The following is a 144,179-nucleotide window of genomic DNA, read 5'->3' as shown; positions in this document are numbered from 1 at the left end:
AAAGCGGCCCCTTAGGGTAAACATTGTAAAGAAAGGATGATTTATTGTGGGGAAGTACAGATGGTAGTATACAATTACAGACCATCAGACAACCTAAAGCTACAAAGACAAATTGTAGAAATATTTTTTTCCTATGATTGCCAAATGTTTATTTACTGTTTACTATTACATTATTGTTACTAATTCATATTCATTAAAATGAATGAACATTCAAAAATATTGCTATTCTTTATTACACGTTTTCTATTAATTGTAAATCTATTATTGGACTTTGATTTTAATCAACTGGTGAAATCTACTTTTTCAGTTGAATCGACCTACGTTCTTTTTGCTTTTTTAATTGCTTATGAGTTTATATGTATGTTAAAGAGACTTAAATTTTGAGAAAACTGACATATTTCATTGTTATTGTGCGTCTACAAAAGGAACTTGGTCCCTTAGAACTTTCTCTTGGTCTTAAAGTGGCCACAACCGGTGCACCTACCCTACTTTTTAAACGGAGAATTCACTAGGAAACCTATGTTTTAGTATTTCACTAGAATAGTTCCTCTGCGCCTTGACTTGAGTGTTTTTTAAAGGGGAGTTGGTACTTAAGCACTTTGATTTAAAAATAATTTTTCCCTTTTTGTATATACAAAATATTCAAATCAAGACCTTTCAAGCTACACCGGATTCATGTTTCTTGTGTATATTAAATGTAACTCAATTCAAAAATTAAAGAGACAGGAATGTACTAAAATGTAAGCACAATTTTACTTGCAAACACTATTTTCTGAAAACGTCAATTTTAAAACTTATGTTCTTTTTTCTTGAAAACTACTTTACATATTACTTTAAAAATTTTATTACGTTCATAATTATACTGATGTAAAACTTTTAGTTTAGGACTCGCACTTTTTCCTAAATCGCTGTTTTTATGCTCATTAAACCTTTCTGATAAAGTGTACATAAAATTAAGCAATTTAATATTTCACGTATACAGGCTGCGACTTCCCTTAAATTGATAATACATACATTTTTAAAAATTGAAAGGTTAAAACTCGAAGTTGTGTGCCAATAAGACACGTTTATGATCATGTAGTTTAGTATGCAGGATTGCCAACCTTGGAGAAACAATTTGAGGAGCATCTGTGTTGATTTTAAGGAGCATTTCGAAATTTTGCGGAGCAGCTCGGTATTTTGTACAATAATCAATATAAAAAATTAAACCTCTTATTTGGAATTCTTTTTGAGTTTTGACAATCATTTTGAGCACTAGCAGCAAAGTAATTACTTTACATAAATAAATAAAACAGCCTTAAACATTAGGTCATGCTTTGAGTATAAGCATCTTTGATTTACCATATTTACATACCTGTCATAATAAACTAGCAAAATATAATAAAAATAAATTTAATTTTGTTAAAAACTTTAGTAAACCCGGTTATAATTAAGACCCCAAAAGGAAATGCGGAACGAAATAATTTCTTTGCAAATCTGCGGAGTTTCGCTACTTTTGCGGAGCAACTCCGAAATATGCGAAGCAGTTGGCAATCCTAAACATATCTAATTTTCGAATGCATTGTGCTACTAAAGAAACGAATTTTAAATCATCACCATAACTCAAAGTAAAACTTTAAAATATGTAGGATTTTTTTTCTTTCTTCAAAATCGTTTGCAGTCTAAAATTTATATGCTAGACATGGTGTTTAGCCTGAAATAGTGTGGAAAGCGATTTTATCTTTCATTGCTGCCTGAATATTTCTTAATGCAGAGACAGAGTTAAAATGTAAAACATTTTAGATAACTTAAAGGAAATTGCATTCACGGAAAAAAATGCAATGGAAATACGCAAAATTCAGCCTTCAAATATGCACTTTCAGAAGGCATTCATTCAGATTTATTTTATCTAGACAGCATCTTGCGCCTTGTTAAAGTGAAGGCTCTTCTTCTAGGATGCCTTTTTTCAGATAACAATCGATGCGTTAGAGGAGAAGTGTTAAGAAGATAACTTTTTCCTCAGACAAAAGAAATAAATGGCGATTTTTTGCTAACGTATTTTCTCTCCATAAGAAGTGGAGCAAATCTAATGCTTACGCTGCTTCTCCAACTGGAATTTCATTAGAATCCATTTGAATGAACTAAGTTTTTGAAGAATGGGTAAAAGCTGACGAAATATTTTCGTGTAATTACAGAAAGATATTAATGTTGACGAAATTCAGCTTGAAAAAAAAAAGAAACTACAACTTTGTATGGTGGTGTCCGATAACAAACGAAATTTGATTTTTCAATAATCGCTCAGAAGACTTTCGGTTCTATTGGATTATATTTTGGTACAACCAATCATTGCAATCGTAATTTTTTTTGTCTTGTATTCGTAATTATAATGTTTAGTAAGATTATTGAGTGGTTATTATAACTTTTGAAAATTTCGAAGAAAGAGAAAGTAAAAAGAATGAAGTGAAATAAAAGAGAGATTAAAAATTTAGTTGTTATGCATTAATGAAACAGAACATTTCAACGACCTATCAGTATAATGAAACGCACTGATCAAATTTATTTCCGTTGATTAAAGTGAATCTAATAAATTAGGATAAATGAATCGATTATTTCAGAAAGTGCGTAAGTCCAATGGATTTTTGTAGGACTTACACCTTTTCTGAAATAATCGATTCAAATATTTAACACGTTAGTTTTCATCCGCAGTTATGAAGAATTCCCTATTAGGTCACGGGGACAGTGCGAAGGTATTGAATGACATCCGTTTTTTTTTTGTTCTAAAAGTGCACAAAATCCATTAAAGTAAAAAAAAAAAAAAAAAAACAAAAAAGACACAGGTGCGTTGTAGATGCCATCCTAAATTTCAGTTTTAGTTTCATTTCAAATTTTTTACTTTTAGCTAAAAATGAAATCTGAAGGTTGAACGGAAAGTTAAGTGTAATCACCAATGAATGACGCGGTCTAAACAGAAAGTTTACCGTCAGTCACCGATGAAGGACGCGATAGTGTCAGTAACAAATTAATGACGCGGTTTGAACGGAAAGTTTGGTGTCGTTCACCGACAATTGACGTGGCGTGCATGAACAGAAAATTCAAAGTCAGTCACTGGTGAATGACGCAGACAGAACGGAAAGTTTAGTGTCAGTCACCGATTAATGACGCGGTTTAAACGGTAATTTGCCGATGAATGACGCGGTGCGAAGGGAAAGTTTAGTGTCAGTCACCAATGAATGACACGGTCTGAACGAAAAGTTCAGTATTAGGTACAGTCATAGAAAAAAAAAACGAAACACTTTTAATTATTCGGCCATTATACATGCTAGAAAGGAAAGAAAGGTGTCATCCGACTTGGTTTAAAGTCTTCTTTAAAACTACGTTGGTAAAATTTTGATAAGGGACCATATACAAAGCAAAACGAGCACCAACTCTTGATTTTCAAATGGGAACCCCTATTTTTTACTACATAAATATGTTTAGACCGCAAAATACAGCCAGGGTACGAAATTTCACTGCATTCCTTGCAGTAGAACAGGAGTTATTAACGAAAAACATTTTAGGGACCGTCACCACATTGAAAACGCTTCTTTCAAGGTCACGGCTTATCAAGTAACGGAATGTAAACAAAGAAAAGATCGAGATTATCCAACTCAATTCATGATCTTTTGAAATTCTCTCTTTTTCCGTAATTCGAAACATTTTGGGCCGATAATGTTGCGCCAAAAAGCGATTTACGGTCGAAAACTTTTTTTTTGAAAAAAAAAGTTAAAATATTTACAGATTTTTGTCTATCAGGATTAACCTAAGAATGACGGACCGGGTTTGACTGGTCCATCGTACAGATCGTTGTTTAGTAAATCGAATAAGGACAAATTAAAATTAATGGAACTTTTTGCCTTTTCTAATATGAGCCTATTGGATTGCTTATATAAACATTCAGCAAATTAGCCTCAAAGAAATGTAAATATCAAACCTTATACCTAGAATCATGATGCGAATATGTTTGATAAATGTATTGCACCTATGTTACAGGTTTATTTTGGAATGAATAGAAAGTCTTTTGATGTCAAATGGAATTGCGCGTTTTTAATTTCGCAGAACATCGGCAGAAGTTTGGGCCATCGCACACAAAAATATAAAAAATGTACCGCACAACGTGGGAAGTTGCTGCATTAAATAGATTGGAGACACGAGAGAAGCAAGGTTTATTTATTCCGTGAAAATTTGCTCTATATACATAAAATGAACGAAGCATCAATCTGAAAAATAAAACAGAAACAGAAGAATATAAATACCCGTTAATGAGCAAACTGTTCATACTCGAACTTTGTTTGGTAAAAATTTGATTATATAAATTAACACAGTGGACAAACACGGTAATTGTTTTAGCGGCTTTTTTGTAATAAAAAAAGAGAATTTGTTTCAAATCCAAATTTGATGCGAAAGATCATAATGCATGGTAATATTAAAAAAGCATAACACAATTGGCGGTTTAAGTTAAACATGTAATGACTCTCAAAAACAATTTAGGAAAGTAATTTCCCAATGCTATTTCTAGCAACAAGTTTCAACATGGTCCAACCCGTGATTTAAAAAGACAAAAGTTATTTTAGCTTAAACCAAGGTGAACCGAAATCAGACTTCTTGTCATTTCTCCGATTTTGTAACTTAGCAGATGCAAACAAAGCTTAGTATTATTTGATTTTGTATCGCGTACTATATACTTGCAAATGAACATCTCCTATAGTGTGAGGCTATAGGCTGACGCAGCTATAGCAATACTACATGAAGCATACCCGGGACAGATCAGATTAATCTATCCAGAGACTCCAATTTCGTCCTTGCTACAGATTTCGTAGACTGGAAACGAAACTAATCGTGCGGGATGCAGAAGTCACCTCATTGAAGCTAAGAGTGCGAATAAACTGGTAGGTAAAGTATATTTATTTGCTGTATGTTTACGGCATCTCACTGGTGAGATACATTTTCTTCATCCACCAGTTTTTAGGCACTCTCGGCTTCAATGACATGACACCTGCTTCATTGTTCGGTTAATCCAGATGTTCGGTGCAAGGCTGTTGTGCTCATTATTAGGACTCTCTGCAGCCATCGAATGGGATAACCAGACCACAGTGGAGACGCGGGTCACATTCAGCCCTCGCAGCTCTTCCATGTTTGCTTAAAGAACAGGACCAGAAAGTTGAATTAGAGTACCAGTGTAATAAAGATGGAGTCGAATATTCAGATATTGGATTCTGAAAAACATGCATTTAATAAGATAGGCATCTAGTAGTTAATAACAATAATTTTTACAACTCTTTTTTTTTGGTCGATATTTTTCCACGTTATTAAAAAAAAAAAAATTAATTTGAATTTTGACATCTTGAATTCAAATTATGTTTTTCGCTATCACGAGTATGTGTATGTAGGCGTGTGTGTTTGTGTGCGGGGGGTATGTGTGTTTGTGTATAGGGGCATGTGTGTTTGTGTCTGTGTGCAGGCATAAGTGTGTGGGTAGTTGTGTGTATGAATGTGTGTGTGGGGGGGGGGTATGTGTATGTGTGCGTAGGCATATGTGTTTGAGTCTGTGTGCAGGCATGAATGTGTGGGTAGTTGTGTGTATGTGTGTGTAGGTGTATGTGTGTTTGTGTGTGGGTAGTTGTGTATGTATGCGCGTGTGTGTAGAACATGGATGCAACCTGGAGACGGCTTTCGCTATAGGAGCAGCATCTGGAGGACCCGGTCGACGGTGACGGTGCGGAGGGTGGCGGTGGGAAAATAAAATGATAGGACATCAAAACAGTCAAATGAAAGCAATAAGCTATCGTGATTGCTCAAAAAAAAATTTAAATTTTATCTTTGTCTTGCGAGAATAGTTTTAATGTGAAATGCACGGACAATGACCGAGAAAATAAATAGAAAAAAAAAGTATTTAAATTATAATTGAGAATAGACAAAAACTCAACTTCATCTAACACGCAAATTAATGTTTTGTTAAAAAAAGTTCACAATTAGCTACAACTACTACTTTTGTGCAGAATGAGGCTCAAAGCACGCGGTCCTCTACTGCTACTAAAATTTCCTCTCCTACCACATTGAAAATTATTCAAATACTTTACAAAAAATAATAATAATAATTCCTAAAAACCAGTAAACTTATCTAAGAGCAAATATTACCTATTGACCCATCTGGATACTGTTAAAGGCGAAACTTCACACTGTCGGCTATTTTTCGAGTGCTTTTTCCCGATTTAGACAAGGCAATAATTTTTCCTTTTAGCAAATTATTACCGGGAAGAGCCATTAATTCTACACTGTCTATTCCAAGAAGAAAAAAAAAAACAGAAGTATTTTAAGTATCTCTTTTAATTAAAAAATTTCTGTAAAATATTCTTTTATTAAACAATGAAGTAGCGTTTCGCATTATTTACACATTGACGTTCGAATGATATCCACAAAAAACTGACGGTTGCAATATTGTGTTGTTTTTCTGCTGGGACAACGAATGAATTTATGCATTTAAAAAATTCATAGACGTAACTCTAATGTAGAAAAACCACGTTATAATTGGTTTGCTTATTTTGTTGAACATTTTTTTTTTCTTTTTTTTTACGAAGAAACCAACTTTCATAATTTCTGTTTTAAAAAAGTATACGGTCCCCTAAAGTAAGAAAAAATGAAGTTTTAAGCATAGTGCAAAAACTACTGAATATTTTGAGCTCAAATTTTGGATTCCCGCACAAAAGCTCTTCTAGATTGTTTTTCTGTTAAAATTTAATACGGTTTCAGATCATATTTTTTTCAAAAAGTATTAAAATAATTCATAAAAAATTTAAAATTATATTTTAGATGTTGTAAAGGGCGTTTTTATTATTGGGTCGATTCATATTTTGATATAAAAAAACAATCTTTGCCGTGCCTAATCTAGTTTTTGTGTTATGAGTAAAAATATCAAAATACGTTTTAACATTACGAGAGGAATTTTTCAAAACTCGATTCTGAAGTAACGGCTGGATCGAATTAAACAAAACTTTGCATGCAAAGTTAAAAAAGGATGCTGATCACAAATATGTGATAAAAAAAGGGGGTTCTCATTGAAAAATTTGAAGTTGATGCTCGTTTTAATATGAAGACGACCCCTTAACAACAATTTTTTAACATAATTTTGTAGAACTTTTTATTCCTGAAACAATGACACCTCTCACGTGTCTGTAGTGTCAATAGTCTTTAAATACGATCGAGTGTTTCGTTTTTTTTTTCTATGACTGTACCAGTGATGGATCGGGCAGTTAACGTGTAAATGGAGAGCTCGGAACACAGAAACATGTTTGTAAAATACGATAGCTCACCAAATCCGAGTTCAAGTTTAGTGCAACAATTAAAAAGATACATAGCAAAAAAGCTTAAGTAAATTGTAGCTTGGTTATCTTGAATTATAAGTGAAAAAAATTACCAAAGTTGAAGATTTGACTTTACAAAGTTTTGAAACATTCGAATTTCTTTGTGAAGTACTGAAAGCCGTTAATGTTTAATCTTTAGTGCTTAAGGGGTCTAAGGATCATTAACCTTCAAAATTTTCGACTTTGTGGAAAAAATATATGTTATGCATAATTTGATTCTGAACAATTTGATACCTTATTTATTACCGTACGCCAAAAACTTTTCAAGTTATTGTAAAAATGCGTAAACTTTCCCCGTAGAGATTTATGTTAACAGCAGCTGTTTAAACCTCTTTTTCTCAGGTGCCGGTTTCTTCGGTTTTCTCGTTTTGCGCGCATGATATCTCAAAAAGTTTCTTATATATTTCCGTAAAACTTTTTATACATATTTGTCTGGTATATATTTATGATCTGAACCTAAATTTTAACTAAAAATCGAAATTAATATTTAAAAAAAAATTTTTTTTGCCCAAAATTTTGGAAATTTTTAATTATGACTTATAAAATTTCAAAAAAATAAATAAATAATTTTAAAAAAATAAACAAATTTAGGTTCAGGTCATAAATATAAACCAGACAAATAAGTATGAAAAGTTTTACGGAAATATATAAGAAACTTTCTGAGATATCATGCGCGCAAAACGAGAAAACCGAAGAAACCTGCACCTGAGAAAAAGAGGCTTAAACAGCTTCTGTTAACATAAACCTCTATGGGGAAAGTTTACGCATTTTTACAATAACTTGAAAAGGTTTTGGCGTATGGTAATAAATAAGCTATCAAATTGTTCAGAATTAAAATATGCATAACATATATTTTTTCCAGAAAGTCGAAAATTTTGAAGGTTAAGGGTCCTTAGATCCCTTAACATAGCTTTCAAATTTGGGAACAATTCTTCACAAATTGAAGAACATACCATAAACATCATTTAAATGAATGAAAACGTAAAGTCAGTTTTAAAAGTTAGTATGAAAAATAAGTTTGAAACTTAAAGTACCAAGAGGTGGTTTATAATTAAGATATATTTCGAAAGTTTATAACACTTTTTTTTAATGTAAAAATGATTTTTTTTTCATTAACAGCACTCAAAGGTTTGTGAGTTAACGTAACCGAATTAAAATATCAGAAAAATGTCAAAGGGATATTTATTTCACGAAAACTACTTAAAAAGATCCTGCAACTAATATCTTTCAATTTTTTTTCTTCCAAATTTTTTTTTTGATTCTCAAACTCTACAGGAGAAGAAAGGGGATTAAATCCTGTTTGAGCTTCTTGTTCAAAATAAAAAATCAACTTACATTGCAGATAAGTCTTTTTTTAATAACTCTCTTTTTTTGGAATTGAACAAAGTAATGCAAAGATGAATAAAAAATGAATGCTTGTGCTATAATTAAGAAGTACTATTTTGAAGAATAGAAAAAGTACTTTAAAGCTCAGAGCACTTTTAACATTTTTCTGTAAAAAAAATAAAAAAAATAGTAAACTGATAACCAAGCATAACATTTACTGGCAAAGTTTATGCAACAGTTTGACACAGCTTTTAAGCGTAAGTATTAGAAAACCTTTTACAATAAAAAATTGATCTTTTTTTTTGTATATGGTTGAAAACTAATGATGTTTGATGTGATTAGATTAAGCACTCCACGCCCTTGTAGTTTTTAAACACTATAAATACTAAAGAAACCGATTTTATTTGTAATTATGGTTTCTAATTTGTTGATGAATAGTTATTTTTAACAAGAATTTATTTCATAATCAAATGAAATTAACATTCTTGTGCTCCAGCATCGGTTTTGTATTATCAGTAATTGCTAAGATTCTTATGCAAATAACTTCGCATACTAGTTTGTTGCATCGATTGAAACAATTCTTTCATAACGACACACTTGTACTTTAATGAAAAAAAAAAAGAATCAACTTACTTGGTAATATTTGGTTACTACTAAGTAAGAAATCAACTTACGAATTTACACCTTTAGACTAGCGCTTGTTGCCTTTGAAACTTTGCAGCCTGTAATTAAGTTTTTTTTAATGCTCATAACCAATATAGGGGTATAAATGAAAGTACGAACTTAATCATACATAAAATAGAAGAAAAAACAATATACAAATTCATTTTTTTGCGCTGAAAAGTATTACATTTTATATTAAACATTTTCCTTCCATTTCAGAAGGAGTATTGTCTTTACTGAGTTTTTAAAGGAAAAACGAAAAATATTAAAAAAAAAGCACTTAGACAAAAGGTTTTTTTTTCTTAAATTATGTAAGATAATATTTCTTCATGACGAAGTAAAAAAGAAAAAAAATCGATTTTTTCAAGCAATATTTCCGACATTTTCGAAAAGCTTTCAATTGCTATTTTAATAAAAGGCAGTATGTAAAGAATGCTTTTTTAACTAAAAAATGCTCATGCTTAGAATAAAGTTGAGCTGTTTTTAGAAATAACTTTTTTTTTTCGTTTCTTCAGATTGAAATATTTTTTCCCGGATTTATTTTCTATGTGCTTAAAAAATATGGTTGTTTTTCTTAGACTGAAAAAAAAAGAAGTTTCTACCTTTAAACAGATCTTAAGCTAATCATAGAAAGCCAGAGCTGAACTACACGAACACAAACAAATTTCTTCATCAAAATGCTTCTATATTTCTTGCTTAGGTAGGTCACTAATCAAATTACAAAACTGCCTTTTACAACCATTATTTTTAAATAAAAAGAAAAGTTTTTCACTTTCCTGAATGTTACTATCTTCATGCCAAACTGAAATGTGTTTTAAATAACGGTTAAATAATATTTGATTCATTCATAGAAGCATTTTTACTATTAAAAGACGCTGCTGATTTTAAGCTTAAGGAGACTATACTAATTAAACGGAAAGTTTGTTTTGATTTAAAAACATTTCGTACACAACAAATTCATTTTTATTTTAGAACCACAGAACATAATACCACAACATGGTCATAATTTCTTCATTCAAGAAGAGAACAACATAGTTTATATGCTAGTTTTAGTTTTTGATGTACAAACTTTTTTTTTAATCTGCTGAATAATATCGCAATTAAAACACATATTTACAGGGTAAATCGTCTTTAGTATCACGTTTATGGTTTTCGTTCAAGGCGAAAAAAAATAATTCTTGTTTAATACCTACCCCAGCTTGAAAAATAATTCTGCGTTTGATAAAGTCTTGATTTAAGCAAGAGATTGTGAAACTTCTACCAAAAAATGCACAGTAATATTGCAAAAAAAAAAAAAAAAAAAAAAAAAATGTAAATAAATGCAAATACAAAAAAGATAAATTTCAATTACAAATTTGAAAAAAAATTATTTAAGTTTATCCTATTGGTACTAATTCGGCAAAAAATATTGAAATTTATCAAAAAGGACAGCAATACAGACCATTAGTATAAGACTGTTTGATATTCAAATAATTAAAACACTGCAAAATATTGAAAAACTCTCAAGTTTGACATCGGAATCACGGCTATTGTGTTGATTGGTTAAAAGCGTTATGGGTTCATTAGTGATGTTTTGCACAGCATTTTTCTGTATCCTATTCATCTATATTTTTTTTGATATTTCTAGCGAAAATAACCAGTCTTTTGACATGAAAATAATAATGTAGATAATTCAAATAAATTGGTTTGTTTTACAAACGAGTTCACTTTAAATGATTAAAACATAATTCAAAATGCGATTTATTACGTTATACCGAAACGTTATAAAAAAAAATAATAATAATAATAATAACCAGTGACGTTTCGGAATTTTTTTAGTGTATGATAAAAAAGGCGGCTGTACAGTTCCCTAACAATATTTCCAACCATCTAATTATATGTACCATTTATATTAACTAATAATCTATCTCTGTTTTGATATTTTACATTAATCATTCCCTGTATACTTTCCATGGTTTTAAACGATCCAAGGTACATTCGTACAGAAATAAACTGCAGTTGATTCAGCATATACGATAAAAATGCAGCTGCAGTTTCGTGTTATACAAAGTTTCAAAACGGAAAACTATGGAATCCCGATTTTTCGTATTCTGTCGAGCTGATAATGAAAAACGCGCCTCGCGGGAAAACGTAAAATTGGAGGTTGGGTAAAAATGTAAGCATTTTTTTAAAAAGTTTTACTTTCCCAATGGACTAGAGGAAGAAATCTAATCTTTTTACTGTTTTTTTTTGTTTTTTGTTTTTATATACAATTTCATTTAAAGTACGTTCGATACAAGCAACTTCTTGAAATTTTGCTTCTTGGGTTGCACTTGCAAATAAAAATGGTTTAAGAGTTTTTTTTTCTTTGCCAAAAAAGATGATAGAACGTAACATCTTAAAAACAAATCCGAAAAAAGTTTGTGAGTTTTGTATAGGGAATTTAGGTCCGTTTTTAGAAAAACGTATTAAGCAATTTTCTGGAAAAAAGTAACGAAATGTCGGAATAATTTGACATTAACAATATAACAATTTTCCCGAACCAATTAACAATGATGTCGGAAGCGGGATAACGTATGAAACAGACAACGTAAGATCGTGGTTCCACTGATTTTGAGAACATGCATTGAGTATCTACTACTAACCTGCATGCGGTCGGGTTTCGCCTTTTCCTTAATAATATTATCAATCATCTAATTATTAGCCATTTATACTAACTAATAATCTCTGTTTTAATATTAAGCCTTTAACCCTCCCTCGTATATTATTGATACTTTTAAACGATTCAAGGTATATTTTTCCAAAAGTAAACTACATTTACTTCCCTACATCGATAAAACATGCGACTGTACAGTTTTGTGGTATATAAACTCCCCACTTCTAAACTCATAGAACACGGAATATTCTGAGAAGAATAATCGTACATCTCCCAGTAACCTGCATGCGATCAATATGTGGGTGTCACCTTCTCCCCAATAATATTCACAACTATCTACTTATCTGGAGTAACTGCGAAGTCAATATTCCCCCTAACTGGTTATCCGTCACAGCAATGGGAAGTCAATACCGTAAAACAAAGCGTAGATTGTATTCAACACCGACATAACTTCAGTGGTAGGGAATAAATTTTTAGGTCACAGTCAAGAATTATTTATATTTTTTTATTTATTTAAGTCGTTGTCACCGCAAATTTTTAGTGTTATTGCAAGGTATATCGCTGACTTTGTTTAGTCTCTATTTGTTTGTTCTTATGATTTAACATTTTCTTTTTTGCTGAAGAGTATTTTCGTCAAAGTATTTTTTAATGATAGCTGTATTTCATTTTCTGTATTTCAGCGTACCCTCATATTTTGTTGAAACTATTTTTGGACATAGTTTGCCCTTCTCTTTAAAGACTATTTCTTAAGTTACTTCGTCTGTCATAAGGCTTGAAATTTCCGCTTTTTAATTGCAGCCAAAATCTGAAAAATAATAGTAATTGCAAAGTCAATGCTCTGAACAAAATTAAAAAACTAATTTCATGACTGAACTAAAATATTTTGTTTTATTTAAAATATGGATACTTTTCTTGCAATAAATGTACTAAGAAAATTCTTGTCATTATGTTATTTTGCTACGACATATAAACTTTACTAACAAGTCTAAAAGTTTGGTTGACAAAAATGCAATTGCACCACGAAGTCTAGAAATCTAAAAAATCTGAGTTTTAAAATGGTCCCCAAAATGGTTTAAAGAAAACAGGAAAAGTTGTTACGACTCATATCTTTTTGTAGTCACATATATGTGAATTAATTCTAATTTTCCTTTTTTTTTTTTTTTGATACCTACTTTTGACGACATACGCTTTATTTTACTAATCAATTTATTGTTCATATTTGGCGAAAAATCTTGGAAAAAAGAAACTAGTTATTAATTCGCCATTAAAGAACCATTTGCATCAGATAAGAAAAAAAAATGTGTTTTGTCTCTATAAGTTAAAAGAGTTCATTAAAACGTGTATCTAAGTTTTTTTTTGTAAAGTATAAAATATATATTAAAGAATTTCTTAAAAGCTGTATTTTGGTTGTGAATTTGTTTTTAAATAAAAAAATAATCAAACAAAAAAAGAAATCAATTTCGTTTTAGCTTTTTTTAATTCAAAGTTTAAAATTTAATTGTTCCTTTCATTTATTTCATGCTGTAAACTACATTAAAATAAATTAAATAAAAAAAACATAATAAATTAATAAAATTTATACATAATCTAGAAAGCAGAATGGTAGTTAAAGAAAATTATGCCAGTTTTATAGCAATATTAAAGCGGTTTTATAATTTTGGTGAACTGAACTTCGTTACCCTTTATTAAATTACTAGAAGAGCTTTAGAAGAGCTTTAATAATGCTTCATAACTTTTTGACTAGACCTTTTTTTTAATGAATGCTTACAAATATAACTTCACAAAACTAATTCATCCACATGAATTAGTTTCATATGAAACTAATTCATGTGAAAATTCATTATATATATTCATGCATATCAGAAAAAATTTTTAATTACCAAATATGCTTTTCGCAGAAAAACAGCACAGTTCCTTTGCGAAATTCTTACAAAGAATTGTTTCAGCTATCTCTTTTCATAGCCATAAATCAAGACAACACACTGCTCCTATGAGTTATAATTGAATCTGTCAATCAACTGGTTGAAATTTTCCCCTAGCCGGAATTTCTTTGTTCTAAAAATACTAAATTCCGTTCCTTTGCCATACATCACTGTCAAAAGGATCTATCTAATAGGATGTATCATTTGAAACAAATCAATATTTGCAGTGAAACCGGTTTTCGAATGAATAATCCCCGCATTCCCGTTTTTCTGTGTAGAGTAGGCTTGTAACTTTAACAACGTGTATTTATTTTTAATTTTAATATTTTGAGGTCACCACTTCAGTTCTTTTCTTTCACTAAACTGTTGAAGTCACTGCATCAGTTGGCTATAAAAAAAAAGTTTATTCTAACGAAGTTACCACACCTCAAAAGTTAAGCAACGGAAATACTGCGTTTGTATTCAAGCATTTTGCAATGTAAAAAAAATTCAGAAAGATTCTACGGTACATATGGCTGCGAAATAGATTGTTTACAGGACATAAAAATTTACCGTAAATTTTACCGGAAAAAGTAAGCGATCGCGGCTCCAGTTACTTGGCTTATGGTGTGAAGCGCGTAATTCCTCCATTCTCGTTCTTTTGTGAAGTCCCAATCAGTGCAGTGGCTAACGCGCCGTAACGCGAACAAGAGATCCCATGTTCAATCCCCACTGAAAACGGTTTTTTGATTTGGCGCAATTAGCTAAATCGTTGTTGGGTGATTTTTACTGAATTTTTTACTGATACAGTAAAATAGGATTTTACAGTAAAAATACCGGCAGTATATATATGAATGCTACTACTTTTTAGCGTCAAATTTCAGGAAATTGTTTTGCAGTGTGGTTTTATATGTATATGTCTCTTACAGTTATGTGACATTTATATCACAGCAAGAACTAGATATTTTTCTACTTTAAGTTGCTCATATTTGTGTACTTTACGAAATATAATGTTGAGGTTACTAACACGTCCCATTGCCACCTATGTTATATAAAGAAGTACCTCATCAGGTAAATAAGGTTTGCTCAAGAAAACATTAATTTATTTTGCCCATTTATATATACATTTCAGAACTCAAAGCATCTGTATTCTGATAATATTAGCTTTTAATATATCAACTCCATGTCTTCAACGTCCTCTTTCCAAGGATATGAGAGCATTAGGAGTTACATAATTGGATATGGTAATGCGTTTGGATCGAAAGATTAATGTTGAAAAGGGATAGTATTTGAAGTGCATGGATAAATGCTGCAGTGATTCACGTTTAATGATGCATTCATTATAGAACGTTTACTTATGAAGGAAGTAGATATGTTTTAGCACACTAAATAAACTACCTAATTTCTTTTTTTTTTTTAAATCCTAACGTAATACCGTGTTACCCCGCATTATCCGGCATACCTCAAAATTCGGGGGTCACCAGATTTTCAATAACACTTGCCTGGTCCCTTTCCGGCATGCCAGAAAAATTAAGGATAGAGAGAAAAACATTAATGCTATAAAAAAATATATGTTCAACTTAAAAAATAACATAAAATCTATACATATCTTATTAGCATTAATAAACAGTTTTATGTTGTAAAAATATTAACTAACATTGTCATTTGTTATTTTAACAAAAAAAAAAAAAAAAAAAAAAAAAAAAAAAAAGATTATTCAAAACGAATAATTTTATAAGAATTAATTTAAAACAAAGTAAACATTTAAGCAGTAAGTTACCGCCTCTAAGCCAGTACTAAATAATTTACCCAAGCTATTCAATAAATATAAATTAAACTTACCTCTGTAAAAGGAACCAAAAGTAATTTATTTAAAACAATTATGAAAGAATCGCCGTAACAATGACGTGCTTTCTGATTAGAACTGAATGGGGAAATTAACTTTTGTTTCGTTGCAAAATAAACCTCAAGTTTTCCGGCCTGCCGGAAAATTCGAATTTTCCGACATTCTGGTCAACCTCGCTTTCTTCTGGCATGCCGGCGAATGCGTGGTAATACGGTAAATTCTTTTGTGTTTCTTTATAAACAAGCAATCACCTTACCTAAAGAACTTTACTTTAAAAAAAAAAAACCCTCTTTAAGAAAGCAAAGAAACATTTTCGTTTTGTCATTTTATTATATCACAAAATACAGAGCATTAATCTGCCGTGGGCAGGTAAATGGCAGTATATGTAGAAATGAGTGTTCGAGATACTTGAAGAATTTTGGATTCAATACTAACAATAGGGAAATAATGGAATTCGACGTTTTTTCGTGATTTGTTTCAGCGATAACTGAATGAGCAAGTTTGTACAATAAAGCTAGCGTGCAATAGATGATAGAAATGTAAAAAAAAATGAAAAATTGGCAATCACTGCCCTTTACCTGCCCACGGCAGTAATCCTTGACAAACGTTAACTCAGAGAAAAATATAATCAGAGCAATACAACATTTAGCCGAGTCTAATCGTTGTCCCCATTTACCCCGCTTCAGAAAATACTTAGTAATAATAAATGTAACCTTCAAATTCATTCTTACCTTTCTATTAGATATCTATTCTTAAAAGAATCCACTTTTAGTCTGCATTAAAAATGATAACTTGTGCCTATTAATAACGATTTTTTGAAATAATTTTATCAAAAGCATGAAATTACGTCCCGTTTGGAATGAATATAAACAAATATTTTTAGCTTATATATTATATATTAGCTTGTAGCTAATTTTTAAAACTAATATATATATATATATATATTTACTTCAATCTCAATATATGTCTTCAAAAAGGAGTTACCTAAATATCTTAATTAGAAAAGGTAAACAATGTGTATTTCAATATAGTCCCACTTCTCCCCATAAACTCACTTTCCCCTACTTTACCTTATATATTTAAGCACAGAGAAGTCTAATAAATGCTTTTATGAGAAATTAATTCTTAGTCTGCATTGATTAATTTGTAATTAAAAATTTTAAGCTGTCTAAACCAAGTTAATAACTATACTATTAATAACTTAATTATTTAAAGTAAATTTTATTTTCTAATTGTGTTAAATAAAGGAATAAGTAATTGATCACGCATATTTAACACGCAAAACATTAAAACCTGAATCCAAATTCATAACATTTTTCAGTTTTCACTCTGCGCAATACGAAACAGTTGATAAATGCGAACTAATTAGAGAAGATGATGATAATTATTCAAACTAAATAACCAGATGGAACACGAATCATAAGAATAAATACGTGTTCTAGTAGATTTGTTTCGAATGGCATGTCAACGAAGTGCTGTGCAAATTGTATTTAAAATACAAAACATACTCGGAAATTATAAAATATTGATATCGGATTGAAATATTTACTATACTATTTTAAACGTATATTTATTAAGTGATTAAATCCGAATTCTCGAGGAAATTATAGGAATAACAGTAACGACGTTCAATGTTTTAGTCAGCCATGTGCTGGAGAAAAAGATTATTATTTTTTTCTGACGAAAGTCTTTTTCCTTAGATAATTTATTAAAGAAAACTGATTAATGATGTGTAGTTTCTATCATAGTTTCATCTTCGTGAACATTATATTTGTTTCTTTTCATATTTTTGTAAATTATTAAGAGCATTTTTTTTTTTTTTTTGGTTTTATTATAAAGCATCGACATCGAACAAATATCGAACGCGAAATATTGATGTTAGACAGTATTACTTCGATAGTAATAACATAGATACTTGAGAAATATCATCATAGATGTCGCAACCTTATCAACTTACTAATTAATGCTGCAAATGTTTTAATAAGTAGTATCATCATACCTTTTTAAGTAACTTTTTACCCAACTGCGCGTGCGCTACGCAAAGGAAGATAATGTGTTTATGAGTCTGTGTATGTATGTAGTTGGCATTCCTGGAGTTTCCCGGGTTATCGAGTCCGAGTTTGTGAGACTCTACAGTACCACGCTTTGAGGTTTGTGGCTTTTTGTCAATGCATACGTGCTCTATAAATGCTTATTTGTTCACTGTGAATGATTCAGAAAAGTCTATTTAGGATATTCGTATTTTAATATCGACAAGGTTAATTCAACCGCTAAATATCGCAAAATTGGTTGTATGATAACTCAGTTCAATAAGTAATACATTTGATTAACTATGAGACATTCTTTTAAGTGTATGTTTGTTTCTTATTGTGTTTATAAGACCGAATTTCTTAATACAGTGGATCCTCCATATATCGAACTTCCACATATCGAAGTTTTCTATATATCGAAATCCCAGCAAATTTCTATGTTCATTATATAGAAAAATTGTTTCTATATATCGAAAAAATCTTTATATATCGAAATTTTTTCTAGACATTCGTAGATTTTTTTTCCACTTTAGACTGCTTGTCCCATGAAAAATGAAGGTTAGAGGAGAAAATTACGTTCACTAAAAGTTGCTATGGAACTCATAAGAAATCTGGGGTTGAAGGGTGTGTAGTTAAGTCGTTGTTCCGTTCTGAAGTTCTTACATTCCCTCAAGTTTATTTCAAATCTTAGATGTCACCAGTAACCCTGTAAAATCAGTTTCAAATTATCCCTTTTGCTTGTTGATTATCATTTCTAGTCTTCTTAGCTTCAGTAAAAATCATTCAAGTTAAGTAGATTGATTTTTTACTTTTCTCTCAATCATATTGTTAAAACGAAAAGCCCCTAATGTTGCGATCAAGTTGAATTGCCAAAGAATATGAAGATGTATGTTTGGCGTAAAAATGTAATTTTTGTTAATTTTTTAATCCTTAACTTTCATTTAATCCGATACTCGTATGAATTAAAAATTGGGTTTCATACATGAAAATTAGGTTTTACTTTAATGTTTTAGCATACTTTTATGATAAAATAAGATCGTTTCCATGTATCGAAATTTCTATGTATCAGATTTTTTTCCGGCAAGTTGTTACTTCGCTATATGGAGGTCCGACTGTATACTTAAATATTGTTGATATTTTGATGATCATTTAAAGAAATATTACCCAAAATGTTGAGTTTAAACACTAATAAGTCAGCTACTTTTTTCTTACTAGAAATATAATCTAGCACCATTATTTCCTAATATAAGTCATTGTAAAAATTGTTTCAGTTTATTAGTTATTCTGACTATTTATCTTATGATTTTTACAACTTAAATTCATATTTTAGTATTTTAATGTACTTGGACCGCTTTGGAGTGCCTGTCATGTAATGATTCAAAACGTGCGTTATTAATTAAAGAAGAAATACATTAAAAATGTGTATTTAAACGTCTTGATACTTAGTGGAAAATATAAGTTTTTGTTAAAGCCAAATTTCTTCAAATTTTTATCAGATTAATGCAATGTTACATAAATATTTTCGATAGTTTGCTAGAATTTTATTAGTTTCTTTTTTTTCTGTTAAAAGTGCTTTATTATCGGTAAATCATCATTATGTAAGGAATAATATTTGATACACCTTGAACAGTATATGATGGTATATTCAGTAAATTACCGCCCATTAGCCAGGGCTAAAGTAGAAATACGTGAAATACACCGCCAGCTCAGTCATTTCCAGTCGAGGACTGCAGTTTCGTGCTTATTAGCACTCATCAGCCCGGCATAGGAAAGTGAGTGAGCTGGAGATGGAAAACCTCTTAAGAAAGCCAAGAGTGCGAAACAAACGGGTAGCTAATAAAGAATTAGCAGACCAGACGAGTGACCGAAAGCATTCACGTAGTTTATGATGGGTCCTATATTTTATTTTTATAGTAATCTTTCAACGCTTATCTGGAACACAGAGATGATATTTATTTCCACTATATGGGATTCCTAATTTAAGTCGAGCCATAAAATACCGAATGCAGGTTAGTAAAAGACTACAAATTTAGTGTGTAGCCGTAGTGAGAATTTTAATGTACGATGCTTATTTAAAGCAAGTAATAGATTTGAATTCTTTACAAGCAGACAGCTATATTTTAAATGACATAAACCAAGTTTTCATATTACATGTTGAATGATATGTAATTTATTTCAATGGAGATTAAATAAATTGTTGAAACTCTCGGAGTAGCTTTTCATGAAACATAATTAGCTTAAGTTAATGAGGCGCCAAAATTGCATTTTGGGTTACTGTTTGCTATAGTTAGAACATTTACTCTTCGTAGAGTGCAATAAATCCTGTTATACTTAAAAATTATTCGGTCGAAAATAAAAGCAAGCTTTTCATTGTAAGATTTGATTCAATTCATTAGTTCTGTACTTTTTAAAGATAAATCATTTTTTTTTGGAAACTTTCTTGACTTGATTCAAAATACCTTATTTATTGTCGAAAATTGCCCAATTATCGAAGAACAAACAATTTTACCGATAATATGAACTTTTCTTTGTTTTATTCCGAACTACTTTTAAAAGAGTTGCATTTGACCCGAAATTGTCTCACAGTCCAGTCAATAGATACATTTTACCTTACAAAAAATGGGGTCAAAATTTTTTTTTTTTAATTTGTACATTTTGGTTCCGACATGGGAAAACCAAGTTATCCAACACGAAAGACCCCGGGAAAACTTTTGGGGGCCGAAAAACCACAGAACTTTATGACTTTTTTTATTTATTCCAAAATATCTCCGAAATGGTTCAACTTAGGAAAAAGTATCAGATATCAAGTTTAAAGTAAATTAAATTTCTTAACAACTTTCGTATTTACAACTTTTTTGTAGCACAAATAACAAGCTTGCTATAGCTTTTTGAAAATAAGCAGTTTTCCCCCACCCCGCAAAAAAAAGCATTCACACCGAAAACAAGGCGTCACAATTATTAGAACTTGAAGAGAACCATTAGTTTCAGAGAGTTTATCGACAGTTTGAGTTTCCTGCTCCCCCCCCCCCCCCCCCCGTCGGACACAGAGCAGCAATTCTGGCTGACACATTAGTTCCACTAGACTCAACGATGAACACGAACAAACGATGTATTATGAAACTGAAATACCATATATACACATTCATTTAAAGCACATACTACGATGCAATAATAATAAAAAAAAACCCTTCCCAACTGCTCACGGACTAACATTTCTGGTCTGACAGAGGTAGTCTTCATCAGACTCCAATAACAGATGATATACTGCAGTTTGTAACTGGATTACACAACATATGCTTTCATTTGAGGCATATAATTCATACATTCTAGTCTAATTATTACAAACAAAGAAGCGACTTTTAAATATTAATGTGAAGGAATGAATATTAGGCAGCTAGTAAGCAAACACAATCAAGACAATCATGCATTCTATGTTGATACAATAATAATAATAAACCCTCTCCCACCGCTCACGAACTAATATTTCTGGTCTGATAGAGGTACTCGTAGTCTTCATCAGATTCCAATAATATGTGATTTATATTTCAGTTTGGAATTGAATAACATAATCTACACATTCATTTAAAGCACGTAATTCGTACCATCTATTCTAATTATTACAAGCGAAAATGCGATAGTTGAATATAAATGTGAATGAATAAATATTAGGGTGCTAATAAGCAAACAATAGACACAATAATGCACAAATGAAGGTACAATAGTAATGCGTAATGAACACTTTGAAACAATTCTGCAGAAACTGACTTTTTAAGACATGGAAAACCCAAAAGAATTACCTTTCAAAATGAAAATCCAACAGTAGAAGTTTAATACGTACATCTAAATTACATGGAGATTCATTTGACCTTAAAGCAAATAGAGAAAAAACAACAAAATATGTTGTTTATCTTCTTTGAAGCCGTTTTGAAGGCCCAGGTTCTCCCGGTTCAGAATCTGTAGGGGGTAGAAAGAAGCTGTGGTCCTTGAATTGTTCATCTCCTTGTTGTAGTGATTCCAAAAACTCCTGGAACAAATCATCTCACCCAAAAACGAAATTTGTGCAACATTTTCACTATTTGTGCCACTGCAGTGTTTTCACATGCTGGAGCATTTCAAACCTACCTTGCAGGCTCTAGTACAATTTTTCTTGCAGGTACAACAAGATACAATCTTCAAAAGAGTCTGAGGAGCTGAATCTCTTTTCGTGTCAACAGGCATTAGACCTTGCGTTCTGCGTTCCCGACCCCATTTCCCTGGATCAATCATGTTGCCCAACCAACTTTGCATTTGGTGGTATCACCGATATGAGTGATAATGTCCAGCATCCCCCCCGCGCGTTAGAGGTAGCCCTGCAAGATTTATTTTGGCCCTGTATACTAGTTTTATAAAAAGATTAAATCACAAAGTATCCAAAGATAGGTTCAAATACTTATTGGATCCATAAATACTTCAATAGCTTCCTTAATTTCAGGAGTTTTTTTTTTTTTTTGACTATGTTGCACAACTTAATTTCACCTTGGCCAAAGACTGCCTATGTCGTATCACACCCGCTAAACGCATGGATAAAAATAATATTGCTGGGGTCAAACTTAAAGCATTTAGTGGGGAAAAAAAATACGAGCATTCCCGTGTCCAGGTTTTAAAAAGAACAAGCTGCTGAAAGGCTGCCCTAAAGCTGTCATCAGCACCAACAAATGTATATCCTCGCCCGCTATAACTACCTTTCAATTTCCTTCACCTTTGCAAGAGCAGTAAGTAAGTCAGCGCATCTTCTTGAGCCTGCCTGGCTTCAATGCCACCCTCTTCAAAATATGTCTTTAGAAGTTGGATAAGACGATACTACTTGTTGTTATAATTTGCCAAAAATCTTTCTTGAGGAACTTAGCTTACCATGTTAGGTTCAACCATTACTTCAAGGGAAGAGATTGATTGCTCATTGATATAGCATTTGTGACAGGAAGTGTGAATTGTCACTTCTTTTAAGTCCTTTAAAAAAATGCTGATGTTCTTCATTTTGATGTTTTGCACTGCATCTCTGAAGATTTTATATTCCCTTCTCCCTCACAATCCTTTTTTCGCCTTCATTCAAACTGATTTTGCAAAGAAAAAAAAAACACCTTGGTCAGGCGTAATCATTTCTAAAAAAAAAATTGTGTTACAGAACACACAGATTGATAAAACATACTCTTGCTTGAACTCTTAAGTGACCAATATGCGTAGTTATCGAGTTGATACATCGCATTTGGAGAAAAAAAAGGGTTGTAATGGGGGTGTTTTGTTTATGTTAAAGGCAACGGAGGCTGATTTACCCTTAGCTGCGAATGACAAATCATTTCCAAGGTCAGACAGCCGGCGTTTCTCTTTTTTTTTCCTCCGTTATCCGATGCGCCTTTACGCACTTCTGAGGGTTCAGAAAAAGTGTGACTTTCAAGAAGTTATAACTGGCTTGCTTTTCATGCTACAAAAATATTGTAATGACAAAAGTTGAAGGAAATTTAATCTTCTTTACCATTTACATTCGAAGTTTTTTTTCTAATTTTAATAATTTTTGAGATATTTTGAAAATACTACAAAAAGTCACAAATTTTTGGGGTTTTTCGGCCCCCAAACGTTTTCCCGAGGTCCTTCGTGTTGGATAACTTGGTTTTTTCATATTGGCACTAGTATATACAAATTAAAAATAAAAAATACTTTGACCCCATTTTTTGTAAGGCAAGCCCGTTTTTTTCTGCCTATTGACTGAACTATCATTAAACTTAGTAATTAAAGTACAGCATAAAATGAATGTCTCAGAATACAAAGAGAATGCAATAAATGGAAAGACGCATTAAAGCTGGGGTTCCCGATTCGTGGCACCCTTTGAAGAACAATAATTTTCTCTCGGCACCCAACTCTATCTCTTTTATATACGCATATATTGATACCATAGACACTTTGCAGCACCCCTAGCCTCTTTTTGTGGCATCCCAGAGTGCCGCGGCACCCAGTTTAGGAACCCAGCATTGAAGTAAAAATTATAATGAAAATACATTATGAAATTATTCCATAAAAGAAATAAATAGGGAGAGGCACCAAAAATAAATGCATAAATAAATAAATACAAAATAATGTATTTTATCCATCGAAGATATGAAATTTGATAAAATGCAGTGATTACTCTGAGAAATTAATTTGATAAAAATTATGTTCCAGTTGAAAATTAATGAATAGAGTGAACCAGGGTAACTTTCGTATTTCGTTTTTTCTTTGGCATCCTCTTTTTTTACGAAGGCTAAACGGATATTTTCCTGCATACTGTGGTAAGGTTATCAGATATAAGTTACAATTTTTAATCGCATAATCGCATAGATATAGAAGAGTATTGTGAAATTGTGTAGGGTCAAAAATACAGAACAGCTATCGAGCTTTCCTAAAAGTAGCAATTAATTATTATTTTTATTATTTTTATAAACAATCATTCTACTACTCTGGGGAAAGGTAGACATATTTGAAGAAATAAATATCGTTTTTTTTATTTGCCTTTAAAAGCTTCAAGGCTTAAAAATTCATTTTTTGCATATCTATAAACTTCTTCTTGAAAATCTGCTGGCTGGCATGCAGAAAAAACACAAACTTTTTTCTGATTAAAATACTCGGATTTGTAACTCAAAACAGAGCAACTCAGTTAAAATTTCTTGTCAGAAGGAAAACATATTGTTGCGATACGTTTCTTTTCTCTTCAATTTTTGGAGTCATATTGATATCAAATAATTTCGGAATAACTTGTGCTCATTCTGTTTAGCAAATATATTCACTAATGATTTTCCTCGCCATCGTTCTTCAATGTGCGAAAAACTAACTCTTTTAGTTTCTTTATATCTGGTAACAATCGATTGGTTGGGGAAGTCATCTCAAAAACAGCTCTTCCCACAAAAGAAAAGAAAGAGAGTTTTTTTCTGATAACTTATTTGTTACCGATAAACGGGAAACTAGCTTTCCATATTGTGTTCCCGTTTCGTTTATTAGGAATTTCACTTTCCCCCAATGCTTGAAGTGAATGAATACTACAAATGGAAAAGTTTTATCCTAATACAGTCGGATTTTATGTGCCTAATTCATAGTGGAAATGTATATTTTTTTTCAAGTTTCACTATTTATGTGCTTTACAGTAGGGTTATTTAACAAAAAATCCGCCATTTCGCCCCGCACGCGACAGCTCATGTATTTCATTAAAAGTAATAATTTTAAAAGGTAATGAATCCATTTTTTCCCTCAAAGTTATTTCATGCAATACACTCTGTTGTTTTAAACGGGAGGTTTGACTGAATTTTATAATCGAATCTGGTTCTTATTTGAATACTAGAAAATTGTCCGTCAAGGCATGACGGGTGAAAATTGCTTCTACATTTGAACGAAGCCATTTCCTGTTTGGTGTTTTTTTCGATACTTGAAATCGTAACCCTAACTCCAGTAGATTAACCCTAAACTCAAGTAGGTAGCGTTCATTGCTGACCAGTTTTTCGGTTTTTATTCCCCTAAATGACAGTCTTACCAGTAAAACAGTTAAGTTACCGGATCGAGTTCAGCTTTGTCACGATAAAGCTTTTCCCTGCATGTTAAACATTAATAAAACATATCAAATTATCATGCTGTGGCACGAGTTTCATTTTGTTAAACTCGCGGGTTACTCGATAATTGGCTATTATTTATATGAGGATAGTTCATTTGAAGCAACTAGTGAAGGATACCCACCGTTTTCAGAGTATGGAGGGTTCCAGGCTTTAAGTAAGAAAGCATCCTTTACTTGTTGTGGAAGGGGAAAAAAAACAGACAGTTGAGGCAGCGCGAAGCAAGAAATGTAAGTGGACTTTTTGAAGTTTTGAGTAAAAAGCGTTTGAAATCCAGATCCTTAGTTGACTTTCATTATTATTTTTTTGAAAATAAATCTTGCTGTATAGCAACATATATCACAGCTAGAAGTGCCATCTCTTGCCTCATAACAGAGAAGAGGTTCTCCTAACATTTGTACTACATAGTTATCTTGAAATGTTTAGCTTCAGCGTTAAATCCCTTTGCTTATCACTGCCTCAATCGGGCACCAACTTTTAAAATTATTTGCTGCAAGCAGCCAACACGTAAGTGTTGGAAGATTAAACTGCTAGCAGTATTTGTTTTCATGTAATTCAAAGCAATTTTTAAGTAATTATGAAAAAAATAAATCTATAATTTAGGCGTGAAAATTGCCAGTGCGTAAAAATTTATTGAAAGATGCAAGCATAAAACATGTATTTCGACTTACCAAGCTTCTGCGAACAAAAAATATTAGTAGATTGTTTACCCAACCGTTTAGTTTCATTACGAGCAGTAGCAACTAAGATAAAAAAAAGTCTGTCTTAAAGTTTCTGCTGTTGCGCGTTGCTTCTAAACCTTTCTAGGTTCAGAACTTACTTGCTGAATTTTCATTATTGTTGCTTCTGGTCTGCATTCAATATACTATTTTAAAATAACTTTCAAACCCTAAATTCTTATCATAGGGTAAAGCAGCATATTTAGTCTCCCCTTAGCTTTTTGGTCTCTGAGTAGTAAATGCTACGCTGAATTAATCCAAAATATATAATTTTTTTAAGAATTTGGTATTAAAAGATAGCATCACCAACTAATCCAGCATATAGCATATAAGCTTAAATACATGAAACACGATTTGCTTTCTGCGAAAAAAAAAGTTTTTTGAAAAAGTGCACTTTTACCAGAATTGAAAATTATTTTCCTAGTTTCGTCCTCCCTCTAATACACCTTTTAAAAGAGGTAAAATTGGATTAAAAACTAGGTAATAATAATAAATATAGAATTGTATTAAAACAAAAATATTATAAATTTTGCTATTTTTTTGCGAAACATTTAATCATCAAAAGTTATATTAATTTTTTAAGCTTCCAAAACAAGCGTCACAAATGTTTTTTTTTTTTTTTTTTGTCCTTAGCCCGGAACACATTCCGTGTTTGCCACGAAGCGCATGGAGGGCAACGTATCTATTTTTCTCTATGTTTGTCTTCATAAAAACGGTTTTGGCACTTTGGATACTGTGTATCGAAGTCGTTTACTCCAATCTCGGTAGGAGACGAACAGAGAAACCAATATGGCGATTATATATTTGCCAATTTAGTGGCTTCTTGCATTGCATGAAGTGAACTTTAGATATCAAAACGCTCAAATATTTCAGTTTACATTTTAAACCTTAACAAATATGTCTCACACAACTCTAAATAACCATATTCTAACTAACCAAAAAGCGCACGACAACTCAGTTTTTTAAAAATCAGATTAAGTGCTCTCAAACGGCAATGCAGCGGATAGACCCCTGAAAATTCCGCAAATAAATAGTGTTCTTGACCGCAGCTATAAAATACCATTCGTGGTTACACTTGGTCTTGCACTAGATGTCTTCACCGGTGATATTTTTTCTAGTAGGGTGAATAATGCTACTTATTTGTGAAAGTTCCATAAGTCTAGTCACTTCTATAGATATTTTCCCCTCAATGCACGTTATTGCAAACACAAAATATGCTCCCGGGCTTAAAAAATGTGAATCTTGTTTTCGAGACTTGATTTTACATTTGTTTATAAAATATTTCTAAAAAAATGGCACAATTTGTGATGCGTTTTTCAAATACAATTTTAATCCGTATTTTTTAAAATTATTACTTGGGATTTAACCACTTTTAGATGGTGCATTGGAGGAAAGGCGAAAATAAGATAACAATTTTCATTACTGGTAAAAGTGCATTTTTTGTGAAAATTTTTTTTTAACGGAAAACAAATTGTTTTTCATCTATTTAAGCTTATATACCATGTGTTGGCTTAGTTGGTGGTGTTATATAAAGTTTTTTGGATTAATTGATCCTAACATGTGCTTACTCAGAAGTCAATAAGCTTATGGAGGTAGAAATAAGACGTATTCATTCTATACACGGCTTTAATTGTAACCAAGGCAAATATTAAATAATTACTCGTTTACCTCATCCTTCAGGAATCCAATGATACTTAATAGTTAACTAATGATTGCTCGTAATTTCCAAAGAAACTGCTACTAAAAGCTAACTCTACTACAAATATTTTTAAAAATAACTTGTCTCAGGGTAAATATTTCAATTTCTGGAGGACATTTCGTGTGAAACATCCAAATGGTGTCCCATTCAGTTTGTAATTTGCAGTTAAAATTCTTATACGGGAATAATTTAGCAAGGGAAAGTTGTTAGAAACTTGTAAGTTTTTATCTCCAAGGGAAAATATTGGTAGCACATTAGTTCCAAAGAACGTCACACAAAATTTTCTGCGCTGTTTTAATGGAAGTTAATGGAAAATAAATTACACCGTGACAAGAATAAAGAAGTTTTTAACTTTCTAGTTAAAGGAAAAGGTGCATTGTTAAGGTGAGGGAAAATAGATGCTCGTTAACATATATAACAGAGGTTTACGCCACTGAGTGCATAGTTCTGGAAGAAGTAAAAATTAATCTTTCTGCCTCAAAATCCCTTCATTTACTTGAAAAGCTGTTTTAGCGGGATTTTACACACATAGGCTGCTTTGTAGAATATGAATGAACTAGCTGTTACTGACATGCGGGATTAAGAATTAAAATCCTGAATTTTAAGATTACCGTAAATAAAGGCTACATATTTTGAAACTTCTCTCATCTTTTCTCAATAATTTTGTAACTATTGATATTTCGAAGCTCTGGAAACTTGTTTTACGCATCTAGAGTTCTCATAATTTAATTTTTGAACAGTGATCATTTTATTTCCAAGTATTTTTAATCCGTATTATTGTTTTTATTAAGGCCAATGTTAACCTTGCGCTTGGGTTACTTTTGGCCCTGAGTGATTTTCCGATTAAAAGACACTGTTGAACTAACTAGAGTCAAAAAAAGCCGTATATTCATACGAAAAACTATTTACTTGAAATAAAAATACATTTTAAAAGCAGTTTGAATCACATATTTTTTTTTAAAGGAAAATAATATTATTTTGTTTATTTTTTTTTAACGTGTATGCATACTTAGTTGTTGTCTCAAAAATTGCCATCAGAGAACGGTCATCTTTTCATTAGTTTTAGAGGTTGAATAATTTTACTAACCGAACACCATTCTTAAAACAAAGGATCCTAAATTGTCGGCCACTTCCAAAACTTGCTGGTGCGTTCCATACTCTCAACGTTAGCTCCTTCGTCTTTCACATCAACAGATATCCCTGAAAACCTGAGTACATTCATTCTAAAACAATGAAAATTCCGTTAAATTTCCAACAAATTCAACAAATTTTGTAAGAAGTGGATGCAACAAGATCAACTTTTTATAAAATTGCTACAACTTTCAGTTCCTCTTCATTTTGTATAGTAAAAATCTTGAAACTGAGCCCTGATGAATTAAGTCTGCAATCTCTCTCTTTATCCGTTGCCGAGAATTCCAGACTTTTTCTTATGTTTTTCCTGTTTAGAGTCTTACTTTTAGATGTTCTTTACTTTTTCAAGTCTCCCTGACATATTTTTTCAAGTTTTTATGCTAGGCCAAAGTAGGTCGTAATTTTTAGGTTTAGATAAATGTTGTCATTGTCGTTTTTTTTTTATAATACAAACCCTAACACAAATGAAAATTACAAATGTACTACGACATAGAGTATTAAATAGTGCTCTTAAATAGGTACTTAAAATACTCTTAGTTGATGCAGAAGTGCTTCTGCATGTAAAAGTTTGATAGGTTATGAAGATACATGCTAGCACAAGGAATGCAGAACCACTAGTGTTGCTTATTGAACAGAGCAATGGAACTGTTTGATAGACATATCTGAGTGCATGGGGATGTTCTTTAGCGGTTTAGGTCAAAATATATTTACAAACTGCTTTCTGATTTTTGACAGAGATAGTTTTATCTTTTTCTCCATTTGGGCCAAAGGAGGAGTCTAGGGTCAAAGTACCTCGCATATACGGTAGTTGAATAGTCGCTCCATTAGCTATTTACCAAGAACGGTTTGCTTCAGAATGAGCGTCGCATTTTTGTTTGAATGGAGTCACAATTCTAATGTCTGTAAACTACTGTTTTACGCTTTTACATTTCACTCACTCATTTCAACATATCTGAAATAACGTGATTGTTTAAGAGAGCGATTTTAAAGTTTTAAAGTTAAGAAAACATCTAATGCACCGCCAGCTCAGTCATTCCAGCCGAGAACTGCAGTTTCGTGCTCATTAGCACTTATCAGCCCGGCATAGGAAGTGACTGAGCTGGAGGTGGAAAACCTTTTAAGGAAGGCAAGAAGGCCAAACAAACTGGTAGCTAGTGTAGAATTAGCATTGACCAGACGAGTGACCGAAGCAATGGTTCGGTTCAACTCGAAGATTGAAGGCAAGGCATGTTATTTTCAGTAAGATACCGCCCCATATCAGGCTAAAATTCATGAAATGCACCGCCAGCTTGTATTTTAGCCTTAGTCCTGGCTATGGGGCGGTACCTTACTGAAAATACCATGCCTTGCTTTCAGTCTTCGAGTTGAACCGAACCATTGCTTCGGTCACTCGCCTGGTCAATACTAATTCTACATTAGCTACCAGTTTGTTTGGCCTTCTTGGGTTCCTTAAGAGGTTTTCTACCTCCAACTCAGTCACTTTCTATTCCGGGCTGATGAATGCTAAAAAGCACGTAACAGCAGTCCTCAGCTGGAATGACTGAGCTGGCGGTGCATTTCATGTATTTCAGCCTTAGCCCTGGCTATGGGGCGGTATCTTACTGAAGAAAACATCTGTTAAAGATATACAGGGTATTTCTGTTGGGCAAAACTTTAAGGAATGATAGTATACATCAAGAAAAATAATATAAAGTAAAAAATAAGGGTCCCAAACGTCTTCGGTAGCAGATAAGCGCCATTAAAGTTTAGAGCCAAAAATTTCAAATAATCATACAAAACGGAAAAAATGGGTCGATTCATTTGCGGTTTTCGCTAAAATACACTACTCATTCATGGCATTCTAAAAACAAGCATAGCTAAAAATCGCTAATTTTTGAAAGGAGTGAGCGTTTTGTCTCTTTCTTTTCTTTTATTGTGAGTTATTCTACAACTATTTAAAATGTTAAACGTTTTTACCCCAATATTCTACGAACGAAGCTAAAAATAGTTTAAGTTTCTCCATTAACAACACTAAACCTAATCTGTTTTGTTTTATTCCATTGAAAAACTAAAACCTTTCTGTTTGAGTAACGCATTTACTTTTAATGAATTTAAAGAAATGTGTTAGTTCTAGTTGCACAACCAACGTAACTGAAACTAAACTTAGTTGTTTCTTAGTTGTAAAAAAAAATAATTTGAATTTTGACATCTTGAATTCAAATTATGTTTTTCGCAATCACGAGTGTGTGTGTTTGTGTCTGTGTGCAGGCATGAGTGAGTGTGTGTTTGCGTCTGTGTGCAGGCATGAGTGAGTGTGTGTTTGTGTCTGTGTGCAGGCTTGAGAGTGTGTGTACAGTACATGTGCGTGTATGCGTGTGTGTTTGTGTCTGTGTGCAGGCATGAATTTGTGTGTATGTATGTGTGTGTGTATGTGTGTGTGTATGCATGTGTGTATGCGTGTGTGTTTGTGTCTCTGTGTGTATGTATGTATGTATGTATGCACTGTAAAAATAATCCGTAAAATTTACGGTTTTTTACCGGCAGCTGGGTTGGTTGTGCAAAACCGTAAATGTTGCGGAGAATACCCGTCAACATAACGGTCTTTTACCATGCAAGGACAAATTTACGGTTTTAAACCGTTCATAGCTGAAGCGTAGAACGGGGAAAAACCGTTTTGTCAACGAAACAGGTTTAAACCGTCAAATCTACGGGAAAAACCAGTTGAAATTACAGTTATTTTTTACAGTGTGTATGCGTGTGTGTTTGTATCTTCTGTGTGCAATCATGAGTGTGTGTATGTGTGTGTGTGTGTGTGTGTGTGTGTGTGTGAGTGTGGGAATGTATGCGCGTGTGTGTAGGATATAGTACGTAACCTGGAGACAGTTTTCGCTAGCAGCATCGGGAGATGCCGGTCGACGGTGGTGCTGCAGAGGGAGGCGGGGGGGGGGATAACATCATAGGACATCAAAACCGTCAAGTGAGAACAAAAGCAATCGTGATTGCTCAAAAAGAAAAAAAAGTTTGAATTTCGATTTCTTGAATTCAAATTATGTTTTTCGCAATCACGAGTGTGTGTGTGTGTGTATGTAGGCGTGTGTGTTTGTGTCTGTGTGCAGGCATGAGGGTGTGAGTATGAGTGTGTATGCATGTGCGAATGTGTAGGATATGGACGCAACCTGAAGATGGTTTTCGCTAGAGGAGCAGCATCGAGTAGGTACGGTGGTGCTGCAGAGGATGGCGGGGGAAAATAAAATTATGGGAATTCAAAACAGTCAAATGAGAACAATAAGCAATGGGATTGCTCAATAAGTGACAAAAATAGGGTGAGAAGGAGGGGGGGGGGAATAAAAATGAAAAATTCGCAGATACTGCAGTTAATCTTCTCAGTGCAGAAAAAATGAAGATATACAAACGAATAAGCAAATGAAAAATAAAGGTATGTAATTTCATTGCCCAAAACAACGTGTTACTAACCAAAATGATTTCATCATGTACAAAACTAATTTCGTTACAAGAGGTAAATTTGATTTTTACTTCCATCAACTTCTTTTCAGAAAAGAAGTTTCTTTAATTTATCAGTCAATAATTCCATTCTATTCATAAAAATAATGCACTGTAAATGAAAGAGAAATGTCGTCCAACAGCAAAAAAATTATTTGTTTTATGAAACTCACTTCATCCGAAGATGATATGCGTAATTAGTTTGAGAGATGGCTTCAGTAAACATTCAACTGCAAAAGATAGTCAAACACTATTAAGTTGTTACTCCAACTTTGTTCCAAAATTGCATACAATATATACCTATAAGTGCTGTTGAAAACTTGTTTCGAAAAGCCTGACATCACACATTTCTAAGTATTCAACAGCCTCTTTTGAATTGCAAAAGAAAAGTTCTTTCATGTCTTAGAAATTTTAACGCTCAAATGAGCTCGCATAATAAACTTTTAAGTTTCACGAAATTGATTTTTCGCTTTGTAGTCACATAAAGTGCTTTTGAGAAAAGGTGTGCTATTAATATCGACATTATTCGATACAAAATAAAGTTACCTTTTATGAACTGTTTTTATGCTATACAGTTATGTTTTCCTTAAACATTTCAAAGAGCACATTTACATGTTTACACTTACACTTTCTTTAGCCATTTTCTTCTTAGAAGGTTGAAATAGTTGCTCAAATGATTGCAAAGAAGAAGGGGATTTTTTTTTGTGGCACTGGATTTAGAAGGTAACGTTTGCGTTTCTTCAATATTTATTTCCAAAACCGTACACTTGAGGATACATATTAAAATCTTTTGATGTCTTAGTTTTGTTTTCGATGTTTTATCTTATGTTTCTAGTTTTAGATTTTACAATCAATGTCAAAAACTATTTCAGATAAACAGAGTATTACTGCGACAAAAATAGGGGAATGTGTGTTTTGAAATAAAGTCTTGTGCATATAGTGGGTAGAATACTTTTTACCTACTATGGTATTATTAAGTATTTTTTTAGAGAACTAATAATGTTTTAATTTTATAGTACACAATTGGTACACGCGTACTTAATTTGAACTGCTCTCATTAGTTTAGTATGAAATGTCTTGCAGTTATATATCGGCCCAGAAGTCAGAGGATTTGATTTTTTCAGACAAAACTGTTGAAGTTGCTAAGTTTGTCTTCGACATCTTCAAAGCAACCTAAATTTTATCATGGACACGTCATGACCATCATTATTATCAAAATGTCTTTCAATTAATAGCAATCTATCTATAAGCTATTTAGCTTTCCAAAAAGTCAAACTCACATTTATTCTACTATCTAGAGAAGAAACTGAGTTGTATCTTTGTTTTTAATATGTAGTCATCCATGAAAATTACAGCCCAAATTCTAACCAAAATATCACAATTATAAAAAGATCTTTGCTAACAGTTGATCTTATTCACGTTATAATTGGAGTAAGACTTTTTATGTTGTAAAATTATTCAAATTTATATCTGCATAGGGCATAAGCATTACGTATGTTTACAACTTTTATACTTTGATCGACGGAAATTCTAACGAAAATACACGGAATCTCGAACGAAAATTTAAACATCTCAAAGAGCACATTTTCATGTTTACACTAGCACTTTCTTTCGCCATTTTCTTCTTAAAAAGCTGCAATAATTGTTCAAATCATTCTAAAGAAAAAAAAAGTTTTTCTTAACTGGCACTGGATTTAGATGTTTTTTCTTTCCTTTCCAATGGGGCTGTATAAGAGACCCACCTCAAGAGGCGTCTGGGCCATATCCAGACCTAGTGCGAGCCCCAACAATGCATCCGTCTTTTGTGTATCACCATTAAGGCGCTGATGTATGACACAGTAGTGTTTTTGACGCCCAGTTTCCACCAGATGGAGGCACCTGGGCTCTCATTTGATGCGAAATTGCACTAGGAATTTAATTTAGCCGAGAGACATTCTAAGCCAAACGAATATCCAAGGGATCTTTTACATGCCGCAAAATCATACGACATGGGCGCTGAAGATTTTCTACATCTCGAAAATCAACCGACTGGCCACCCAGGTCAGTCCTCACGCGTAGAAGGCCAGCGACTAACCATCACGCCACCAGTCGGCTGGATTTAGATGGTAACGTTTGCGTTTCTTCAATATTTATTTTCGAAACCACACACTTGAGGATACATATTAATAAACTCATTTGATGTCTTAGTTCTGTTTTCAATGTTTTCCCTCATTCATTTTATAGTTGTAGTTTTAGATTTTGCAATGAATGTCAAAAACTATCTCAGATAAATATAGTATTACTGCGACAAGAGTAGGGGAATGTGGGGCAAAGTTAACTAGCGGGGCAAAGTGAACCGGTGGAATATTTACGGTGTTTTTAGCGCCACTATAAATTGGTAACATTTTAAACAAAAGTTAAAGTTTAAAAATAAAAAAATAATAAAAAAAATCTATAGAAAGTGTTTTATTTTTTATTTTCCCATTGTAAGAAAATGTAGGAAAAATTTCCTCTGTTTTTGAAGGTTCAAATTTACTGCCAAAACTTTAATGATGTTTCACTGCAAGTTTCACTACATACGTTTTTTTTCTTTATGTACTGTCATTTTCAGACCAAACTTAAAAAAAATATATAAAAAAAACACTGTTATAATGCATAAATTATTCTTTTCAATACGCAAAGCGTAGCCAGGATTGATTGAAAATTAATTCAGATTTACTTAGTTTTACATTATAGGCCCATATCCAGACATTGCGAGCTAAATTCTTCAGTTTATACTTATACTCAGCCGTGAACTGCGAGGGTGGATTATTTCGACCATGAACTGAGATCAAACAGTAGAACATATTACGGTCGATCCATACTCACAAGCAGTTCAAATTCCATTCAGTTTAAACTAGCTGCTTGATGTGTTTTCTGTCTATTCATGCAAATACGTCATTTTCGCTTGATATGATCTGTCTTTTACATGCATTCTGCAACCGAAGATCTAAATACATTCCTGAAAAGTCAAGTGTTATCTGCTAGTACATCTTTGTCCGATTTAAGGTGTCTAAGGACTTTTAACCTTTAAAATTTGCGATTTTCTGGAAAAAATATATGTTATGCTTAGTTTAATTGTGAACAATTTGATACTTTATTTATTACCATACGCCAAAAACTTTTCAAGTTACCGTAAAAATGCGTAAACTTTCCCCCATTTATGTTAACAGCAGCTGTTTAAGCCTCTTTTTCTCAGGCGCCGGTTTCTTCGATTTTCTCATTTTGTGCGCATGATATCACAAAAAGTTTCTTATATATTTCCGTAAAATTTTTAATGTATCTTTATCTGGTTTATATTTATGACCTGAACCTAAATTTATTTATTTTTTAAAATTATTTATTTATTTATTTGTTTTTGAAATTTTATAAGTTAATATCGAAAATTTCCAAATATTTGGGCAAAAATATTCTTTTTTGAAATATTAACTTTCATTTTTAGTTGAAATTTAAGTTCAGATCATAAAAATATACCAGACAAACATGCATGAAAAGTTTTACGGAAATATATAAAAAAACTTTCTGAGATATCCAGCGCGCAAAAAGAGAAAACCGAAGAAACCGGCGTCTGAGAAAAAGTAGCTTAAAGAGCTGCTGTTAACATAAATCTCTATGGGGAAAGTTTACGCATTTTTACGATAACTTGAAAAGATTTTAGCGTATGGTAATAAATAAGGTATCAATTTGTTCAGAACTAAATTATGCATAACATATATTTTTCCAGAAAATCGAGAATTTTGAAGGTTAAAGGACCTTAGACCCCTTAATGGAATCAAGCCAATTTTTTTTTTTTACAAAATCACCTTTATTTACATCATTTAATTATAAAACCTAAATCACTGCTTAGTATGCCCTCCCCCCTCTTCTTTTGTCCAGCACCATTTTCACTCTACTGAGCATAGAGTCAACTAGAGTTTTGCACTTTACTTTGAATTCCTGTTTTCTGAACCATGTTTTTAGCAAAGCAAAAATCATTTTTTCTTTTTTTGTGCAATCAGATTTTCATTCAATGTCATAATGACCTGCCTCTTCGGCGGAGAAACATCATGACTGACGAAAAAGATAAAAGATGACCGGATTGAGAAAAAACAGCAAAAATATGTAGAAATTTATAACACTTAAACAAAACACAATATTTATGACAAAAAAAAACTTGAAGTTATAACGCCTAATCAACTGGTAGGCTAAACAGCTGTTATAAACAAAGATTGAACAAAGTAAAAGAAAAAAAACCGAAAATTAAAAATTCCCAACTTGATTCCATTTATTCACACAAGGGTTTAAGTTCTTGTTTTTTTTTTTTTTTTTTTTTTTTTTTTTGTGCAAGGTACTTTGATTACTCAGTTCGCAAAAAAATATGACTAAGTTTTCTTTTAGTAAGCCCAGAGATGTGAATAGGTACATAATGAATATGATGTAAAATTTGTGTTAAATGATTTCTGTTTGCAGTTTGAATGAACACTGTTCTGTTAGTGTTCAATGAATAAAAAATTCTATGTCCCCCAATTTTCGATCAGGAAAAATATAAATATCAACCGTCACTAATTCAAAATAATTTTACATACGCATCCACAAATGTCGCTGATATTTGTTCATCTCACATTAATATCAACATGTTTTGCTATACTTATGTCGATATTTGGTGAAATAATACTTGCTGTATCGTAAGTATGTAGGTAAATTAAAAGTCTACCTGTTCTTGTATTTTCTCGGGGAAAATAAACAACGTAATTTAAATGAGATTTTTCAATATTTTCATTATTTGCTATCCGCATTTCAGTAAGTATTAATACATTGATCCGCTTAGTGACTGAATCTGTTACATCGTCACTCTGGCTTTTAAGACTTTGGTGATTAAAACCAATATTGAAACATATTATTTAATGATGATGAAATTTAAGATAGTTTGAGTTTTTTTCGGTTTAGTTTCAATACAAGTATTAACATAATCGACTTAAACTTTTTTACTAAAAAGGAGACAAAATTAAATTCAATGTATTGCAAATAACTAAACGTAATTTTAATTTCAACTAGTCGACCCGTGCGGAACTCCGCACTGTACTTCGAATCGTTTCATAAGGCATTTCGCTCTTTAAAAATTTCAAAGAAAGAATATTATGAAGAAAAACCGAAAAAGTAAACGGAAAAAAGTAAGCGCACACGAGAAGGCATGTAATTTGAAGACATCAGTCACAAAACCTCGTTAAATACAACGTTGTGATAATTTGATCATCGCTCCCCTTTTGGTAGTACGTATTTTCAATGCAAATATAAATATCATTAAAAGTGTGGCTGAGTGACACGTGAAAAATCAGTAATTTTGCATGTGAAAAAACAGGTTGTGGCAAATACAGTCCTGCCCATGTGAGCATCTGACGGAAAAAAAAGAAACATTAAAGAGATATTTAGTGGCATGGATTCGAACTGGCGCCATTCTGATTAACAGTACGACGCTCCAAAAAACCTAGCAACTGCGCCTTCCTTTTCGAATGCTATTCATTAAAGGAATGCGTGATAAAACACAGTAAAAAAGCTTTTTGCCAAAAAAAAATATAATAAGATCATGCGTCTATGTTTTGTCCTTAGCCAGCATGATACGATTTAAAATTATTCGTAAAACATGGAATTTGATTAAAGAATGAGGAAGATCTCACGTAGCGATTGAAACTAACATTCTAGAGAAAAAATAAATTCGATTGAAAAAATAAGTGTTTTTATTTTTGAATATTCAACAATTTCCCATAGCAGGCTTCTTTAACCTGTACGGCCTAAATACCCGCACTTGTTTTTCTTTTAATCGAACACTTAAAATTCAAAACCAAAACCAGTTAAACTGAGTCCGTTTTTTAAGTGTAATTTTTCGAGCGTAGACAAAATGTTTTTTTTTCCAGCCCAAAGCAGAGGAGTAGAAAATGATTTCTTACTAATGAAGTTGATAAGAATTTTAATGTTTTATATCGTATTCGAATAAATAATTAAAGATTTACTGGGTGAAACGCGTAGTTTTAATTTGGCGTAGTATTTTTTCATTTGTACAAAAGTTCGAACACTGCTATTAGAATAATCTACATTTAAGCATACAATGAAAGTGGTCTGGACGGAGTCAATGCTTTAAAAAAAAGGGAAGAACACCCTTCGATTAGCAGTCAATTTATCTGACTGATAACTGTAGCCTGCATAAAGGAGTCGAAACACCAAATAGCATTCCCACTGCATTTATTTTATTACGTGTGTTATCTGTTGTATGTTATGAGTACATGTAATGCGTAATAGTAATGTAAATTTGCTATTATGTCGGGCAGCCCGAACTGGCCCAAAGTTCAGACAGTTTATAGCCGAACGCTCTACCAAAGAAAAAAAAAACCCACAGGTTAATTTTAAATTTTTTTTTCTTGCCGAGAAGTGTTTTTATTTTTCAAAATTTTTACAATTTGTTATCGCAGGCTGTTTGAACCGTTATGGCTTAGATGGCTGCACGTGTTCATCATTTAACAGCACGATTAAAATACAAAATAATTTGAACTAAGTTCTTTTTTAAGCGTAGCTTTTCAAATATAGTAAAAATGTGATACGCTATTTGATTTTTTGCAAAAAGAAGAAAAATATATATATTACCCTTTAAATTGAGGTAGTAATTTTTTTATTCGTACAAAGAGTCAAAAACTCATTAGAAGAATCTATGTTTCAACATACGATTTATTATATTTTACTGAACAAAAAACAATTCCATTCTAGTCTGAAATCTTAAACCTGATACTTATATTTTCGCTTACATTATGCTTTAATTTTCTTACCGGAGCCAAAGATTTTTTTAAAAAAAACCCTTACAATTAAGTATTAATTTAGCTCCGTGTTGCATCAAGTTTTCATAACAGTTAAGAGCGTTTCTATATCATGTATTCCCTCATATTTGTTATTCATTGTTCATGTAATGCGCGATAGTTTTCTAATTTTTTGATGCAGATTGTCTGGACGTGGGCCCGAACACGCATTCTGCTGGTTACCAGTCGAACGCTCTGCCGATCAAGCTATTCAGCTCTGTCGGTAACAGTGCAAGTTAAAGTTATAAATTTAATCGAAAACATCATTGTGGTTCTTTAAAACAGGTTTTTTTTGCCGAAAAAACAATTTTTAGACCGTGGGTCTATTTTTCGTCAGTAGCCTGCACGATAAGCTTTAAAATAAGGTGTAAATCAAAGAAATCGATTAAGAATTAAGGAAAATCTCGCGTAGAAACCAAAAACAGGCTACAGAAATAATATATAAGGACTAGTCGACCCGTGTGGAACTCCGCACTGTACTTCGAATCGTTTCATAAGGCATTTCGCTCTTTAAAAATTTCAAAGGAAGAACATTATGAAGAAGAACCGAAAAAAGTAAGCGCAGAAGAGAAGGCATGTAATTTAAAGACATCAGCAACAAAACCTCGTTAAATACAACGTTATAATAATTTGATCATCGCTCACCTTTTGATTGTACGTATTTTCAATGCAAACATAAATATTATTAAAAGAGTGGCTGAGTAGTGACTCGTGAAAAAGCAATAATTGTGCATGTGAAAAAACAGGTTGTGACAAATACAGTCCTGCCCATGTGAGCATTTGACGGGAAAAAAAGGAACATTAAAGAGATATTTATTGGCACGGATTAGAATTGGCACCATTCTGATTAACAGCCCGACACCCCAACAAACCTAGCAACTGCGCCTTCTTTTTCGAAAGCTATTCATTGAAGGAATGCGTAGTAAAAAACCGCAAAAAAGCTTTTTGCCGAAAAAAAAAAAAATCATGCTTCTATGTTTTGTCATTAACCGGCATGATAAGATTTAAAATTATTCGTAAAGCATGGAATTTGATAAAGAATGACGAAGATCTCACGTAGCGATTGAAACAAACATTCTTGAGAAGTAATAAATTAGATTGAAAATAAGTGTTTTTATCTTTGAATATTGAACTATTTCACATAGAAGGTTGCTTTAACCGTTACGGCTTAAATGCCCGCACATGTTTCTCTTTTAATCGAATACTTAAAATTCAAAACCAAAACCAGTTGAACTGAGTCCGTTTTTTAAGTGTAATTTTTTGAACGTAGACAAAATTTTTTTAGAAAATGATTTCTTACTAATGAAGTTGATAATAATTTTAATGTTTTGTATCGTATTCGCGCGAATAAAAAAAAATAAAGGTTTACTGGGTGAAACTCGTAGTTTTAATTTGGCGTAGTATTTTTTCATTTGTACAAAAGGTCGAACACTACTATTAGAAACATATACATTTCAGCATACAATGAAAATGTTTTTCTGCAGAAAAAGGATTTCCTTGAGGTAAATCTAATATTTTTTTTTATGCTTACATTATGTTGAGTGGTCTAGATGTAGTTAAACCTAAAAAAAAAGATCACCCTTCGATTAACAGTCAACTTATCCGAATGATAACTGTAGCCTGCATAAAGGAGTCGAAACACCAAGTAGCATTCCCACTGCATTTATTTTATTACGTGTGTATGTTTTGAGTACATATAATGCGTAATATTAATGTAAATTTGATATTATGTCGGATAGCCCAAGCTTGCTCGAAGTTCAGATAGTTTATAACCGAACGCTCTACCGAAAAAAACTTATCAATTTAACCGAAAAACTAAGTTCAGTGCTTTTAAGCTTTATTAAAATATAAACACACACACACACACACACACACACACACGCACAGGCTATTATTATTTATTTATTTATTTATTTATTTATTTTTTTTGCCAAAAGCGACGTAAAAAATTGGAAAATTGTATTACAACTTTGCTTAAAAAAAAATCTGCATAAGAACTTCAAGCTGCATCAAGGTTTTGAAACAGCAAGAGCGTTTCCGAAAACTTAGTTTTTCGACCGTAAGTCTATTTTTCGTCATAAGCCAGCCTAACAAGTTTTAAAATGAGAGAGGAAGAATATATAAGATAAGATATTAAAGAGAAATGTTTTTATTTTTGAAAATATTTACAATTTGTTACCGCAGGCTGCTTGAACCGTTATAACTTAGATGGCAGCACGTGTTCATCATTTAACAGCACGGTTAAAATACAAAATAAATTGAACTATGCTCTTTTTAAAAAGTAGCTTTTCGAATGTAGTAAAAATGCGATAAGCTATTTATTTATTATTTTTTTTCTTTTTGCAAAAAGAAGAAAAAATATATATTTTATCCTTCAAATTGAGGTAGTAATTTTTCTAGTTGTACAAAGAGTCAAAAACTCATTCGAAGAATAGATATTTCAATATACGATTTATTATTTTTTTCTAAACAAAAAAAAAAAAACATCTATTGTAGTCTGAAATCTTAAACCTGATACTTATATTTTCGCTTACATTATGCTTTAATTTTCTTACCAGAGCCAAAGCTTTTTTGAAAAAAAAAAAGAAAAAAAAAAAAAAAACTTACAATTCAGAAGTAATTTAGCACAATGTTACATCAAGTTTTCATTACAGCAAGAAGCGTTTCCTTCTCGTTTATTCTATTCCCTCATATTTGTTATTTACTTAATTAAGCGTTCATGTAATGCGCGATATTTCTCTAATTTTTTGATGCAAATTGTCCGGACGTGGGCCCGAACACTCATTCTGGTTAGTTAGTCTGGTTTATCTCTTGGTTACCAGGATAATGCTCTGCCGATCAAGCTATTCAGCTGTGTCGGTCACAGTGCAAGTTAAAGTTATAAGTTTAACCGAAAACCTCATTTTGGTTCTTTAAAACGGTTTTTTTTGGTAGAAAAAAACAATTTTTAGACCGTGGGTCTATTTTTCGTCAGTAGCCAGCACAATAAGCTTTAAAATAATGTGTAAATCAGAGAAATCGATCAAGAATTGAGGAAAATCTGGCGTAGAAACCAAAAACAGGCTGCAGAAAAAATATATAAGGATCATTTCCGTAACGGTTAGTTAATAACTTGTTGCATTATATTCATCGCACTAAAACATAAAGTAAATGCTAAAACATAAAAATGATGAATTTTGAGGATTGAATTCGCTTGTCCAATGGAATGTTTTTTTTATGCCTTTACTTCAGTTCACTCAGGCCGCCACAATGAACAATAAGAAGCATTATTTCACTATCAATTTCCCTTGTAAGAGTTTGGTTGTGACGTAAAATTGTTCGTTAAACTTCCCGGCGTACAAGATAAACTTTATACTGTGATCTGAAATTTAAAATAAGAGTATTGAAAATTTGATGAAATATGAACATTTAAAGCAATTAATTTTTCAGAGAGCAATTTATAATGTTCCAAATTTTGTAGCCAAGTGTATATGAGGCAGTGAGAAGCAAAGACTTTAAAAAGTTTTGGTTAAAAAGGCTGCATTTCTGAAAAACTATTCAATGCGATTTTAATAAAAGTTCTTATGTTCACTCTCTCCCTGCTAGAACTCTGCTCGAGTTGCACTGCGTGAAAGAATAGCGAGTTTTAATGACTTTAACATGGGGGGTCATCTAGAAGAGGGTGGTGCAGAGATACATTGTTACACAATTAAACTGTTGTAAAGGAGATTTAGAGCGGAAAATATGTTTCCGTGGCAAATTAGCCTTATGCAGATAGATGTTAGGTATGTATTTCCGGCCTGCTCTGCATCAGTTACTTAGTTGTGGTTTATGTGGTAGTGCTTAGCTGCGAAAGCATCTTTGTGCCGAATTCTGTACAATTCTGCCCAAAAAATGCTTTGGTGATCGTTATCATAGCATGAAATATTTCAGTATTTAATCTCATTAAAACAGAAACTTCATAAATATCATAAGTATCATGTTTAAATATCTTAAGAAGTTTTTATACCATAAATAATACTTAGCTTAATAACCAATATAGGTGAGAGTAAGTTTAAATTCGGATTGTATATGAGGTGGAGGAAAACAAAGGGATGTAGGTGGACATTTTCAAGTTTTAAGTAAAACGAGTTTAAAGTTCAGATCCCTGATAGGCTTTTATTAAATTTTTTTTCTAAATGTTGCTGTATAGCAGCACCTACCTGGGCTACTAGTACCGTCTCTTGCTCTAAAGTAGAGGAGAGGTTCTCTTACCATTTGTACTGATTGTGTCCAAATTTTTAACTTCGGCACTTTCATCCCTTTGCTTCCCACCGCCTCATATATAGACTGCGAATAAAAAGCCTCTTAAATATCATAAGAACCCAAAAAGACATGACGAGCTGTATTTATATGATTTTTGGAAGACGATGAATCGTAAAAAGTTTATTATTCTCCCCTTCTCATAGATTGATCTATTACATTAAAAAAATTCAAAGAATACCATGTAAGATGTTGCGCGTGGTAACACCCAAGCATTCCTATGGTAGTTCTGATCACAAAAACACGACTTGCGAAGGTAAATTTGTCCAATGATAAATATTACGAAAAAATAATTACTTGCAACACATAAATAAGGAGTTTATTAAGGGAGGATATTGGTCTATACCTGAAACTCACAAAAAACTTAATATGTTGTGTGCTTCTTAATTTTAAATTGTTTTTATAACGAAAATGGTGTCGGTTGAATTTTTTCGTAAATATCAATTCTTTTGTATGTCTTTATAGAGGATTTTCAGAAAATATCTTAAAATAAAATTCTTATGTAGATAATACTAAAAATATTAAATTGTTTTTTTTGTTCCCGAAATAGTACTGTTATTATTTCAAAGTGCACATTTAGCACATGCGCACTTTATTTGAAAATACTTCATCATTAGCTTTGTATAAAATGTCTTGCCATTCATTGCAATTTATCCATAAGCTATTTCGCCTTCACCAAAATCAAAATCACATTTATTTTACTTTCTATAGAAGAAAATGAGTTCAACTTTGTTTTTAATATGTAGCCATCTATGAAAATTAATGCACACATTCTAATTTAAGTATCATAAACATAAAAAGATCAAATCATAAGACAATTTGCAATTGGTTAATCTTCTTCACATTGTAATTGACTTAGAGTAGAACTTTTCATGTGGTAAAATTGTTCATATTTACCTTCGCAAAGGGCATGAGCATTACGTATGTTTGCAACTTTTATACTTTGATCTACGAAAATTCCAACGAAAATAAACCGGAAATAATCAAATGAAATTCCTCTGACACGAAATCACATAAACTGTCTTTCTACTCTTTAATCTTATTAAGTTTACGGAACGCTACCTTTTGTTTCAGAGCATTGTGCAAAGATTTCCCGAAAACGAAGGTAATGAGATTTCGCTGTCGTCTGCTTTGTCTGTTACAAAACTCAATTGTATTTCTAAATTCTCAGGGTGCTTGAAAATCAGAATTGTATCAAATCTTCTAACGAAGTAGTATTAGGGTTGAAATAGAAGTAACAAGAAACAAGTTATTTTCCCTTTTTGTAAGGAACTACTAATGAAAAATACTGTTAATAAATATTTAAACAATAAGCCTCTTAAGTTGTTTATATTTTATGCTTAGGATTTCTTTGCTTTTGGACAAAGTTTATATTAGCCTTGCTGTAAAGTAATCTTCCTTATCGAAATTAATTGAAATTTAGGAAATACGAAGGTTAATTCGATGCGAGAGTCAAAAGTTTTAATTCTAATTGCAACTCCGAGCTACTATGGTGCGTCTTTTTTCCTTTGTAGCGATTTTTTTTTTTTTTTTTTTTTTAAGCACTTTTATTATACTTAGCCTGATTGTCACGGAGAAATCTGAAGCCTGCTTTTGCTTATAACTCAGCAACTATACCACTTAGAGATTTCGGAATTTCACTAAATGATTTGCTTAATCTTAAGGTACAACTTGAAGCTGAAAAATTAAAATTCTGAAATAAAATTATTATTTCGGTTAGGATGAAAGCAGCAAATTTCATGTAGTTTTCCCATTAAATAATTAAATGTAAACCCCATTGTTACAAATTTTGTTGCCTTTCAACAATAATGTTAATAGTAATCGTGATGAAAATTGTGAATCAAGGCTTTTCTGAAGCAAGCATGAAATGAATTCCATATCATTGCTATCATCAATGGAAATGGTCGTTAACGGGGATAAGTAAAGAGACAGATTACGATCTTTATCACAAGTAACTTGTATGTTTTGAAATGTAAATTAGTTTGGAAAACCTTTAATATTTAAATGGTTTTAATTAAATTAGCAAAAAATAAATAAATAAATTCTAGAGAGAAACAAGGATTAATTTTTAGTGCTAACTGCTTAAAGTTGGCACGTATATAGGTTTTTCCTTTTAGTACCGAGCATTAATATGAAAAAATAAGGTGAAGTTTCGTGATGGTAAAATTATTTTATTTCTGAAATACATTTACACTAAAAAGAATAAAATGACAGATTTTTTTTTTTTAAAGAATACTAAGCACTTTTCTTAATTGCCTCAAAAGGACAAAATAACTTTTCTGGATCAGAAAGGACAATTTAAGAGTTCCTGTAGTTTTCGAAAATTTCAAGAAAATGACACCACAAACGAAGAAAAGTGTGGTTCCAGTCATTTCAAATCAAACTTTCCCAATAAGAAAAATATTTATGTTTCAACACTCAAAGTTATAATTGAAATCTAGATAATGATAAGAAATTTTCTTCATGACTTGAGCCGCACTTTCCTTTGTTTATGGTGTCATTTTCTTGGAATTTTCGAAAACTACAGGAATTCTTAAACTGTCCTTTCTGACCCAGAAAAGGTATTTTGTTCTTTTGAGGCAACTAAGAAAAGTGCTCAGTATTTTTAAAAAATTCTGTTTTTTGAATCATGAGGTTGGACAACGGACTCGCTTTATAGTCAATGAAGCCTCTAGGGTAACGGCACCAGTAACAGACATGATTAAGATATTGCTCTCAGGTTAACTCAATTTTCTGAGCCTTTTAATGTATTTAGAATTTTTAAACTACATCTCATCTAACGTTTGGCTGCTTCTGGATCCTATGAATTAGTAAATTCTATTTTTATTTGTTCAATTTCGAAAAAACGTCCGAACCCCATCAACAGACACCGAAACATCTGATGATACCCTGTAAGAAATGGGATGAAGAAAGGATGGGTAATGGAAAGAATTCCCCTTTTCTCTGCAAAATGTGCAAAAGTTCTTTATTTTTGGATCTAAAACCTTATTAAATTCTAATGAACATGAAACACCGGCAAACCTCAAGGTGGCTGTTCATAACCTTTCACCACTGGCTTGTAAATACCAACTGGCTCATACTATTCACTCTGATAACACTAGATGGTTGCATCGTATTCATAGATCGCAGCAATGTCAGTTTTTTAAAATTCTTATTACTTTAACCCAAACTTGTGACTGTCTGTTACTAGGCCCTTGTCTGTTTCTGGTGCCGTTACCCTACCTCATTAAAAAAAAATCTGCAAAAAATTTGCTCTTAAGGTATCTGAATTATTAAAACAAGTGGGAGGTTTTTGCTCTTATGACCGCGTCCTACGCATAAAAAGTGACTGCATTCAAATCTGCGAATTACTTAGTTAAATACACTCACTAAGTATTAGATCAGTTATTAACAACCTGGAGGCGATCGCTCCCAATTGACTTCTCAAGAGGATGCTAAATTCTTGAGAGGTGATGAGGTGCGGGGTGAGTATCTTCATATATATAATAGTGAATGATCGAGTAACGCTGACGTCCAGGGGCGTGCACAGAAATTTTGGGGCCCATCAAAAATGACTTTTCCTAGCCCCCCTCCGTATTGTTAACCCCTATATTTCAAGCTTAGTTTTAAAAATATTGGGCCCCCTTCAGGCTCGGGCCCGTGCGAACAGGTGTCTCTTCTCCCCCCCCCCCTTATGCACGCCCCTGCTGACGTCGACAATAATGAATCTCAGGACACGGCATGATAATTTGATAATATTTTTTGGTAATGTTTAACATACAGGGAAAGACTTCACTGTGACAAGGCTGAATTGGATCCGGTAACTCAACTGTTTTACTGGTAAGACTGGTAAGAGAATGAAAAAACGATTTAACGCTATCAATTGGAGTTTAAGGTTAATCCATTGGAGTTTAGGGTTAATCCACTGGAGTTATCAAACTGGAACTATCAAAATATCACCAAACAGGCAATTGCTTCGTTCAAATGTAGAAGCAATTTTCATTCTTCATACCTTGAGGGACGATTTTCTAGTTCAAAGATAAAGTAATAAAAAGTCTGTGGATTGAAAATCGTAATTGTAAACGAATACGAGACCGATTGTTAAGAGTTCAGAAAAAGGAATCACAAGTTAAAAGGAAATAAATTAAAAATCAAGAGCTTCATTCCTCAGATATCAGTTGAACCTTAAGAAAGCTATACATTTTCAAACTTTCCATACATTTCTCTGAATTGCAAGTTTCAGTGTTTTTAATTTTCCCAGATTCCAACTTAAAAGGAAAATTTCATATAAAATGCAGTGGAATGTGGGGCAAAGTGAATTGGTGAAATATTTACACTGCTTTTAGCATTACCTATCTGGTAATATTTTAACTAAGTCCAGTCAGGAAAATATTGACTGTGAAAATCAAAGACATGATATTGCAAGCAATTTTCAAAAATTGATATATGTACTGTAATATTTTGTTGTAAATATATAGTTATTTTTCTAAGTATTAAATGATAAAGTTCTTGTTAACATTTTAATTATTTATTCAAAAAAGTATTTTTAAGCTCATTCCATACACTCTAGTTATATTTTAATAAAGTATTTTGTTGTAAATACATAGTTATTTTTGTAAGTATTAAACGATAAAGTTCTTGTGTCCAACATTTTAATTATTAATTCAGACCTACTAATACTTGTTGCAGTATTTATTGTGTCACTTTTACACTCATTTGTATTTTAAATATTTTTTGCAATTAGTCAAGTGCATGCGGGGCAAAGTGGATGGGGCAAAATGAAATAGTTCATTTCGTTTACGTATTCAATCATTTCTTATATTACTTACGTATTAATTAATTAATTTATTTATTTATTCCTTCATTTAATAATTCACTTATTTATTCATTCATTCGTTTATTTTGTTATACATTCTCTATTTTATTCGCACATTTATTTTTCCTCAATTATTAATTTATTTATTTATTTGTTAGTTTATGGTTGCAATAGCTTTTCAGTTATTCATTTATATACTTATCTATTTGATCGGAAATTTTTTTGTTGTCGAATAGAAAAGATTTCATTAGAAAAATATTTCATTTTTCACTTTGCCCCATGAAAAAGAAGAGTGAAAAGTTTCCATTATTTTTTGAAAGCACAAATTTAATGCCAAAAGTTAAAAATAACGTTTCAGTGCAAGTTTTATTATAAAACTAGCTGCGTCTCCCGTTTTGCACGGTCCACCTGGAAAGTAAAATTTATTTCAAGTGATGCGTGTTCAACAAATAGGCTTAAATAATAGGGAAAAAAATGTAAAATTTCCCGTCCAAATAATAATTTTTAAATTTCGATATCGGCAAATCTAAAAGTACCACATAAATTAAACGCAACACTCCATTAATGCAACTAAAATCCTTGATTCTCTTCAGCTGGCAGTACAAAAAAAAAAAAAAAAAAAAAAAAAAAAAAAAAACATTCATTTGCAAACAAGACGCAAAACACTGGGTGTACCTTTACTTTTTGAGGCCAATTTATTTTTGCCATCTAAAAGATTGGTTTACTGGAAACTGCACCAAGTCTACGAATAGAGAGAAGTCAATGCGGAGCTCTTATTGATGCAAAAATAAATAACTAAATGTATCTACGGTTTTGTCACATTAGTTCAAATTAGGGTGAATCTAAACTCTTGGGCAAAACTTTAAGGGGCGTTAGAGGGGAGGATCAGAAACAATAATTATATCGGGACATATGGTCGCAAACGAAATGCTGACGCGTTACATTCACACAAAGCCTGAAACTAATGGAAGCAAAACAGCGGTCACACATTTATTACACAAGAACAATTTTGCACAACATTTAAGTTTTTAAGAAAGATTTAAAGCGGTTTTTGAAATTTGCGGCAAGCAGCTGTTATTAATACGTCGCAATGACAAAGAACTCACTGTCGCAATAACGAGCCATTTTGACGAAGTTTCATTGATCGCAGCTCCTTTGTTGCGAGTTGCGACGCGTGTATTAGAGCTTCTTTAGGCCGTAACTTTTAACAAAGACTCAAAACCTTTCTTTAAAAATTATAATGTTGCGCAAAATAGTCTTTGTACAGTAAATTTGTGACCTGTTTTGCATCCATCAGTTTCTGACTTTGTGTGCATGTAACGCGACAGCATTGCGTTTGCGACCATATGTTCTACGTGATTCTTGCACCTTATTATCCCTTCTAACACCCCTTAAATTTTTGACTAAGGGTTTCACCCTGCATGTTATAAAGCTGTATCAGAACTGAAAACAGAAATATTTTATCTAGAAAAATAAAATATTGATTATAAAATGTGGCAAAAATTCTTAGAACAGTAGAATAACGATCGGCAGAAAGAAACCAAAATAGAGGCCTGCAGAAGATTTATTACTTGCATTTTTCTAGTTACATTTTTGAAAGTAAATGGGTATAAAATACCAGAAAACTCTTAAAGAACAGAGAAAAATAAATGAGCTTTTTACTACTGTTCTTAAGAAAAGGGAAAAATTGCCCAAAAATGTAAGGAAATTAATTTTTTACGATAGAGTACAGCGCTATCGACTGATAAATTAATGAGGGGGCGTAAACTTTCGTCATTAGAATAGAATAACTAATAGCTTTTGTTTTAAATTTTAGGAGTTTCATATACTTAACGTAAAAACGCTTCATTTGTTATTCACTTAGAAGTGCATAGCTCATTTGAAAAAAAAAAAAAAAAAAGAAACATTTTAAGTTTAACTAAGAAACAATTAAATGTATTTACAGTTCCAAGAATCATAAATTGTTTTCCTTATCAGGGTAAGTAATGCATTTTTAAAATAATTCAATTAGGATTATTAACGAATAATTTAGGATTGTTTAGTTGAAATTTCGCAGTTTAGAACTATTTTTAATTCTATTTAAAAACTGTATTTAATGAAAAGAGAGAGGATTGGAATATTTTGGCTATCTAGGGATTTAGGGAATGTTTGAAGGAATTTAATATCCACCATTTCATTCCGATTTTTAGGAATCCTTTATTATTCTAATTAATACTTTTAAACACTGGTTAATAATGTTAAGAGTCTATTACTTGTTATAATATCCTGGTATTAGACAGTTAATATAGTTTTTAGAGTAAGTTGTCTTTGTCTATTTCTTTCTGATGAGGAAATGATAGAAGCATTGTTGACGTAATCAATCTGATGTCTTTATTGTAATGGAGATTTTTAGGGACTGTTATTCGGCTGTGTCATATTTGGGATTTCTAGGGATTGTTTGATTTATTATAATTTTCTTAAATGTTTTAGTAAAGAGATCATGTTCTAATGAACTTATTTCTTCTTAATGTGCCGAGAATGACGCTATATACAAATCCTCCCTCAAACAATGAAGGAAAAAAAAAAACAAATTTTTTTTCGTGTCTATGAAAGTCATATTGGACATAGCCATGAGTCTTCATGACGGCTTGTGCAATTTAGTTAATGTTTTCGACTCATACAGTAAAACCCCTCTAATGCGGACACTAATGGGGAATTTTTTTTTTGTCCTTAACAGAGGGGTGTTCGCAGGACAGGGGTTTCATAATGTTATTTGCTTTGGAATCGGGGAATTAAAAATTGTCCGCATAAGATGGGTGTCCGCAGTTGATGGGTATCCGTTAGTAGGGGTTTTACTGTAGTTTTACCGATGATGACAAAACCCTATATTAGATCAGCATTTCTAGCTCTGCAGTCAAAAGCGTGGCCGGGGTTAGCTGCGTATCTGGGCAGGTACCACAATTTCTGTAGACTCCCGTGCCTTTCCTGCCGATCTTCATGCAAACATTTTTTACTAACTGCTCCTCTGTATTTTCATAAAAAAGATTAATCCTTTTTTTATGTTTCGTAAACATTCGTGCTGTACTGCTTTCAAGATTATTGACATTTTTTAAAAACCCAAACTAAAGGGTTATATGAGGCAGTGAGAAGCAAAGGGATGTAAGTGGACATTTTCAAGTTTTGAGTAAAACGCGTTTAAAGGTAACATATTAGGTCTGCTTTCATAAAAATTTTTTTCTAAATCATGCTGTATAGCAGCAACTACCAGGGCTACTAGTACTATCTCTTGCCCCAAGAAATAGGAGAGGTGCACCTACCATGTGTACTGGTTATCTCCAAATTTTTAATTTTACCACTTACATGCCTTTGCTTCTCACTGCCTCATACCAAAAAGAGTGGGCAGGTGTCATTTTGATCCTTTTGAGAAAAAAAGAAATGCAAATACAATTACTAATGCAGAAACGTAGCAGAACGTAAAAAATGCCTAATAGAATATAACATTGCAAGAACTTGAAGCATTTACAGTGTTCTTTTGCACAAAACAGAGTATAAGTCACTAGTTTCTGAAATACAAATGAAACAGCACTAGTTATTTTACGGGCTTTTAAAGCTTTTTAAATACTTCAATATACTTCCTAAAAACCTCCGCATCCTTTAAATAAAATACATTAATTATAAATATATGTTTATTTATAACTAATTTTTACATATATACAATATTATGTAGGGAACTATGCAATTTTCTTCTGAGGGCTCAAAATGTCCCCCATCGTATTTTTAGGTATACGAAGCCCGCCGTAATTCTAGTGTTAATATTACTCACACACACACAAAGCTGTAATTTTAATGGAATTACTTTCTCTCTTATCTTAGATTTAGCTAAGACCCCTATATATACGAGCCGACGCATCAGCTTAAGATCAGCCATTTTGGATTGGCGCGCGTGTTTGCGTGGTTGTCTTTTCTGGCAAGTTATGGTGTTTGGCGATTGTTCACTCTGAGCAATTATAAGCGGCACGTGAATAGTTTATTAAATAAAATACATAGACTAATAATAAGAGTAGACCGAGCTTTCTCATTCTTGCTGATGAAGAAAATTGGTTCATAGATGTATCATGTGACTAGTGGAAGGGCTTGGCGAAGACTTTGGCAGCATGGTTGCTAGATGGCAGCATTATCTACAGTTTGGCACTCGACATGTATTTTACGACAATGTGTTTTCATTAAAAAAACTTCCAGGTGCAGTGGTTGAACTGTTTTTCTTTTAGTTATGCATTATTTTGACATTAGTAATAGTTTTTGATCAGTTTTCGGTAACTTTTATTTCATTTGGAGCTGTCAGCGTTGGCGTGAACGAAATGGCGTAAACGTTTTGCGTTAACGCAAAAATGTACTAATCGGTATCTTAAATTGAAACTGTAGGTAAAAATCTTACCGTTTGCTGATTCTTCTTGGTCGCTTGCATCTTTTATTGCTTAGAGAGTTATTGAAATTGACTAAAGAAAATGCACAATACTATCTAAACGAAAAACTCACTATATTAACAAAATATTTACAACTTAGAATAACAAATTTACAAATCGGACTCCATAAAAGATCATTCTTCCGTGTTCCATAAATTCTATTTATTTTATTTCGCGCTGGCGTTGATCGTCTGCTACGATTAACGCCCGCTGTTGCTAGGATATCCACCAGTCACATGGTTTGGTTTATGAGCAGCAAAAGGGTTGCCATAGCTCGGTCTACTCTTATTATTAGTCTATGATAAAATATTATTTTTCGGCAAATTTAGTGAAATCTGAAACTTTGCTGTGATAACCGTAGGAGCGCAACAATGAAAAATCCGATCCAAAATGGCTAAACTTAAGCTGATGTGTCGAGATTTAGCTATTGCGTTCGCATTTTCAAGAGTAACGTTATAAATGTCGAAGCTTCCATTAAACAGCAAATTATTTAAAGGAACACTGGAAAGATAAATTACTCTTCATGAAATAGTTTCAGCATGTCGTATCAGAAAAACACGGATTATATTTCAAGATTTTAAAGACTTTGTTTTAAACTTTAAATGTTTTTAAAAGGTGTTGATTTAGAATAAGTAGAAGTAAACTCAAAAGTTGAACTCTTTTGTTGTTTTTTGAAGAAGAAAAGATAAAAAGGTTTTCTTGTCAACAACATTGGTTTTATTCTAGGCGAAGAAATAAATTTAAAATTTATATTTAACCATACACAAGTTTCAAGCATGAAATAGTTTGTACTTCAGTTGCAAGTAAACTAAATCGAAAACACTTCAAAAGAATTTTGAACTCAAGTTGCTGATTAAACACTTGGAGGATTTCTCTTGAACCTATTGAACACAAAAGGAAATCTTTCTTGTTCGCTGAAGCATAATCGTTGAATAAAAGCGTATAATAACCTCCACGCTATCAACAAATTGTGTAAAATCTGTTTCTGCCATTTTCATTTTCGAGCAAAGATTTTGAATAACGGTTTCAGTTAAAATTTCGACAAAAGTTCAAAGGGAACAATTCCTCTCAGAATAATGTTTTGATAGTTTTAAGCAAAACAATATCTCTTGTTATACATGCTTCAGTTAGTTTAGTTGGTATCTGACTTAAGTTCAAGTGAAAAATAAATCTGAAAATGCGACATTTACACTTCAAATAAAATATTATGCACTATTCGCAGTTTTTAACATTGAAGAGAGGGCTAAAGTAGTGACCCCAGAAATGGGAATAGAGTTAATAAAAAAGTTCATTTCGTGGCAAAGGATTTAAAATCTGCAGGTGTAAAACGTTATGCGAAACCACAACTTTGGAAATATACCATTTCAAAATTTTTATTTGAAAATAGCTTTTATTTCTTTTTCCTTCAACCCTATAGATATATTTTAATGATTTTTTGGCGGGCACTTTTCTTTTCAAATAAAATACTGCAGTATTACGCATATTACACATTATAACTAAAGTACTTCAATGGCATACTTAAGTATTGCTATATCGGTATGAATCTAGTACAGAAAACTTTCATTTTTTGGGTAACTTAAAGATATTATTTTCATTGTTCCTAAATTCATTTTAATCCTGAATCGTAATTAAATTTCTCTAAAAAACTTAGTTAATTATATTTTTGAATAAATGAAACATATATAAACATTACAAAAATAGAAAAAAAAAACACAAGAATAATTTTTACAGCACAGCAAATATCAAAAAATTTGTTTAACTAGAATTTGTTATACATCGGTTTTCAGAAATAGTTCCAAGATCAGGGCATCAGAGAGGCTTGCAGTCACAAATATCTTTTTTTATAGTTTATGAAATGCTTCATAAGCAAAGGTCCAATAAAATAAAAATTGTTTCGATATGGTGTTATTTCGTTGCAGTAATTTTGCGCAATTGAAATATAAGTTCGTATAGTCAAATTCGCTTACAACGAACGTGACCGTGATATTTGTCCATCATAGCAAAAGTGCTCGTAAAAAACGAGTTCAAGAAAAAAATCATAGATTTTCATCTTGCTTTGTTTTTTTTTATTGCTAGGATTTTTTTTAAATTTACTCATAATATACCTAAGAAATCCATTAGCTTCCTTTGACCATTTTGTTATGTTAATGTTTTCGAGAGAAACATATTTTCCGATAAACACAGTCATCTACACCTGGAATTAAAAAAAGTTTGACATTTTCTGCGCAACAAAAATCATTGAGTATGCTGAGTGGTTTTCAACTTCAAGTTCCTCATGCCTGTCGTCATCACCGTTATATATATTTTTTTCATTTGTATCAGTTTGAATTTAAGCTACAATATCTTTGGAAGCGATAACATTGGTTTAAAAAATGTATAACTTGCATAAGCTTTTCCACTTTCGAAATAAAAAAAATGGCTGTCATTACTTGAGGGAATACCAATAAAACCACACGTGTTCATTTTTAACAGAAATTGAGTTAGCAGCTGATTCAAATAAATCAGGAGCGTTCCTATAACACTATATCGACTCTCGCTACAACGCGATCCGACTTATGCGAAATGGCTACAGCGCGAGTTTTTCAGGAGTAATGAATTTTAGAGCTAAAGCGAATTTCTCGCTATTAACACGAAACTATTTGAAAAGAAATCTTGATGCTATGTTTTCGGCTTTGTTATTGACTACTAATCATACACTTCACAAATGTACTTTCATTCTTTCAGCATCACTGACTGCGCAAGTTTTCACTCACCCCACTATAAACGTATCTTTATTATTGTGTATGTAACACCATTCCTCATTTTTCATTTATTTATTCAAAATATGAAAGGTGATGAAATATTGTGGAACCTATATAGGCACGCTGTTTCATCTAAAGTTTGAAGAAGGAGACAAAAAGCGAAAGATTGCAACATTTAAAGAAAATATAAAGATTCTTGATACGCTTGAACAACTAGAAAGTGGGTCGAAGGTAGCACAACAATTAGTATGAGTCAGTCTTTTATACGTATAATTAATACTCAAGAGAAGGTAATCCGTATAAGTCCAGACCTTAGTTTTAATATGAAGCTTGCAGAGCAGTATTTCAGCAAAATGCAAACAATATGAAATTGGAATTTGCTCTTGCATTGTAGAATATAGAAACCCGGAAGAGGAGTGATACTATAGATGTAAATGCTAAAGAAGGAAATGTGAAGCTACTGCATTAAAAAATATACTAGAATGACAATGCGTACATCATCTTCTTCATTTTTAAAGTTATAAATGTAATTTATTGTATCTACTGCATAGTACTCTTACAATGCAGTGCTTTATTATAACTACATACTGTACGTAGCGTACTGTTTCATTTTTATGTTTCTCTCTCCCATTGATAATTGATTTTGTGCATCGTAACTGTATTTTATATTGAATAATGCAGCTTTTCTTTAAAAAATTACGTTAAAAATTCATCTCTTTATTAGAAACGGTAATATATAGTTAAAAATATTCTAAAACAGTTTAAAAGGTGTTTAAAAATGTCTAAAATGATTGGGTATGTTAATAAAAATATCATATACACAATACATTTCCACAACGCGAAATTTCGACTTACGCGAGGAGTCTTGGAACGCATCCCTCGCATAAGTCGGGATCCGACTGTATTGTTAGTTTCAGAAAAAGAAAATCGTATAATATTTAAATTACTAGCTGCGTTGCCAGGCTTTGCACGGTCTAACTCGAAAATAAAAGTTTTGTCAAGTGACACGTGCTTAACAATCAAGGTTGAACAGAAAAAAAAAAGAAAGAAATCAGTAAAACTTTGTTGCAGATTGCGGAAAAATAACCAAGAAGGAAACATTTCAAATCCCCCGATTGCAAAAAAAGTCTCAAAATAAAAACCATAATTTTATTTATTCATATTCGAGAAACAAATTTCAGCAGACCTTTCTTTTCAATGATTTTCTGCACGCTACAAATTTTCAACTAAAACATTGTTTCGAAAAATGATATGAAGCGCTGAATAATAATTTTAATAGAGGAAAGCCTTCGAAAAATAGGGATTTATATCGAACTCTAAGTATTATAATTACTTTATATAGTTTTAAATTGATATCTCCTCTAATTATTATAACATAAAGACGGGAAAATTACGAATCTATTGATACCTGGTTCGATGGTCAATTCACTGGCGTTCGGGAGAAGTAACTTGGACATACATACATAGATACATACATAGGTACATACATACATATATACATACGCTCAGTTTTTATATATAAGATGTTTTAAAACTTAGAACCTAAATCAAACAAGAACATGTCCATCAGCTTGTTTAAATTAAGAAACATGTCCATTCAACCATTCTGTCACGTGACATGGAGTTTCTGCGGTGAGGCAATGAGTACACTGTCAAACTTCGTGCAACTTGCGGTAGAGGTTATAGTGGGAGCCCGTGTTTAGGTTTTTAATACCTTCAAAAACAAACATGTCCATTATGATCAAAGAAAACGAGGTCTATTAGATTCAATCAAATGAAGACACATCCTAACTTAAAACTTCAATGAAATATTTACTGGTCTTCTTTCATCTTAAAACTTTCTCTTAAGAGTATTAACAAAAATAAATCCGTTTACATAAATATATAAATGCATTTTTTCATAAAAGGTTATTTAGAAACACGTTTTTAGGGAATTCCCAAAATTCGTTAATAATAGACATAAGTGGTTCTGGTTGCTCTTGACTAGTTTGCTTTATTTGTGACACGTCACTGATTTTCGGTAAACTTCAGAATGTCGAAAGAAATATGATATGGCAGGCAATGGAAATTTAAAGAACAATAAAATATTGCTTGCTTTAAGCAGAGTTTTCTTGTTAAAAGAGATGTTATACTCCAATAGACGTAACATTAGACCGACCAAATCTCTCTGACTTCCTTGCTAAATCCGGGTCCTAAAAGTAGGGCTGGTTATATATCAGAGTTAAAATGAACTGTGTTGGTGAGACATGTGCATCCGTTTCACCAATATTGAGTGACAGCATGTACTTGGGATGAAAAGAGGCCATATTGAAAGCATTGTAATGTAATTTCACCTCTGTTCACCTTGTATACTTTCACTTTTTACAGGACACTCGTGACTGCAGCGTTCTCTGATGTTCAATGTTCGATCTATCCCTGAAAATCTGGGTATAACAAAATATAGACATTTCTGTCCAACATACTTCTTGCTTAACATTTCTATTTCATAATCTTTCGCTGTTATGTCATTTCGCAGTTAGTGAGTCCTTTCTGAAACACATTGTATGTTCGTACTTTATGTGTAATATATAGTCATGTTAGATTTTCATTGTTAGTTTTTGCCAGCAGCTTTAAAGGTGTGCGTGAATTGTTTCGACGTTCTTCTCAGACCGAAATAAATGTTTTAATATCAAGCTAACTGTCATTGCTCCAAAGTTCATAAATATTGAAATGTTTTGGTAGCTACAAAATGAAAAAATATTAACTAAATGAAGTTTGTGTGTGTGTGCGTGTTCTTCTAATGATTTATTGCGTCTAATAAAGATCTTTTAATCAATTTTTAAACTAACATGTGGTTTAATTCGTCATTGTAAGTATTTAAAAAAAAATATTAATTTAGTCTATATATATTCATATCTTCTGCTTTTCAGAATGTATAAATTAATTCAATAGCTCTTACTAAAACACGTAAAAAACATTTTTCTTTCTACTTGTTTCTTTCCAAATATACCGGTGAAAAAACGAGCGCCGTCTATTGGTCTTATCATAATATTTTTAAATTTACTCTCTGCTTTAAACCATTTCTCAACATATTTACTCTAACATAACTAAGAAAGAATAAAAGTAATAAATCTCTGAAAGTGAAAACGATAATTAAAATAATGCTTCGTGTTTTCAGCCAATAAGAGCAGCTTTGTCAGGTATCCTGGATGTTATCAACCTGGTTCACCACCCCACGTCATGAACAATGACTTTTTGAGCTTTCCTATCTATAATCTTTGTTTGAACAATACAAGAAATATGCGAAGCGGAAATGACAGATTCTGGTCCTGACACACAAAACAGATGGCGCGTACAAAGAAAGCAAAAATCGAGTTGAGCAAGATCAATAATCAGATTTTCATTCCGGAATCTAAAACTTGAGAAAGAATATATATATAAAAGTTTGATCTTATAAATTTTCTTCAAACGAAACTCTTTGTTTGTCTTCAAACGTGTCTGAAAGTTTCAATGATCGTTAAAATTTTATTTGAATTTCTTAAGTTTTTAGTAAACTCTTCATGAGGTACGGGACAGTTACAAATATTTTAAAATACGTTATACACATTTCTTACAAACAAAATTTCTTAAATTAGTTAATATACATTTACCTATTCTCTACATTTTTATGCGAAATACTTTTTGTAGCTATATTTTTAGTAAAAATGAGTTTACTATTTTTATGTTTGTCCATAAGTTTTTAGGTTTTCAGGTTATAAATTTGCATTATAAAGAGAAAATAATCCTAAATCGTGAACGTTTATTTTTTTCAATTTAAAAAACCCTTAATGCTCTAGAGTTTAATATATAACTTCTACGACTTTCAACAGAAAATATCTGTGAGATAAATCTCAGACAACAAAAAATGCAATGAAATAAATTTGTAAGGCAAAAAAGAAAACTTTACAAGCAATTCTGCTGTGATCTAAATTTCTTGCATATACATGTCTAACAAAATTCATGCGTTAAGAAAAATATTAAATTTTGCGCTAAAATCTAAGAACACCAGAACATTTTTTTTATAAATTCAGAAAAAGCAATAAAAATTATGAATACGTGTTTTCGGGAATTGGAAGCATGGAATAATTTGAAAAAAAAAAAAAAAAACATTAATAGGCTCCAGATAATTTTGAAGGAAAATTTATTCTAGAATTAACATTTTAGCATCTGTATAGTTAGGAGTTGTCTCCAGAAATCTATGACTATACAATTCTGAAACTATGCGCATATATTTCTCATGAGGTGAATTCGTGAAGTTGTGATTGCAACGTTGATTTCATAGTCTGCTAATATAATATCTTTTACATATGGATATTACATTATCTTATTCATGATGCGGAATAAAATTAATGCACATTTGTTATATATATATATATATATATATATATATATATATATATATATATATATATATATATATATATATATATATATATATATATATATATATATATATATATATATATATATATATATATATATATATATATATATATATATATATATATATATATATATATATATATATATAAGGAAATGTTTGAACAAAAAATTGACTTGAAAATATACGAGTCGCTATTATAATACACTTGTTAGTAATCCCGAACGTGTTCTAACTGCTGTACGGATGTAGACTACATAGTAGTCTAGATTTAGTCCCGCCGCCAAAGGGGTTTAATACTTTGGGATAGAAATATGCGGTGAATATACGTAATGCAACTATTGTTAGCACATGGAAAATTCGGATAGGATTTCTCAAATAAAACATCGTCATGCCTTTTAATCCTTTTATTAACAGCACGCGTAATTTCAAACTATCTTTCACTTTCAAAATGCAACGCTGTCCTCTTATGAAAAAATAAATAAAACCAATATATAACTAAAATTATAGTAACAGGACGGAAAATAATGTCATTTTTTGAAACAAATAAAGTTTTTCTGAGCAAGGGAGGAAAAAATGTAGAAAGTTTGTATTTTTAATGAATGTTGAAATTATCCTTGTCATCAACAGCCTGTTGCCATTTAGTATGCAAATTTTCAATCCCGAATAGATAAAATTTAATCAATTTTTGGAACAAAGTATCTGGCAAAGACGTATTGTACATAAGAAAATTTTTCAAGGTTTTTGTCTCTAGAAAGTGTTTTAGCAATCGGAAAAAATAGAAATCAAATGGTGCAATTTGAAGCTAGAATATTTATACTATCATCAGCAGAGAAAGAGTGATTCGAAAAAATGAGAATGCAAGACCATCACACTGTTCAAGGAGAACCCTTAAAAAATAATGAACTATGGTGGGCTGCTTCACTCATTATACTTACCTGAAATTGCACCGTCTGATTTCTCTTTATTCCTATTTAAATGCGAGGAAAAAAACTTTGAAATTTGTCCAATAATCCAAAAAGTCATTTCCAGATATTTGCATAAAAACAGTTGAAAAGTTGTGGACTATACGGCAAATGGTTGTTGATAATGATGGTGAATACATTGTTGATTGAAAAAAAAATATTTGTTTGAAAATTAATCATTAGTTTTCGTTCTCTCTAATGTAATAACGATAGGTTTTCTTTTTACTGAAAAATAAGATACTTAACCTTGCTTTCAATTACAAACTAATATCATAACTCAAAAATTTTGTTCTTGTTTCCATTTTTATAGCAAAAAATCATATTAAAACGATACTTTCATGACTTTCTTCTACTAAAATCTTTCAGGTTGTCCGTGACAAATAGAGCAGAAGTGATGTATATCACATCTTGACAAGTTTCTAAGGGTAGCGAACCAAGAGTGAAGAAAGATAAAGGAATTCTGTAAGTAAGTGTAGGATCACATTTTTTCTGTATCTAAGATATATGTGAAAATATATTATTTTTCACAGAACGCAGATTTACTTTTTTGAAACTTTTTTTGATCGACTCGTTGTTATAGATTTTGAGAAATCGAATAAAAGACTGGACAGTGAGATCTTGACGCACACGAGTGTGTGGGAGTGAAGTTGAGATGCCTGCTGCATTTATTATGTGTTCGTAGCATGAATTCTTTTTTTAAAGCTATATTGGGGCCTCTATATATATATAAATTTGTTCATTATGTAAGCATCTTTTACTTATGTACCCAACACAGTTGATCTATCTTAAGGGGAAGAATACAAAAATGATATATTTTTTAAATGCACTATTTTTTTAAGGTGATAAAAAATGGCATCGTCTCTACATTTATACCTAAGTTCCCTTGTCAGAGTTAAGGTTTATAATATAGTATTTAACGTATATTTTCGATCTCCTCCCCAAACTTTATTACTTCTTGATACAGTTAAAAGTAAGTTGAGCAGCGCATCCTCAGAAACATAAAAAAACATTAATGCTATATTGATTTCGTTTTTAATCTCAGTTAAATCTATTAATGTAATTTGAATAAATATAAATATTATGGGCGGGTTCTTTGCTGAAGATCTGCGAAACATTAGTATGCAACATGACCGATGCTATTTATATTAAAAAAATATATACATACTACGTGAAAATTTTCGGACACAGGAGCGAAGCCGATACGCTGGTTTTACATGGAAAAATAAGATAAAAAATAGTGAAGAAAAAAAAACCAAAGTAAGTAACTTTTTTGATGATTTTACAAAATCTTTATCGGCGACACACACATTAATGTCACAGATTGCTTTATATGTTCACGATTTTGATTTTTTTCCCTCTCTCACTCTCTAAAAGAATGTTAACTATAAATATAATGCGATCTTCCCCTACAAATAAAAATAATCGCTATGAAACTGTCGAAAACTGAAAAAAGTGTGTGGGGGGGGAGCCATTTTTTAAATCTTTTCCTTCCACAGTGTTCAGATTTGGTTTTAGGGGGTTATTTTGCATAAAAATCAACAAGAGTTTTTTTTTTTTTTTGCCTAGCTGTGTAATTTAAAGTTTCTTAAAAAATAACATAGGAGTGCATTTATGGTCTTAAAACAGGGTAATAAATGGTCACTTTTACAAAAAAAAAAAAAAAAACTTTTAAAGGTTGTATAAAAGATAAATTGTGACTCTAAGTCCCTCTGCATCACTGTGATGCAAATGCCCCACATCCTATGTACAAAGAAATTGGATAAATATTTCACAAAATAGAAGAATTCACGCGTTACTTAAATTCTTTCTTTTTCTAATTTTACACCGGATATCATTCAAAATTTGAAATATCCAAAAGACGGACAAACTGTTTTCTTGCGTAACAAAACTCAAACTATAAAGTTGTGTCTTTTTTAAAAAAAATCAAATGTGAAATTAAGGTTTAAGGTGAAGCTAATAAGCAATTTCAATTTTTGAAATGATTGCGGATGTACTATTTACATTTTTTATCCCAGGTTAGTTCCTTAAACTTGAAATTTTACGCTATTTCTGAAATTACTGCTGGTACGACAGTTCGCCTATTTAGTGATTTTAATGACAATGTTTGAATGCTCCTCGTACGTGAGAAAGCACGATTTGTTAAACATTAATGGGAAAGGATAAATGGTTTCTTGTTTTCATGGGGAACATTATCTTGCTTTAGAATGTAATAATTAACTTTTTTTGTGGCAGCATTCTAAAACAAATGTGTACTGCGAAATATTTTTCAGTTCTCTTATTTTTTTTTTACTAAATGCACATTTCAAAAAAAAAAAAAAGGTTCATTTAAATGCATTCAAGCGTAAAATTTTTAAGTGAAAGTAAAAAAAAAAAAAGCAAAAAAATCTTTAAGTGTCTTTTTAAAACTAAAAACCTTATATCCCTAATGTGTGAAATATAGGCAAACAAACTGTCATCAGAAAAAAAAATATGCATCACTAAAATAAGAATGGAATGGGTATATTTGGAAGTCGTGAAAATGTAAGAACAGATTTTGATATGCAGAGAAACCATCTAATTGAAATATTTCGTTTTATAAAGAAATCCGCAACTTATTATGTCTCAGGAGGTTAAACTGAGCAATTAATAACAATCTTAAGGTTTTATTCTTTCAATTTACAAAACTGAGTATATAGATTTTTTTGTATAAGTATGATACAACAGAGATGTATTTCATACCCAACAAAATAATTATAGAAAATATTGCATTTCGTTAAACATAAAAGCATCTAATTCAATTGAAAACTCAAAATAGTATGCGTTAACACTCTAGTTTTCTACTTAACTCTCTTAGCATGCCCCCGAGCATTTTCGGGCTGCTCTTTGGTGTATTCCAGCCACTAATAGGTTTAATATATTATTTATCCTATGGATAATTATATATTTGTAGTCAAATTGGCATTTTTACATTGAGATAAAGCCTTATTACGTAGAGAAAATATTGAAAACATAGTTTGCCAACAAAATCTAAGAATAGATATTTTTCGAAACGGCGTAACTTTTAGAGCTACATACTTTCGATACGTTTTGAATAACCATTCACCTATATTAGTTTCTTGAAAGAAAACTTGCTAGAGAAAATAAAAATACCTTGATGAAGTAGGAATAAAAATCAAATTATTCATGAATTGGTCGCTGAAAAAAAAATCTACCAAGAAAACAGTGTGCGAAATTTTAGTCACAAAAATTCTAGATTCCTTGAATAAAAATCATTTGTTCATGTCCTCTTAACTGCAATTATTTATTTAAATAACTAAGCGATCAATAGCTGTATAGGCATTCATACTTCAGAACAAACTTCAAACTCAGCTCCCAAACCCGACATTTCCAAACTCTTTAGAAGCCATCCATTCATCTTCTTGCCGCCATTCAAAGTGTGTAAATTTTCGAATAAGCAAACTGCTGAATAAATGAAGTGATTTGGAAGCAGGTAAACTTATTTTTATTTCTCTCGGAATTACGCTTTCGGTGGTACTATGCATGCTAATGATGGCGGTAAAATTTATTTAGGTTCATTTTCGAGCCACGGTGTTTTGCTTCTCCACTTACGAAGTTAAAACTTTGCTACCTCCATCACAAAGTGATTTCTTTCGCATTTAACTACCATCAGAATGGCAGGGAGGCGTTTTATATACATTCCGCTTTAAACTGAGTTAGGAGATAAATTGCCTTTTCGATGTGTGTAGGGATACAAATTTTAACAGCTCTAGTTAAGAAGGCGATTCTCATTTACTCTTAGCAAGAAAAAAACGGTTTCTGTGAGAGTAAACTATTTAAATTTCTGGTTTACGTTTTAATATTTTCCAAGAGAATGTCTAGGACAGTGGTTCATTGATTTAAATTTTTGGAAAATTATTTCGATCTCCGAAATATTGGCAAATAAGTCGTGATTGCGAAAAATATAATTTGAATTCAAGATGTCAAAATTCAAATGAAATATTTTTTTTTTCATTTTTGTCATTTGTTGTACGTTAGCTTTGTTGTACAAGCTTCTTTATTTGGCTTCCATTGAAAAAAAAAACGCGCGTAAAAAACGTCGAATTTCAACATTTCCTTATTGTTAGTATTGAATAGAATACACATTTTTTCAAATATCTCGACAGCTCATTTCTGCAGATACTGCCGTTTACCTGCCCACGGTAAATTACTCTGCAGAAGACCCACTAAAACTTCTTCAATTAGTTAACAAACTTCAAACATTTACTTTTAGTACATTTGCTTTAATATCAGTAAAATTTTTACTCCGCGGGATAAATCAGTGCCGCAGAGTCGGAGTCGGAGGCGGACTAATTCTGTGGTAAAGGAGCAGGAGTTGGGAATGACTTGACTTGATTCTCTTAACGCCTAGCGGGGCATGAGGCTGCTAGCGTGGCATTCCATCCCGACCGGTTAAATTCCGCCTCCCTGGCACTCCCCCAGCTTGGCCAACCAAAGGCGTTTCTTTCTTGTATGGCCATCTGACGTCAGGTTAGTTTGGACGCCCGCGCTTCTTCTTGCCATCAGGGTTCCACGTGAGAGCAGTTCTTGTAGGGTCTATTGCCTGCATTCTGAGAACATATGTTCTATCCATGACCACCCGTGCTTTTTTATTACCAGTGTGGTTATGGGCTTGCAATTTGCACGTTTGTATAGATCTGTACTCGATATTTTATTTGACTAGTATACGTTTGATATTGTCTTAGACTTTTAATTTGAAAAGCATGGGATTCAGAGTTGGGAAACGGTAGCTTTAAATTCCAAGAGTCGGTATCGGTCATTGTTTTCGCAACTCTTCCAGAGCTTCCGAAGAAGTCGTGGAGTCGAAATGAGATTTATTTTGGGGTAAAGGAGTCGGCGTTAGGGCCAGAGTTGGTCATTTTTTCTCCGAATTAGCAGCCCTGGGATAAAGAGTGCAAAATCGCAGTTCAATACCAAAAATAGTAAACTTCGATGCTTTTCTTTCAATTAGAACATTAGCTTTACTTATTATATGAGCCATTTATTTTGAAAGTCGGGGAAAGTCCCTTTTGCAGAAAAGCGCAGGCATTGGTGATTGTAGACACAACTTAGCATGATCTTTTTATTTGTAACAATTTAGGTCTAAAAAAAAGAGAATTCCAGTTTTGGAGCATGGAATTGTGAGCTATTCATTAATCAAACTGATTATTAAGACGGATTACTTTAAATATCTCGCAATACCAAAAGAAACGCACTTGCACCACTTTCAAAATAAACGGCTCATTTGTCGAATTAAGTTTATGCTTGTGTCTTGAAGAGGTTAGAGTTTTCAGAAATTGAAAATAATCAGATTTTAGATGACTGCATACCACTGCAATTTATTACGCTACATAATCCCAATAATTATTTTATTTTGTTTTTAAAAAACATGTATTCTATTATGTTTCAATATTTTGTTACAAATAAAATTGTTACAAATAAATTTGTTACAAATAATCCGGGATCATGAATTATTAAAATTGTGAATTACAAGTTTTCAATTTTGTATTTATGATTATTAAATTTATAAATTTTAAAGTATAAAGTAATTAGCTTTAGTACGTTAATAAATTCCAATAATTATTTATGTTTCGCTTTTAAATCTAATGTATAAAAATCTCCTGTCACGGTATTAGTGTTCGAACTCAACCGAAACGGCTTGACCAATTTGATAGGTATGAAATTTGATAGGTATGAGAATGAGTCGTAAAGTATATTTAATAAAGCTAGGTAATCAGGGTGTCCTGATCAGGAACTTTTTTTTTGAAAATCATTGTAAAAACCATTGTTGAAAATCATTGTAAAAACCATTGTTGAAAATCATTGAAAAAGTATTGCTGAAAATCATTGTAAAAACTATTGCTTAAAATCATTGTAAAAGCTTTGCTCAGATTAATAACAAACATTTTATTTGTGAACAAACAGAATATGGCAATAAAATATTTTAAAATCATTAAGGGTTTTCCGACGTTTTGCCGGAGCTTCGTGCCATTTTGACACTTTATTCTTATCCAAATTTTGAGTACACAAAAATTTTGTGTGTGTGTGTGTACTTCTGTATTGAGAAAATGAATATTTTTTTGAGCAATCACGATTGCTTATTGTTCTGACTTGACTGTTTTGATGTCCTATGATTTTATTCCCCCACCCGCCTTCCTCTGCAGCACCACGGTCGGCCGGCTTACGTTGCTGCTCCTCTAGCGAAAACCGTCTCCAGGTTGCGTCACTTGCCTACACTTACACATACACATACACACACACATACACCTACACACGCAAACACATACACACCTGCATACAGACACTTACACACACCTACACATACACACAACTACCCACACATACATATACCCCCCACACACAAACAGACATACACACAACTACCCACACACACACATGCCTACACACATACACATACCTCCCACACACAAACATACCCCTCCCCCTCCACACACAAGCACACACGCCTATACACACACATACATACACACACTCGTGATTGCGAGAAACATAATTTGAATTCAAGATGTCAAAGTTCAAATTAATTTTTTCCATTTTTTTTTTCGTTTTTATCTTTATCGGTGATCATCGTCTACAGCGCTCCATTCTTCTTTCTGTCAAAGATCTCATCCCCACAAACTTACAATACATTCGCTATATTTTGATTAAGAACCAAAATGTTCTCTAGAAAATATTTACATGGCAGAACAACGTTTGCTGGGTCAGCTAGTAACATATATTGTTTTGTGTTTTATTAATTTGATACTAATAAAATTATTTCCACGTTAATGAACCATCAAAATTTTAAACAACTGTGCCCTTAACAGCTGTGAAAAACTGTCCTGTAAAAAATACCCCAAAAGTAAAATTGTTTACTCATTTTGCATTATTCCAATCGGTACACTAGCACATTAACGTAAAGGTCTGCTTTTTTAAAAAAATACTTAGAGGATAAAAATACTATGTATTTTGTTGGCAAAAGACGATTAATTAGAATAGAGTTTGGTATTGCAGATAAAAATGTGCTTTCACAATATTTCTCTACCATTTCACCATCTTATTTATTTCCGTCTAGATCATTATTCCCTGGTATTCCGAGAGTTAAAAATTTCGTATTGATATAGCTGCTAACTATTTTAGCTGCTAAAAAGCTAGTAACTCCAGTCAAAACGATTCTCATTAATCAAAATAAATAAAAATGAGGTTAGCAATAAATGATGAAATAAAGCTTAATCTGAGTTTAAGCTTTATGTGTCAGCGAAAGTAAAAACGTCCATGATGTACTCCAAATGATGCAGAACCTTGAGTTAAAAAGTCATTCTGGAAATTCTTCCTCTCCCCCTCTCACCTTCAAATTCTTTCCTCGTATTTTTCAATCATTCCATCATTATTTACTTTTCGCTACATTACACAATAATAGAGCAGTCGCCTTTTTTATTTATTTTTATTTTGTTTTATTTTCCTCTATTTTTCTTCTTCTTCTTATTTTTTTTGTATGCATATTTTTTGAATTCTTCTTTAGAACCATTAAACATTTCGTTAAAAATTAAAATAAAGATTGTTTTCCCTTTAAATTAAAAAAAAATGTTGAACTAATTATTTGCAAATCCATCTTTATCTTTTCAAACAAAAAATAACCTTTAGCGTAAACTCTGGTGGTATTGTTACTCTATGGGGTGTACTTAGTATGAAATATTAAACGTTACCATAATATCTGTATAAAAATGCACAATTTTTTTTAAAGCAGTCTATGTTTGTGTGGAATAAAGACCCGGTTTCAAAGTAGTTAGTGGAAGGCAACCTTTCCCCGTCCCAGGCCATTCGAAATAAAGTACTATTTACAGCTATGTGGGCGTGATTTTCGTTGTTTCTTAGAATAGGGGAGAGTGTTGTACCTTGGGATAGTTTTTATATTTTAATTTTTAACCTCAATTATTTGAATCAAATTTAAAATCTGAAAGTCACATGAAAACACCCCAACATATTTCTATGCAATATATTTTTTTAAAATTCAGATAGTAGTTTGAAAATTAAATATTGACAGCCATTTAAAGTAAGAGCTCCAAAATGTCCCAAGGTACAACATCCTATTGTAATTTGGGAAACATCCTGTTGTACTATGAGAAAGTCTTCATGATTTAGGAAAGAGCCATATATTTGAACCAATTTTGTAGCAATATATATATATATACACACACACACACACACACACACACACACACACACACACACACACACACACACACATATATATATATATATATATATATATATATATATATATATATATATATCATTTAAAGTCTCACTCGTAAGTGGCACACTAGCAAGTGTATGAAACAAAAACAAAAAGAAACATATATATATATATAGATAGATTGATAATATACATATATTTCATGGGTAATGAATTAAATTAAGAATAATGAATAAAATGAATTATAAATTATTATCTAACATTAAGTGTGTTTAAAAGGCTATATAAGATTAGAACATTTTCCCTGTTACTAAATATATCTTAATTATTAAGAACCATGCATATGTTGTACCTTGTAAGGTGTCCTAAGGTACAAAATTTTTGGCTGTCCCAAGATACAATCACCGTGTCGTTTAAGAAAAACCAAAATAGTGGTCAATCTAGATGCACTATCATTATTTTCTCATAAATAAAATATTTAAAATAATTATCTTTTATAACAAAATAAAATTTAGTTGATTAGTTTTGAAAATGCAAACACAGAAAATGAAATAAGAACGAATAAAATATTTACTTGGAGTCCTTTTCTTTCTCTCACAAAATCGTCAATTTTATTCATTTGATACTGATTTTTACTATGGCGCCATTTAATGGTGAAGGTTACTATTAGAGATTACAAAAACATGACTGCTGAAAAAAAAGTCTTAGAAATTCGCAGTGTCCCAAGGTACAATACTGTCCCTTATACACTGAATACATATACCTTTTCAACTCTCCCCCATTCAAAAGAGTTAAAATGACGACCGTGGCCGCGAAGTTTAAAAAATGTCTTTTATGTTAGCAATTCGACCTCAAGTCTTCAAGCACAGAAGACTCATATATCTTCAAAAACAAGTACGGAAATAAATAAAGTTAAAAAAAAAGAATCAAATTTAATGTACAAGTTTTCCAACAGTTCTAACTTTAAAATTTTACGTTTTTCAAAACCGTTTCTGATATCCATCGACATCAATTTCATGCTAAATTGGAAATTGTCTTTTTTGGAAAAACTTTTTATTAAAATAACGAAAACATTGAAATTTTCCATTTAATAAAAGACGTCATCTGGAAACTGAAAAGCTTTTTCTTCGTTCTTTAAAACATGATATTACCAGCTGTTTCACAGTTACTCTTTTTAACACAATTCCTTCGCATGATGATTTTTAATATACAAACGTGTTTTTGTTATTTTGTTTCAAGTGTAAGCAATTTGAAAATGCCAAAAGCTTAAGCTGTAGTTGCATTGGAATTAAGTATCGATTTCGAATTTTCGTCATTATTGTTTGAGATTTTTTATTTGTAAATTTAATGAAAATATGTTATGAATTGCTTTAAAAAGAAAGCATTTAGTTTTTAAAATGCCTTTTATTGCAGGCATTGTTAAAACTTTGACTGCTGGTTTCAATCTTACAATATTTTCAACTTTTTGAACACATTATTTAAATGTAATAAAAATTAGACCAATTAAATATTTTGAACAGGTAAGTATCAAAGGCAGTTTGTTGTAACGGGCAAATGATCAAAGTAGCAAAAAAAGTGAGTTTTGAATTTTGATGTTACACCAGATAACAGTTATTTGTATTTTAAAGGTAGAAATTCGCTCCAACAGCAGACGGTTTTTTTCTACTGCCATACAATTTCATACGGTCCTTAGTTCAACGTTTAAAAATAGGTGATCAGTTTCATATAATATGTAAGTTGAGAAATACATCGTTGCAAGAGCTCTGATAGACAATACCGCGAGAGGCAGGTGTTAATCGCCGAAACTAGTCAAATATTGAAACAGAAAAATATAAAAGTGATAAAGAAAATACGTAAAACTGCCGATCTTGAATTATTCAAATGTAGTATACGTCTTTATGAAACATACTAAAAGAGAGTTCCTAATGCTGAACTCTTAAGAACCCATCATGAATTTTTTTTTCATCTTACTAAACCGTCATGCAAACAAATTGTTTTTTTTTTTATTCAGGCATATGTTAAAAAGAATTATCTTAATTAAAAAACTAGAACTATTTTTTAAAAAAGAGATAAAAGCTGTACGAAACAGAGAAAGAATTAAAGTTTCAGCTGAGAACATTATCGAGTCTAATTTATGTCCAGCTACATTGTGAAATCCCAGTACACAGTTTTGCAAGACTTGAATTCAGAAAAAGTGTTCCACAGACCCGTCATTTCAAACGTTTTCGGGGAGGTCAAAAAGTTTTACTATGATTTTTTGATTGCTACATATTTTAACCACTCGATAACTCAACCTCTCATAACTCAAATATTCTTTTATCTAAAAGTTTTTATTCTGTCCCAAATTCTCGAGAAGAATTTTGGAAGTTCTCATAACTGGAACTAATAACTCGAAGGATTTAATCATTCCCTTACGACCTTCAAGAAATCAAAACATGCAATTTACTTCAAAGTAAATAAATAAATGTAATTAGCCTAAATTTAAACATGTGTATCATGATATTCTTTATTATGGCTCTGATAATAGGTAGCTTGACTTTGGTTTGGTTCATTTATATTATGATTGAAAGATATTTTCTTATATTACTGTTAGTTTTCAATTGAACCAAGTTTCCGCACAGTATTTTACAAATGAAACAATTTATTTAATCACCCATTGGAATTCATTTTGTCAGAACCAAGCAAATGAATTGAATGCAGCTGTATCTGCATTCAATATACTTGCTTGTTTAAAATTGCGTAGACAGTTTTCCTGATTTAAAGTTGCACCAATATGTTTTTATTATTTCATTCATTCCAACTCAATTCTTCACTTCTCTACCTATTTCAGTATCCGACTGAAACCTAACCGTCTTCTAAAAGCGACCGCCATTTTCTTGAAATACGTAAAAATAAATATTCATGTATTACCCTCTTGAGACACAACGTTTTAAACTTCGTTTATCGTAAAATTGGAAAACGATACTCCTGTTATCATGAATATTTTGAAACAATTTATTGATTTTTGTAATCAGATGCGATGTTATCCATATTGGAATCTCATTATTGTGAAGCCAAGTTAACCACAAAGATCTTAGGTGGGACGAAACAAATTGCGCAGCGTACACTCATCAAGATTTCTGTTCCTGTGCTTCTTAATGTAATTCGTAAAGCAAGTGGTGATTATCTTATGGATAAAGGATAAACTTCTATTTTTGTTTTGCATTGTCTATCCCTCATATTTTTTTTCTGCTATCATAAAAAGTTGCGTTTAAGATAAAATATGTTTTTGGAGATTAATTGTGAAAAGAACAGCCTTCGTCTTTTTTCTTACGATCTCAAATGTTGTAAAAATGTGCAAAGAAGTAGCATATTTTAAATTTGGAAGAGTGTTTAGTTGTTGAACATAAGTTTTTAAAGAATCATTAAAATTAATGAATCGACTGTTTTTGACTAAAACCTTTTAAAAATATTTTTTTCAGTTTTTGTATGTTCAAAATATGTAAATCAAGCGCTTTTATTCGACAGCAATCTTATGTAATCTATGTAGATTAAAAATGACTCAATTTAAATATTAAACAATTAAAATGAATTTACAATGTTAATTTTAAATGAGATTTTCTCAATGCGTCGATTTTAAAAATTCATTTTCGTTTTCTAGAAAACGACTTGACATATTATTTTGAAATTTTCACCTCCCTTTATTTATGTGCTCATAATTCAACTGAAGGGACATTTTGGTTTAAGGCTCACACTTTTTCCTAAACAGCTGTTTTTATAGTGAGATTGGTCATTTTTCCCTTTTAATAAGTTGCTATTATTGAAAATGAAATAAGGCAAACGTTAACATCTTAACTTTTTTTCCCCTGAAATGACAATAGCGATTCATAAAACCAGCGATTCGGATAGTCAGAAATTGTATAATTGGAGTTCTACTGTACATAAAAAGTAATATTTTATTTTTTCGGTTAAAAGAATAAATATAAAAAAATAATAAATTTTTTTTCCCAATATCCATTTTTCATTTTAAATCCATTTCATTTTTAATGAGAAAACAAAATTAATTGGAACTTGTGTGCCACCTTTAGATTTAAAGATGAAAATTTGAAAGTGAAATTCATTTTTCGCTTGCGCTTAGAATGAATTTTTTTTTTAAATATTATACATTTGTTTATATAAAAATTGCTTCCTTCAATTTTTTAAATCTCCGGGGTCGAAATGATTATATGCTTTTTTCGAAACCTGTCTATGCATTTTCATGCATCTAAAATATTCAAATTTATTAGCGCTGCCGTCAAAATTTTAGCGTCTTATATTTTCAATAGTGTACTTAAAAGACAGATGTGACAAGAAGGCCTTTTTTTAGGAACTTCGTAAATGGAATTTTAATATATTCTGTTTTTATACTCTGCGAAAAAATCCACTCCCCGGCGTTTAAAAGCTACTTCAAGTTCAATTTACCAGAAGCTAAGAAGAGTTTTGACAAAAACGTAATCTGGTAGCTTGTCACCCGTAATTTTATAAAATAAACGCAAGAAGCCGTGAGTGCATTCTGTTTATGTTAAAGTCAGTTTGATAGAAATATTGTGAGTCAGCGCTCTTTGGTGTTTGCGGGAAATGGCTCGAAAGCAACTCCCGAATGTTATGAAGTAAAAGTAAATATTTTTAAGTTCAATGCATAAATATTGAAAAAGTAGGGAATTAAGTCGCAAGAGGCTTAGTTATTATTTATATTTTAATAGCTTTTTTTACCAGTAGCTTTAAATGAATATGATAATTATTCATGACTTTATTTATTTTTTTTGAGCAGTCGCGATTGCTTATTGTTCTCACTTGACTGTTCTTGACGTTCCTTTGATTTTTCCCACCGCCACCCTCTGCACCATCACCGTCGACGGGCTCCTCACGATGCTGCACCTCTAGCGAAACCGTCTCCAGGTTGCGTCCATGTCCTACACACACGCGCATACATACAAAACTACACACACGCACGCACACACACACAAACACATACACATACGCGTACATACAGAAACCCGCACATACACACACGCGTACATACAGAAACCCACACATACACACACAAAAACATACACACAACTACCCACACATTCATGCCTGCACACAGACACAAACACATATGCCTACACACACATACACAACCCCCTCCACACACACATTCATACACACAACCACCCACACACTTATGCCTGCACACAGACACAAACACACATGCCTACACACACATACATATACCCCTACACACAGACACACATATTATCCACACACAAACACACACGCCTACATACACACACTCGTGATTGCGAAAAACATAATTTGAATTCAAGATGTCAAAATTCAAATGAATTTTTTTTTTTTTGAGCAATCACGAATTGCTAACTGTTTTCGTTTGATCTTTAAATGATGGACCTTTGATTTTTATTTTCTATGCTTGATTCAAATCATGAGCTTTCATTCGACACCAAACTCATGTTTCTATGTAGATTAAAAGTGACTCAATTTAAATATTACCGTAAAATGGTCCAACTATGGGCCACTTTTCGTTGTTTTCAATGAAAATTCCGTGTACGTCTTTGATTTAGAAATTTGAGGACTTTAGCAATGGCAGCTATATACATCTCGTCTTTTGAATGAAATGTTTAAAAAAAAATCTAAGTTGGGAAGAAAAGGAAATGGAATTTTTTCCCCGTGGCCCAAAGTCGTTAAATAGAGCGTCGTTAAACAGAGAACCAACTGTACTTCCTTTTTTGTAAAAGGAAGTAATAATCACTTGGGGTTAATTTTGGGGATCTGGCTGACCAACGCATAAAGGGTAAATCATCAACTGCACGACTAATCCAGCGTTGCGGAACGTCAATGGCACAACGAAGGGGGGTGAGAGGGTAGGGAGGGGGGTAAGAACACTCCACAGATATCTTGGTTTTAACATTGTTGCCAATCATAATACAGTAGTTAATACACATGTAAGGACTGTTGTGACCAAAAAACCCCTTCTGGAAGGAATTTCTGGCTGCGCTAGTGCGAAATGTGCACGTTTAAGTAGCTACTTACGTTCAAAAAAATTTCACCGTTTATCTTTATTTTTGTGCATTATTTACCGCGGTAAGTGTAAAATAGTTTATGAAATATTAATTTTTAAAACCTGGATATTCTTTTATGCTAACCCTGCACGACAACAACTGCTACAACGAATTTTTTTTAATGTTAAAAAATAATTCACATGCATGAGATTGGTCCTAGATGAAACTAGTTTATTTTTTGCTTTACCAAATTAAACAAAATGGCTGATTACAGTTTAGAAATATATTATAGTTTTGTACTGTTTATACGCAAAATAAAAGCACTCTTTTACACCAAAAAATATTTATATCAAAGCTGAATAGTCAAAAAATATTACACATGTCATACCCTTGTTAAAAGAATTAGACGAATCAAAGATTAGTTTTAGAAAACTACTAAATAACTAACGTTGCACAGTGATGGAAGAACTGTATTTCAAATTTAATGTATTAAAAATACATTTTAAGTGACGATAAAAATTTCATTTGCTGTAACTACATTACTCATACTTTTAAAACTTAAGGTAAAAAAAATTCATTAAAGTATTTACTTTTTTAGTATTTTAAAAGGCATACAGATAAAGTATTCGGTAGGTCCACCAGAAGATGAACAATTTCGTTTTCGAAAATTCTTAATTATTTTAAGAATAAACAATTAAGTAAATGGACGCAAACATTGCAATTGATACATTTATCATTTTTGAATACAATGAAAGAAATTTTACGGTTTCAAAGTTTCGTTTTTTGGCGGAGGGAGGAGGTTGCGAAGAAACGAGTGCACCAAACCAGGAACTGCTTAACCCCCACCCAGTTATCATTTTCTAATTTTTTTAATGGAAATGTGTAGTAGGTAATAGGGAACTACTACTGTCAATTCATGTATGAAAAAGCTTTTGTTAATATATTAAATAATGCATACAATTTTAATTATAAAATTTCAGAAAAAAATATAAAAAGGATTGTTTATTCATAGGTTGTTCTATAGTGTGGATTTCTTATGTTGAGCTATGACCTTGACAATGGTTACCTTTTTTTGGGTAGTAGGGAAGGGTAATTCGCGCTGTGATGAGCTGGATTACTTTTGTGGTAATAAGCATTGATTTACCTCCCTTAAGCGAGGGCTAAGGCAGATTTATATGCAGCATAATGACACACTGTAAAAACAATTCAGAAGCGTTCCTGAAAAATAATAGGCAGCTGATGTGCAAAATTTCTGCCAGTAACATTTCTCGCGAAAACCAGGAACATTTTCCGCTAAAATTCAGTAACCTTCCAGAAATCTTCCCGTTTAAAGCCAATCGTGTCTCTAGAACTTCTGAGCAATCTTAAGTAGGGACAATATAACAGCTTGGCACCTTCCTGATTTATCAAGACAGTTCCAAAAGCAGTATTGCAAACATGATCAAAGCTAAGCCAGAATTGAAAGTAAATATTAAGCATCTCACTTGATTGCAATTCCGAAGAAGCTACGCAGTTTAAGGATTTAATCACTTCCTTTGGGATCTTTATCAGTCTGGACGAACCGTAATCGAACAGAAGCCGATACACTTCTTAAATACGCTCAGTTAATCTTTAAACTGGGAGCTAAAAATATTTTTTACAACCGAGAGAAGTATGCATTTGCGCAACTTGTAACAACTCAGGAAACTTTTTTTACAATGATACTTGATTTTTCCAAGAAGTGTATAAAAACCATCGAAATCCCGAAACGTTACACGGAAATAGTGACGTTTTGGATTTTTTTTTTACAGCGCAGGTTATGACATTCGGAGACTCTGGTGTTTCATGATCGGGCTGTCGGTATATTGCATGACTTTCGTAGTAACTTTGCAAACATAATCCAACTCAAATTCGCTCCAATAGCAGGCGTATTTTTCACTGCATCCTCCAAAAAGTAAACATTGTCAATTTGAGCACTCAACTTATCAGAACCACACTATTGCAAAGAAAAAAAAATGAAATCGAGCAATCTTTAATTGGAATATTACGAGTTACAGCATACATGTTTCTTAGTGCCACCAACCATGGCTAAGCGCGAGGGCAGGCCGATCGCAGATAGCTATGCACTAACAAAGCGAAATTATATTTTTACGCGAGATATTGGTAATACTTACACAAAAGTAATAGCAAATGAATTTAAATTTCCGTCACGGTATTTTTCAGTACAAATCGCTAAAAAGCAAACTTTTATGGCATGAAACAACACGTCAGACCTTGTCATTGTATTTTTGGCACACATCACAAAATTTGGCAGACATTTTCCAATGAGTTTTGGATTTTTTCTTTCTACAAATGCGACTGAATCAGAACCGTAAGTTAGATATGCAGGATGTCCGAAATGTACTTGACACGTTTTAAAAATTCATTAAATAGTTACAAATTGTAGTATGAATATGCGGTTTGCGCCAAAATGCTCCACAGGTTCAAGAATTGAATTTATACTGACGGCTGTATCGCCACAGCAGGAAAGAGAAATTAAATGCGAGATAATTAACCATTCTATTCGTAAAGCAATACCTTTCATTACCGGAACTCATTGGTGCACCGTTTGTGACATAAGATGAACTAGCGAATCGTTTAGATGTGGTTCGATCAAGATACGGGACACACATTGAACTCTGGAAATGAAAGGTATTGCATTATGTTTAATAACATGATTAAAATCTCACATGACGTTTCTTTTTCCTACTGCGACGGTACAGTCGACAATGTTAATTACTTTTTTCTTTTTCTTTTTTTCCTTTTTTTACGATGCCATAAAAAAAGTCTTGAAACTGTGAAGTATTGTGGCGCAAACCTCATATTCATTCAACAATATGTTGCTTATCTATAAATTTTTAAAATGTGTCAAGTACTTTTAGGACACCCTGTATAGTAGATATGTACATGTAAACCGTAAAATATGTAAACATTACAAAACTTTTTAATGCAAAAGTCGAATTACGCTGGAGTGTAAGAATCCCTAATTCACCTGATTAGATTAATATCAAGCTTACGCGAAAGAAACACATTTTCGTAAAAAAATAGTCTCAACTGTATGCAAAAGCTTACGCAGAGCTATGTGGTAAAAATTATTTTCTGTCGTAATTACTTTCTTAACTTCCACCCATTTTGAAAACTGCAAAAGTCGAGTGTAGCTTGTTATGACATTTTGATCAATTTAAAACAAATCATTTAGCAGCAAGATAGGGAAAATACATTTATTTCTTGTATTGTTAAAAGGGAATTTATGCACTTACGGAAACTTTTCGATTTCAACGAAAGTTCACCGGGTCACTCTCTCACTGGCAGAACTCTGCTCGAGTTGAACTGCGTGAAAAGAATAGCGAATTTTAATGACTTAAAAATTCGGGGTCATCTAGAAGTGGGTGGTGCAGAAATGTATTGTTGTACCGTTAAAATGTTGTAAAGGAGATTCAGCGCGGAAAACATGTTTCCGTGGCAAATTAGCCTTATACAGAGCTTAGGTATGTATTTCCGGCCCTGTTCTGTATCAGTTACTTAGCTGTGCTTTACATGGAGTACTTAGTTGCGAAAGCATCTATCTACAGAACTCTGTTCAATTCTGTCCAAAAAATGGTTTGGTGATCATTATCATGTCGCATGAAATATTTCAGTATTTAATCTCATTAAAACAGAAACAGGTTGTCATGTATAAATACCTTAAAGAGCTTTTATACCGTAAATAGTACTTAGTTTACTGACGAATATAGGTAGGAGTAATATTAAATTGAGTAATATTAAATTCGGATGATATGTAATACGTTTTACTTCAAGTTTTCAATGCAGAGTTACTAATATTTTACTCTGTTAAAGAAATTGAATAGGGTCTGGTGGGGGAAAGTGGTCAATGGGGTAAAGTGGTCATACGTCAAATAAATGGCTATAACTTGGAAATAAATGTTCGAATGAATGTGAAAATTTTATTTTAGAGTAGGGCAGTTAGAAACTACATTTTGAATACAAAATTTTACAACTGGCCAAATTTTACTAGGTAAAAAAAATATTTTGCGTGAATATGAAAAATTTTAAAATCTAAACACCTCCTTTAACTTCCTTGGGAAATTTTGTTTGTTAGAATTAGGAACAGATTGACTGCACAGGAAGCTTCCTACATGTCTCAAGAACTCTTACTCATTAGCAGTTAGCTGAATCTATTTTAGAAAATTTTTTAGAACAATTTAAGTAAGATGGGGTAAAGTTGTCATAATATTAGGCTTAACGAATATTGTTCTTCTAATGTCACTTAATCTTTAAGTATAAGACAGACACAAATTAAATATTATTTTTACTTAATATGTATTGTTTTTACAGTAAACGGGGTTAAATATACGAGTATATGCGTATATATACGCCTATATACTCGTGTTCACATGAATGCGCCAAAAAATACGTATATGGGTATCTACAAGCATTTTTTTATCCATAAAGCTACACATTCTACTATACACGCATATGCTCGTTTATACTCGTATATATAAGAACACTTATATACTCAGGTAGACACGTATATACGCGTACGTATTCGATTAGACACTCACATACACGCATAAGAAATACAAGCATACATGGTGAGTTTAAACTTTTGAGCAAATTATTAAAAGTTGTTAGAGGGGAGGATAAGAAGCAAGAATCATAAGGAACATATGGTCACAAACACAATGCTGACACGCTACATGCACGCAAAGTCAGAAACTGATGGATGCAAAAAAAGTCACAAATTTATTACACAAAGAATTTTACACAACATTTTAGGTCTTAGGAAAGTTTTCGGGCCGTGGTAGCCCGATCGGTAGAGTGTCGGATTCGGGGCCGGAGGGTCCTGGGTTCGAACCTCGATGGTTGAAGACCCACCGTCGTCATTAAAGGGAACTGGGCGACGTTAAATATGCTCGTGGTCTCAACGTCCTCCAAATGAAACGATACCTCTGGGGGTGCTAGCACCAGGTAGCTACTAGCTCCTGGACTAGTTCTAAATTCTCATTAACTGTTCGATCCGGTGATGGTGCTGCCATCTATCGGTATATAAAATAATGGAGGCAAGGCACTTAGTATGCAGTCCTCGACATAAATACAGTTGCAGTCAGTTGTGACTCTGAATAGGAATAGGAATAGGAAAGTTTTGAAGCGATTGAAGAAATTTGCGGCCTGCAGCAGTAATACATGCGTCGTATTCACAGATCACTCTTTGTTGCAGTAACGAGACTTTTGAAAAACTTTCATCAGCCACTGCGCCTTTGTTGTGATGCTTGAGCTATTACAGGCCGTAACTTCTAACAACTGCTCTAAATATTTCTTAAAAACTAAAATGTAAGGTAAAATAATCTTTGTGCAACAAATTTGTGCCCTGCTTTGCATCCATCAGTTTCTGGCTTTGTATGCATGTAGCGCGTCAGTGATTATAACTTCCTTATGATTCTTTGCTTCTTATCCTCCCATCTCACACCCCTTTGATTTTTGCTCAAGAGCTTAGAATCACTCTGTAGGCCGAAATCTATATAAGCGTATATTCTCGTGTATACATACATGTATTGGTGTATACACGTAAATGTACGTATATATGTTTATACAGGTATATAATCGTGTTTACACATATACATGCGTATATACTCATGCTTCCATATTATATATACGTGAGTAGACACGTACAAGACTCACTGGATGTATCCACGAATTAACTCGTGTATACCCGTATATGTATGTATGTACACTTATATATGCGTACATACGTCTACTATACACTTATATACTCAAGTATGCACGTATTTTCTCGAGATACAAGTGTATACGCGCATATGATATTCGTTTATACGCGTATATACTCGTATATACACGTGACACGTGTATACACATGACACGTATATACCTATGACACGTATGTACTCATGTAGACACGTATACACTCCTGTAGGTAATCACGAATAGATGCTTATATACTCGTATATATGTTATATACTTGAGTATACTTGAGTAGGCATGCGCATGCATGTATCTGATGTATACATGTATCTACTCATATAGGAACGTGTTTATTCGTGTATAACACACGACACGTATATATTCGTGTATACACGCCTGTACTCGTAAATATACTTGTAACTATAAATATAGCCGAAATATACAAGTATTAGGGTTATTTATAATGGTTTTGCATCTATTTTTAACTATGACCACTTTACTCCATGCTATGACCACTTTCCCCCACCCCGATGGGGTAAAGTGGTCATAAAAACATAGGGAAAAGAAAGTGCTAAAAAACTACTAAAATCAATATTTTTCTTCCTAAAATTCAATGTACCGTGTTCTTTAATAATGCAATGTAAAATAACAGCAGAAAAAGTTGAAGTGTTTAAAGAATTTGTTGTATTTATTATCCACCTAAGTTGAAAACCTACGATTTTATGACCACTTTACCCCACCAGACCCTATTTGTTTTAATGTTTTTGATTGTTTTCAATCTGAAATTTAAAATTATTTTCAAAAATAAAACAAGAAGTGTTATTTTCTCATAGAAGTGATGGAATCTTAAGTAAATTTCCATATTTGAAGTGGAAAAAATCTTTGTGTCGCATAATAATTGAATAAATTAGTTTTCCGCCTCTCCTGTAGAATTATTTTTGATGGAGATGACGGTTTTCAAACTCGTCGATTCAACTGTTTCAACAACTAAAATTGGGCATAATTTTCTGTATTGCGATATTATCAAAATCACCCTTAAAATAAATTCAGCAAGCTTTCAATATATCCATCATTCAAGATGAACCAAGAACTCAGTTCTAAATCTCCTTATAGTTGCTTTTCACAAAAAGAAACGTTGAACAAAAGTAATTGCATGTTAGACTGTTTTTCAAAGTAAGACTGATGGAAAAGATAGATTAAACACAGTGTGTATAAAGGATTATGTACATAGAACTAAAACTAATGTTGACCATACTATGATTATGTATATAAAACTATACAATTAATCACCGTTTGGAACGATATGTATGAAGTCCTTTTGTCAGTACCAAAAGCAAATGAAACACGAAATTTTAACAGATAACTTTTTCCCCTCTACTGTTATGCAATTTGAAAATTTAACATTTTATTTTCCTTTCTACAGCTAAAATTTTCTCTTACATAATATCCAATTGTACAACTTCCAACATTTTCACCAATTCTTCAAAAAGTACACTGGTCGTAGTATAACTTCTGTCTTCCTTTCATATTTGCATTTCAACAAAGAACATGTTGATCACTAAAAGTATTATCAAAATTACCATTAAAATATATTCAGCAAGCTTTCAAAAGCTCTGCCATTTAAGATGAGTCACGAACACAATTCTAAAACTCCTTATAGTTGCTTTTGACAAAAGGAAACGTTGAACAAAAGTAATTGCACGTTAGACGACCTTTCAAAGCAAGACTCATGAAAAGGAGTAAAGATTGAACACAATGTGTTTTTAGTTACTAGCAGATCTTTTGCGGCAAGTATAAAGTAAATGGATTAAATTTTGGAAGAATAATGGAAAATTCTTACATTTATGGAACGCCAGTAACAACCCTTCGGGATTGTCATTTAAATATTGCTGAGAATAGAGAATGAGACAATAGTTGTAGCAAAAGATTTTGAATAACGTTCTTAAAAACTATTGAAGCGATAGCAACATTTGTGTAAGGGTGCCATTTGCACTTCTTATTCAATTTCAACATTGCTCGGAGGAAATAGCAAATGTGCTTAATGAAAATAGTTTCTGAAGTTTTGACATGGGTGAGTTGTTTCTTTCAAACTATAAGCAGACATTTCTACATTGTTGTAAAACTTAATTTTAGTATTAGATGTTAATAAGGTTATTTGAAGGGTTTTGTGAAGATTATTTATTTTTATGCTACTTCGTGGTTTGTCAGAAAAGTTAATGTAATTTCAAATTTCATAAAGTATACTCCTCCAAAATCAAAAGTTAGTTTAAGAACAAAACCATCTCTCAAGCAACATTGTACGAGCTCTCAAAATTAAATTATTATACATTTTTTGATTTATAAATTCTACTTGTCTTTGTATCTTTACTAAAATTTCATTTATTAATTGTCGTTGAACTTTTTGTTGCTGAAAAAGACTACCTTCCCATTTTCTTTCTCTCTGACTTTTTGAGTCATCAGCCTTCTTTGCGTTGTTGGTGAGATATGCTGACGAAGATAAATTATCTAGCTTGTGACATGAAAAAATATTTATTTGCAAGTATGTTTTATATCGTGATGTCTCTCAATTTTAATTTCTGAATTTTTAACGTAATGGGAAGACAGTGAGACTTCAGTTTGAACCACTGTCCAGAATAATTTTCGTTTACTTACTAGATTGCGAACCCATGAAAAATGGCACAAAATTATGTATTGTTAAATTTTAATTGTTCTTTCAAACCTCAGTAAAGACATTTTGACTGTTTTCTCATCATTTACTAGAAGTGTTTTTTATTTTTCGAGACTTTTTATGCGATTTTTCCTTTTTATTGTGTATTTATTACATGTGTGCTGACTTTAAATTACTTTGTTTTAACATAATGAACAAAAAAAAATAATAATTAACAAAAAATAGGCACAATAAATACATAATTAAGTAGATAAATAAAGAAATACCTTTGAGTTAAAGGTGTACACAAATTCAAATTTTCGAGGCATACATTATGTCTAGTCAATGATATCTGTTGCAAATTCTTTCCACGCAACATTTGGCTTATGATTATATTTTCATACGATTTAAACTTTACGTAAATATTAATCTATTTCCAATCTCATATATGATAAGCAATATGCAGTGCAGTACTTGTCATACATAATTATTCAACTAACTAGTTTATCTAATTACAACACTATAGCTAGATTATTCATATTTTATGCCCTCATCGGAAATACAAATAAATCTACTATATACTTTAACAAGGATTTTTAAGGATACCCCCTTAAAGTCCTGTTAGTGGCTTCATCGTTACAAGGGGGTGTCACTGGGAGGAGTGGGTGAAGTACGTCGGGAGTATATACTCCTGGTAGGGTCACCCAAGGCGTGAAGGCCACTCCATCTTACCATCTTTCCCAGCTAACACTAACAGGCATGGAGCCAAGACAGACCTCCACCCTCGGGTGCTCCAGTCTTTGGACAACGGTGGCTGCATTTTTCTTCCATGAACATGTTGACAGATGATCCTGATGCTGCATCGTGCGTCTCGCAGATTAATCCGGCACAAACTCGAGGTTTAGGCAGAGGGCCTCGTTCGAAAGCGCTAAGAGGTTCCAGATCTGCCCTAAATGCCAACAAGACCAGGCATCACCACAGCATATCTTGAGCTGCCTGGGATTGAACTGGAATGACATATTGGGCAGTCCACTGCTAGTGTCAGATTTTATAAGGGTCAACGGCTTCATCGATTTGGTCTGACTCCGTCAGACCAAACGGAGATTAAAAACAACAACAAACAACAAGGATTTTTAAACTCGGGAGTTTCGTAGATCCAAGTTCCCAAAATGCGTTTCATTTGTTTTTCTACAGAGGTATGTTCCATAAGAGTTTTCATTTTTAGTTTCTCCCCGTAATATACTGATATATCTAATTAGGTAATCATTATATGTGAGAATGCCTTTAAGATTTTTGATATGAAAATACTTTATCATATATTATCACTCATTTTCATAACAAGTGTTATTAAGTTAATATCAGAATCAAGACGCAATTTCGTTTTACATTTGCAAGATTTCTTTCAAAGATAGTGATAGATTGAACTTTCGAAGCAAAATAAAAATCGTACACGTGCAACATAATAACAAAGTAATTAATACTCGTAATCAAAGATATTTATTTGTAAAGAAAAGCATTAAAATTAACAGTCAACTCTTTCCAAAAAACTAACACATTTGAAAAGCGTCGTCCATTACATACAACAATAAATTTATTTTTAATTCATTGGTTGTGATTTATTATTACTCTTAATTAAATTCTCGGAATGAACTTGTCTCCTTGTTAAGTACTTCATCAACTCTCCTCAAGATATTCTTTTTAGCTTTGTTAACGTTTTTTTCCTTCTGTAACTTGACAAAGGAAGACACGTTGGAATGTATTACCCAACTTATTGTGAAAGCAATTTGTATGAGATTATTTCCCTCCTTGATTAATATTCATTAGAATACGAACTGTGTGTTCTTAAAAACAATAATTTCGAGTAAGGGCCAAATTTAAAAGGACAAAAGGAACTTAATTGCTTTTCTGTTATTGTTTTCAGTAAATGACAAGCGGATTCAAGTTTTATTTATTTTTTTTCTTCGCCTGCTGAAAAGTGGCATGTATGGTATGTGCATTTGCAAATGCGAAATCAGTTACGAATGAATATAAAATGAATAAATTAATTAATCTTTACATTAATATTATTAGCAAACATACACTTAAAAGTATGTTTGTGTGTATGTATTTCGTGCAGAGCAAGGGTCATTTGGTTCATTCATTTATTTTTTTTGGAAAGTGGTGCAAAACCGTTGCGTTAAGCTCATACACATTGAAAAGATTTTTCTTAAATCGTTATCTTTGTTTTTCAATTCGTACTAAAGCAAATATATAAATGTGTAGATGAAGTGAGTTTAGCACATTCTAACTTTTTATGCCTTATAAAAGAATTTGAAACTACACAAGGTGGAATTAGTTTGATGTCCTTAAAAAAATTATAGCTACCGTAATAAGTCTTTTTGAAAACCGATTTAAAACTTATTTATATTTGTAAGAACAAGGTGGACCATAGAAATAAACATCGTGAGAAAAATAAAAAAGAAAAATGAATAAACAAACATGCATGAAAGTAAAAATATTTCTGCAGCTAAAAGTTTTTTTTGTTCTTTATTTCTTTTTTTTTTTGATAACTTGAATCAATAAATGAAATGCAGTATTTACGTCATAATTAAAACCATTGAGAGATATCTAAAATTGCTGATTTTTTTATACTTACAGAACACACATTGGTTAGTGTTTCCACCAAGTTTCTGAAAAAAATTGTAGAACAAAACTACAATAAAGCAAATTTAACTATATTTAAGCACTACACATTTGCTTTTCAAATAAATAGCTTGAAATCAGTAGAAAAACGATTGCATTTAAGCCATTATTTTTGAGGTTTTTGTAAATGTTAGCTATAGTGTCAAATCCAAGATGATCGAAAGAGCGTTTTTCACGTAATAATATCTCAGTTAATAATGGATAGAATGTTTTGCGTATTGCTTTATGAAGGAATTGTTAGAAATCAATAAGTTAGAAATCAATAGAATTAGATAAGTTAGAAATTAATAATCACTTGTTAGAAATCAATAGAGTTAGAAATGTTAGAAATCAGTAATCACTTATTGGAAATCAATAGATTTAGAAACGTTAGAAATTAATAATTACTTGTAAGAAATCAATAGACTTAGAAATGTTAGAAATCAATAATCGTTTATTAGAAATCAATAATCACTTGTTAGAAATCAATAGAGTTGGAAATGTAAGAAATCAATCACTTAATAGAAATCACTAGAGTTACAAATGTTAGAAATCAATAGAAGCAAGCAGATTCTGAAAAGCCCATAAAATATTTACGGGCTAATTCTACAAGTCAATATTAGTTGCTACGATAAAACATACCATCTATGATCTCATCTTTCACAAAAAAAAAATCTTGCAGAAAAAGCGAAGAAAATAAGCAGAAAAAAAAGAAAAGAAATGTAAAAAATACTAGATTTACTTCACGAGACGAAGATGTAACTGTTTAATTGAACTGCTTAAAGCTTTAGGAATTATTTTTAATATTTTCCTACAAGATAAACTTTTCCAAAGACATCGTCTTCAAAATAAAAAGCAGTACTTCAAAATTTGTGTACAGTTCAGCAGGAGTTCAACTCGGAAAAGTCACGTTCTTGTAAAAAGAATTTTCTCCTGCGTTTCGTACGTAAATTAGCTCTCTTTAGTTTAGGAGATTAGGAAAAATGACTGAAACTAAGGATTCTTTTATTTCGTATTCACTATTTAGCAAACATTCTCCTCTTACAGTTTTGCAAAATGTTTTGCGTTTGGAAATAATTTCTATAACTACGGAAACATTACATTGCCCGGAAAAAGTTATAAGTTATCTGAATCCCGTGTTCAGTTCTTTAAGGTTAAAAGGTCAAAGCAATTTTAAAGTTTAGCAAGATAATGAAATTTATTAACAAAATACAATTTTTACCGTATTTCACAGTTTGCCGTAACTGCAGCTAAAAGAAGTTCTACAAAGTCGGAGTCGAAATCAGACTGAATTTGGAGAAGAGAAGTCGGAATCTGAGCCGGGAATTGAAGATTTTAAAATTTTAGGCATCAGAGTTGGTTATTTTCTCTCTGAGACTAGATTTCTGCCTTTGCTGCGGAGTCGTGGATCGGAGTCGGGCTGATTTTGGGGTCCAGGAGTCAGAGTCAGAGTCGGACGCTCTAAAATTCTAGGTGTCAGAGTCGGATCGGTAGCTAGGCATTGTTGATCTGATTCTGCAGCCCTGGTAAAAACCTTTGCGTTTTGATATTTTATTTTCATTTTGTCGTATTTATCTATATCTTGCGTCAATGTTAACTATACGCGATATGGTATTTCAATGTTTATCAATGTTTTTCCCCCTATTATTTGAAACTAAAAATTGAGAATGTAATCAGAATCTGCACAATTGTTTCTATTTTCTGGTGCCAATACACATTTTTTTTAAAAAAGTAATTTTGATATCTTTCATTAAAAGGTTTAAATTTCTAACTTAGGCGTCAACGTTAAAGTTCTTCAATTGTTAAAAAACTGCCCTAAATTAGTGAACAAAAAAAAAAAAAAAAAAAAAAACATGTGTGTACATGTTCTTCATGTTCTTGATCAAGAAGTTTTTCCGTCCGAGTTTGCGGGAATCAAATCCTCTTTTAAACTGTTCAAAGTTGAACGAAAAATCGTTCAAATTTGAAAGTGAAATACAGGAATGAATTGCTCTTGTCGAGTTCTATCGAGTAAGAAAATTGCTATTCACTCAAAAATTATTGTTGGGGGGGGGGGGGCAGAGATTGACAGAGTGAGAGACTGAGACACACATTTTCCCCATCTCAAAACCCTATTTTCCAATATTTAATATTTTGATACTTAATAATTTTATTAATTTCTGATTTTCCTTTTCTTAGTACCATTTGTGTTATGCATTTTTAAGTCTTCATTATTTTTTTTTTCATTTTTACGAGTAACTAGGCAAAAAATGGCAGTGTCAATAAAATGTACTGTTTATATGAACGGAAAAAAACTTACGAAAAAAGCAATAGTCAACGCTTTTATTTAATGGAGAACTTGTGTGTTTAATAGAGAACTTGTGTGTTTAATAGAGAACTTGTGTGTTTAATAGAGAACTTGTGTGTTTAATAGAGAACTTGTGTGTTTAATAGAGAACTTGTGTGTTTAATAGAGAACTTAGAGAACAGGTGAAAAATTTTGCAAGATTAAAGCATTCGTATTTTTGTGTTTAAGTCTTGTTGTTTTTCAGCTGTTGTTGGCAGTTTCGTTGAAAACAACATCTAAGAAAAGTAGTTTTCCTGATTGTTAAGTGTACATAAAGTGGAATGAATAGATTTAGCTTCTTGCTGAAACTCTCCAGACATTTTTCACCATTTAATAGCTCTGAAGAACAACTAATAAAAGTTTATTTTTTCAAATACTATATTACGTAATAGTTCAATGAACTTAAAGTAAGGCAAAATATTTATATTTTTAAATGAATTGAATAATGGCACGCATTGTAGCTTTCTTTTATTTTTTACTTAATATTTATTCCTGAGTTAACAAATGTTATTTCTTTTAATATTATGATATAATTTTTAAAGTTATTTATAGAGTTCTTCTTCGAAAGTGGTTGAGGCTTTATTGCTTTAGAAAAATTCAAACTATCTTACAATTAAAAGGATATAAATGTGTGTATGAAAAAATAATACTAAAACTGCATTCTGTACATTTATTTGTAGTGTAGTACAGCAGCGGAAAAATAAGTGAATTCCAAGTTACATTTACGTAAAATTACCAGGTTGAGGAAAAGAGCTATATAGTGCAACTTTAGGTGTCCTAAGTTATTTTGTCGTACATGCGCTCAAGAAAAAGAAAATCATAAATAAACAAAATTATTAAGTAAATATCAAAATACTAAAACTTGAAAATTAGAATTTTGAGATGGGGAAATGTGTGTCTGACTGATTCTCACACTGACCATCTCTACCCCCCCCCAACAATAATTTCAGTGAATAACCCGATTCGAACATTTTTTTTAATGCTCGACAGGACTCGAGAAAAACACTTTATTCCTATAGTTTACTTTCGGATTTGAACGATTTTTCGTTCAACCTTGAACCGTTTAAAAGCTAATTTTCTTCCCGCAAACTCTGATGGAAAAACGTTTTGATCAAGAGCATGTACAACACAAGTTTTTTACATTTTTTTGACAATTAAAGTTAAAAAAACTTTAACGTTGACGCCTTAGCTAGAAATTTAAACCTTTTAATTTAAGAACTCAACATCACTGAATTAAATAATTTTTGGCACCAGAAAATTGAAAAAAAAAAAAAAAAAAACATGTGCAGATTTTGATTATTCTCAATTTTTGGTTTCCAACATTATACAAAAATTCAAAAAAAAAAAAAAAAAAAAAAAAAAAAAGAGGAGTAAGCATTAAAATTTTTTGACATAGTAACTTCCTTTCTCAGAATCTTTTATAATAAAAGTAAAACCAAGCCATGCATAAACATTTCAAAACTCTAGAGAAATGCAACTCATTACATGTTGTATACAATGCTGAACATAAGTAACAAATGTATAAAAAATGCAAATAAATATAAAAGCACAAACGAACTTTTTGTCGTTCCAGTCAAAATCATTTTTGATGAGAAAAAATAGATTCATTTCTATGACAAAATATTTCCATATTTTGTCGAACATAAAAGGATAAATAAATTGTTGAGCACTTATTTCATGAATGATCCTAATATTTTCCTTACACTGGTTCCATATTTCATTCTAGATTTATGAAGAGCTATTTCATAATCTTCCATTCAGGCTCCTTCCTGGGAAAAAAAACTTTGCATTCACCATTCATTCGCTGAGGAGCGATTCAAATGGCAATTTGTTTTATGAGGTTTTTTTGTAAATACCGCAAACAGTTTTATAGTATAAAAAAGTAATATGCATTATTTTTCATTCGACTTAGGAATAAAAAATAAGTACATCAATTTCTCACCATTGTTGGTATATATTAGGTTAGTCAGATGCATTATTAAAACATCTCTGAGCATTATTTATGTATTGTCGTTTACTTCTTTTTTTACGAAATTAATTTTACATTATCGTTTTTAATAAAAAAAAAACTGCTTGTGTGTTTAAAAACTGACACTTTTAATTTTTATATCTGTTTTGTGGAAGTCTTATTCAGGAGAAAAATTCTAAGTTATGTGAATTTCATTATCTAGGAACGTTCGGATAATGTAAACACAATTAAATACACGTGCAAACGAATACAGTAAGCGCATGGAAAAATATATCTTTTTTAAAAAATTACTCTCTCCCGTAAGTCAAAGAAAAAAGAAAAGAAAGGGGGGAAAACATGAAAAGGCATGAAAAAGCTTAATGCCGAGGTTCTCAAACTGGGTGCCGCGGCACCCAGTTTGAGAACCCTCGCCTGCACCCCGGGGTGCAGGCGAGGGTTGTCACGAAGTGTCCATGGCATCAATATATTGTGGGTTTGCTAAATAAGGTAAAATAAACCAACTTGGCTATCCTTCCATTTTTTGATAAAGCATAGTAAAAATTTGCTAGATCGTAACTTCATCGTCATCCAAAAGCCTTCCTGTATTAAGCATTATCAGTCTTTAACCAGACAAAAAAGTATCAAAAGTTATTACAAAAGATTGATGTAAAAATAATCTGATCTTATTTGGCTGAAAGTTTTGCTTCTGCATGGTTCATTGTAGGTTGCAAGAGTAAAAAAGTTCTTTATGGTTCTTGTAGTCTAATTTGTGTAGTTAAAGAACTCAAAGCTAAATGTCGCTGTGTATCGTCATTTTTTTTCATGTGATCTGATAACCAAGAAAAGTTGATTGTTGGCTGTTAAGGTCGTAGTTTGTCTTCTAAACACTCCGGTGTCTTTATAATATGACACCGTATCAGAGTCACCGTTGAGAATGTGATCATGTGCTGCAGATAAAAGCACGAATTGTGCCCATGAGTGACAGAAAAAAAAGAAAAGAAAAAGAAAAACAGAAAATAAGAAATTATCAGTAGCCCCGAATATGACAAATGATCTTTCTTCTTTCCATGGAAGTAAGCATGGAAATTTTGGTTTTTTAAATTTTCATTTTGTTAACCGACTTCCAAAAAGGAGATTATGATTTCATATTGCGGCTTTTTATGTGTGTTTTCAAATCATTCCAAGCCTACTGGACCGATTTGAAATTTTTTTTTTCGTTTGGAAGGGTATACTTTCCAGATGGTCCCATTGTAATTTGGTCTGGATCTGATAAGAGGTCTTGGAGAATTCCAAGAAACTTTAAATTTCACACGTCACGATAACGTGGTTTTGCAGTGATCGGTGTATTTTCACGTCTAAGGTTTTGGCTTTCTTTTGAACGATATTTAATTCTCGCGGCAAATGGATGATTAATTTTCGCAACCTGCGCCGCCTGTTAGTTTTTTATTATAGGTGTTACTAATGTATCTATTACTGCGCAGCAAAGCAGTAAATTAAATATATTTTGCTACTTTAATAGTTGGATCAATTTAATTTAATATTTTATTTACTAATAAATAACTTTATTTAGGCACTAAAATACAAAGTTCTTTATTTAATATTCTAGTTTTTAAATATATTTACTGTTCAATTGAGGAGGAATTGAATACAGTACACCCCTCTCCCACGATTTAATTTATATTCTTTAGTAATATACATTATAACAGTGTACGATTTCTGAAGTTTGACCAATATTCTAGATTCACTATTTCACGATGCCACCAGTTAAATATGAAATTAGAGTTATATTAATTAGCAGGCTTCAAAAAAAAAAAAAAAGGAGGAGGTTCTGAACTCGTCGGATTTGTTTTTTCTTTGTACAATGTTCCATAAATACTCGAAGACATCTGAACCTAGGGGCGTGCACAGGGAGGGGGAGAGACACCTGTTGGCCCAGGCCCGAGCCTGAAGGGGACCCAATATTTTTATAACTAACGGTGAAATGTAGGGGTAAACAATATGGAGAGGGGTTCGGAAAAGTCATTTGTGATGGGCTCCCAAATTTCTGTGCACGCCCCTGCCTGTACTGATAAGGAAAATTATTTTTTTTTTTTGTTTGAAACGGTATACTTCCTCGGTCGTCTAATGGTAATCACGTTCAGGTTTGATGAAATTGAAGGAACTCTTCAAATATCATACTCACATTTAAATCGATTTGTTCTTAACTTTGTATATCGTCTCACTTAGTGAACCCGTTTTCATGCTTTTTTTTTGTTTAGTGGTGGTTTTGTTTAGGGGTGGTCTAACTTAGGTTCAAATCTTTGATTTACCCTATCTGTTCTTCAGGGAAAAGTTAAGGGTAAAAGAATAAATTTCATGCAATTTCCCTCACAAACGATTAAATATAAAACCCATTGATAAACAAAGGCCATAAAACAAAGGTATATACTTTCTTTACCTATAGTTAAAGAAAGTACTAAAAAAATTATTATTGCGAGTAATGCGAATGAAAATTTTGAATCAAGGATTCTCAGAAGCAAACATAAAATTCATTCTAGGTGATTTTTTAATCTTCATCTATAGTGGGACCATATGAAGAAACATGCGACTTTTATCACGAGTTAAATAAAACGTATTGCGAAACATAAATTACAATTTACAATATTACAATTCTAAAATTTACAATTTTGTAAATTTAAACTCAAAGCGATTTCGGGTTTTTTTTAGTGACTCGTGCATTTACTTTCGGAAAGCAAACTTTGATAAAGTTGAACTAATGATGAAGACATTTTTTTTTGTATATAGTTACGCATTTGAAAAAGCCTTTCTTCACAGTCGTCGGAAGTCTTCGAGACACTCGCCGTGTTATTTACACCACTAGAAAGCAAAAATAAATTGCTTTTAAATAAAAAAAAACCGCCTTCAAAAAATATCCAGGAACTAAAAAGCAAAAAATAACTGATTTCACTTACATTCCATTTCTTACCCAAACATAGAAATGAAATGTATTTAACAATTCTAGTACAAAAATCAACTAAACTAAACACCGAATTATAAAATAAACACGTATTTTAATTACTATGCGATGAATTATTTTAAATACCTAACTAATTATTTACGATCTCTTAATTTTTAATAACCGTTTGAAGTCGGGGCCTCCTATTAACTACTACCTAACGTAGCTAAGTAGGTTTAGTTTTTAACACTAATTTCGCGTATAGTTAAATTAGTGTTTACTACAGGATTCAGTGGGTTATCAGTTACGTTATGTAGTAGTTTATAGGAGGCCCCGACTTCAAAAGGTTATTAAAAATTAAGCGATCGTATATAATTAGTTAGGTATTTAAAATAATTCATCGTATAGTAATTTAAATCAGTGTTTATTTTATAATTCGGTGTTTAGTTTAGTTGATTTTTGTACTGGAAATGTTAAATACATTTCATTTCTATGTTTGGGTAGGAAACAGAATGCAAGTGAAATCAGTTATTTTTTACTTTTTAGTTCCTGGATATTTTTTGAAGGCGGTTTTTTTTTATTTAAAAGTAATTAATTTTACATGTTTTTTCTTAGTTTTTATAAGTCATCCAATGAATATACACGAGTCGGAGCAATGAATTATAAAGGAGCGAGATATTAGGTTTTGAATTTTCGAGTAGCCTTATTTGCCACACTTACGCACTTATCTCACAAAACAGAAATGGATTGGGGTTCCGTGAGAAAATTGTAATTCTTCAAAATGTTTTGCGAGTTGGAAAAGTTTGAGGACCCCTGGTTTAATGTGTCCGGCAAATATCGCTAAAAAAAAAAAAAAAAAAAAAAAAAAGGCGAAAATAATTTTTAAAAAAATGAGGGGTCACATTATTTTCGTATTTTTTTAGGAATAAATAAAACATCTAATTGTTTGAAATCTTTGCATGGATACTTATTCTCCAATCAATAATTTAGTTTCAAAGGTTAAAATTATTGCTTTTTAGTTTTTTTTCACCTATTTTAAAATCTTTTTTTTTTTTTTGAAAAATGACTACAATAATTATCTTTAAAAATATGTGCATTCATTTGCTTAGATAATGGTTAGAAAATATTCTGTGTTCTTTTGCGTAAAAAAAAAAAAGAAAAAAGAAAAAAAACCTTTTTAAATTTTGTTCAACACGATCTAAAAATTTGGGAAATTTATAAAATGCTTATTCAATGCACAGTTTTGTCAAATATATTATTTTGAGTGCAAAACATGTTTGTTAACGGCTGCTTCTTAAATAGAAAAAAATCCTTAGCGATTTCAGTGACATGGAAACGCGAAAAAAAAAAAAAAAAAGAACGATCACCTTGAAAAAGCACTTTAAAGTTTTGCTTCTCCATTTAGAACACATAGCGTGCTGACATATAGTCACTCATTACTCTTTAAATAATTAAGCTAGCGCGATGAGGTTTTTTTTTCTTCGTGTTTGAAATAATTGTTAGTTTTCAAATAAACAATACATTTTTTTTGTCGATCCTTCGATGCTTTTTATCTTTACCTAGAATAGCTACATACAATTTTTTGTGATAAAATGTATTTAATTTAATGAGCTTTTCATCTTCATTAATTCTTTTTTGAAAACGATTAAAGAATTTTTTATGGAAAAATATATTGGGTGCATTGTTTAAAAGGTGATACTACTTGAATTTGGCGTTTATTTACTTTTTACGTATTTATATCATCACAGGAGATAAGTCTATTTTATTTTAGAAATCTACTAAAATGTTAAAATGGTATGTTTGACATAGTTTTTAGTCTTAGCTAATTAAAAAAATACTGATTTGATGCTAGAATCTCGATGTTGGTGTACGGAAAATTTAGGCTCTTTTAGTTCTGGGTTGAACTTCTTGTCATTCATACTAATTGAGTAGAAGTACTTTTTGCAGACCTGAGCCTTAGTTTACCTTTTGCAGATCTACAGAAGATAATTTGAACACTTTGAGCATTAATGCTTTTCATCGAGTCGCAACACATACCTGACTGTAAAAGATCTGTCTACGCTAATGAAATATTACGTAAACAAACGTGGTCACTGTACACATTTCCTTGTGCAAATGTAAAGTTTTTTATTCTCGTTTAAAGTAAAGCTATAGATACAGAGATATTTTAAAACATTATGCGGTTTAAAACAAACTTGCAGACTTATGTTATTTTCTAAACCAAAGATTTGAAGAATTTTAGTTATAAATCAAAACCTGGTTTACTCAATTTTGCTTCTTGAGCATGTGTTAGTATGATGGATTTAAACACTAAACTATATTTAACTAGACAATCGTGAAATAAAAAAGAAAAGTAAAAAACACATCGTAATATAAAAATAAAATACTCTGTGTTGAGATTATTTTTTTATGAAAAATGTAACACACTTGGTGACATAGTTACATAGTTTCGAGTAAATTACGAGGAAGTAACAAATGTTTTTGTGCATTTTGTAATTATATTTTCATGTGTAAGGTTAAAAGTGAAATTTAAAACATTCACAAAAAAAAAAAAAGAAAAAGTTTCTAATATGGTGTTCAGGAGACGAAAAGAAAATTTTGAAGCTAAGCTGCGCTCTAAGCTAGTGTCATTAAAACGAAGATAAAACTTGCGGAAGATGCTTTGAAACATCATTGTGGTATATATATATGTTTCTCGAAATGCTTATCGTTAGAGCATTATTAGCAGGACGTAAATTTACACCAACAATAATCAGGAATAGATTTTGAAAACATCTAAATTTGCGTCAAAGTTCACCAATTTGTTTATATTGAAAGCACTCATTTAAACACAAACTGAAAAGATAGCTGGACGTAAATTCACGTCAGCAAATGACATGGAATAGAACTTGAAATGAGGTGAAATAATGTTCCCAAATTTGTGTACTATAAAGCAAACAATCTGCCAAGATATCAGGAGAGAAATTTACACGACTGATAATAGTAATATAATTTGGAATAACATCAGTGCTTACAAATTTGTTAACAATGAAAACAATGCACTTTAAACAGCCTGAAAAGATAGAAAAACGTAAATTTACGTCAGAGATGACAATCAACAGAATTTAGAATCATGTGACATGACGTCAGAGTTCAAAAATTTGTTTTTAATAAAATCACTGCGTTAAAAAAAATCTAAAAATATTGAAAAAAAAAATCTTTGGAACAAATTGCGAAATGCAATATAGCTCTTACAAATAAATATTTACGAACACCAATAACTTTTGTTTAACTTGGCAAAAGATATAGCGTCTCATTATGGTTCGTTGGGGAAAGCTTCAACACTTCCCAAATTTTCCCGGTTCCAATGGGATCCAGCATTCTTTCTCTTTTAAGTGCAAGGTATTGTATCGTTTATTCACAGCAGCAATTAACCTTGACGTAAGTCACTATACAATGATCAGGGGGTAATTTCTGGCATGGGAAATGCGCATTTGTCAGCTCGAACTACACGAGGCACTTTATGTGATGTTTGTATTAAGGAATCGCGTTGACTGAAGAAAAACTTAGTAAGGTCTACATTTCACTGCCCTCTTTAAGCATTCCTTTATAAAAATTTGCTGAAAACTACATACTATAGCTTTATGGAAAAAGCTTTTGATCTTGTTCATTAACTGTACGCTCTTAATAATGAACTATATTTGATAAGTATACAAGGACATTTTATGCGTTGTTTTTTTTAAGAAAACTGATAACTCGAGAAAAAATTTTCAAAGCCTATATTTTGCAAAGATTAAAAAAAAAATTGTTTGACTGAAAACATCTTATAAATTTTATAACTTTATTTATATAGTTACTTTATTTTGTTTACTTAATTAGTAGATATAGGTCAATGATCAGAGGTAATTTCTGACATGGGGAATGCTCATTTTTAAGCAGGATCAAGACGCGACACTTTATGTGATGTTTATATTGAAGAATTGCACTGATTGCAGGCGTTATTGAAAAATGTAATACCAACAATTTAGTACCTACTTTAAGTCTATCATAGCACAAATTTATTAAAAAATATTTTACCATACTGAAATGCTCTTAAGAATTAATTTTTTTTTTTTTTAATTTGCTATGCATGCAAGATAAGGTTTTTTAACTGAAGAAATTCAGTAATATCTATGTATTAAACGCTATATATTAATCTCCATGTATAAAATGTAAGGTCAAATAAATTGTATAATATCTCTGTGGCGGACCTTTGTCTAGACCCCATAGCACCTACTGCCTTGAAATTTTGTACAATATTACTTCGAGCCCCGCAGGTTTGCACCTGGGATTTTTTTATTTTAAATTTTGAATTAGTTTTTTTGTCATTAATTTTTTAAGGTAAAATTTCACGTAAATCGCCTATTGAAAGGATGAAAGATTTCCCACACCCATTAGCATTCTTTGTCGCTCGAAAGAATTTCTTTTCTGTATCAAATAAAGCTTGTTCCAATTTTCTCAATTAATTAGAACTGCAAATAGAAGAGTTTCTATTTTAGCTAAAAGTCCTAGGCTCAACTCGATTCTTAAAACCACGAATTTGAAAGCGACTTTTCAAGCATAGAAAACTGCTGTTTTGCAATGCTCAGGTGTCCCTTAGCATCTTTAGTTGCGCAAGTTGGTATTAGTTAGTTTGGAAAGGGATTTATTTCTACCAAGTTCTTTTTGTTTTCCGGTGGGAGCGGAATTGCGCTCAAATTATGAGTTCTTAAATTCAATTTTCTATGGAAGGGAAAGGAGGAACTTCATTTTGTTCGAATTGGAACTCGTAACGCGATTTTTTAATATGATTCTTTCAAATAGGCGATTTAAATCTGTGCGAGTCAAACAAGATTGCGCAGCAATCTTCGTTTGTTGGTGAACGTCATCGAGCAGGGTTCGGAGCCCTCTACTTTAGGAAAATAAACTTATTTGGGCTAAACGTTTCACATAAGTTCAAATTACTATTTTTAGTGATTCTGGAAACATGTTATCCCATTAATTCTTTTATATAATTACATTTTTCTGTCTGATTCATTCTAATTATTTTACATTACACATATTTTATTACACATAAAATAGGCATTTTATGTGTAAAAGTTACATGAATACATTGAAAAAATGAGCTTTGTAAAAGTTCATTGTTTTACCTTTTTTATCCCCCAAAAAATCTTTTGTTTGTTAATATGAATTTAATCTTGGTATTTTTTGTCAAAAAGTTATTTGCTTCACGTTTGCACATTATTCACATTTTATATATATTAATCATACAATGTCTTGCTTCTTTAGCATAATATTTATAGTATTATAAGGTAGGGGGTTCAAATGTAAGGCAACTTGCTTCGCATAAGTAGTCTTTTGTAATAAGTATAAGTAAATCCTCGCACAAGTAAATCTTTCGTAAAACATGATATTGGCAGAAGTGGTAGTGTTATATTGAGAATAGATATTGAAGGAATGAAACTTCAATATCATCAGTGCAATGAAAATTAGCTAAACACTGACATTTTTCAATTTCTAAAAAGATGTTCCTAATACCGCTCAAGTTCAACTTAATAATTTCCATTACGGACTTTGATAAAATGGTTTTATTCGTTGGTTCTAAACAACATATTAGTGTTATATATTTAACGGGTTATTTTACTCACTTAGCTATTTTACTTTTATTCCTTAAAGTAATTGTCCGAAACACAACATAAACTAGCTTTTATCATTAAAAATATTAATTAGAAGATAAAAGCAATAATTTATTTTGTTTTAAAATGCCAAGATCTTTTAGATTTTTGAACCATAGTTCTGTTGTATTATTTTTTTAGAATACGCATTTGGAAATATTGAATGCAGAATACATTTCTTAGTTACATCAGCAATTTTAAAATTTATCTACAAATAATCCTGAAAGACCGTCGAGGCTTGATCGATAAAGAGTTAGAACCCTGCCACCCAGTCGAACATCCTCGGTGTACGCTAATGGTGACAGGCTCACGTAAAATTTGTAATGGTCACAAAGAACTCCGAGTTCCTTTTTAAAATGCAAACCTCTGGGAGTAAGGGATCAACGTTTTTCGGCTCCCTGTCTGAATTGAAAAAACGAATTGTGTTCCGGGTTCAAACCAGCTGGTAACATTACCCCTTTTTTTTAGTCAAAGGGGACGAAATATGTATAGTGTGTCGAATAATACAAATAAAATCACTCATCCTCTGTATTTAATTTTACAAATATTTTTTTCCAACGGAAAACAATTAAGCTACAAATAGAAATAAGTATAGTATTTTACTTATATAGTTAAAAATCATTCTTTTATGTAGAAGACTCTTAAATCTGAGGATAAATTTAATATTTTGAGGTTGATACATAAAACGTTTTGTACATTTCTTCAAAATAAAGGGATACAATTATTTCTAAACCTTTAGGTGGAAAGAGAGGGGTGGCACAAATTTTCATTCATTTCGTTAAAAAAAAAATCATTATACACTCCGTGCCCAAAAAAAGTCGCATGCCTTAATATTTGGTTGGATCACCTTTTGCTCGTATTACAGCTTTCATACGCCGTTTCATATGCTTCAGTGAGCTTTTGTAGAGTTTCCCTTTTTCATTTTCGCCCACAATTCCATCAAGAGGTCTCCTAAACGTTCGATAGATGAAGGAAGTGTGGTGCGTGATCTTAAATCCTTTTTGAGTATGTCCCACAGATTCTCGATTGGATTGAGGTCTGGACTTTGTGGTGGCCAAATCATGTGTTGAAATGATGCATTGTGCTCATCGAACCAAGATTTAACAATTGTAGCCCGGTGTACTCTGGCGTTATCGTCTTGGAATACACCACTACCGCCAGGAAAATAAAAGTCCATAGATGGCACAACATGATCATCCAGGATGTTAAGGTACTGTGCAAACTTCATTTGTTTGGTGTACAATGCAGCCGAGATTAGTCCAGATGAACAGAAACAACCCCAGATCATAACACTACCTCCGAAAGAGTGCACAGTGGGAACGAGACATGTAGGGTTCATTGCTTTGTGAGGCCTCTTCGAACCCTGACGCGTCCGTCATTTTGAAAGAGCGTAAATCTTGACTCATCGGACCACATGACCTATTCCCAATCATTAACAATCCAATTTTTATGATCTTTTGCAAATTGCAGTCTTTTTCTTCGATAAATGACACTCACAAGTGGCTTAATTATTGCAACACAACTTCTTAGTTCCGATTTTTGAAGTTCTCGTCGCATTGTGCGCTTGGAAATTGTTTTACTTCCCTCGTTGAAGAGTGCTGTGAATTGAATGGTCTATATTTTGCGATTTTTCTTCACTAATCACTTCAGAGAAGGCCGGTCACGTTCGTCCAAAATGGATTTACGACCACAAAGATGTCGCGAACAGGTAGCTTCTCCGCCATCTTTCCACATTTTAATAATGCGTTGAACGGTTCGCAATCCTATACCACTAATTTCAACTATGCCTTTGCATTTTGTCCCACCTTGGAACAGGTCAACAATTTGCCCCTTTTTGAACTCTGTTACATCACTTCCTCGAACACAACTACCGATTCCAGCCAAGCTTACTTCGAACTAAACAGTCTTCTAGCGCAAAGCCCGCATTTTAAGCTTGCAACGAGCAAAGATTTATGCAAATATCTGTAATACTCATCAAATCACCTTCTTCCAAAATTGGAACGTTTAAAATTCGACCGCGACTTTTTTTTGGACACTTAGTGTATTCCTTTCTTAAATCAGAAAAAAGAACTACATGAAATAAAGACAAAAACGAGTGAACATGCTGTTTCAGCTCTTAATTTTTGGAAAAAGTCTCAGTTTCTTTAACTAAAATTTTGAACAATAAAGGTATTTTGAGAGAAAAAATATAATTATCCTTTCTTAGAAACTACTGTAGAAGAAACACCACTTTTCATCTTTAAAGGTCTTTTTTTTTCCCAAATATGATCATGAACAAATAACAAAGAGTACGTTTGTTTTTGCTCCAGTTCTTACTCTATATGCATTGTAATGGGAAAAACACTTAAGTACGTTTTTCAGAACATTCATCAACTTGTACTTAATTCATAATCGCGAACAATTTTTTTTAAAACTAAAACAAAATAGGAAAACAAAAATCTCAGAAAGTGATATAGTTACAATTAGAAGGTATTTTGAATAGGATCAAGATTTCTATGAACCGGTTAAGTTTTCTACGAAAAGATATTCTTTTTTTCCACGCAACATCTTACAATTAAAATTATTGAAAGATATTTTTAAAAAATATTAAAATTTTTATAACATCAGTTTAAAGTAAAGTTACTTATTTTGCCGGTATTAGTGTGCGCTGAATTAAACTTTGAACATATTGAAGTAAAAACTACTTATATTTCGTAAGATTAGATATGATTATTATTGCTATTATTATTTAATTATATATTTTTCCACGGAAGGATTATTATTTTTCTATATTATGTCAAGGGAGAGTCAAAAGACCGTAACTCCTAAGCAACCCAGTAGAGATTATTTGTGTTAAAAAAGTTCGCAAGTAAAGCGTTTATCCTTGCAACAAGGAGAAGACACATTAAAAATGATTAAAATTCATCAACTCCTTTGTTGAACCTATGCACAGTAAAAACAATTCAGAAACGCTCCTGGAAAATAATGGGCAGTTGATATGCCCAATTTTTGACAGTAGCATATCTTGCAGAAAGCAGGAATGTTTTGCGCTAAAATTCAGTAACCTTCCTGAAATTATCCTTGAATCTTTCTAAATAATACAGAAATCTCACCAAGTAGGGTTTATGTAATAGCTTGGCGCCTATCTAATTTTCAAAGAAAGCTGTAAAAGCATTATTGCAACCACTGCCAAATCTACGACGGAATTGCAAGTGAGTATCAAGAATTTTACTCGCCTACAATTCTTGAAAAGCTGCGGAATTCAGAGACTTATTCTCTCTCATTTAGATGCTTAGTTAAGCTCGGACGGACTATAATTGCGTCGAAGTCGATACACTCAATAAGTACACTCAGTTAATCTTTAAACTGGTTGCTAAAAATATTTTTCACAACAGTAAGAAGTTGCATTCGTGCTATTTGTAGTAATTCAGGAAACTTACTTTTCGCAAAGATACTTGATTTTACGGGAAAATAGGTGAGGATCTGAGAAATCCCGAAACGTTCCATGGAAATGATCAGAAACGTTTCGCAATTTGTCGGGGGGGGGGAGGAACTGGAGCAAGTTTTTGTCACCATAGAAAGTCACAAGAAGTCACCAAGACAATGTGGCTTGGAAGTTCCGCAGGAATTAGCGTGGTCAGAAGATTTTCCAAGGCTTTTACTGTGCCTTGGATAGCTGTGGCTTTTCCTGTGGCTTGAAATATAAGCTTCTGATCTTCGCCTTTATCTTACTCTTTATGGTGGAACATCCTTTATTAAAATGATTAGAGCCCGGTAGTAGAAGCAGCACAACGCTACGGTTCCAGTCTAAGATTTTCGAAGAGGTCGTCAGACTATTTCTGAATTAGATAGTTCCCCCCTGGCTTTCTGCACTAAATTTCGCAATTTCTTCCCATTGATTTAACTTTAAATTAAAAAAAAAAATTATAATTTAGTTACATTAACAGAAGTAGTCAAAAATGACTTGTACTTACTTTGCCATTCTTAATTACTTACCCTAATATAATGGACAAAATACTTGCAGTTCTTAATGATAGTAATGCTTCTGTTATAGAAACAATTTTTCTTTTTCATTTTCTTCATTTCTGATTTAAAAAGCCGAAAAATATACCGCATTTACAAAAACTGACTTCTGAAATTTTAAATAGATAACATTATTTGAAATATTGACAATAATAATTTAAAAAAAAATCTTTTGTTTCTAAATTTGACGCTAGCAGAGAAAAAAGATAGATTTCCTTTGTGCTCATCCAACAGCGAAATGTTTTCCCGTTATCCGTTTTTCAATCTATTTTTCATTACTCATGAATCCAGTGACCCATTTCCCAGAATTCATAGGTAAAGCATCAAGTTCTAAACCTCAGAAAAACGTACGATGCGTGATGACAGAAATATTTTCTATCAATACGCCGCCCTTTTTTTGCATTGTTTTGTCTTACGCATCATAAATTAAAAATGTGAAGAAATTACCGATTGTTTGAAGTAGATTCCAACTCTGTTTCTAAATATTTGTATTCATGCACTTGGCTATTTTTTCTGTTTAGTTGATTTTCGCATACATTGAATCAACTATTGCAGGCAATTTGTTTCAAAAACAAATAACGTGTAAATATTTACTGTGTTTAACATTGGGATCACAATTTGTTTTTTTTTTTATTAAAGCATTTCGTTTAAATGCCATAATAAAAAGTTTAGCTTTGTAGATTTTACGCTTACACTCTAATTCTTCGTGAATGTCTATCAGCCGGAAAAAAAAGCAAACGCGGGAAGTTTATGTTACTAAACACAGATTGGCTTCTTTTGGAGAAACAAATGTGTTTAAATCCTTTATTCTTCAGTTATTCATTTTGAAAAATTTCGAGAAAAAGAGCCGAAAATAATGATGATGATTATATGATTAACTGTATCCATTTTTAAAACCTTTTCAAGAAAGATTGTGACTTTAGTTCGTCTTCATTCGTTTATTTTACACTCTGTTGTAATGTAACTCACGAGGTTTTGAATTATTTTTTCCCCATTATTATTTGTTAAATGTTATTGAATGACATTTTTACTTTTACCTTTTAAGATACAGCAAATTTTACGTTAAATCATTGAAAAGTAAAACGTAATCTTCCAGAAATATTCTGCTTTTATAGTTACTTAATAGAAACAAAATACGTTTTTGTTGCCAAATGTTGAGTAACAACTTTTCCATTTTCCTCAGTAGTTTAAGTTATGATATTTTGTCTTAAAGAATTGAACCAAAGCTTAATTTTAAATACCAAGCTGAACTTGCAGAAAAAAATTAGCATATTTCAAATTTTTCATTACCTTTTGAAGGAAATGAGTATTTTTCACAATGGTGTCATATTGATTCAAACCCATTCGTTAGGGTTTTGCTCTAAACAAATTACACAATCCTACATGAAGAAAAAACTTAATATATACAGGCGTCCCTCGTATAACACGGTACTTGTACAACACGGTTTCGATATTACATGGTACCAAATTTGCTATTATTATAACACGGTACGAAACTTCAATTTAATACTTCATGGTTTAGATATAACACAAATGTTACCTTTAAAAAAGATGGAATTTCATTTTCGTTTAATACCTTCTGTTAATGTTTGATAACTAATAAGTTTTTACTTTGCTTTTATGAAACTTGGTTTCGATATAACACGGTACACATCCCTTGATTTAAATTATTTCTAAGTCTCGTATAACACGATTTCGGTATAACACGAAACACGGTTTCGATATACCACGGTACATTTTGGCATGATTTTTACTATGTACATGATTAATTAGTGTAAAAAATAAGTTAAAAAGTTATTTTAAAAAAAGTCTCGTCTAAAAAGGTTTCGATATTTCATGGAACGAATTAACCGTGTTATACGAGAGATGCCTGCATGTCTATAAAGTCAGCAATAAATCGATCGTTTTGTATACCATGGCTGTTCAAAAATTATCCAGCTATATTTTTTGCGTAAAAACCTGATGGATATGAAACAATCGTGCTAGATTGAGCCGACTTTGATACTTTCTGCCCACACTAAAAATTTTTGTGTTTTTTTACTCCATAAATTCGGTAGCAGCTTAGCTGTCTCCACTGCTTTGGAGTAACTTAACTGATATAACTGGTGTAAAGTTACACATCGTTTGTAGAAGGTACACCATAGCAATGTAACTATAGCGTAACGAACTAATTTCTAAGTAAGGTTACATCTGAATTTTCTGTAACTTACAGAGAAATTGCTTGAAAGGTTACTGTGATGGTGGTTCTTAGAAGAAGGTTGAGCCAAAAAAAGGTTCTTACTAATTTGTTTGGTATATTAAATGCAATATTAAAATATGTATGATTTGATTTCCTTTTGCTGTAATGATAGATTGATTGATTTTCAAAGAATTACTACATGCACTAAAATAACACATGAAGCATATATTACAGACAAATATTTAATTTGAATATAGACTTACATTACAGTATAATTAGCCATGAGGATACATTATATTCTGAAATCGTATAGTGGTTAAATACTTTGCAGTTAAGGCCGCTCGAAAATATAAACTATTGAAAACAGTTGAAATGTATCAAAAATCTGATTTATAACATTCTTATCATTTATCTTTCATTTATCTAGAATTTATATAAATAAAGATAGAACTCTATATATATGCAGTTATAAGTTATAAGGCACCTTATAAAATTTAATTCAAACTACTCACGTTAAATGATGAGCGGGCCCGCTATTGCACTGGTGAATATTTGCAGGATTTACAATATTATTGTAGTGGTTGTCTTATTTGTAGGAGTCCATGTGATTCGCTGATTCGGAATTTTAGCACAGTTCTCCTAATAAAGTTGAATATGGAAACTCAGGGTGCTTGTTGTTGGTAGTCTTCATTGATTGTACACTGGATAGTTCTTATAATGGTATGGAATATATCTTTTCAGGAATTATCTTGTCGGTAATCTTCATTGATTCTTCATATATCACTTCTCATAATGGAATGGATGGTAATTTTCTTTGATTCTTCACCAACATAATTAAATTCTTAATGTATTAAAGAGATTGAAAATAAGACGTTCACAACTACAAACATCGAAGACTATACTAGATTACATAGTATAAGTATATACAGAAGATATGACTGCATTATATTCCTTTTATACCCGGGCGTGGACAGTAAGTCCAGTCCCGGGTCGTAAACACCTCGACACTCTAGTTTAACGAACGGAACTTTTTCAAAAACTGCAGAGATCGTTGGGGGTTTACCTATATAACCTTCCTTTTTAGGCAAACCCCGCTCATGCCGCTACACAAGGGCAAACATAGCATCGCACTCATAAAGTACATTCCTGACGTGTTCCCTCTCAATTCAAACGCGCTGGAGATTGGTACGCGTTAAGAAAGAGTTCCAGATCTCCTTGGTTCTATTTCTTTTAAACATCTGCTTTCCATGATAAAATCAAAGTTAAAATTGGGCTAAATTATATATTTTGTATGCAAAGGGAAATGGTGTCATTTCCTCCGGCGGCGTCGCATATTTCTAACGGCAGATTTAGCAGGGACGCTCTCTGAGTGTAATGGGGTGTAATCATGCGCTGTCAATGAACCTAGTTGGCGCGGGAGGAAGACGGGTGAAAAACTATCTTCTTCGAAGGGGCTAGCGTTGTATGAAAACTTGAAAAATAGATTCGGGGATGGCAGGAATATACGGATATTAAAAGTGTGGCAGTGTGATTCCTATCGCACTGTCACAGTTACAAGCAAAAATTAAGATTTCATCTGAATTTCTTGAACAGGTACTTTAATTGTAAGTAGAATAAACTTTGTGTTAGCTATTCGATGGTTTAAATTATCAAGATATATTAAATGATCAAGTAAATTTTTTCTATACATTTGAAATTAAAAGTACAAAAAAAAAATTAGTAGGTTTCTGCTTGAAATTTCGTTATAACAGTATAAAAAAATCATCTTTACAGATTTTGCTGTTAAAAAAATTCTTTACAGCTTTTACTTTTAATTATTCGTTCATTCAATATTTATCAAATTCATGCTTTTTCACAAACAATATACACCAATTATTTGTTTATTTTAATACACAAACAAGATATTTTTATTGGAATAAGAGAAGAAATAACCTGAGTAGTGTCCGAACCCAGAACGCGCGATTCTCACAGCCGAATCGCAAAGCAAGAGCTTTTGCCGCTCGGCCACCAAAGGCCGGGTTTTGTTTCGCTTATAAGAGTTCACCTGCTATGAAGCAATTCTGATCTTTACGCATGCACTTTGAATTCTACTTAAATCATAGCACAAGGTTCCTCCAGCAATTTGAGCTTTTAAAGTAATGATACTACAAGCTTCAGAATTAGTGTAACGTTACAACCATTAATGCCGGTAATCTTACACACTTTGTTTGCAGTGCATGCATGAAATGTCAATATTGTCAGCCGATGGCAAACCGAGTTTGACTGACGTAAAGTGTAGTGCTCTTGTCGGATATTTTAATTGCAAGTAAAATAATGGAACGACTGTAGCAGTACTAAACTTTTAATCATATCTTGAGTTTGGGGATCAACCCGAAGTCTAAATGAGCCGTTTAAGGAGAGTAAGGAGCCTACAGAACTGCAGTAATCTGATTTTTAGAGAAAACATGAGAATCAAGAGCGAGAAATGTTCTGAGAAATCGTCACCAAAAGCCATCTGCATCTAATGGTTTTCCAGTTTCTGTTAAAATTTGACACATAGCGCTGCTACCATCGTTCCATCTTTTTTCTTGAAAATAAAAAACCCAAGGGGAGTCGACAACACTTACTCAGTAAAACTGTATTTGCTATAGTAACTGACACTTTTGACAGAGGAAAAAAAATCTCCCATGCTCACAAGATTAAAGTTTAGTTCATTCGAGAGCTCTTGATTCATATCCATCAAGTTTTACAAAAGAAATAAATAAAATAAATAAGACTGAATACCTTTCTACAGCCCTCCCAGTGCTTGAAGAGGAAAAGTGATACACTGCAGAACACTCTAGGGTCCCCCGTTTATGTGGTTCAACTGGTTTGATGGGGCCCTTAAAACATTTATGTTTTTTGATCGAATCCAAGAATCGATTAACCCATAGTACAGCACCTCCAGAGGTATGGGTTTGAAATGGGAATTTAGAGGAGACATCAAACCCGATAATCTCCTCTTTCGAATTAAAACCTTACGATCAGGCCACCGCAGGCAAGGTATAGTAATACAAGAGTTGTCAAGAGTGTGAAAAGAAAAATCTTAACAAAAACAAATCGTGCGGTATGCTGTAATGGAAAGTAGAACCAAATAAAAACCAAGTACACAAACATTAGAAATGGAGTAAAGAGGAAAGTAACCGTTAAAAATATTTTCTAATCATAATAAATATTGATAAAAAATGAAGGACATTGTGGAAGAGAAAACTTCGAAACGATATTCATACTGAAGATGGCTGTAATTACACTAACAAGGTAAACAAAATAAGCTCCTTGCTTGACAGTGTTTTTACGACATAACGAAAAAAAGAGAAATCAGATGTTGCAGTGTCAAGTGTGCATTATGGGTGAAGCCCTCTTTCCGCAATTAAATGTTTTCCTGCTTTCGTTTCAAAACCACGCGTTTTGTGTTTATCTATACATATAATAAAATAAGATGTTTGTGTGTGTGTGTGTGGCGCGCATCCCGGGAAAACGGTAAGGCCTAGAAAGATGAAATTTGGTATACAGGTGTAGTTTTTGCTGAAGTTGTGCACCTCGGGCTTCGATTTTTGATATTTTAATTAGAAAAAAAGTTATTTAATGTTTTATGTGATTTTTAGCACTTTTTAGTACTTTTAACCTCACAGATTCCGAACCAATCGCGCCAGACAAATATTTTTTGCACTATAGTGTCCGAAATTTAATTTTAAATATGATGAACAAAAAAATTTTAAAAATAGAGCGATTTTTGTATTTTTTATGAATTTTTGAAAAAACCCTTAATTTGCATGTTTTCCTGGGTTTTATTTTTTTCTAATATCATCCTGCGAGAAGTATCAAAGCCTCATTTCTGAAATTTAATTTGGTAATAGTAAAACCATTTCGCCCTCTTCAAAAGAAAAAAGTTCTTAAAAATACGCAATAGTTTTTTTTTTTTTACAATATTTTTAATGCTGAACACATCATGTCCTTTCACGCATTAGTCGAAAAAAGCGTTCCTTAATCTTTTATGCCTGTGACGTCACTACTTGGGTTTCGATTCGATATTTACGATGGAATCTTAATCGCAAGCAATGTTAATATTTTTTTTTTTACTATATAGCTACTTCATTTTCTGACGTGATGACCACGTGTTTTTTCGGCAGCGCTTGCTTTTTTTCTTTCCTTTTTTTTTGTTTTATTTAGGGATTGCATTTATTTCTTTTTCCATCCCCCCTCCCCCAAGCTGGACCTTTTGCTGTATCTATAATACGTTACATTTCATAGTTGTGCGCATTAATTCAATAAAAACAGCGAGATTTTTTTTATCTTTGTCAAACGCTACTTTTTGCACCCTACGGGGAATTTGAGCTTTTTTTTTTTTTGCTCTACTTAAATGAAAAAGGCGGTTTTTTGAGTGTTCTTTGTTTTTATTAGGAAATGGGTGAGGAGGTCAAAATAAATAGAGATGGATAAGAAAATGTAGAGATAGATTGTAAAGGTAGATAGCCGCCGAAGGCGGCAATCTTGGCGTAAAAATGTGAATGGCACAAAAAAAAAAGATAGAGATGGATTGATTAATACTGCTGCCAAATTTATTTAAACAACCGCCGAAGGCGGCAAACTTGAAGTAAAAAGGTAAATGACAAGTTAGCCAAACAGCCGCCGTAGGTGGCTGCTTGCACATTGGGTGTCAATGCCCCCCTCCCTCCCCCACATACACCATGACTTTGAAAAAACAATGCTTTCACATAAAAGTGGAAGTGCTTTTTGTTATTACTAGTCGACCCGTGCGGAGCTCCGCACTGTGCTTCAAATCGTTTCATAAGGCATTTCGCTCTTTAAGAATTTCAAAGGAAGAACATTATGAAGAAGAACCGAAAAAAAAGTAAGCGTAGAAGAGAAGGCATATGTAATTTAAAGACATCAGTAACAAAACCTCGTTAAATACAACGTTGTGATAATTTGATCATAGCTCCCCTTTTAATCGTACATATTTTCAATGCAAACATAAATGTCATTAAAAGTGTGGCTGAGTGGTGACTCGTGAAAAAGCAATAATTGTGCATGTGAAAAAACAGGTTGTGGCAAATACAGTCCTGCACATGTCAGCATCTGACGGGAAAAAAAGAAACATTAAAGAGACATTTATTGGCACGTATTCGAATTGGCGCCATTCTGACTAACAGCCCGACACCCCAACAAACCTAGCAATTGCGCCTTCCTTTTCGAAAGCTATTCATTGAAGGAATGCGTAGTAAAAAACAGCAAAAAAGCTTTTTGCCAAAAAAAAAAAAAATAATAATAAGAATAAGATCATGCATCTGTGTTTTGTCATTAACCAGCATGATACGATTTAAAATTATTCGCAAAGCATGGAATTTGATAAAAGAATGACGAAGATCTCACGTAGCGATTGAAACAAACATTCTAGAGAAGTAATAAATTTAATTGAAGATAAGTGTTTTTATCTTTGAATATTGAACTATTTCACATAGAAGGTTGCTTTAACCGTTACGGCTTAAATGCCCTCACATGTTTCTCATTTAATCGAACACTTAAAATTTAAAACCAAAACCAGTTGAACTGAGTCCGTTCTTAAGTGTAATTTTTCGAACGTAGACAAAATGTATTTTTTTTTTCAGCAAAAAGCAGAGGAGTAGAAAATAATTTCTTGCTAATGAAGTTGATAATACTTTTAATGCTTTATATCGTATTCGCGCGAATAAAAAATTAAAGCTTTACTGAGTGAAACTCGTAGTTTTAATTGGGCGTAGTATTTTTTCATTTGTACAAAAGGTCGAACACTGCTATTAGAAACATCTACATTTTAGCATACAATAAAAATGTTTTTCTGCACAAAAAGGATTTCTTTAGGTAAATCTAATACTTTTTTATGCTTACATTATGTTGAGTGGTCTGGATGTAGTCAAAGAACACAGTTCGATTAACAATCAACTTATCCGAATGATAACTGTAGCCTGCATAAAGGAGTCGAAACACCAAGTAGCATTCCCACTGCATTTATTTTATTAGGTGTGTATGTTATGAGCACATGTAATGCGTAATACTAATATAAATTTGATATTATGTCGGACAGCCCAAGATTGCCCGAAGTTCAGATAGTTTATAGCCGAACGCTCTACCGAAAAAAACTTATCAATTAAACCGAAGAACTAAGTCCAGTGCTGTTAAGCTTTATTAAAATATGAACACACACAAAGCCTTTTTTTTTTTGCCGGAAGCGACGTAAAAAATGGAAAACTGCATTAGAACTTTGCTTTAAAAAATGCATTAGAACTACAGGCAGCATCAAGGTTTTGAAACAGCAAGAGGCGATTTCGAAAACTTGAATTTTCGACCGTAAGTCTTTTTTTTGTCATTGGACAGCCTGATAAGCTTTAAAATGAGAGGGGATTAATATATAAGATAAGATATTGAAGAAAAATGTTTTTATTTTTGAAAATTTTTACAATTTGTTATCGCAGGCTGCTCAAACCGTTATAACTTAGATGGCAGCACGTGTTCATCATTTAACAGCACGGTTAAAATACAAAATAAATTGAACTATGCTCTTTTTTAAGCGTAGCTTTTCGAATGTAGTAAAAATGTGATAAGCTATTTGTTTTTTAGCAAAAAGAAGAAAAAATATATATTTTACCCTTCAAATTGAGGTAGTATTTTATTTATTTGTAGAAAGACTCAAAAATTCATTAGAAGAATATATATTTCAATATACGATTCATTATTTTTTTTCTGAACAAAAAACAATTATTTTGTAGTCTGAAATCTTAAACCTGTTACTTATATTTTCGCTTACATTATGCTTTAATTTTCTTTCCAGAGCCAAAGCTTCAAAAAAAAAAAAAAAAAAAAAACGTGCAATTTCGAAGTAATTTAGCACAAAATCACTGAATGTTTTCATATCAGCAAGGAGCATTTCCTTCTCATTTATTCTATTCCCTCATAGTTGTTATTCATTTAATTCAGTGTTCATGTAATGCGCGATACGATTTCTCTAATTTTTTTGATGCAGATTGTCCGGACGTGGGCCCGAACACGTAATCTTCTGGTTACGAAGAGAACGCTCTGCCGATCAAGCTACTCAGCTCTGTCGGTCATAGCGCAAATTAAAGTTATAAGTTTGACCGAAAACCTTATTCTGGTTCTTTAAAACAGGTTTTTCGGCTAAAAGAAACAATTTTTAGACCTTGGGTCTATTTTTCGTCAGTAGCCAGCACCATAAGCTATAAAATTAGCCGTAAATCAAAGAAATCGATCAAGAATTGAGGGAAATTTGGCGTAGAAACCAAAAACAGGCTACAGAAATAATATATAAGGATTCGACAAAATTTGCATGAAGAGTACGTCGTTTGTGTCTCCCCTCCCCCTCCTTTAAAAATATTCCAAATGACGAAACTGGAGACAGATCTAGAAAATATTTTATTCAAATTATTAATGATATAAATAGATATAGATTGATTGACACCGCCACGAAATTAATTTAAGCAGCCGCCGATGGCGGCAACATTGGCGTAAAAAAACGAATGATAATACTGATTTATAGAGAAAAACATTGATTAATATCGTCGCTAAATTGTTTAAGCAGCCGCCGAAGGCGGCACCCCTGGCGTAAAAAGGCGGACCAGCTGGTCGCCGCAGGCGGCTAGTAATCAATAAAGTAAATCGCTCGGTAATGAACCCCGATACTGACATTTTATTTCTTTTCATTATATTCCCTACATAACAAAAACTTGAAAATTTTGCTGATAACTAAAGTATTGTCTTCAGATATTTTAAACCAAAAGCGATTAATTTTTATCAATATGGGATCGTAAATTGCAAAAAGTGGGGAATAATGAGGGCAATTACAACATTGATTAAAAATTAAAATATGAAAGATATTTAGAGTTTGGAAAAAACAACGTTACTTTCCAGTTTCTTCAATATTTATTTAAAATTTTTGTGCCATTCTAATTAGTTTTTTTTTTTTTTGTTTGTTTTAAATTTAAATCGAGGTCCAGTAGCTACAGCAACGGATGCAAATAGATCGTATTTGTTAAAGGAGAATTCCAGTTAATATAATATCGAGATGTTTAACCTAATTACATTAATTGGAACTGAAAATTTGTGATATTATTGCTTAATTAATTAAGTGCATACTAATGTCATTTATTACAGTACTTTAATGAAATACATATACATAATACTTAATTAATTATTGCTTAATTTCAAAGAGAAAATCAAATATAATTACTTTTCATAAAGCTTTTACAAAAGCAGTCTCATAAATCCTGGGAGACACTGTTTAAAGCTTGCTTTAAAAGGAAATTAATAATGCAACCCATATTTGAGTACGAAGCATCGGTGACTTATTCGGTTAAAATGAACTTAGCGACGTTAATTACGTTTCACATTCTGCCAATTGCAGCGCAACAAAGCTCAAAGTGTGATGACATTGGACATGCCATTATTTAATGCCATATGCGATTGTGCCGTCCGATCAAAATGTAATTTTATTTCCCAGGAGAAACATGAAACGTGGAACAGAAATTTACTTTAGTATCTGTCGGCTTATTACAGAGAGGGGATATATTTTCAGTGATGATTTAAAGTATTCATTAGGGTGGTTAAAAAAAAAAACCTTTTTTCAGTTAGAGTCCAGGACACCACCTACTCTTTTTAGACTTACTAATAGTATCCTTATATATTATTTCTGTAGCCTGTTTTTGGTTTCTACGCCAAATTTCCCTCAATTCTTGATCGATTTCTTTGATTTACGGCTAATTTTATAGCTTATGGTGCTGGCTACTGACGAAAAATAGACCCAAGGTCTAAAAATTGTTTCTTTTAGCCGAAAAACCTGTTTTAAAGAACCAGAATAAGGTTTTCGGTCAAACTTATAACTTTAATTTGCGCTATGACCGACAGAGCTGAGTAGCTTGATCGGCAGAGCGTTCTCTTCGTAACCAGAAGATTACGTGTTCGGGCCCACGTCCGGACAATCTGCATCAAAAAAATTAGAGAAATCGTATCGCGCATTACATGAACACTGAATTAAATGAATAACAACTATGAGGGAATAGAATAAATGAGAAGGAAATGCTCCTTGCTGATATGAAAACATTCAGTGATTTTGTGCTAAATTACTTCGAAATTGCACGTTTTTTTTTTTTTTTTTTTTTGAAGCTTTGGCTCTGGAAAGAAAATTAAAGCATAATGTAAGCGAAAATATAAGTAACAGGTTTAAGATTTCAGACTACAAAATAATTGTTTTTTGTTCAGAAAAAAAATAATGAATCGTATATTGAAATATATATTCTTCTAATGAATTTTTGAGTCTTTCTACAAATAAATAAAATACTACCTCAATTTGAAGGGTAAAATATATATTTTTTCTTCTTTTTGCTAAAAAACAAATAGCTTATCACATTTTTACTACATTCGAAAAGCTACGCTTAAAAAAGAGCATAGTTCAATTTATTTTGTATTTTAACCGTGCTGTTAAATGATGAACACGTGCTGCCATCTAAGTTATAACGGTTTGAGCAGCCTGCGATAACAAATTGTAAAAATTTTCAAAAATAAAAACATTTTTCTTCAATATCTTATCTTATATATTAATCCCCTCTCATTTTAAAGCTTATCAGGCTGTCCAATGACAAAAAAAAGACTTACGGTCGAAAATTCAAGTTTTCGAAATCGCCCCTTGCTGTTTCAAAACCTTGATGCTGCCTGTAGTTCTAATGCATTTTTTAAAGCAAAGTTCTAATGCAGTTTTCCATTTTTTACGTCGCTTCCGGCAAAAAAAAAAAGGCTTTGTGTGTGTTCATATTTTAATAAAGCTTAACAGCACTGGACTTAGTTCTTCGGTTTAATTGATAAGTTTTTTTCGGTAGAGCGTTCGGCTATAAACTATCTGAACTTCGGGCAATCTTGGGCTGTCCGACATAATATCAAATTTATATTAGTATTACGCATTACATGTGCTCATAACATACACACCTAATAAAATAAATGCAGTGGGAATGCTACTTGGTGTTTCGACTCCTTTATGCAGGCTACAGTTATCATTCGGATAAGTTGATTGTTAATCGAACTGTGTTCTTTGACTACATCCAGACCACTCAACATAATGTAAGCATAAAAAAGTATTAGATTTACCTAAAGAAATCCTTTTTGTGCAGAAAAACATTTTTATTGTATGCTAAAATGTAGATGTTTCTAATAGCAGTGTTCGACCTTTTGTACAAATGAAAAAATACTACGCCCAATTAAAACTACGAGTTTCACTCAGTAAAGCTTTAATTTTTTATTCGCGCGAATACGATATAAAGCATTAAAAGTATTATCAACTTCATTAGCAAGAAATTATTTTCTACTCCTCTGCTTTTTGCTGAAAAAAAAAATACATTTTGTCTACGTTCGAAAAATTACACTTAAGAACGGACTCAGTTCAACTGGTTTTGGTTTTAAATTTTAAGTGTTCGATTAAATGAGAAACATGTGAGGGCATTTAAGCCGTAACGGTTAAAGCAACCTTCTATGTGAAATAGTTCAATATTCAAAGATAAAAACACTTATCTTCAATTAAATTTATTACTTCTCTAGAATGTTTGTTTCAATCGCTACGTGAGATCTTCGTCATTCTTTTATCAAATTCCATGCTTTGCGAATAAATTTAAATCGTATGATGCTGGTTAATGACAAAACACAGATGCATGATCTTATTCTTATTATTATTTTTTTTTTTGGCAAAAAGCTTTTTTGCTGTTTTTTACTACGCATTCCTTCAATGAATAGCTTTCGAAAAGGAAGGCGCAATTGCTAGGTTTGTTGGGGTGTCGGGCTGTTAGTCAGAATGGCGCCAATTCGAATACGTGCCAATAAATGTCTCTTTAATGTTTCTTTTTTTCCCGTCAGATGCTGACATGTGCAGGACTGTATTTGCCACAACCTGTTTTTTCACATGCACAATTATTGCTTTTTCACGAGTCACCACTCAGCCACACTTTTAATGACATTTATGTTTGCATTGAAAATATGTACGATTAAAAGGGGAGCTATGATCAAATTATCACAACGTTGTATTTAACGAGGTTTTGTTACTGATGTCTTTAAATTACATATGCCTTCTCTTCTACGCTTACTTTTTTTTCGGTTCTTCTTCATAATGTTCTTCCTTTGAAATTCTTAAAGAGCGAAATGCCTTATGAAACGATTTGAAGCACAGTGCGGAGCTCCGCACGGGTCGACTAGTTATGCTGTAAAAGTTTTCGCTTCTTACTCAAATTAGTTTTAAGAGTTTTATTAGTTTAAAAGTTTATTAGTTTTAAGAGGGTGCTCAATTACCCCTTAATTTAACATTAGCCGTAGCATAGAAAATGACACAAATTTAAAACATTTAATTTCCTCAGCTGGTTTTTTTTATGAATAATAATTTTATTGCAATGTATATTCATATTACTAATGTATATTATAACGTGTAGCATAGTTTTTTCTGTTCAATGTATTTTTAACCCCTCCCCATACTTATGAAGAGTCGGGGAGGGAGTTGAGCACCCTCTTTAAGTTAAAATAGGAAGCTAAAATTCTTCCAGTATATTCACTTCCAAAATATCCACTATAAACAAGTCAAAAAATATTGAGGGGTGTCTTGTTATCTAGGAGAAACATTTTTTTACATGTATTTTTGAATCGCCCTTAAATTTATCCTAAAATTAAAAATCGTATTATTAATATTCATTTCTTATAATGTAAATGAGTCAAAAGATGATCATAATTAAGTTTGATATTTTTTTTGTAATTTTCTGGTTAGGTGTATATTATTGAATTTCGTTTCAATCAATGTTTGACTTACTTAATGTATTTTTTTACAAGAAATTTCACTCACACAAAATAAAAATCCCCCCTTATATTTAGATATTACTCGTTCACAAATGTTGTTTTAAGAATGATTCTGAATTGCCATACACACAATAGTTACACTTTTATTTATTTTTTTCAGAGCCTAAAATTTTAGTTCTTTCCAGTGACGCTATTTCTTCTTTTGATGATGGTGACAATATTACTGTGCACATAAATTGCATAACAATCCAGAAGAAAAAAAAAACATAACTGATTATATTAAATATCTTACTTTTTAGCAAATACTTTTTCAAGATTGACTCTCAGTGGTAAAACTTAAGTTTGATTTCCGTTTCGGAAATTCGTAGAATTTTACATTATTTTAAAGCCTTTTTTTTCTTTTACATGTAAGAAAAATACTCACCATTTTGTTTTTTCACAATTTGTACCATAATAAAAAAAAAGTATGAAACTGACAATTTTTTTTAGCGCTTGATCGTTTCTTACAGGGATGAAAGTATCTCTTTTATTTACTGTTTCTTATTTTTTACTTTTTTTTAAGCCTCACTGACTGTCTCTTCCTTTCAAATCCTTTAAACTCAACTCAAAATTTTATTAAGTCTTTTAAGTGACAGAAAAAATTGTTTATCAAACTTTTTTTTCTCTTTTGGCTCTGCATTTCAGTTAACGCATTAAAGATTGAAATCTTTCTGGAATTGTATTTCATGTTTACATTCGAGAGTTTACTTTGAAACTTAATTAGCGTATTTTTTCTAGAGCTATTAGACTGCATGGTACCGAGTAATATGTTTACAAAAAGGAATACAAAACAACATGTATCACACAAAGGAACTGTTAATGTATCAAACTGTGAGATGGTCATGCGCGTGATGAATTTAAATTATTATTTTTTTAGATTCTATGCAAGACATTGAATATGGTTACTTGCCTATTACAATATAGCCCCGAAAACTAAGCCTAATGTGAGCGGGAAAAGGGCTGAGTTTGTGAACATGACGCGTTATTGATAATGCAAAAGCAACAAGTTTTGCAAGCGGGGTTTTATCTTCCTCTAATAGTGTGATCGAGTTTTCTGGATTCGACAGGGCTATTGAGTGCAGAGTATTTGCAATTATAACTGTATCTACACATTATTTCTCAACAGAGTGTGGTACTTGGGGTGAATGATTGTCCCTAGTCAAGTAACAAACTTCCTTTCAAAAAAAAAAAAACCGCATTAGGTCGAAAAGTTTGATGGTATAAACGTTCTTGTAACCTCAAAATGCCCTCTCGTTCGTCTGAGCCGCGTTCACAACAAACTTTTCTACCTGGTAAATCCCTGCTCCGGCTCCAAAAACAACCGGTTGAAAATTTCTCCGTTTACATGTAAAAACAGGTTGCTCAATGCTTGTACCATAGAAAGTAATTTTTACGCAGTGTCCTTAGCGGCGATACCCAGCAAGTAGACGAACTTGTTTCGCGTAATGCATTCTGGGTAAAAACTCTACATTTACTCCAGAAGGAAGCAGGAAGAAAAAAATCCCACATTTCTCCGGTTAATAGCCGGAAAGCGATGAAAAGCAGGTTGTTTGCGGGGTCAAAACTGTCCTTATAAACGCGGCTAATGAAAATCACTGGTGTTATGCCATGCCACGAAACAAACATTAGTTAGACACCACTACACTAGTATTTAATTAGAAAGTTCCACCTTCTGGTAGTGAAAGCGGTCAAAAATTAAACTGAAATTCGCGTGAAATACATCACTCTCTGATAGGTACATCCACGTAACCTATCTGAGATATTCGAAGAAAAACGTTTTGGATTCCATGCTAACATTGGGGAAATGTTGGAAATTGACGCTTTTTCATACTTTATTTTCAGCGGAAGCAAGTTTTTGCTTGCTTTTAGCTGGTGCAAGCTAGTTTTTTTTCTTCTAAAGTACAAAACATAATAAAAATGCAGAAAAAAAAGGATAAATGGAAACTTTGCAGATACAGCGCTTTATCTTTTCACGGCAATGTTATAGCGATTATGTATATCGTCGCCTCAGAACAACATAAGTATATTTTAGTGTTATTCATAGGATTATAGATGTCTTAGTGTTGCTCTGAGGCGACGATTTAGCGATACAATGTTCCCGAATGGAAAGGTAATCTGTTAGGAACCTTTTTATATGGAAATTGTTGAAGATTCTATTTCAAACTAATTAGAATTTGAGGAAAATGTGGAGAAAGGGGAGAGAGAAATAACTAAATTAATGTTAGTCTCGGAAAAGGTATACTGTATAAGTTTGGACAAACTTATTTTTCTTGCATAATTCTTTAGCACTTTAACTCTTTATTACTATGGTGTTGCTCTGAGGTGGCGATATAGCCATGCAATGTTCCCGAATGGAATAAAAATCTATTACGAACATTTTCTTTTCGAAATTGTTGAAGATTATATTTAAATATAATTAAAATTTGAGGAAAATGTGTTCAAGGGACAGAGAGAAACAACTAAATTAATGTTAGTCTCGGAAAAAGTATACTGTATAAGTTTGGACTAACTTATTTTTCTTTTATAATTCTTTAGTATTTTAATTCTTTATTACTATGGTGTTGCTATGAGGCGGCGATATAGCGATGCAATGTTCCCAAATGGAAAGAAAATCTTTTAGGAACATGTTCATATGGAAATTGTTGAAGATTATATTTAAAACTAATTAGAATTTCAGGAAAATGTGTTTAAGGTAGAGAGAGAGAGAAACAACTAAATCAATGTTAGTCTTTGATAAGGTAAACTCTATAAGTTTGGACAGACTTGTTTTTCTTTCGTAATTCTTTAATACTTTAAGTCAATAATTGCAACTACGGAAGCCTAAAATTTGAAGCAAAGCATAAGCGTTATGTTTAACTTATTTATATTTTAAATTAAAATGCTTAACAAGCCAGCATCTTATTATGAAAATCAATCACAGTGTCGAAGACGTTAATTTTCTCTCATTTGGCAAGAAATTCGGGTATGCAAATGCTGAGCAAATATTTGTTCTTGAAACCCACAGCCAATTCTACTGTAAGTAACGAACATCTGAATATGATTTCGAAAGTAAAGACTTGATTTTCAAAGGTTAATTTACTTACTAATAAGATTAGGCGGGAAATGAATTCGAAACTAAAATAAATGTGCTTCTTTTGAGGATATTTCATCAACATAGAAGTGGTACAAATACACATTAAAGATTTTCGGTACTTGCACATCAATGGATATTTAACTGAATGAAAGATTTACTTGAAGCAGAAATAAACGATAATAGCGAAGCCAAGAGTGATTTTAGCGAATTTATTTTCGCAGATTAAAAATGCTTGAAATCAAATGAAATTGGAAATTCAATTATCTTCCCACCTGCTTTCATTAAACGCATTTGAAAGAGATACATGCAAAAATTTACTTCACTTTAAAAGAACCTGACGTTTTTTATAATTTTTTCTAGAGTTAGAGAACTTGAAAGTTTGTACTGTTTTCCACCTTGCTCCACCTTTTAGCGATAGGGTAACGGCAACAGTAATAGACAAGGATCCAGTAACAGACAGTCGTAAGTTTGGATTTAGATAATAAGAATTTTAGGCGGTTAAAACCGATGTTGCTGCAATCCATGAAAACGTGCAACCATCTAGTGTTTATCAAACTTAATTTTATAAGCCAGTTGGTATTTACAAGGTATAAACATCCACCACGACGCCTGCCGGTGTTTCATGTTCATTTGAATTTATTATGGTTTTATATCTAAAAAGAGAGATTTTTTGCACATTTTAGGAAAAAAGGAGTTCTGTTTCCTTCCTCACCCTATCTGTTACTGGGTATCATCAGAATGGGGTAGTTTCCAAAATTTTAAAAGTATTTTTTTTCTGAAAGAACATGCTTAAAAACATAGAATCTGACCATTTTTAAATAATTTCTTTAAGTTTAATATTTGAAAAAACAAAAAACTTAATTCGGTGCTCTTTCATCGTTTAATGCTTCTGCGGATGACATCACAAATAAAGAAATACCATTCAGTGTTGCCATTCACGGTCCAAAATATTTGATTCGCATCTTTACTCACGTGTATTGGCAACGATATGGTTGATAGCAGCGTAGAGCGCAGTTGTAATTCGCTTCTTGATTATCATAACGTGGAAATGCGGTAGAAAGATGCGCCATAGTGCATCATTTGAGACGTCATAAAGAACACGCCTTGTTTGAAGAATCAGACATTTAAAAAAATTAATTAAAAATATCTGTTGGGAAAATAAAAGTATTTTCTTTTTTTGCTTATTCTATCAGTTTCAGTGACAAAAAGTGCAACTTTTGACTAAAGGAAACAACCCCATTGTCGGTGTTTTTAATGGGGTTCGGACCTTTTTTCGAAATTGAGGAAATAAAACTAGAATTAACTACTTCAAATGATCTAGAAACAGCTAAACGTTAGATGGGATGTAGTTCCATGAGAGAAAACTAGTTTAAAAGTCTAAATACATTAAAAGGCTCAGAAAATTAAGTTAACCTGAGAGCGATGTCTCAAGCATGTCTATTACTGGTGCCGTTACTCTACGCCTTAGGTTTTACCATGCATGTGATCCGTGAAGCGGGCGTCGTTATGGCTGGGTTTGGAGGCCGATAGTAGAAAGGGGTCTACGGATGTGATGGTGCATTTTGCACCGGGAAAGGTCCCGCTCTGGGCTCCATGCCAGCACGGGACCATGATGAATCACCTTATTTATTCACATTATTATTCACGTTTCAGAATGATTCCCCCCCTGTAATTTGTTATGAACCTGGTATGCGTAACTTTATTTTGAAAGAAGTTGTTAGGCTTAATGTTAAAATCTGACAGTTCGATAATGTAGTTTAGAGAATTTATGTATAATAAAATTTCAGCATGATGAATCACTTTATTTATTCACATTGCTATTCACTCTTTAGAATGAACCACCACATGAGTATTGTTATGAATTTGCCTAGCGTAACGTTATTTCGAAGTTTTTAGCCCTAACTTAAAATCTGACAGTTCGATAATGTAGTTTAGAAAATGCGTTCACAATAAAAATGAGAGTTCCTTTTATCACAACAGTTATTATTGTAATCAAATATTTTTCTACAGTTTAAAATTTAGTCTTGAGAAATAAATGACTCTTCGTTAATCGAAATAAAAAACCACGATTTGAAACACATCAGAGTTAATATTAAATATTCATTATGTTATGCTAAAAACTTTACTAATGTAGGAGGACATACATTAAATATAGTATATCCGAAAATATTTCAATATTTCAAGCCATTGAAGGTGGAGGGAACAGTTAGCTGATAACTATTTTTTTGCATAGCAGAATTGAAGCGTCACCAAATAATTACTTTTATGCACGCTATTTAACAAAATCTATGATTAACTGTAAATGAAAATTTGTATTTTTAGAGTTAAAGTAATTAATTCATAATCACATTAACAGTCGCCGTGTTGACTGACTTCAATGAAGATAAATATTTTGACTATGGGACATTTCTTCAGTTTTTTGACACACACACACACACACAAAAGTGAATGAGGAAAAAAACCCGCGTAAAAAGCCATGAAAATGAAGGCTAGTCAAATTCCACGCTGATTGTCCTTGAAAACCTGCGAAAAAACCATAACAAGTACTTCCTGTAATGGGGTCGTTTCCGAAATTTTAAAAGTTTTTTTTTTTCTGAGAGAGCATGCTTAAAAACACAGGTTTTAGCCATTTTTAAATAATTCGACAAAGTTTAATATTTTTTAATAATTATTTTTATCGGTGCGCAGATTGAAATTCATTTTTTTTCGCTTCTGCACATGACATCACAAGTGATGAAATGCCATTCACTGATTGCAAATTATTATGCCATGGAACCGCGGCTGACAGCAAAGCGTAAACAATTTTTACGGCGATGGATTAGCTTCGCGAAAGTACATTACTTGTGACGTCATAATGATCACACCTTATTTCTGAAATTGGACATTTAAAAAAATTAAATGAAAAATAACTTTTGGGAAAATAAAAGTTTTTTCTGATTCCATGTTTTTTTTAATTTTTTTTGCTTATTCTATCAATTTCAGTGACTAAAAGTAGTATTTTTGACTGAAGTAAACAACCCCCTTCCATAATAGGTAAGCTAAAGTCACGATATAACGGTACTTCCCAATATGAGGCATCTGTTTTGTTATATACATGCATCATGCATCCGACGTCTACGGAAAGTTTTGGAACTAGTTCGAGTTGACTATGTTGCAGCTAGAAATGTTGACCTCATCTGCAGTTGTGGAGGTTATAGGTGTTTGCTTGTTTCACAGCTTCGATTTTTTTCCAAATACTGTGGTAATAAGACCTTACCGTTTCTATAGGCATTTTCTCGCTTTATAGCTCCGATGTTTTTTTAATACTGCCGTAATCAGACTGCACCGTTTGTATATGTTACAAATTATAACATTATAAGCAATTATTTCTTCAGTATTAACGTTAAGAAATTTTTTTTCAGTACTTTTTTGATTTCAAGCAGGTTGTTATGAATAAAAATGAGGTTGAAGCAGCGTAGAATAAGGAGTTGCGTGCGATATCGAGTAAAATATTGTAGGTGAAACAAGTTTCTTTTCTTCAGAAAAAGAAGAATTGAGGAGAGATGGTAATGCAAATGGTGATGTGTATGTTCTTTGCGTAAGGTCATCTTCAGATGATCAGGAATGAAAAGTAGAGTCGATGTCAAAAATGCTTCAAATAGGCTCATATAGACTGCTCTGGTAATAAAAAAAATAATATTGCTTTTTTTTAAAGTGCAAAATATGGATTTATAAAACGTAAAAAGCTGTTTTCCACCTTATAATAGAAGACATACCATATAATAGAAGACATACCGTGTGAACAAACCTTTCCCGACTATTTCTGAATAAAATTTACAGTGAAACTTTTTGATTTGAGCTTTCTAACTGAAATCTTTCAAATCTATGAATCCTGAATTTCATTTTATGCTCAAGAATAATATTTTGTTTTTAATCATATTGGACGTAAGTGAGAAAAACAAAAGATAACCCAAGTTTAATCCCATTTCTACTACTCGCTAAAACTGAATGTGATTCAATCAGGATTAAATAGTAAGGATATTTTACGGAATATAATAAGAATTTTCGCTCAGAAAATAACCAGATTGAAACAAATTAAATGGAAGATTCGATTGAAAATTCACGTTATTCCTTCCCTTTTAAGCTAAAAAAAATGTTCACTGAATTTCATTCATTTAAAAAATGTATTCTTTAATCGGATTTTGAATTGATAAAGATGGATAATTTATGTGATTAAATAAATTGTTATTATTTTTGTACGGCATGAAAGTTAAGCATTTCTTTTATATTAGCATCTTAAAGAAATTTTTTTCGGGTTGAAAAAACTCGTTTCACGATAAATGCTGGAAAAAAAATGTGAACGTTGACATTCTTCTTTTTATACTTATTTAATTAAACTTACGCGCTAGAGTTATCCATAGAATGAATTTGAGTATTTGTGAACAGAATTTCGATTTGTAAAACATACGCAACTAATGATGGTTCTATGATGTATTTCTACGTTCCTTGTAATGATTGTTCTGTACATTTTTGAGAAAGATATAGCTGATATCAGATAGTAGGAAACAATTGGTAACCATAAAGAAAATTCTACCAAAATGAATTTCCATAAAAAGTAAGAATCTCTAATATTCGTACACTGTTAAAAAAATACTGAAATTTTATCGTAAAAGTTACTGGGATCCATGTTGCCAGTAACTTTTACCGTAAAACCCTATTTTACTGTAAAATTTTACGATATAATAAACGAGAGTTAAAAAACACAAAATGCGAGCCTCAACTCGGGAACTTCGGTCTGGCAGGCGATGTATCCCTTATTCATATTATTATTATACCCCCTTCGATATCATCTCCTTTTTACCTCTCTATATAATTTCTTTCTCTTTATATAATCTCTTTCTTCTATTTATTGAATGGTTAAAATTACTGGTAGTTAAAGACATATTCCAATGTTATGCTTTCACATTAAGCAAAATTCGTTATAATTTTTTGTTTTACTGATATACATACAGAACGAAACGGCAGTAAATGTAACATTCATTTTTCTTTCATCATTCTGTAATAAGAAACCCACACACACACACATATATATACATCAACTTTTCAACAGAAAAACGTTCATACTTCGGTGTTTAGAATTTTAACTATATGGTTTTTTTAAGATCTTTTTTGTCTCAATAAAGTGTAAAATGCTTTTAAGAAGTTTTCCAATTTATTTTTGAATTTCAGAAGATCGCTACTTCAAATATACGATTTATAGTCGTCCGAGTAATATAACCAGTAGATTAATAACTATCAGTACGTATATACCTCTAAAGATGAATTCTCAACAAGTATGAATTTGTCATCGAATATTCTGCAGACGGATGACTCAATTAGCATCCGAAAATGACTGTTTTAGTTTCATAAGTACGCAGAATCATTGCAGATGCTTAAATTGAAGATCCTCATTACCGAATGCGGAATAGGTCCCTTTAATTTTCTCGACAAATAAGGGAGGTGTATCGCAATATGTGGACCTTGCATATCACATATTGACATATTAGAACAATAGGGGTCTAAGTGAAAGATCTTAGTTTGTGTTAAGCATGGATTTGGTTTCATCTTTAATTTTTGTTTTAAGTGTACCACCTGCGAGAAAGTATTCTAAAATATACATGGTGTTGCAAAAATGACTGATACATCTAAAAAATCAATAAAAACTAAACGAGCAGCGATGGAAATAACCGTTTGTTCCATTATGCTTGGGACAACAGTACATTTTCAGACAGACAAACTTTCAAAATTAGTTGCAATTTTTCTCAACAGATGGCGCTGCATGTATTTTAAAAGTATAAAAGAAAACGCAGTCTGTAAAATCGCTAAAATGACCGGTATATTTGAAAAATCAATACAATACCAAATGGGCAGAATTTATTTTTCAAATATACCGGTCATTTTGGCGATCTTACTGACTGTGTTTTCTTTTATACCTTATAAAATACCTGTAGCGTCATCTGTTGAGGAACATTGTAACTAATTTTGAAAGTTTTTCTGTCTAAAAATTTAATGTTGCCCCAAGCATAACGCAACAAACGGTAAATTTCTATCGCTGTCCGTTTAGTTTTTATTGATTTTTAAAATGTATCAGTCATTTATGGAAAACCTTGTACCCCAACAATGTACAACAATTCAGAAGCATTCCTGGAAAGTTATGGGCAGTTAGTGTGTCCAATTTTTCCAAGTAACATATCTTGCAAAAAACAGGAATGTTTTCCTCTAAAAGCCATTAACCTTCCAGAAATTATTCTTGACTTTTTGAAGAGTTCAGAAATCTCCCCTGTCGTGTTTTGGGAACCTTCAAAAAAAAAAAAAAAAACTTTGATTTACTACGATAGCTTGGCGCTTTCCTGACGTAGTAAAAACGCTCCAAAAGCAATATTCCAAACATAGTCAAAGGTAAGACAGAACTGCAAGTAAGTAACGATAATTTACCTCGCCTGCAATTCTTGCAAAGCTATGGAAACCAGAAACTTATTCACTCTCATTAGGGCCGTTTCCATGGACACTTTCGATCCCGGAAAAAACCTGCTTTTCACCGCATTCCGGTTATTAGCGGGTTTTATGGTGAATCTTTCTACTCCTGCTAGCTTCTAGAGTGAAAGTGGTGTTTTTACGCGGAATGCATTACGCGAAACGAGTTCGTCTACTAGCCGCAAAGGATGCTGGGTAAAAACCGCTTTCTCTGGTATAATGGGAGAACCTCTTTTTACATGGAAGCGGAGAATTTTTCAGTCGGGTTTTTTGCGGAGCCAGGACGGGGATTTACTGGGTCGAAAAGTAAGTTGTGAACGCGGCTATTGGAACTAGGAGTGTAGTGAATTGGGATGGCAATAGTCGGAGTTAGGCCAATACCATTAATGAATATATTCAGTTAATCGTTAAACTGGTAGATAAAAATATTTTCACAGCAGTGAGAAGTCCACATTCGTGCAACTTGTAGCAATTCAGGAAGCGTTTTGACAAAGATACTTGATTTTCCCAGAAAGTGGATGAAAACCTCTGGAATCCTGAAACGTCCCACGGAAATTATCAGTAACGTTTCGAATTTTTATTGGCTACTAGTAGAGTATAAAAATCAGTCACTAACCTCAATTAATCTTAAAATAAGTATAAAATTCAGTGTCATATAGCATTCCAGTATATCTTGATAGTTACACTGAAGCACTTCATAATATCCTCTTTGGAAGATTTATGCAGTGGCGCTTTTATATTTCAACAAGAATCCGCTTCGTGACACACTTCGAAGTCCACTCTGATATGGTTAACAGAAAGACAAATTTCGGTATTAGATTGGATACGTTATTCTCTACAGCACTCCGATCCAGAATTTGTGGCTTTGTCCAATGAAATAGGTCAAGATTCCGCTTCGTGTCACACTTTATAGTCGACTCTGATATGGCTAACAGAAGGACATATTTCGGTATTAGATTGGATAAATTATTGTCCCTATAGCAATCCGATCCAGATGTTGTGTCGTACTTTCAAAGTCCAGAAGCAGAACTGTTGAGGCTTTTTATTTACAAAAAATGTACAATAAAGATTGACAAAAGTCATATGAACACAAATAAATTCAAACGTACTGTTATGTCGTACTTAAAGAAGCCCGTTCAACAACGTGCTTCGTAGTCTTTACTCGACTTATTTTGGGTGTTGCCACTCATTCGTAATAATAAGTTGCTTAGGTGTTCTTTTGGGAGTAACTTTCAGCTGGAGGAAGTTCTTACGTAACACCAGAATTTTCGGCTTTGTCCAAAGAGATAGATCAAGCTTACACATCGTGTCACACTTCGAAGTTGACTCTGATATGGCTACCAGAAAGACTGATTTCGTTATTACATTGGATACGTTATTCTCCCTATAGCACTCCAATCCAGAATTTCTGGCTTTGTCCAAAGAAATAGGTTCGAGAGTTAGCAATCCCATTAAAATGGTTATCATAGCTGCATTGAAGACTTCGTGGAATAGTACCATCAGTGATAATTGTAAACAGCTGACTAGTCGACCCGTGCGGAACTCCGCACTATGCTTCGAATTGTTTCATAAGGCATTTCGCTTTTTAAAAATTTCAAAGGAAGAACAGTATGAAGAAGAACCGAAAAAAAGTAGGCGCAGAACAGAAGGCATGTAATTTAAAGGCATCAGTAACAAAACCTCGTTAAATACAACGCTGTGATAATTTGATCATCACTCACCTTTTGGCCGTACATATTTTCAATGCAAACATAAATATCATCAAAAGTGGCTGAGTAGTGACTCGTGAAAAAGCAATATTTGTGCATGTGAAAAAACAGGTTGTGGAAAATACAGTCCGGCCCATGTGAGCATTTGACAGGAAAAAAAAGAAACATTAAAGAGATATTTATTGGCACGGATTCGAATTGGCGCCATTCTGATTAACAGCCCGACACCCCAACAAACCTAGCAATTGCGCCTTCCTTTTCGAAAACTATTCATTGAAGGAATGCGTAGTAAAAAACAGCAAAAAAGCTTTTTGCCAAAAAAATAATGATAATAAGATCATGCTTTTTGAAATTATTCGTAAAGCATGGAATTTGATAAAAGAATGACGAAGATCTCACGTAGCGATTGAAATAAGCATTCTAGAGAAGTAATAATTTAGATTGAAAATAAGTGTTTTTATCTTTGAATATTGAACTATTTCACATTGAAGATTGCTTTAACCGTTACTGCTTAAATGCCCGCACATGTTTCTCTTTTAATTGAACACTTAAAATTCAAAACCAAAACCAGTTGAACTGAGTCCGTTTTTTAAGTGTAATTTTTCGAACGTAGACAAAATGTATTTTTTTTTTTTCAGTAGAAAGCAGAGGAGTAGAAAATGATTTCTTGCTAATGAAGTTGATAATAATTTTAATGCTTTATATCGTATATTCGCGAATAAAAAATTAAAGGTTTACTGAGTGAAACTCGTAGTTTTAATTTGGCGCAGTATTTTTTCATTTGTACAAAAGGTCAAACACTGCTATTAGAAACATCTACATTTCAGCATACAATGAAAATTATTTTCTGCACAAAAAAGATTTCCTATAGGTAAATCTAATACTTTTTTATGCTTACATTATGCTGAATGGTCTGGATGGATGTAGTCAAAGCTTAAAAAAAAGGAAGAACACCCTTCGATTAACATTCAACTTATCCGAATGATAACTGTAGCCTGCATAAAGGAGTCGAAACACCAAATAGCATTCCCACTGCATTTATTTTATCACGTGTGTATGTTATGAGTACATGTATTGCGTAATACTAATATACATTTGATATTATGTCGGACAGCCCAAGCTTGCCCGAAGTTCAGATAGTTTATAGCCGAACGCTGTACCGAAAAAAACTTATCAATTTAACCAAACAACTAATTCCAGTGCTTTTAAGCTTTATTAAAATATGAACATACACACACACACACACACACACAGGCTTTTTTTTTTTGCCGAAAGCGACGTAAAAAATTGGAAAACTGCATTAGATTTTTGCAAAAAAAAAAAAAAAAATGCATAAGAACTACAGGCCACATTAAGGTTTTCAAACCGCAAGGTGCGTTTTCGAAAACTTGATTTTTCGACCGTAAGTCTATTTTTTGTCATTAGCCAGCCTGATAAGTTTTAAAATGAGAAGGGAATAATTTATAAGATAAGATATTGAAGAGAAATGTTTTTATTTTTGAAAATTTTTACAATTCCTTACCGCAGGCTGCTTGAACCGTTATAACTTAGATGGCAGCACGTGTTCATCATTTAACAGCACGGTTAAAATACAAAATAAATTGAACTATGCTCTATTTTAAACGTAGCTTTTCGAACGTAGTAAAAATGTGATAAGCTTTTTTTTTTTTTTTGCAAAAAGAAGAAAAACTATATATTTTACCCTTCAAATTGAGGTAGTAAGTTTTTTTATTTGTACAAAGAGTACCTCATTAGAAGAATATATATTTCAATATACGATTTATTATTTTTTTCTGAACAAAAAATAATTCTATATTGTAGTCTGAAATCTTAAACCTGTTACTTATATTTTCACTTACATTATTCTTTAATTTTCTTACCAGAGCCAAAGCTTTAAAAAAGAAAAAAAAAAACGAACAATTCCGAAGTAATTTAGCACAAAGTCACATCAAGTTTTCGTAACAGCAAGGAGCGTTTCCTTCTCATTTATTCTATTCCCTCATATTTGTTATTCACTTAATTAAGTGTTCATGCAAATCGCGATATTTCTCTAATTTTTTTGATGCAGATTGTCCGGACGTGGGCCCGAACACACATTCTCCTGGTTGCGAGGAGAACGCTCTGCCAATCAAGCTATTCAGCTCTGTCGGTCATAGCGCAAGTTGAAGTTATAAGTTTAACCGAAAACCTCATTCTGGTTCTTTAAAACAGGTTTTTTTCGGCTGAAAAAAACAATATTTAGACCGTGGGTCTATTTTTCGTCAGTAGCCAGCACCATATGCTTTAAAATAAGGTGTAAATCAAAGAAATCGATCAAGAATTGAGGAAAATCTGGCGTAGAAACCAAAAATAGGCTACAGAAATAATATATAAGGATGGAATGAAGGGAGTGAAGACTTTCATTCATGAAACCAAGATCCCAAGTCACGTGATATATTTTAAAGCAAAGCGTTGGAAGAAATCGGGTTTATTTCGCTTGTTTCACGCAAAACGTGCCAACCATTCGTCGTTGTTAAGTCACGTGACTTGAGGTCTTTGGGTTACCCATAGCTGCGTCAATGATTGGACATGCTCCCTCCATTTTAATTCCTGCTCTAAGAATGAAATTCATGCCTAAAAAAAAAAGCTGTAACTCAAGTAAAAGGAGACGTGACAAAGTATTAATACATTTTTTGTTTGAGATTTTTTTTACAATATTTTAATTTTTTGACCCTGCATGAGCTGTCATGACATAAAAATTTGGATTATTCTGTTAAAAATGCATTTTAGCTTCATATTTTTCAGAAACTTGCAATTCCACTTTGGGTGTCACCCGTCTGGGTGTTGACACCCGAGACGGACCGCCCTCCCCCCCCCCCCCTGTTGTGACGCCACTGAATATGAGAGTACGTTTTGCCACCTGCCTGCATGATAGTTTCAATCAAGTTTAAAATTTATGGATGCATTTTGATTCCTTGCTCTACGGGGGACACTATTAAATTAATGAATTTAAAAAGTAAACATTTTTAATAAAATTAATATCAGTTACATCAAGAAGGGATGGTTTCTGGTTTCTACTAGTCGCACTTGCAAAAATTCTCTTTGTAAGGATTTTTTTTTTTTTTCGTTTCTCCCAATTCAAGTTTTCCCCTTTACTCTTCGGAACATCCAGAATTTGAGGAAGACGTTTTTGTTATTTGCAATCAAGCAAGCATAAATAAATCTGTTTTTACCTATTTTTTTTGCAAAAGACAGTCCCGACTCCATGTTAGTATAAACCACTGGCAATGTCACGCTTTTGCGCTGAACATCTCCATCTTAAAATGAGTCTCATAAAACCAGGGCTGAGGAGTCGGACTGATGTTGGGGTAAAGGAGTTGGAGTCATAGTCATTCGAAAAGATGCCGACCCCGACTTTGGGTTTCTTTTTTTTTCATTAATTTTCACTGACTCTCCTTGCATTAAAAAAAAACTAACTACCAATTGGTTTGATTACATGTTTTAAGCCCCTATTAATAACAAAATAACTCATTGGCAACCAACCGGCTTGCTTGTTTATCGAACCCTCTGTAATAGACTCTGTCACCTAGTTTGCTTGTTTTTTCACTTATAAAAACTGTCAGCAAACCGATTTGTTGCTTAACATTTTCTAAATAATCACTTTCAAATAAAAACAATAATATATTTTTTACCTCGATCTCAGCTATTAAATATTAAAAGGAATGCATTTTTAACTTAAAATGGAAAGAAAAATTAAATTCTTAAGTGAAAATAACGGATGGTAAATTGTAAATAATTTTTCAATACTTTAGGAGTCTATTATGCACTTAAAAATTATCGATATCAGAAAATACATCATGGACAGATAAAAATAGATATTTTTATTCTTAAAAACTATTAATATAATCGACGTTCGTTATAACAACCCCTTTCGTCAGATCAAAACCTGTCACTACAGCTAAAAGAGGTTATAACGTAAATGCGCACATATTGCATGTTAATTATTCATTTTTTAAAAATACTGGAATAACGTTTACAAGTTTGCACCACAATACTCGGGCATGATATCATATGCCTGGTACAAGTCTGGGTAATTACACACTCAGCCACCTCTATTTGAAACACCTCTGCAATTTTACTTTTCGAAGGAGTTTGATCGCAGCAATATCTGTACAGGACTTAAATTGGTGAAATGTTCCTGGTGTCGCAATTTTTTACCTTTTAAGCATTATTTTGTTCAGTATCATATTTGTCAGTCAGTAGCTTTTTTTCTTTCGACAGGCTTCTTTAATTTTAATTTTCTTTTTCTCTTATTTGTATTTCATTAATCTCCTAATTACAATTTTTTGTTGTGAAGTTTTTCTTTAAATCCATATTGCCTAAAGTAAACAAATTAGTTTTGCATAGAACCTAAAAGAATAGGTTCTATGCAAAACTCATAATTAATACTTATAAGAACAATAATGAGAAATTACTTAAAATATATTACATAAATAATATTGTAATTAACACTAAAAGTACTAATATAAAATCTACTAATACACTAAAATGCAAAAATATACTTTTATCCAGCCTATCTTTTCAACATTTTTCTGGGGGAAAGGGTGAATTCTGCCGCGGGAAGTTAAAGTGCAGTATCAGCAGAAATGAATTTTTGAGATATTTGAAGAACCGCGTTCCGGATTCTATAAAGAGAAGAATTAGAATATGACTTTCTTTTCGTGCTTAATTTTCAGTGAAAGCCAAATAAGCAAACTTGTAATCAAAAGCAGAAACACAAAAAGTGACAAAAAGGCAAAATAATAATAATGATGATAATAATAATAATAATAATAATAATAAAAGTAATAATAATAATAATTAAATTTGCAGACATTACGCTTTACCTTCCCACGTCAAATGCTATTATACCGAAAAGCAATATAAAAATTGCTATAGTTGGAAAAAATGTTTTGTGAAATTCACCTTAGGGTTTAAGGGATTCACCAAGATAGAGAGAAAAAAAGGCGGTTTAAAATGAATTTCATAATATTTGCATTGATTTTACAACTATATATATATATATATATATATATATATATATATATATATATATATACTAGCTGACCCAGCCACGCGTTGCTGTGACGAAGTAGTTGGATTAAAATATTCTTTTACTCAATATTTTAATAGAATCTAATTAATATTTTTAGCGAAGCTTAAAATAGTCTAGCCAATTTTAAAACATATGAGATTGATAATGGGCGTGTTAGTCTGAGGTAAGTACTTATTCAATTTAGTAAGTACTAACTAAATGTTCAATGGTAAAAGAACTATACTTGAGCTTAGTTATGCTTAGTAAATTTTGCTAGTATGACTTCGGCCATAAATCAAAGCAAAATAGCATGAAAGTGATAGTAAATATCGTAACTGATTGTAAAATATCGGAATTCAGAAATTAAGCATAAACCAACATACACTTTTAGAATGTACACTACATTCTATTCATCTCAGATTTCTCTATCTTTACAAAATACATTAACTAAATTAAAAACATATGAAATTAAATTTATAAATGAGGTAGATAACATTGACTTCGATTTATTCGAAAACTATCACTTGAAAACTGAAAATTATCTAAGCACTAAGTTGTGCAAAATATTCTTGTTTAACCTGTGTTTTGCTAACACAAATAGGTATGATAACTTTCCCACTTGTAAGTAGGCGGTAGATTGTTGCCCATGAGAGAAACATGTGCGTTTCAAGTAAAATTCGAAAGTAGACATTATTTGTTCTTTAGATCTATTTATGGTCTTTTCAAAAGCTAAACAAATCGGAAATTGAAGCCTTCCAAATGTGTTTGAAAATTATGACGCTATAAATGGATTACGTGGCAACACAAAAATTTCTCCTTTAAATTTTTCAGTCAAAATTTTTGAAATTTTGATGAAGAAATTGTACCGTAGCATACTCTAGGTGGGTTTAAATTGCGAAAAAAAATTATTGGTGATCCACTTTTCAACCGGAAATAGTCTAGTGGCATTCCTGGTATAACCAGAGAATTTAAAAATTCAGTTAGAATGTTTACGCCTTTGTTTTCATCGACAACTGTATAGCCTTGTTCAGCATCAATGGTCAGCACAATCTGATTATGATTTTTTTTTCTCAGCTGTCAATAATGGCGCATTATTCACAATAATTGTAGCTAAGACTGCGTCATGCACTGATTTTTCTCCTTGTAAATCAGTGTTAAATAAGTCTGTGATCAATCGATCAGATGATATCACACCATAATGACTAAACAACGAATTTGAAATTGAAATGTATAAATCTTCAATCAACACTAAAGCTTCATTATACAGGTTTGGTGTTTAATCTAGATTTGGATATCGGTGTGTTTGTTTACTCTATGGAGTACATCTTCAAGCATAAAATTTATATAGTTTCCCCACAGAAATGATGATTGTGTTGGATATTATGTCGTCAAAATTATCTTAAACAAATGACGAATACTGTTTCTCGTTATGCAAAACCTGCATAAGAAAATGCAACTCTCAATGATTTTGTGCTACCAATAATTACAATTCGCGAAACGCATCGTAATATGTATTAAACATTCGACAATTAACGGTCCGCAAATATTCCCGTCTGTCCGGGAATGTTTAACGAAAACAAACGCAAAAACAACATTCACTTTGTTTTGGCTGCACAGTTTTGTTTTGGATGGAGTATTTGTCCCAATGTCTTGGCTTTAATTTTTAATTATGCCCGTGATTGATGAATGTTGTGTTCTTCGTTTGCGTGGCTTCCATGATTTTTTTTTTTTTTTGATTTTATTCAGCGCTGTAAAAACAATTAAGAAACGTCCTGAAAAATAATGGGCAGTAATAGCTTGTCACATTTTTCGACTCACCAAGAAAGTACCAAAAGCATTGTTGCTACCATAGCCATTGCTAAGATTGACTTGGAAGCATGCACAAAGTATTCCACTTGCTTGTTACTCTTGGAAAGTTACGGAATCCAGAGATTCACTTCCTTCCATTGGGAGTTATGTCAATCTGGACGGACCACGACGACGATAGTGAAGTCAGTTCTTCACTAATATTCCTGGAATCTTTTTCAAGAATTCAGTACAATCCTAGGCTAAAATACAGTCGTGTCGCTGAACCGCCAGAAAAAAATTGGGTAAGTTGGATACAAAGCTTGACACCTCTCTCCTTTCCAAAGAAAGCTCCAACAATCACGCTGCAAGCATAGCGAAAGGTAAGACAGACTTGTAAGCAAGTACCTGTAGTCTAACTCGCCTGCGTAGCTACGGAATCCAAAGGCTCATTCTCTCTTACTCTAGGAGCTCTTAGGCAGTGCAGATGGAAACGCAATTGACCGAAAGTTGGTACACCTAATAAATACGCTCAGTTAATCTTTAAACTGGGAGCTAAAATATTTTTTGCAACAGTGCGAAGACTGCATTCATGACGTTTGTAGCAATTCAGGAAACGCTTTAACGCAGATACGTGATTTACAAATAAAATTGTTGATGACCTGTGAAATCCCAACAAATCCACGGAAATACTCAGTGACATTTCTGGGTTTTTTTACAGTGCATGTAAAATAGCGTAGAACATTGGTAAATAATTTTATCTTTTACATTGAAAAGTATATCCTCAATACTCCTCCTTTCTACGGCGATATTATTGATAACCATCAATATCCGTAACATAGTATCATTTGTAAATTTTAATTAACTTAAAAATAAAACTTTTGAGGATGAATTAACTTACAGCGCCCTCTATTAAGAATTTACAGAACCAAACAATCAACCCACACTATTAATGTATAATAAACATTTTATTTGCTATAACAAATAATAAAAACAATCCTATCTTTTAAGTTAGACCAAATTACAGATAAGTATGAAATTTGATGAAAATCGGTTTAGTAGTTTCGGAGATTACCCCGAACAAACATCGTGACACGAGATTTTTATATATATATATATATATATATATATATATATATATATATATATATATATATATATATATATATATATATATTTATTTGTAAAATCAATGCAAATATTATATAATAAGATAAAACTCAAATGTAATCTTGTTTTAAAGTTGTCGTTTCTCTGGAAAAACTTTTCACTTGATAAGCTTGATGGTGGTTCTAAACTTTAATACACACAGGTAAAGCAGGGGTGTCTATTTCCTCCAAGAGCGATAGTGCTACCCCTCCCCCCCCCCGAATACCTGGAAAGTCTCACAAAAACAAAAGCCGTCCTTCCCCCCAGACGAGAGAAGAACACCCCTAAAAACCACCCTCTAAACATTTTATTGGAGCAGTCTGTGTCACAACTCCCAACCCCCCTCCCTCTGTATTTACCCCTAAGTAAAGAATTTACTTAAAACATCTTTCACGCACTTTGTCGAAAAATTTTATAAAATGGCAATGAGATGCCTGACTGATGCAGATGTTGAATTCGCGCCCTACATTACATTTCCGAACGAAGCTCGCTAAATTTGGCGACTTTACTTAAAATTTCGGGAGACTTTAAGATCTCATATTTCGATAACGGTGCTAGGGCACCTAATTTTTGTGTTACAAACATATTTTACGATGCTCTTCCAAATGCTACCACAGTGTTGCCAGATGGTCTCTCTCTCTCTCTCTAATCCAGATTTCTCCACTTCCCCTCCAACCTTTCCCCAGAAAGCGATATTTTCTATTAAAATCCCCCAAATTCAAAATTTGTTTTTTTTTCCTCTAATATTTTCATAAAATGAACTTCTTATAGTATTTTTGTCTCTTGAAAAAAAAAATCTCCAAATAACCAAATTTTCTTATAAAAGTCTCCAACTTTTTTTTTTCCCCCATTTTTTTTTTTTTTTTTTTTTTTTGTCTTCATAAATACAAGCGCCTGACCGAAGGATAAGAAATAACCGAATATTTTTTTTTCTGCTCACATTTACTACTCTGTTCTGTATGTACATTTAAACTATGAACTTTGCATATATTTATCCAAGAACATTCTTAAACACACTCACTCTTTTTTACCCGTTTCACGTAGCAACTAGTTACTCACGCAGAACATTAATGCTAATTCCTTAGCATAATATTCCATATAATGCGAATTCCATAAAGTTGAGCAAAGCTAAACCAACGCTGTTTGATACAAACGAAGTAATTACCAGATGAAAATACGCGAATTTACATACAAAAAAATTATTTTTTCTTAAGGTTTTTTGAGCAATCACGATTGCTTATTGTTCTCACTTGACCGTTTTTGGCGTCCGTGCCTTTTTCAGCTTGGACCAGGCCTGCAGCACCACCGTCCACCGGCGGCGGCGCGGCTGGTCCTGAGCACTGTCCCCCGAAATCCACTTTTGCTGGGCGGTGGCGTCCATGTCCCACACACACGAACGCCTACACACACGCACACACACGAACGCCTACACACACGCACACACACGAACGCCTACACACACACACACGAACGCCTACACACACACGAACGCCTACACGCACACGCACGTACACAACACTCACTCACACACATGCATACATACACTTACGCACCCACGCACCCACACACACATGCGCCTACACAAACACACACGCTCGTGATTGCGAAAAACATAATTTGAATTCAAGATGCCAAACATTCAAATTATTATTATTATTTTTTTTTTTTTGACTCAATTTTGCCCAAGAAAAAAAAATTTTCCTCATAAGAATTCCACTCAAAACCCATTTCCAAAAAAATTCCCCCGAGAGCACAAGATTTCCCCAAAATGGGGAAATTTCCTACAATCTGGCAACACTGTATCACGCTGTATCAGTTTGGATTTTTTTTTTTTTTTTGAATTTCCTTGATCGAGAGGTTTTCTAGTGAGAAGCATTGAAAACTTCGAAACAAACAAATATTCGAGGTAAATAGCCAGTCATAGAATCTCGCAGAGTGCGTCAATTCGGAAAGTTACTCTTTTTTATAACCGCGTATTGTCTGATCATTATTTGTAAGAACCTCCTGTTCAGGAGATTTACTTGAATTAAAGGAACTCCATCCGGAAATAACGACACAGATGAAAATGAAATACTTAACTTTATAAGAAGGATTACAATAACTGGTTGTTTACGGGATTTTGTTACATCATGCAATTAACTGCAGTTTTATGAATGATAAATCAGCGAATGTATCAAATCAACCTAAAAGTACAACGTACAAGACTCATTTTTATGACGCAGCGTAAAATATAATTATGCTCTACATGAAAAATACTTCTATTGATATTAACAAGGACGCTTAATATTATTGTTTCCAGTACTGTCAATAGATGGCAGGGCGTATAATATTTAAGAGTATGTTCTGCCATCTGCCGGCAATCTGTAGAAATAATAATTTCATCAACTGAGTTATCATTTCGGTTGTATTAATAAATTTTTTAAATAACAATTTTTAGTCAAATGGTTACTAAAAATCGGGGGAATACCAAGAAGGACCTCAGCAGACTCGTAGATATTCTCACTTCAAGAGCAGTGTTTTTTTTTCCCCTCCGGTTTTGTGCGTAGAAAATATTACGTTATTCCGAAGAATTTCGTCAGAGTATGTTTATTTGTGTGTGGGGGTATGTGTATGTGTGAAGGCATGTGTGTTTGTGTGTGTGGGTAGTTGTATGTTTGTATGTGGGGGGTATGTTTATGTGTGGGAAGTTGTGTGTATGTGTAGGTGTGTATGTGTTTGTTAATGTGCGTGTATGTATGTGTGTGTGCGTTTGTGTGTGCGTATGTGTGTATAGATGTGTGTAGGCAAGTGTCGCAACCTGGAGACGCTTTTCGCTAGAGGAGCAGCATCGGGAGGCAGCCGGCCGACGGTGGTGCTGCAGAGGGAGGCGGGGGGAAATAAAATCATAGGACATCAAAACATTCAAGTGAGAACAATAAGCAATCGTGATTGCTCAAAAAAAAAAAAAAAAATTTTAAATTTTTTTTATTTTTTTATTTTATTTTATTTTTTTTTGCAATTACTAGCTTTCTTAAAGAATTTTTTCAGGTAGATTTATTTATCTTTAATTTTTTGGGATTCGATGCATTTTTTTTCGATGATTGTTAAAATTGCTTAATTTATAAGTTTATTAATCTAATTCCAAAATTTTTGTTATTTGTTCTATTCTTAAAACAAATTTAATTTTACAAACTTAAACTTAATAAATATTTTTAAAAAAATTAAAAAGTATAAAAAAAATTACTTTTTAAAATTTATTAAATTTTATTTTTAAATGTCAGTGGTCGAATACATCAATGAAATTTAAATGATTCGTCATGTATTTTGTAGCACTTTAAAAAAAAAACATTGTAGTTTGCCATTGTTTAATAAATTTTATTTCATTTTTACTAACTGCACATAACGTCAACCAGTTTATGCATAGACTTTTTCAATTCGATTTTGGGGATGTTCTTTAGCACATGTGTCACGCTGCTTGAATGGCTCAAACATCATTCTAAAAAGCTTCTTTAATTGCTGTTTTCACTTTCGGGAACATAGAAAGATTTGTGTCTTTGATCATCCTCCGTATTCGCCTACTCTTAGGCGTGTGACTTTTTCCTGCTCCGGAAACTTAAAATTACAATTAAACGAGACTTTTATTATTAAAATACAGCCATTGAGGCAGTGTAAGACACAGGTACTAAAGAACATTCCCAAAATGGAATTTAAGAAGTCTATGCATATATTGAGTAACCGTTCAAAACTTTGAATTGAGTTAAAGTAATTTTATTTTGAATAACTATACTCTGTTCCAAAAAAAAAAAAAAAAAAACATGCACGCAGAACGAAAAGAGCTATATTCACAGAACTAAACAAGTATGTGGTATATGAGGAGATAAATAAGTGATAAAAACATCAGAACAAAGGATTGTTTATTATGAAGTTATAACATGACAAAGATAACGAAACTGTAAGTCGTATAGCCTCCTCTGGGAGCTATGCAAGCCAAAACCCCGCGTGGCGTGAAATGAAGTAGGTCACCTAGACCCTGCGCATGATCAGACCATAATCTTTGCAGTAGGAAACCAAATAACCAGTATTCTGGGATGGCAGCAGTTGCCATCCAAGCTTGATCCAAACGAATTCTAGTGGCAAGAGGTCTGACGATCTAAAAGTTCAAGGGATCACTTTATTTCCATTAAGGCATTATTAGGAGAATCGTGCGATATGTGGACGAGCGTTGTCTTGCTGACAAAGACACTTGGGCGACTTGGTAGCATAGGCATTACAACCGGCGTTAAAATATATTTCCTTCACTGCAAATCATCATACTGTCTAGATCAGTGGTTCCCAACCTTTTTCACGTAGCGACCCCCTTTTCACCAACTAAAAACTCCGCGACCACCTAAGTGTCCCCCATATATATACGTATGTATGTGTATGCACAGACATAGCGCATATTTTACATAATAACTCAAGGTGCTTGAGATATTTTGTTAAAGCTTAATGGTTATTTTTTTATTTCTACAATGATTGCAGAAAAAAAAAAAAAAAGATAGTCTTTCAAATTTCTTACGTCCTAGCAGTGGCGAATGCAGGACTTAGTTTTCTCGAACGTTCGATGAAGTGAATGAAGGCATTTTCTTTAACAAGACTGTCGCGAAGTCAAAAAATTGGGAGGATGAGGGAGGCATTCGGAAGATCCTCAGTTTTTTTTTTCAAACATATATAGCAAGATAGAGTCCTGATTTATGGAAGGAGGTGTCATTACTAGCATATGAGAAATCAAAGTATGAGAATTGCGTTATAGACGCGGATAAAGAGAATTAACAATCTACAGTCGTAGATGTGTAACATTCGCGATGGTCCTCTCCCGGAAATAGTTCGAAATTGTCGTTCTGAAATTGCAGTTTACATGATCTGTGGCGATGTTCGGATGAGGGGAGGCTCAGAAATTTCCAGGAACTGTTCAAGCTCGGAAACTGCTTTTAAAAAATCTTGAAGTTGAAGTCCTAAAAATTAAGTTTTAAATGATTTTTAAGTATGGGGATAGGGGGAGATGGATCGGAGATGTTCTCTAATTTTTCGAAAATGATGTGTTCTAAATAAGCTCAGTTGTAGAGTATCTTTATTGAAGTTTAGGGAAAAAAGGGGTTTTGTGCAAGCTTTCCCCGAAAATTCTTGAATTTGATATTCTAAAAACGCAATTATATGCCATCTTTGTAAACGTTAGGGAGAAGGTTTGGATTCGAAGCCTGTCTCTCCCCCACAGAATTTTTTCGTAATTGAAGCTCCAAAAACGAGATTTTAGACCAGTTTTAATGATATGGGAAGAGAGAGGATTTCGAGTACTCCCAAGAGAATTTTTCGACTTTTAAGTCCAAAAAACAGAATAGTAGGTTATTTTCAATGACAAGAGGAAATGTTCGAAGACTCGCACCCGGAAATTTAGGGAAAGAGCGGGTACAGTGAGATACGAAATTTCAATTGCAATTTTTATCATTAAAAACACAGAAATTAAGTTCTTTCAAATGGTGCAATATTTTTCACTGTAAAAAGGTGTTATAAATGTGGATCTTGAAAAGCTACGAATTTACACAAACGTCGTGGGGAAAAGAAAGAAAAAAAAAAGATATGCATTTTGTCTTACTGTTCCCCTGGTGTGTGGGAAAAATGAGACATTTTTTGGATTATCGAATTTTGAAAGAATCCAAATTTACCTAGAAAAATATGAATAACTATTGCCGTTTGGTTTTGGTATCAGGAGCTATCGGCAATGTAAATTTCATATCATCATGATACACAGTAGTGACATGTACCGTGTATTTGTTTGGGACTGAGGTAGAAAAATTTAGATTATTCTCTATTATTAAATTGGCTTAAAGTCATTTTGTTGATATAGCATTTGATAAAGAAGGAATGCCTCTTTCCAGTCTGTATCAGAAAATCTCCAAAATAGCTTATCTGACTCCCGTTTTTCTAGGCAGATTGAAATTTTTAATCGCGAATAAATATTATTACATTTAACACATTGAAATGAAACTATAGAAAAAAAGACAATACATTAAATGTGGAATAAATATGTAGTGGAAATATTTATCTGATATTATACAGCAATAAAAGTTGTAATTCTATTTAAAAATCCCTATTTTATTCATGCAGGGCTTTCAATTTTATGTAATTATTATTTGTATCAGCCTGTTAGTTCTAATTAAATTTAATGTATAATTTCTACACTTTTAATATAACAGATTTACGGGAGCAGTGAGCAACGAATTAATGGTGTCTCATTGTTCATGTCTGCCTGTTCCCTCCTTGAAAAATATAAACTCAATAGCTTCCATTCTCAGACAAAGAAAATTAACAACATCATTATACTGCTAAAGTGAACATTAGTTAATAAGCTAATATTAAATTAATAACACCAGTTTGTAAAGTTTATCTAACAGCTCAGAAACAGTACAACAATAAATGGGGAAATTTTAATTTGATGGGTTCAAACTATGAAAACATATTCAGTAAATTACCGCCCATTAGCCAGGGCTAAAGCAGAAATACACCACCAGCTCAATCATTTCCAGCCGAGGTCTGCAGCTTCGTGCTTATTAGCACTCATCAGCCTGGCATAGGAAAGTGACTGAGCTGGAGATGGAAAACATCTTAAGGAAGCCAAGAGTGCGAAACAAACTGGGAGCTAATATAGAATTAGCAGACCAGACGTATATTTCACGTACGAAAACATAGTTATTTTTCTTACATTATACTTGAAATAATTTTTTTTTTCCAAATTGTTCACTCTTCCTGACTTTTCAAAAGTTTAACAAGGCTGAATATATCCAAACAAAGAGTATATTACTGTTGTCTCGCTGTACCCAGTTCTCTCCTACACTGTAAAAAAATTCCGAAACGTTACTGGTTATTTCCGTGGAACGTTTCGTGATTTCAGAGGTTTTCACCTATTTCCCCAAAAAATCAAGTATCTTCGCAAAAAAGTTTCCTGAATCAGTTTAAATATTGACGGAGCGTGTTTATTAAGTGTATCGGCTTTAGTTTGCACATGGCTCATCCGGATTGACTAAGCTTGCAATGGGAGCAAATAAGTCACTGGATAGCTACAGCTTTGCGCGGCAGGAATTGCAGGCAAGGACTATGCTTGGTTCTTGCTTGCAATTTTCGCGTAGCTTGGCCGGGGTTGCTCGAATATATCTAGAGCCCTCTTGGTAAATCAGGAAGGTTCTAATCAATTAAGTTAAACTTATTTAATTTTTCTAGAAGGTTCACGACTGCTTTTAATAGGGGAGATTTCTTAATATTTCAGAAAGGTTACTGACTTTCATCAGAAAACGTTCCTGGTTTTTGTAAGACATGTTACTGACTGAAATTGGGCACATCAGCTGCCTATTATTTTTCAGGAACGTTTCTGAATCGTTTTTTACAGTGTATTAACGAAATTTTATATGATCTTTAAGTATGTAAAGGGGGACAACAGGCACTTCCCTGGATTTTCTTTTCTTTTTTTTGAAATTAAAATCCTAAAAACCCATTTATTGATTATTTTTGGCGAAATTTGGCAGCGGGAGGGGTTCGGGGCTCTTCCCCGGAATATTTCCGAAATTAAGTCTAAAAAATGCAACTACAGGGCACCTTTCAGGACCTTAGCAGTAGAATGATGTTGTTAATTTTTTTTTTTCCTGAGAAAGGCAGCCATTGAGTTTTTATTTTTCAACGAGGGAACAGGCAGACAGGAACAGTGAGACACCATTAATAAGGGTTGGGGTTTAAAGAATTTCTCACAGAAATTATTTAAAATTGAAGTTCCAAAAGCGAAATTTTAAGAGATTTTGAATGATGTTAGTAGAGTGAATTCGGGACTCTTTAACGGAAATATATAGAG

This window comes from Uloborus diversus, chromosome 8 (assembly GCF_026930045.1).
Source record: "Uloborus diversus isolate 005 chromosome 8, Udiv.v.3.1, whole genome shotgun sequence".
Classification (NCBI taxonomy): Eukaryota; Metazoa; Arthropoda; class Arachnida; order Araneae; family Uloboridae; genus Uloborus; species Uloborus diversus.
The sequence above is the reverse complement of the archived record's forward strand: the minus strand, read 5'-3'. Positions refer to the sequence as shown.